Source organism: Asterias amurensis, chromosome 22 (genome assembly GCF_032118995.1).
Source record: "Asterias amurensis chromosome 22, ASM3211899v1".
NCBI lineage: Eukaryota > Metazoa > Echinodermata > Asteroidea > Forcipulatida > Asteriidae > Asterias > Asterias amurensis.
In genome coordinates, this window is record NC_092669.1 from 12,905,100 (window position 1) to 13,014,664 (window position 109,565).

Here is a 109,565-nt window from a genome sequence, read left to right on the forward strand (position 1 = left end):
TGTGGCAACCAATAGGCCCTATACTTATTATAGGCCCTATACATTTTTATTTATAGAAATTCACACAAACAACTACCGTTCCTTAGGGGTGATATTTTTTACTTTGCGCATTGCGGTGAATTTTTTTTAATGGCTTTCTGCCACTAATGGTATTACTCATTATAATTCTTAGCATAAAGACTAACTTGGTAATGAGCAATCAAATTGAGAGCATTTGATAGTTGTGAGAAACGGCTTCCGTTGAAGTAACGTAGTTTTTGAGAAAGAGGTAATTTCTCACCGAAAGTCCTTTTTTTATGCATCACATGTGCAACCATGGTGTTTTTTCTTTCATCATTCTCTTGCAATTTCGATGACAAAGAGCTTTGCAATTTCGATGACCAAGAGCTCAAATTTTCACAGTTTTGTTATTAAATTATTCATAATGTTGGGATACACCAAGTGAAAATACTAGTCTTTGACAAAACTATTACCAAACATGTCCAGTGCCTTCGGTTTTTGGAACAATCCTATGTAGAGATACATTAAAACCAACCCATGAAAAACCCTGGAAAGCGCCCCATTCATTTTGCGCACATTGACGCGCTGCTTGGTCAATGCAGCTTTCATTATTATTCTTGCATTATTGAGTTGAGAATAAGGGAATCAATGTGTGGTGAAGAGGTTTTCAACTAGTGGTTTAAACCCGCGCCGAGGCCTCTGGACTTGATAATTTTTCCAAGACGAAGTCGAGGTAAATTATCAAGAACCAGGCCTCGGTTGGTTTAAACCACTTGTTGCAAACCGATTCAACACACTTTGATTCCCATTCATAAGTACCTTTACGGTCAAAAAAACATCAACACCTTTGGTCACAAGGTAAAATAAATGCAAAAATCATAATTATTCAGTGATTTCTTTCAACACAACACCCCTCCAGCTATGAAATGGTTAGGCCCTCGGGTAAACAACTCCTTATAAGGAAATGCTATGCGCGTCGCGCGCATCGCGTGATGTTGCACAACTGTTTCAACCGTTGTTATGGAAGTTAAAAGTTCGGTATCACTTTTTGTGATGATTTGTAATAATTTTCGTCTTAGTTTTAGCATGTACTCAAGTAAACGAATTCATCGTTGTACAGCTCAGCAAAAAAAAAAGATTTATTAACTGCAACCAAATGCTAGGCAATTAACTTCCGTGGAGGAAATTGCCATTTTGATGTTACCACATAATCAATCACAAGTCATTTTCTCCGAAGAGTATAATGACTGTGGGTGCGGTAAAAATTCATTTATATCCTTTAATGAACCATTCACGGGATCAGGTACCATGACCATTTACAGGATTATTGTTGTCAAATTAATTGAAAGCCGGGCTGTTTCTATGCTCCAAAACCGTATAGCTAATAGGGTAATACATCAAATACTGCTAATAAAGTGACTCATAATAAAATAACTGACTAAGAAGTCACATAGATGTATAATTATTATTGGGAAATGTACATCATTTTTTTTTTTTTTTTTTATAGCAGTGGTTGGCCCTTTTGCTCATCGGTTTAAAAGTCGGGGTGTGGCCACCCGCCACCCTAAAACACAAACTGAGCTATTGAGCTGCAGATCAGATTTTGTTTACAAACAGCTTGGAAAAGCAACTGGCCGTTATTATAATTAGTTAAAAATAATACTTTTGTCTTTGCCTAGGAAAAAATACTAATGATGACATTTTTTTGTCACCAATTTGTATGGAGCTATATATAGCTTCATGAGGAGGGCCGGTGTCAGATGCAATTGTGTCCGCCATGCAATACTGTCCGCTCCGGACTGTTTTGCATATTTAATCGTGTCCGGGACTATCCAAAAACCGTCCGGTGGACATGTACATGACTGTACATGTACATGTATGTGCGCGCGTATGCGAGCGTGCATGCTCTGAACCTACGTATACGCAGCATGAATATTCACGTATTTTATAATTGCAGCGAATACCCAACGGCCAAACATTTCCCATGTTATTCATGACATGCACTTAGCTTGTAAAAAAATGGCGAACGTGTTCCGTCGACCATGGGCGTTTAATTTACTGCAAGGATGGTTTTTGCACAGGGGCGGACACAACTGCATATGCAAATGTGTCAGGGCGGACACAATTGCGTTATGCAGCAGCGTGCGGGCGGACACGATTGCATATGCAAAACCGTCCGGCAAACATTATTGCATATGCAATAATGTCCTCCGGATAGTATTGCATAGAGGACATAATTGCATGCGACACCGGCAATCAATGCATGCATCACTCGCAACATGGGTTTATAAGAATTTCGTCTTTTGATTTTCTTTCTTAATAGCCATAGACCCTCTTGCACACGTCACAAGCCCCAAAACTGTCTCCCACACTGAGGTCCATTAACAGCTATCATTGGCTGACAGTTGCGCGAAGCGTGAACACGCGAATGCATGTTTCAATGTTTGAAATCAAAGATGGCGGTCAATGCACGTGGTCTCAAATATTGGCCTTCGTTGAGATATAAAACAGAACAGACGTATGAAGCTAAACCACGAACTACAACCAGGCACGTTCTATGGTAACTGCCGCTGGTTCCCTGTTTCTCATTTGGTTTATGAACAATGTATGTGCTGTTGGAACCAGTGCTTGCTTAGTCTCTTGTCCGTGTCGTTTCCTCTTCATCAGTCAAGATGAGAATCATGAATATTTGTTACCTATACTAATTTATTCCGACGACCCGTGGCGTTTTCTCTTCAAGGCGGCTGCGGACGTAAAGAGCAGAGGGGGGGGGGGGGGGGGAGACAGAGAGACGATTGCTAAAAACATCACCAAGATAATGGATTGGCATCAGTTTAGTTTCACTCAGTCAGCAAATTATCGAGGTATGTTATTATTATAAAATTATGGTAACTTTCCAACTCAAATTAACTACACAACCGTACGCAACTCAATGGGAAACTACACAACCATACACAAGTTAATGGGAAACTACACAACCATACACAAGTCAATGGGAAACTACACAACCATACACAAGTCAGGACACTTTACAACTATACACAAGTCAATGGGAAACTACACAACCATACACAACTCAATGGGAAACTACACAACCGTACACAACTCAATGGGAAACTACACAACCATACACAAGTCAAAGGGAAACTACACAACCATACACAAGTCAATGGGAAACTACACAACCATACACAAGTCAATGGGAAATTACACAACCGTACACAACTCAATGGGAACTACACAACCATACACAAGTCAATGGGAAACTACACAACCATACACAAGTCAATGGGAAACTACACAACCATACACAAGTCAATGGGAAACTACACAACCATACACAAGTCAATGGGAAACTACACAACCATACACAAGTCAATGGGAAACTACACAACCATACACAAGTCATTGGGAAACTACACAACCATACACAAGTCAATTGGACACTTCACAACCATACACATGTCAAAGGGAAACTACACAACCATACACAAGTCAATGGGACACTTCAAAACCATACACATGTCATGGGGGAAACTACACAACCATAAAAAAGTCAATGGGAAACTACACAACCATACACATGTCAATGGGAAACTACACAACCATACACAAGTCAAGGGGAACTCACACAACCATACACATGTCAATGGGAAACTACACAACCATACACAAGTCATGGGGGAAACTACACAACCATACACAAGTCAATGGGAAACTATACAACCATACACAAGTCAATGGGAAACTACACAACCATACACAAGTCAAGGGGAACTCACACAACCATACACATGTCAATGGGAAACTACACAACCATACACAACTCAATGGGAAACTACACAACCATGCACAAGTCATTGGGAAACTACACAACCATACACAAGTCATTGGGAAACTACACAACCATACACAAGTCAACGGGAAACTACACAACCATACACAAGTCAATGGGACCTCACACAACCATACACATGTCGATGGGAAACTACACAACCATACACAAGTCATTGGGAAACTACACAACCATACACAAGTCATTGGGAAACTATACAACCATACACAAGTCAATGGCAAACTACGCAACCAATACACACGTCAATGGGAAACCACACAACCATACACAAGTCAATGGGAACTCACGCAACCATACACAAGTCAATGGGAAACTACACAACCATACACAAGTCAATGGGAAACTACACAACCATACACATGTCAATGGGAAACTACACAACCATACACAAGTCATTGGGAAACTACACAACCATACACAAGTCATTGGGAAACTACACAACCATACACAAGTCAATGGGACCTCACACAACCATACACAAGTCAATGGGAAACTACACAATTAAAACTAACATGAGGTACACAGAATATGTTGATGGTTAACGTGGAGGTACGATTGTGTCAGATTATTTCCTTCCAAACTAAAAACAAAATGACTAAAAATGATGTCCAAAATCCTCCTCTCACTTCCTCTGCCTGTTGTGTCTTCGCTAGTGGAGCGCTTTTTTTTTTTTAACGAGTTTGCTAAAACGAATCTTGAAAAACTTGTGCGCAATAAGCGTTTTGCGCTCTGCCGAATTTTAGTTGAACCTGCTGGAAAAGAGCAAAAGCGTGCGAAATCTGCCAATTACTTGTGCTCTGTTTGTACAACGTTTGTAAAAAAAAAAGATGATTCTGATAAACTGCGTGCAATTTGAAGATTGTGCAAACATTGTAGATTGCGTTTTTTGTACACACGAGCGCGATTTGGCAATGCATGACAATAATCTTTATTTTTTTCCCGGTCTGGCCCCAATGCGTGAGAAAATGGTTGCTGTGCGTGTGAGCGTGAGACAGAGCCCAAATGCGTGAGTCTCACGCCTAATGCGTGAGACTTGGTAGGTCTCCATGATACTATAATGTAAAAACAAATTAGGATAACCGGAAAATTGCTCCCATTCCCAGCAAAACGTGCGCAATGATTACCAAGTGCCAGACAAAGGCTGAATTTACGGCTCGGTGATTTGACGTCCTTTGTATGAGAATTTTATGTTTTATATGGGTGCACATGTCTTTATAAGAAACTACGTCCAATATAGAGGGCGCTGTTAAATATATTTGTGTTTGTCATTTATATTTGAGGTTATTGGTCCTTTATATATATTTGCCGTTGATCCTTTATATATTTTCGGTGGTCTTCTATATATTTGTTTTGATCATTATATATTTATTATTTTGCTCTTAGGTATATTGGTTTGCTCTTATATATGGTTTTGCTCATATAAATATGGGTTTGCTCCTATACATAAGGTTTTGCTCTTATGGGTTTGCTTATTAATTAGTCATAAACAGCCCCTCATACTCCTGCATACGTCACAAGCCCCGAAACTGTCTCCCACACTGAGGTCCATAAACAGCTACCATTGGCTGAAAGTTGCACGAAGCGTGAACACGCGAATGCATGTTTCAATGTTTGAAATCAAAGATGGCGGTCAATGCACGTGGTCTCTAATATGGCCTTCGTTAGTTAAGTTCAGTTTGGGTTCGGTTTGGTTAGATAATCCGTTACAACTATTGTTCGTGGTCTGCATGGGGGCTAGACAATTAGATTTAGTCATTAATCTTGGTCACAAGACGCTCCAGGTATGTCGTCTATAAGCCATCACCCACGAACCACTCACCCGCCCCTAGAGGGCATCATCACCCCAGTAACCGCTGTACAAATTTTACATTTTCCTCATAGAAGAAGTGCCCGTTAACCAGAGGAAACTTTCTGTGCCCCTTTTAGAAGTTCAAGGCCTTATTTAAAACACACAAACCCGCAACCCACTCAAAGCGGTAGGCTCTGTCACTCAAAGTCAGAGTTGTGCAGTAAGTAGTTGCACCTTGAAGAAAACTAATTAAAACGAGCTCTCCATTTATTACCAATAGAGGTCGCACTTTGAGGGCGATGATAAAAAAAAGAGCTCCCCATTTATTATCGATAGAGGTCGCACTTTAAAGGCGATGATACAAAGAATTTGGATGCAGCATCGATTTGCACACACAACTCACGTGTAAAAAACGCAATAGACTATTATTCTCTATCCACAGCGGTAGAGAAATAAGAGGCCAAGGTAAGACCAAACAATGCTCTCTGTTTCTTCAGTGGAACAAGGGACATTTTAATTTGAAAACTGGAAGATTTTTCTAGTGAAATACTCATGTTTGGTGGTGTAGGTTTTAATGTTCAAGTTTCGGGGCTAAATAAACTTACTATAAATAATAATTTATAAAGCGGCCGGCCTCCGGGAATTTTCCAGAAAGAAATATTTTTGTTTCTTCTTTAAAGTTTAAAGGCAGTGGACACTATTGATTAGGTAATTACCCAAAGTATTTATTATCGTAAAACCTTACTTGATTCCGAGTAATGGGGAGAGATTGATAGCTAACTAAATTCTTATTGTTACAAAGTATGGTACCTTTACGGATACTTTAGTTAGTCATGGAGGTAGAATTAAGTTGTGTAATTTGTTGAATTTCAGTTTCATTTCAGAGTTTTAAAACATGGCTGTTGAGAAAGAAATGGACCAAGCACCACAGAAACACCCCCTCGCTGAGACAGGAGAAGATATCACCCCTAAGAAAGATGGAGGAGTCCTGAAGGCTATTATCAAAGCAGGAGTTGGTGAAGATGGACCCATGAAGGGAGATAATGTCAGTGTACATTATGTCGGGACGTTGCTAAACGGAGAGGAGTTTGACTCAAGCAGACGCAGAAATGAAAAGTTTTCTTTCAAGTTGGGAGAAGGTAAGATCGTAGCCTACAAGTAAAATGACAGAATAGTGAGACAAACATCATAGGGCTAGATAGCTCAGGTGGTGAAGCTCTAGCACCTTAATCCGAAGGTCGATGGTTCGAATCCCGCTCTAGTGAATATTTCTTTGTCCAACCCCAAATCATTTTATATTTCTTGTAATGAAACCAAGTATGCCTCATAAGTCAACTTAAAACTGTAGCTCGCAAGCCTGAAGAAACCTGTAAACAAGGGTGCCTGCTAAGGTCAGGAACCAGAAACACCGGGGTACCCTACCACAATAAGTCTTCTTTTATTTGTATGAAAACTTGTTTGTGTCTTTGGTTTCGAGTTAGAAAACAGAAGTGCATCTTAGGTTGTAAAGGATTACAGGTTTGAGGAAGATGTTATTGTTGTGCTAACTTAACTTTCTAGCGCCTTAAATTTGACTGTTCTTGTTTTTTAGGTCGGGTGATTAAGGCGTGGGATTTGGGCGTGGCTACCATGAAACGGGGCGAGGTTGCTGTACTGACATGTGGGTCTGAGTACGCTTACGGCAAGAATGGTAAGTGTTTAAAGTTAGAAAAGCAGAATAGGTAATAGGTCCATGATGTGCAAGGATTATTCCTTTTGTTTCCATTTGGTCATGGTAAAGTCCTTCTCTAATTTTGAAAATCAAACCCTGTTTTTGTTTTCGACAGGTCAAGGTAAAATTCCAGCCGATGCGACGCTGGTTTTTGAGGTGGAGCTTTTTGATTGGTCAGGAGAAGATTTGAGTGAAGCTAAAGACGGCGGCATCATGCATCGAACCCTTGAGGCTGGATCTGAGTATGATAAACCAACAGATAATTCAGCTCTGGAAGGTAACAAAGAAATTATAGCTTGGTTAGATGATATTCCTGTCAAGAGAACTCGGCAAACTCCCACAAGGGGATTATAAACACCAAGCTGGCAACAGCCACTCTCTCTCATACAAACATTGGTTCAACGCCTATGATTATGAATTACACAAATCAAGAAATTGGGATTCAGTTACTAGATAATAAAACTTATTCCAGTCATTGTGAAATCAGCGGTTAGCTTGGGGGATTTGAACTCTTAACCTTTTGATTGCAAGTCCTGCAGTCTAACCACTGGTAGTTTGATGTGATTTATGCATAAATTCACCAATTAGAATGTTGTCTTTCAGGGTCCCCCACACTGGACACCTTTTGATAACTGTCAATGACCCGTCTTCTCACTTGGTGTATCCCAACATATGCATAAAATAACAAACCTGTGGAAATTTGTGCTCAATAGATCGATCCATTAGGCTCCACCCACGACGCACGTGTGAGCAAGAACACGTGAGCCTCTCCAATGCCTTTCTGCACAATCTGCCACACGCGCCAAGCATACGCGCACGCATGTCGGACCTTATTTGTCGACCTTCGTTGCGTTGTGATGGGTCAATACGCAATGGGGCACAGCTTATTGGATCGGTCTATTGGTCGTTGAAATGAAGTTGCAAGAGAATAATGAAAGAAAAAACACCCTTGTTGCACAAATTTGTGTGCTTTTTGATGCATAATAAAATACTTCAACTGAAGTTTTATTATTGAGTGAGGAATTACCTTCCTAGAAAAAATGTTTTTTCAGAGGGAGCTGTTTCTCACAATGTTCTATACTATCAACAGCTCTCCATTGTTTGTTACCAAGTTAGTTTTTATGCTAATAATTATTTTGAGTAATTACCAATAGTGTCCACTGCCCATAAGTCTGAATCACATAATTAATAATGATTACAATATTGCTTTGTTTCAGTTCATCTTATCGGCAAACACGGCGACCGAGTCTTCGATGATCGCGATGTCAGCTTCATCCTGGGTGAAGGTACAAACTGAGACTTTTATTGCAAAAAGTTCCTCCCTTTTTTCAAGATGTATCCTTCTTGGACTTGTAAAAAAACATCCTTAGATCTCAAAGGTTTTTCTCAGTATCATCCCTGTTTTGAAAAGAGCCAACTTCTGTAACAAATATTCTCTCACATTTGTCCCTCTAGATGTTTCCCTAGTGCTTTCACAATGGTGCGAAGTGCCCCAACCACCACAGGGACTACTTTCATTTTTACTTACCAAAACGAAGTTCCCTAGCCAGGTGTTGAATTACTTCATCTTATCACAGCACAAAAGGAAGATAATATTTTCCTTTGTGCCGGTAACTCCTCGGCTCTGGCTCTGCCCATATCCTTGGCTCTCGAGGGTTATATTGTTATTATTATTATTTAAGTTACTTATGATTGATTTTTTGTTCAGGATGTGATCATAATATACCCGAAGGACTTGAAAGGGGTCTTCAAGAAATGAAGAGTGGTGAACTCGCAGAGTTTAAACTCCAACCGAAATATGGGTTTGGTGAAGCCGGGAATGCCGACTTCAATATTCCAGCTGATGCTAGCCTTACATATCAAGTCAAACTCACATCATTTGAAAAGGTAAAGAATAAGAAATGTATGGATTAATATTTTTTGCATTTATACCCTCGGTCCATTTGGTTGGTAAGTTGTTTGCAACAGCTAATTCTATTTTCTCAATAATAATAATAACAAGCATTTGTATAGCGCCATCTATCTAGAAAACTAATCCAAGGCACTGGAGAGGAAACGAAACTGAAACAAAAAAGTTGATACAAAGAAAAGGATCAAAAGATAAGTTTGGGTGGAAGGGTGTCATATTTTGAGGCTTGCATTGCTTTTAAAATTTATCATCTTTTGTTTGATCTATTTTTTTCTTCTGCAGGCAAAGGAGTCATGGGAAATGAATCCAACTGAGAAATTGAGCTCAGCAGAGGTTGCAAAGACAAAAGGAACGGAGAAGTTTAAGGTAAGAAATTTTTTTATAAGATGATCAGTAAAGCCGGGTTCATACTTCCTGTGAAATCGAAGTGAATTCATATGGCATCACAGGGCTATTTGTCGTTGCGATTGTTTTGCAGGAGATGAGCGCAGCTCAACTGTTGCGAATTATTCATTGCTAAAACAATTTGTATCGCATTCGCTGGATAAGGCTTTACTCATATTGATTTGAAGGCAGTGGACAGTTTTTGAATTTTTATATTGACTGTTTTATATTGAATATTGAATATTTTATATTGAATGTTTTATATTGAATATTGAATATTTTATTTTGACTGTTTTATATTGCATGTTTTATATTGAATGCTTTATATTGCATGTTTTATATTGACTGTTTTATATTGACTGTTTTATATTGACTGTTTTATATTGAATATTTTAAATTGAATGTGGTATATTGCATGTTTTATATCGAAATCTTTATATTGGATGTTTTATATTGACTGATTTATATTTAATATTTTATATTGATTGTTTTATATTGACTGTTTTATATTGAATATTGAATATTTTAGTTTGACTGTTTTATATTGAATATTTTATATTGCATTTTTTATATTGAATGCTTTATATTGACTGTTTATATTGACTGTGTTATGTTGAATATTTTAGTTTGAATGCTTTGTTTTGAATGCTTTATTTTGAATGTTTTATATTGAATGTTTTATACTGACTAATTTATACTGAATGTGTTAAATTGAATGGTTATTTTGATAGATTTTGGAACGATCTTGTTAGAATGATATTAAGCATGTTTTGACTTAATTTTAGGTCTCTGCTTACTCTGCTTTATACCCAAAGCATTTTGTTCATTTTTTGTTTGGTAGCCATTTTCCCTTTATTAGATTTGTAAAGTGAAAATGCTTAGGTGAAGTTCACAAAAAACATTTATTAACTTGTACCTTAATTTCTTTTCTCGAAGGGTTGTGAATACAAGAAAGCAGTGAAGCAATACAAGAGAATCACGGACTACTTGGATCACGATTCCGAATTCTCAGAGGAAGAGAAGAAGACGTCAAACGAGCTTCTTTTGGCCGCACATCTTAATCTTGCAATGTCTTATATCAAGATGGAAGAGTTCACTCAAGCTGTTGAAGCATGTGATAAGGTTAGTACCGAGTATCATTCGCCCTCTCGGGGTGACCTCATGCACCTTAGGCCAGCCCCAAGTGACCCGCTCCACAAGCAGGGCACAAGCTGACACGGGTGAGCCCCTGGAATGACGTCAAAGCTGTTTGAACATACGGGGGGCAGACCAGGGTCGACCCTGGGAAGCTAATCGAACGGACCCATAGTTATAGCAAGAAAAGTTCTCTTAAGAACATAATCTACCCAACAAATGGCTGACACATGGTGTTACCTCACCTTGTTATGCCTAAAATCCTATATGAAATTATATGAAATGAAATCACAATTGACTTATTTCTCAATACTTCTTTGTCATAGGCGCTTGAGATCGATGGAAAAAACATCAAAGGTCTGTTCCGACGAGGGCAGGCTAACCTTTCCATGGCTGACCCTGTCTTAGCAAAGAAAGACTTCAGTCAAGTTGTAGCTCTGGATCCAAACAACAAAGCCGCTAAGAATCAACTCGTTATCTGTCAACATAAGATTAAACAAGCCAATGAAAAGGAGAAGAAACTCTATGGAAAGATGTTTGAGAAGTTTGCCGAGCGAGACAGAAAGGTTAGGACCAGAAATCTATCATGATTTGATGATGATTTTGGGGGTTGAACAAAGAATTGACTAGAGTGGGATTCGAACCAACGACCTCCGGATTAATGTGCCGGCGCTCTACCAACTGAGCTATCTAGCCCTCTATATCTTTTCGGGGCTGCCAGTTTTGATAATGTGACAAAAGCTCTGTTTCTCGCTGTGTTTCTTAGCCCCATAGCATACAGCCCTGTGGAAGCCCCAGCGTTTCTTTACCACCCAGTTTCCTTGGCACACTTTCACACTGTCCCCACTTAGGTCCCCAGTCTAAAGAATTCTGGTTGCACCTTTCCAGAATAACCCAGGTTTTTATCCATTACCCCTACTCCAGAGCAGGGGTTGCTATTCCCCGGGTAATTGCTAGGGAAGATCAGGGGTAAGTGTTCAGTGTGAAAGGGGCTGGTTGTTATTCCCTGGGGTTACCCTGTGTTTCAATGTTTCAAAATTTCAAATTGTTCATCTTAAAGACGGTGGAGACTATTGGTAATTGTCAAAGACCAGTCTTTCCACATAAAGTATCTCAACATATGCCTAAAATAACAAACCTGTAAAAAGTTTGAGCTCAATTGGTCGTCGAAGTTGCGAGTCGAAGTTGCGAGATAACAATGAAAGAAAAAACACCCTTGTCACACAAAGTAGTGTGCTTTCAGACGCTTGATTTCGATACCTCAAATTCAAAACGTGAGGTCTCAAAGTCTAATTCATGGAAAATTTCTTCTTTCTCGAAAACTATGTCCAGAGGGAGCCGTTCCTCACAATGTTTTACACTATCAACCTCTCCCCATTACTCGTCACCAAGAAAGGTTTTATGATAATAATTGTTTTGAGTAACTACCAATAGTGTCCACTGCCTTTAAAGTTTAATGTTTCTCATGTTGCTTTATTACATTTCTTCAACAACACTTCAAGTTCTTTCTGGTATCAGGAAAACTTAAACTTAGTTTGAACTTCATTATTTTCTTGTTTACAGTCTGCGAGAAAAACTGAGTTTGTTTATTTGTTTGTTTTTCATTTTAGATTGAAGAAGCGACTAAACCTAGCACTGAGCTACCCACAGACTATGGTGGCGTATTCAATAAAGAAGATGTGGATGCTCCTTCCAATGGTGGAGATGCACAAAGTAATGAACCATCAAATAGCAGTCAGGAAACAAGTGAGACACCGAATACTGTTGGGGCAATGGAAGCGGAGGTATAGGGATGATAACCCAACTGCTGTTTCATGTCCTCGTTTCAAGCACTGACTTGTAAAATACAGCTTAGAATTCAATTCTCTCATTGAAAATGCCTGAAATTTAATAATTAAATTAGTTTTATTCCCGATTGCGACTATCATTGGTTGAAATGATCAAAAACTCTTTATCTCAGGTGTGGAAATTTGGGTTGAAATGAAACATTTTTAATGGTTGATGATGTATAAAATAAATGCAGTTTATTTCACAAGATAACCACAGTATGTTTGGTTGACTGTAGGATTGGAATTGTTATAGACAGTTTGACCTTTGACATGTCATGATTGCGACACAGGGCCTGTACTTCCTGCAGGCACAAAGTGTACACAGGTCCGTGAAAGAAAACTAAACCCGACTCTTCAGTAGAACCTCTAAATCTATTCAGCTGGTTATTTTGACAGCTTAAAATGTAAAACTTCCTGATGTTAATGGTTACAATGTAGAATTTTGCTTGCCAGGAAATGTTCAACTACAAATGGGCCCAGGTTTAGAAAGAAGCTGCAAACCAAGTGTCGTTATTTAAGGCACTGGACGCTACTGGTAATTGTCAAAGACCAGTCTTCTCCCTTGGTGTATCTCAACATATGCATATAAACCAAAAACTGAACAAAATTTGAACTCAATTGGTTGTTGAATTTGCGAGAGAATAATGTAAGAAAAAACACCCTTGTTGCACAAGTTGTGTGCTTTCAGATGCATGAATTCAAGACCTCAACTGAGGCCTTGAATTCAATTCAATATTTAGTGAGAAAACTGCCTGACTTCAGAGGGAACCTTTTCTCACAATGTTATGAACAGCTCGCCATACTTGTTACCAAGTAAGTTTTTTTATGCTTACAATTATTTTGATAAATAACCAGTGGTGTCCAGTGCCTTGAAATCTATTAAAATAGATAATTAAAATGTAAAATAATGTTCGAAGTAAAATGAACTATTTGGAATGTCTTGTATGGATCGTCGAAAGTAGTAGATAGCTCTTAAATTTTCCCTGTGAAACTGAAAGTTAATCGGATGTTATATCTGGAAATACTGAACTTTAGACGTGGAATATTATAAAAGGAATCAACGTTCATTGAAATAAATGTTTGAATATTTGAAAGCTTTAATAGTGCATAGTTTCTGCTTAAAACTGGTAGAATTTCCAAGTATTTGTTATTTTATTTTAAGAGCAAACCATCGACGATGCATCTGATGTCATTGATGATGTCATTTATAAATGACACTTTTCTGCATGTTATGCCGAGTTAAAGATGGATCGAGAAATAAAACTTACTATTTTCTGTTTTTACATATTTTTTATAAGTTTGCTAAAAATAATCACACTTCTTTATTTTAATGCAATTAACAAAATGACCATCGGACAAAATGACTTCTCAAAACAAGTCATTGTTGAGGACTGTGAGTCTGCAACTTTTTTCCTCAGTTCATGATTTGACATTATTTATCTTTCTTAATCTTCCAGTTTCTTAAAATAGATAGGGAGACATCACAGTGAAGAAAGACTTTTCCCTTTGTTTTGATCAAACTTCAACGTTTCTTTTTGAGATGCTTTGTCAAGCTCCAGGTGTAATCTTCAATCTTGAATTGTTTTACTCTCCTAAAAGCATGGCTGCTGTCCTGGAGAGGGTGGGTTGCAAAATCCATTTGTGCTCTGTGCTTGTGCTGTCCATGAATTGAATTGCCCGTTTTGATGACCAAGATTTATATTTGTTGTAATCTAGGAAGCCTGTAAACATCTAGATGTAAATGAATTAAAAGTTGAAGCCCTGTTTATGACCAAGCTTCAAGATGTTTATTAGTGGCATGTAGAGAGTTGTTTAATGTCTAGAACACAAGATATTGTAAATCTGGGGAGCTTTAACTCCAAATGAAGAAGAAAAAGCTTGGATTTTTCAGGATTTTTCATTTTTGTATAAACAGCAGGGCCCAATTTCATTGCTCCGCTTTTTACCTCTGAACTCCAAATGAAGAAGAAAAAGCTTGGATTTTTTAGGATTTTTCATTTTTGTATAAACAGCAGGGCCCAATTTCATTGCTCTGCTTTTTACCTCTGAATTCCGTACTCCCTATTACCTGTCTCCACTTACTGTGCAACCACCACATTTCTGCGCTAGCTGTGTATAAATTAAAAGAATGCATAGTACGAGGAGAACGCACGCGCATAAGCAAAAATGTCCTTCTAACCCGTGAAATACATGTGATGTAAGTACATAATTCCCTGCTTCCTAAGGCTTAAGCGCTGATTCTTTGCTTATGGAAAGCCATAAAAATGGGCTCTGATCAAAAGTCAAAATTGTGGAAAGTTTAACATGAAGCATTTATAATATAAATTGTTTTAGCTTAATGTTTTGCTTTCTCGCAATGCTCTATTTGTTTTTGGTATATCTCATGTGAATATAGTGTTGCATGCTTGCAGGTTTATCAGTATGAATGATAAGGATATTAAAAATATGAATTCATTATACATTGAGGAATGTGTGTAGTTGAAACTTTCATGAAATGTCTGTGGCTATGAAGTTATTATTGATACAGCACCTATACAGTAGTTTACCATACTCCCGATGGGTGCGTTCGTTTAGCTTCCCTGGGTCGACCCGGGTGTGCCCCCGCTGCGTTTGAATAGCTTTGACGTCATTCCAGGGGCTCACTCAGGTCATCTCCCAGTGCCTGCTTGTGGAGTGGGTCACTTGGGGGTGACCCGAGGGGCATGGCGTTACCACGAGAGGGCGAGTGTGATCGTTCAATTAGCTCTTGTCAGGGGCTCACCTGAGTGAGCACTGCGAGGTGGACCCAGGGAAGCTAATCCAACGCAACCGATGAACTACCTCGTAATGTAAATCAACAAACTTGTACAACAGTTTTATAACTCTTGCAGTAGGCACTACTAAAACATTGAGTTCAATCTACCTCTAGCCACCGGGCAATCTTGGTAGTCTAGTTGGTTAGACACTGCTCTAGAATTCCAAAGGTTGAGGGTTCAAACCCCATCCAAGTAATATGCATGTGATTTTTTTCACAGAACTCGGGAAAGAACTTATAGTGTAAAGTGCCAACACATAACTATCCCGATGCAAATTTAACAACTCCTGAGTTTATGACACAAAAGCTAAAACTTCTCACATGAAGAGTGTAGTATCTTGCCTGCCAGGAAATGCCCAAGAATGTACGAATCATTTTTTTTGTAAGCAAACGTTACATGGTCCCGTCTGTTTAGAATGACTGTCTTAGGACAACAAAATGGAGACATCCAAAATTTTACATCAACTTTTGAAAATTTATTAGTATTATACCGATACATAATCGGTACAGTTTAAATATGTTGTACATTAATTATAAGAAAAGTTTAATGTACACAACACAATGTTTTTAAAATAATGACTACACAAATACACTAATAATTTATAACAAAATACATTAATATTGATGGCCATCACCATTTATGATCTACACATAAATAGTTGAATTAAGTTTCACATAGAAAGAATGCATTTTCTACATATTTTAATATACTATCCCCTTTCCATACCATCCTGAGCTTTTGATCTTTTTGACTGGATCTTAGTACATGTACTCAAAATGTAATCCATTTTACCTGGAATCCACATATAGGTCAATTACTCGGTGTCATTAAAAATAACTATATGACTTTAACCGGTACATATATATACTTTAAAGGGTGGTATTATGTTGATATTAATATTATTAAGATATTGATATTAGTAACACTGCTACTATTACAGTTAAATATAAAGTGTTTGGTTTAAACGGATGTGTACTAAGTTAATTGTCACATAAGCGTGAATGCAATACTGAAAAATATAGCGCTTCTGCTTCCCATTTACATCCAGGTTCTTAAACTAGAGGCCTACAAACTAAAAAAGTTAAATTTTTAATTCAGTTAAATAACCATACCGCCAGTGCAAAACGTATCTCCTAAAATAGCATTCAAATTACAGGCAGTTTTGAAAATGTCAAAACATTATCTAGTTTGAAATTACCGGAATGTACACACTAAACGAACATACGCTGAGATACAACATTTCTGCATAGAGTATTTGCAGTGACGCGGCAAAATGTTAACCAAATGAAAATATTACGCACCTATCTTTTACTTCTCCTTCCCCCTAAAAAACCCCCACCAAAAACAAAAATGCACCTAAATATATCAATATTAATACTATTCATCACAAATAAATAAACAACAGGAGTAAACGACAGATAAACACAAATGATCCAAGTTAAGTTCAATGACTTTGTTCTACTTTGGGCCAAGGTTGGGGGCTAACATAAAGTAATAATTGACGTAGTGATACACCATAGATTAAGATTAATAAGTCCTCATTTACAACATTCTAATCCAAATTTTACAAATAGAATTCACCTTTTTTTTTATTGCAGACTTTTCGTAATACTTCAGCTACTACTTCAGTAACTGTTTCAGTTGAACTTGCTTGGTGGATCGCTGGCCATTGAACGAAAACGCATCCGTAATAAAATAACCTTGTTGAACAACACTCGTTTCAGACAGGCGTGTCGGAGTCACGCCGAACCAAATAGATTAGAAGCGACTCTAGGTCAACCAAAATAAATTTTGGTTTAAGACAGGCGAACTAAACATAACATTTACTTTGGCTTGGCTCATATGACAAGATCGACGTCTGAAACCAAGTTGCTCCAGAGTCATTCCGAATGACTGCAACTGTCGATCATTCGCCTTCTAGCGCGTCCAGTCATTCTTAACTATTTCAGAAACCAAACTTTTCATGTACTTAATTCAGAATTTGGTTTTGGCGTGACTGTAGAGCGCCTGTCTGAAACGGGTGTTATATAACATAATCAGAGGTTAATTATTACTCAAATTTCTTGCCCAATCTATTTTTCAATATAACGGGTAATATAGACACAATAGCTAGTACGGCTAAAACAATAACTGAAGTCCATGATACAGTGTCTCCATAGTGACTCAAGTCATATAAAGTAGTTCCGGCTTGAATTGCTACAAATGACGGGGGAGCTACTCCTAGAAAAAACACAAGAGAAGATCATTATTTAGCCATGATGTACTAACAATGTATGTTTTATAAGTGACCATAACCTCTGAGAGCTTCATCCTCATTTAAGATGAGCACCCCTACTCTTGGTTCGGGATGCAAGTCAGAAGCCATACAACCGGGGTGTCGTGGCCGAGTGGATAAGAGCACCGAACTCAAGCTCTGATGCTTCTGTTCAGCAGAGTGTGGGTTCGAATCCAGGTCGTGACACTTGTGTCCCCGAGCAAGACACTTAACTATAATTGCTTCTCTCCACCCAGGGGTAAATGGGTACCTGTGAGGGCAGAGATGGTTCTTGTGATTGGTTTAGCCATGTAGCGCATATAATTGTCGCACAGGCTGTATACTCCCCAGGGAGCTAGTGGTTTAAGGAATGATTTAAGGCCCAGTGACCAGGGGTAATAATGTCGGAAGCGCTTTGAGACACCCCGTGAAAAAGCGCTATATAAAAACCGTGTATTATTATTATTATTAATAACTGCTAGGTAGCCGGGGATCAGACCCAAGTTACGATATAACCTTGGAAGCGGTAGCCAGGGACTTTTTATTTCAGATATCATTTTTTATAAAAGATACATTAATGTATGAACTAACAAAAACGCTTGACATACCTAAGAAAGTCCCAATGAAGAATGGTGTAATGGGAACCTTGAGGACCGGTGAGGTAATATTGATAAACCAATTAGGTAGAAACGGCGTGATTCGTAGAAAAATAATATAGTTCAGCAGATGCTCTCGCTGTTTGGCAACCTGGAAAACAAAAAGGAAATAATAATGTATATTAGAACTTTGTTATAACTTGATCCATCTACACTGCACTCAACAAAGTAAACTTTAGAGGAAAGATTTACAGAATCCCTAATATCAATTAAGTATTGAAACAACTTTTTTCAGAGCATCAAAGATCTGTTTATGTTGCTGCCACAGATCTTTGTCTTATGGTATTATGTATGCTTCAAAAATCAACACAATTGAATTTTACACAATTAGTATGTTTTTCGTCAAGGAGGTTCATTTATTCAATGGAAATATTCAAGTCAGCCGGACTATTCCGGTAAATACTAGTTAACTGGCCCGAAGCTTAAAACTTAAACCCTGCCCTTGTTCTCTAACAAATAATGTCAAAATGAGAAACAAAAATTCAAAATGAAGATCTTTATCTTTCCTGTACAGCCATCTGCTTTTTTTTGCTGCAAAAATTATTGCAAAGTTTTAATTTCATTTCATTTCTAACAATTCACAAAGTACAAACGGAAACGATTACTCAAAAGATTTCTATCTGACGTTGTTTTTGGATAAAAAAAAAACACAATAGTGAACAAACGAGTGTTTTGGTAGCTACTGTTGGTTATTGAAAACATTAATCGCTATGAAATAAGTCGCGTAACTCACCGTTTTAGACCAACTTTCTACTTTCTCTGGTATATACTTCATAACAAGGCGTACACCGACGAGGTAGGATATTAAATAACAATTAGACGCTCCGATGGCTGAACACTGCAGATTAAAAAGAACAAAAACAAACCATTTTGTTATTTCCATTTTAGTGACTTAGGAAATTTTCTTTTAGAAAAACTTCCTTGCATAGAAGTACAGCAGCTTTCGATAGTATAAAACATTTCGTGAATCATTTCACTTTGTATCATGTGGTTATGGACAAAAAATAGTTGCTACCCATAACAATTTTAATAAAAAGCTTTTAATGATGCCATTTATTTAGTGGTACTTACCAAACAAACCAGGAGTAATGCAAGAGGGAATGGGAATAAGAACCCAGACAGAATGCTGAGAAAGATGGAGCCTGGAATTGCAAATGTCTGTAAACTAAAAACAGCTAAGGAATACAAGATACAATCATTTTTTTTTTTTTCTTAATTGCTATCTCTTCATTAATTCAGCCATGATATTTGGTCCCTGGGAAAAAAGGACAATATTATTGAGTAAATCTGTATGGTGGAGGCTTTACATAATAGACTTTTTCAAGCTATTTCATCATAGTTATTGGAAAGGTTTGCGGTAACACCATGTAATGACTATCTCTAATGAGTTGGGGAGGTTCTGAAAAGAACCGCTGGTTTTCGCTCGTCTTCTGGAGAAAGCTGGTTGTTCTGAATTATCCAAGGTCAAAAATATTGGAAATAAGACCCAAGTAGGAGGAATATTTTCCCTCTGAATATTACTGTTTTTGACTTTTGCATTACCTTACAATCTCTTATGGACTTTGTTGTCACATCAAAAGCATTTTTAAACAAAGTAGGCTACCCCCTTCAAAAAACAAATCAACAAACAAACAAACTAATTGATTCAAAATGCTTTGAACTCAAGATACAAAAGGATACAATATATAAGTTACGAAGAATGCCACTAAGACGGTGACGTAGTACGTTTTACTATAGCGAGATAAGACTCTTCCTAGTGCTTTGGCATCTTCAATATCTCTTGGCAGTTTGATGTACTGGACCTCGTCTCTGCAGAGAAAAAAACAAACATTTAGATGGTTAGCATTCTTCAATGAACAAGCTAGCGAATATGTGCAAGGTGTGATCATTGAATGAAAGGTCTTGAACTTCACTCTTGAAAGAACACAGCAATTTTCCACTGGTAACAGGGAACTTCTAGGAGAAAAATGTTAGTTGGCCTGGTACTTCAGAAGACAACGAAGGCAATGCCTCCATGCCCCCTCGTATTGCCTTGGTGCCCTTGAAATGCTCCAGTAGTAATTTTCAATTTCCTCAAAGGGTGCCCTTCACCAAGAGGAACATGCCTGGTGGGTGCCCTTGCCCTTGCAAAGGGCACAATAGCAAAAACCACAGGGCACCATCAGCACTACTGCAATTGCTGCATGTGCTGTGGGTTATTTCAAGGCATGCATTGTTTCAACTTGGTTTCATTTGGCCAAACTACAAATGTTTGCCCCAAATTCCTCCCAGTTTAAAAAAATCATGGCGAGGACCCTGATAGCATAGAGTTATAATTGGAATTGGAACTTGGATTATTACAAGTCTACTACATGTACGACATTTGCAACATTACCACAGTTCAGTCGATTCAATGTTACATAGTCCAATTCCAATTATAATTTTATACTGTTGATTTTTAAAAAATTAACTTAATACTTACGGATCCAATTGTGGGAAACTGTAGTAAACAAATGTCATAAAACCTAATGCTGAGATGAATATCAGAGCAAGAATAATGAAAGATCTGGTCGTTTTACCCGGCTGGTCATCAGGTGGTGATTCGTCTGCAGGTTTTAAAAATAGATTTGAACAAACGTTAAATTTGAAAGAAAGATGTACAATTCACCACCCCCCCCCCCCCCCCAGCACCTTACAACTTATCATAACTGCATGACTGCTATTGTGTTTTATTTAATAATTGTTTAACACTAAGTCTAATTAATATGATTTCCTAATCATAAATAACTTAAACTAAAAAGAGAGTACAGTGGCCAATGGTTGGTGGAGTAGGCCTATAGAAAACTGAGATTCTTGAACAATTTGGCCTTGCCTTGGGCTTACTTTTATTAATAAATTGCAATTTCTCCCCCTATTAATTATTTTAATTAAAATTACTGCATATATAATTATAAAAGTAGCCTATTTATTACAGTAGTATTATAAAAATTACCATTGCAAAGCATTGGTAGACAGGAAGAAGAAGAGCTAGTTATGTTCACATGTAGTTATCTTTGTTTATGAGTCGGTGTTTACTGTATCCGGTCTTTGTTGTCATCATGCAGTGAACATGTGACCATCTAAAAATGTCAGGTGGTCAATTTCATCATTCCATCCATAACCAGTTGAATGATGTACAGTTCAGAAGTCTGATTATTTACACCCCTAAATCACCATTGTTTTAAACAAAAGTTACACAAATGATACCTTCATAGTTAGTTTTATTACTCACCAATTTTAGAGGAATTATCTTCATTTTCTCCTCTTATAGGAGGCCGTTTATAAACCGTTTCAGCAGCCATAATTCTTGGATTGCACTCCGCTTTTCGGCAAAATTTAGCTGAGTAACACTTTAAAACATCGACTTGGAGGAGGTTCACTTGTTCCCAGGGCTAAACTCACAGATTGCTCGACCCCGCAACATTATCTTTGCCTAATGTTTGTGAAGCTTCTTCACCAACAAGTGAATTACCTCTCCTGTACTGTATGGGTTGTAGATATTAGTCATTTATTTATACAAGTCAGTGTAATTCATTAAATAAATGCTTTCATTAAATTAGTAATATTAAAAATAATTGTTAATTTCCTTTAAAAAAATAAAACTAGTTAGTTAGGAAATCATTTCAAATTGTATTATGGAAATAATATAAAACATATAACATTTCGATTTTGAGCTATATATAAATGAATGAGTATTTTCTTTTTGGAATGTGGTGGTAATTTCGATTTTGTCACTTAGGAAACCGAGATAGTGAGGCGTCAGTTTTTTTCTTTTTTTCATCCAAGATTTATGAATGAAATGTGACAAAGATTGGTTGCAGAATGGCAGGGAAGGTGGTAAAGTTTGCATCTGATCAAGATAAATCTGTCTTGTCGAGTAATTTTGAGAAACGAGGCTGGATACAGGTTTCGCCCGAAGAAGATTGGAATTTTTACTGGTGAGGAGATGGAGTGAGGTTTTTTATTTTATTGCATGGGTCTGGGAGATTGTTTGGGTTGTTGTAGGACCAATTGTTATCTAATGTTTTTTCTTCAAGTTTACGTGATATTCTTCATGGCATTTCCATTTTATTACTGATTGGTCCATTTTATTAATTATTTTTTCCCTTTTTTGTTGATCTGGATCTGAAACTCTGATAACACTTTCCAGAAAATAAATCACAACGTCAACAGAACAGATCCATAAATCCCCGTGACGATTCCTGTTATAATTAAGTACCATGTAACGTTTATGAATGTTTCCGTATGGCGCCACCACTTTTTCATTCGAAATGAAATAATATAGTATCTAATTCACCTCAATGAGATATCCCTTTTTGTAAAAATGAGTGAAAAAGTGGTGGCGCCATACAGAAAGTTAACCAATGATTTTCTGGACAATTTTCCGCATGTCGCCACCAATTTATCCACTCAAATCTCCTTCATATTTAATACTAGTGAACAAGGTTGTAGCTAGGGCAAATTGGATGCCGGCTAATTTTGTCGAGAGCATGGTCGAGAGGGTGGGTGTACATGTAGGGGCAGCGTAGCGCCTCACAACCCGGTGGGATCAACAGGGGCAGCGTCTTTGGAAGCTGAAGATTTTTAGGTTTTGTTTAAGCTTTGATGGGTTCCCCAGGCTCTCTCTTGCCTATTTGTGCCTTGACATAGCCATTGTCAAAGGAAAAAACATGTCCAGGGAGCCATAGAAAATAAATACTTACTAAGTTTTAAAGTAAAATGTTAGGGTAAAATAAATAAAATTAATATTCTGTTTATGATTTCAATCCCATCTCAAAATAGGGTAGGTAGACTACTAGGCAGAATTTTTGAGTGTTGAATTTATCAATTGAAAAGCTTGCAGTTGCATATATTCATCAGAAGGCAATGCAGAGTGGAGAGACAAGTTCAGAAACACAGGATGACGGGACACATGTCCGATCACTGTCGCAAAATCTAGATTATTCCATTTCAAAAAGGAGCACATTAGTAAAATAGAAAAGCCATGTTTCACCGAGTTGTATTCATTGACAATTTTTCAACGAAGTGCATTCAATAAACTCAAAAATTGATTCTTGTCATTTCATTTTTTTTTTCAACAAGTATTAATAGACAGGAAAATCATCTAAATAAAATTCTAAATAAAAATTTAATGCAACTTCGACGACTCCACCAACATTGTCCGCCCATGGTCCGCCCATCAGAATAACTTTGTTTTCAACCGCCCGCCGGGCGAGTCAACCAAAATTCTTGATCGCCCGCAGGTTTGTTCACTAGCCTGCTGCATGTATGGTAAAAAAAAAAAAAAAAAAAAACACGGAAGTGAAGTCCCTATAGTTGGACGACTTTATCTCTTAATTTATGCCCTAAATTATCAACAACCATTTGAATGAACTTGTTGTTTGAGAATTGTTTGTTTTGAACATGTTCTGATCTCCGTTTGCAACAAAATCTTCGTGAATCAACGATCGGTCAACAACACACATTGAGAAATAATTCAATGAACTTTGGCCCGCAACGCCCTCTGTTGGCAGAAGTTGTCCATGTTACTGGAATTCCTCCAAGGCTGTGCATTGTGCATACAGTCTGCAGGCGTGATGCACAACGTTCGCCAATTCTTTACTCCGTTCGTGAGCGTGTGTTGTGAAGAAGGCTAGCCAAGAAGATCATGAATATGGATTTATTAACAGCCATCAATGGCCAATCACAGCGTGCGGAATCTTGGTTAAGATGGACTTCGGACTGTGTGTGTTATGTGCTGTGCATGCTGCATGAACCAGTGGGTGACCGTGTGAGTATACCATGTGGTTTTGTGCATCATGGATACTACACGCACGCCGGAGATTGTGCGTGGTTTTTTTAGTACTTGTACTCCATGAACTCGCAGCATTCAAGCGGCTTATTTTTAAGCAACAATCACGGAGAAGATCGCTGTTTTGGAGAGAAAATTGTTTTGAATGTTTTTACAGAAATAAAATACACATCTAATTAGGAGTTTTACATGATTGTTTTCTTTATTTTTCACTTATTTCAATGGCATTTAAAACAGTTTTACATAAATTTATGCCGGTCGGAGTTTGATATTTTTTGTTGGATCCCGGTCGGCAAAAGCTGGGGCCGGTGATAGCCGACCGGCTCCGACCGTGGTAGCTACAACCTTGCTAGTGAACTGTTGTCTAATGATCTTAAAAAAAAAAAACACACACATAATTATTCATTTATTAAAACAAGTTTCATTTGCTGATTAGTTGTCTGAAACAAAAACATTAACTAAATTGACTAATTTAATTAATGTCGTTGTTTTGATGATAATTGCTTTTTCTTTCACTTCACAGGAGTACTTTTCAAGGAAGAGGCCTTATTAAATTAATAATGCCAAAGAGTTTTCATTCATTGAAAATTATCTGAAATGAAAACAAGTTTTTAAATGTTTTTTTTCCGTTTTTTTTTTTTTCAGGAGTAATGTTCAAACCACACGCAATATTTTCAATGTTGACACAGGCTACCGATTACAAGATGATCAGTAAGTATTATTATGTAGTATTAGACTAGGCTTTAATTTCTTACCCGTTCCGCAGTGGTCTTCCTGAGTATAGCCTATAGTCTAATTTCCAATTATTCCGCAATTGGAAAAAATAAACAGGCTTGGAATGGAAGCATTTTAGTGTTAATTTGATTTTAGTTTTATGGGAAAGTTTCCATATGGTGCCACCACTTTTTCATTCGATATGAAATCTAGTATCTTATCTAATTTACCTCAATGAGATATCCCTTTTTGTAAAAATGGGTGAAAAAGTGGTGGCGCCACTCAAAATAAAAAAGCAAACTAGTCTTTTTTTGTAATCAGTGCATGGTTTTTGTTTTGTTTCTAATCCAGGATCATCAATCACTTCCCAAACCATTATGAGTTAACGAGGAAAGATTTAATGGTTAAGAATATCAAGAGATATCGGAAGGACCTGGAGAAAGAAGGAAGTCCTCTCGCTGAGAAAGATGAAAATGGAAAACATGTTCATCTCGGTAAGAAAGCACAAATAGAATCAATAAGAAAGTTTGGTTTATGACTCGTACTTCACAAATGTAAATGTTGCTTTGCAATATCTCGCTGGAAAATACTGAATGTTGAAGCGCCTTGAGCATCACTGAGTGACAGACCTACATTTGTGTGACAAGTCTGAAATGATTTCTGTACAATTGTTTGATTTCTGTTTTGTTATTATGTTTTACTGTTTTTTTTTCCCCATCATTTATTTTAAATGCATTGTGATTGATTTCAGTTGAATGAGATCTCACTATTTGCATGTATAATAAAGTAATGAACCATAAGGGACACTGACTGGGTGAATGTTTTTGAGGTTAAAAAAAAATGACTACATGTAGAGCAGGATTTGAACCTGCAACCTCGGAATAAGCGTGCCGACACTCTTCCAACTGAGCTACTTTTGTTCATTATTATTATTGTGTTTATTTGTGTCTGTATACAGATTTTATTCCCATCACATTCCTACTACCGGCGGACTACAATCTGTTTGTGGAAGAATTCCGTAAGAACCCATCCAGTACATGGATTATGAAACCAACAGGCAAAGGTAAATCACATAGAGCTTAAGGAGAATTAGCATGAATCGTGATTCTGGTGTGTCGTAGCTGAGTGGTCTAGTTCACCGGACCCAAGCTCTGGTGTTGTCAGCAGCAGAGTGTTGGTTCGGATCCCTGTCCAGCCCCAGGATTAGGTGGCAAGGCGCCCCTGGTGACAGTTGAATTGGGTCGATAGCCCAAATCAGTTAGGCCTAAAGTGTAGCCTGGTAGCCCTCACCTTGAAGCGGCCATCCGTGACATTGTGATGTAAGGCGATATCTCATCAAAACCTTCTTTCACTTCATACTTTCACCACTAGTCTTGTGTTTAGTCTTGTCTTGTTCGCACGTTTCGCCGTTTCATGACATGTGTTTAAAATAAATCTGTTATTCTCGATATCGAGAATTGATAATTGTTTTAATTTTTTCTCAAAAAGTAAAGCATTTCATGGAATAATTTTTCAAGGGAAGTCTTTCACCATTACCTTCTGTAAACCCTGTAAGTTATTTGTAAATCTGTTCTGTTCAGAGAGTGTCCGATGGCAATGGCTTTAATGTTTTGGTGCAAGATTCAAATCCATCAATGTAAATTTATAACATTTGTTTTATAATTACAGCTCGAGGTATTGGAATCTTTCTAATCAATAAATTATCTCAACTCAAGAAATGGTCCAGAGACAGCAGAACTTCCTCGTAAGTAGCTTAGATTTATTCCAAATATTTTGCTTCTCTGGGTTTTTTATACTTAAGTGTTGGCCTAAAACTTATTTTAAAGACCTTTGAACGACACGCTAGAAAGTTTCAAGGTTGCCCATCTTTTTTTTCTTCTTGTTTTGTACTGTTCATTTAATTTCAATGTAAAAGTTGTTACTTTTATTTACGAGAAAACTTCAATGGTTGTATGGACCTGTTGAAGAACATGGAATTACCAGCAAACTTAGGAGAAATGTATTTATTGTTTTAAGTTTAACCTTCTTTGTTTGTTTAATTTGGTTACTTTTTTAAATAGATTTCAAGCACCATCAGCTAAAGATGCATACGTCATCGCGAAGTACATTGATAATCCTCTTCTAATTGGAGGAAAGAAGTTTGATCTAAGAATCTATGTCTTAGTGACGTCCTACCGACCACTCAAGTGTTATATGTAAGTGAAGAATTTTAACTTGACATCTTTGTCTCAAAAGAATGATGTTCAAATGTTGAGTTTGAGTCTAACAAATATCTTTCAATCCTGCTTAGTATCGCCCATAAAACAGAAGAGATGATCTTCTCGAGTGTTCTTTTCTAAGAAAACAGTTTAGATGATAAAACCTTGTTCTCATTTTGATTCTAGTCACTTCTCATTTTGATTCTAGTCTCTTCTCATTTTGTTTCTAGTCTCTTCTCATTTTGATTCTAGTCTCTTCTCATTTTGATTCTAGTCTCTTCTCATTTTGATTCTAGTCTCTTCTCATTTTGATTCTAGTCTCTTCTCATTTTGATTCTAGTCTCTTCTCATTTTGATTCTAGTCTCTTCTCATTTTGTTTCTAGTCTCTTCTCATTTTGTTTCTAGTCTCTTCTCATATTGATTCTAGTCTCTTCTCATTTTGATTCTAGTCTCTTCTCATTTTGATTCTAGTCTCTTCTCATTTTGTTTCTAGTCTCTTCTCATTTTGTTACAAGTTACAAGTTCTGCGGTCTTGTGGACTTTTCCACCGAATTCAACCCCCTGACTCGTTACTTTCTTGATTCTTGTAAAATTTACACTCATTTTTTTTGTATGTTTTAGCTACAAGCTTGGATTCTGTCGTTTCTGCACGGTGAAGTACAGCGCTAACATCAATGAGTTGGACAACATGTTTATTCATCTCACTAACGTCTCGATCCAAAAACATGGGGTAAGTTTAGCTTTTAGTTTGGTTTGCTACAATGTAAGTGTTTTGAATAGTCCATAGAGTTATATATAAGAACTAGAGGGCGCACTGGTCATGTTGCTGCACAAACGCAACGGAACCGCAAGATGACGCGCGCCATTGACCACTGGACCATGGTACAGAGAAGACTACCACTTGGTAGCAATACTCAACTTTCGATTAGAAACTGAGTCACTTCGTGTTGCATTTTGCTTTGCTATACAAGGGAAAATCATTCACTGTGGTACAATGAAGGTATGTTTCAAAATGAATGTTTGGTTGATTTTACAGGAGGAATATAACTCTCAACATGGCGGCAAATGGACGGTTCATAACCTGAGGGTCTACCTGGAAGGAACAAGAGGGAAAGAGGTGTGTTATAAAAAGAAACCTAAGGCTTGAGATCTTTTCTTCCATGGTAAAAAACGCCTCCCCCCACCCCCCAGATAAGCCCACCTGGTATTCACTGCCTGGTTTTTATATCCATTCCACCCAGTACTTTCAGACCATTTTCCTGTCTGGTATGGAGCTGATAGTATAAATCTATTGAAGCGGTTATGATGAATAGCTCTGCCATCTCCCTGGGGAGTATAATGGGCGATTGTTAAAGGATTATTGACTCTGAGGGATTAATAATGAACAAAGAATTGACTAGAGTGGGATTCAAACCAGTGCTCTACCAACTGAGCTATTAAACCCTATATTGGCGATGTCCCTATTTTGTCAATATCTTTGTTCAGGGGTGGCATTATACGTTATCACACAAGCATGAGTGGAATACGGAAAAATATAGCACTTCTGCGTCCCATATACAACGAGGCCGAAGGCCGAGTTGGATATGGGACGTGGAAGCGCTATATTTTCCGTATTTCCACGAGCGCGCGTGTGATAACGTATTTATCTTCAAGCAAACTTGGCGCGTGACATAGAACACACAATACGCATGGTAGTGATATTAGCCGTGCAATATAGGTTTTTATCACCACTCCATTCTGCCAATCTGATTGGAGGATTAGCGCGCACTTGAAGATAAAATTAATTGTTTTAAACATTTAAATTATGGACTGTTTCATTAATAAAAGTCGTTGTTCTATTTTCAGGTGACAGACAAATTGTTTGATGAGATGAACTGGGTTATAGTGCACTCACTCAAGTCCATGGCAGTAAGTTGAAGTTTACTTTACATAAAAAGGCAAATGGGCTATTCTTGCAAGTAGTTCTAAACAATAGTTTATACAACAGTAGTTTTCTTTGTTCATGTTTATTAGTTTGAACCATTATTGTTTCGTCCTTTGGATAGGACGTAAAATCATAGGTGCGTAATAAATGTACGTAAAAGAACCAAGTTACACTTATCGGTAAGAGAAAGGGTTTGCCTCCAGTGGTCCTTGAAGTAGCTGCTGAGTGCGCTGTAGCACCTTGTAAATTCTTACAAGGGTTAGGGTTTGTAAATCTATAAAAGATGCTTCATCAATCGGTCTCATCATTCATAAAGGTTCAAAACCTGCCTTAGAAATTGTCTCTCTTTCTTCCAGCGCATTGAGCACCTTTTTGGTGGATACATGTGCTAGATAAAACTAAAATTCTATTCTTATTATTATTTTAATTATGTCAAGAATGAATTGTCTGAATCTGTGAATATTTATCTCTACTGTAACCAATGGTAACGCTTGTTGTTAACAATATTTATATTTCTTTGCCCGGAATGTTTTTGATGTTATGATTTTGTTCCTTCCCAACTGTTGATTATTCATGTTTTGTTTCCAAGATGAAATAATAACCAATCATGAGCTCTTTTTTCATGTATTGAATTAATTTTGTCTTAGATACTGCATTTATTTTCATAAATATTGTATGACTATGCATTTTTGAACCGTGAACCATCAAGTTGTTTGTTATTAACGTTGACATTATATTTATTCATTTCTTCTTGATGTTTTATTTCACAGAATGTTATGGCTAACGACAGACATTGTTTTGAATGTTATGGCTATGACATCATCATTGACGATAACTTGAAGCCGTGGTTAATTGAGGTAAGAGCCTCACTACCCTAAGCCATGTCTGAAGTAGTGGCTACAGCTTTGGCTAGGGCTTGATTTCATCACGCATTTAAGTATAACAACCACTTAGCAAAAGTTGTAGCCGACGCTGCCAATACTAGTTGACTATTTTATACCAACTTACACCCGTTTCAGACGGGCCCTCCAGAACAAAATTCTGAATGAAGTAGGCTACATGGAAATGTTGACGTCTTGAAGACACTGGACACTATTGGTAATTGTCAAAGACCAGTCTTCTCACTTGGTGTATCTCAACATATGCATAAAATAACAAACCTGTGAAAATTTGAGCTCAATTGGTCGTCGAGGTTGCGAGATAATAATGAAAGAAAAAAACACCCTTGTCACATGAAGTTGTGTGCTTTCAGATGCTTGATTTCAAGACCTCAAATTCTAATTCTGAGGTCTCGAAATCAAATTCATAGAAATTAACCTCTTTCTAGAAAACTACGTCACTTCAGAGGGAGCCATTTCTCACAGTGTTTTATACTATCAACAGCTCCCCATTACTCGTTACCAAATAAGGTTTTATGCTAGTAATTATTTTGAGTAATTACCAATAGTATCCACTACCTTTAAAGAAACTGGACACCTTTGGTAATTGTCAAAGACCAGTCTTCTCACTTGGTGTATCCCAACATATGCACAAAATAACAAACCTGTGCAAATTTAACTCAATTGGTCGTTGAAGTTGCAAGATATTAATGGAAGAAAAAACACCCTTGTCACACGGAGTAGGTGCTTTCACACCCTAAGAGATTTACACATGGTTGTAGCCGCAAGTTTACTATTTATTTATGGTTTCTTATTTCTCGACACCATGCAAAGCTTCAAACAATACTTTCTTTCCATCTGTTACTCTTGCAGGTGAATGCCTCTCCATCATTGACGTCAACAACATCAAATGATCGTATCATGAAGTACAACCTCATAAATGACTCCCTCAATATCGTCATGCCCAATGGAGAAGTACCTGAGTAAGTAGTATTCTTATTATGCCCATTTGATGATTGTTCCCAATTAAAGATACTCTCTCTTCAGTGCAGTGGCGCAAATTGTGCTGCGGTGGTCATAACAAGTTTACACCAACCATTTCGATCTGCTGCTGATCTCGCTGCAGCTGCCATACCCTGTCCAGTCCAATTCTTAATGTCAGTATCTAAGATGTTCCTGGACGACCTCTCCTTCTCTTTCCCTCCACTGACTCCTGGATTATTTCTATTGATCCGACAGGCCTACTTGTAGTCATAAGAAAAGATTACAGTGATAGAAAAGACTGTAGTCACTCTAATTCTGACAGTTTCTCAATTTGAGACTTTATTTTGGGGCAGTCACTCAAGCTGGGACAGCTACTTAAGTTGGGGCAATTACTCAGTTGGGACAGTGACTTCAGTTGGGACAGTGACTTAAGATGGGACAGTCACTGTTGCTCAAGTTGGGACAGTTATTTAAGTTGGGACAATGACTTAAGATGGGACAGTCACTGTTGCTCAAGTTGGGACAGTTACTTAAGTTGGGACAGAGACTTAAGTTGGGACAGTCACTGTTGCTCAAGTTGGGACAGTTACTTAAGTTGGAACAGAGACTTAAGTTGGGACAGAGACTTAAGTTGGGACAGTAACTGTTGCTCAAGTTGGGACAGTTACTTAAGTTGGGACAGAGACTTATGTTGGGACAGAGACTTAAGTTGGGACAGTAACTGTTGCGTAAGTTGGGACAGTTACTTAAAGTTGCAACAATTACTTATTAAGTAATTGACCCATTGACCCAACTTAAAGTTGGGACAGTTACTTAAGTTGGGTCAGTTAGTTTGTAATGTAAGTGTTTATTACAAGTAGAGACTTTGCAACAAACATTCCATGTAAATCTATTCCAGGCGCCTCGTTGTGCAATGAGTACAGAAAACACAGTTTAAGAGTCAGTTCAGGTAAATAGTTGACATACTTGCTCACGGTCAAAAAATGAATTTTTTTTATACTTTGTGGGTGGAAGGGCCTTGGGGTGCAAGTAAACAAAATTGCATTTTCAATTCTATTTATAGCCCGTTGCCATGGTTACAGCTCATTTTGTTTTTTGGCCATTTTAGGCCGATTTTGGGGTCTGAAAAACTGTTTTTTAGCTCATATTTACAACTCCACTCAACCAAAATGCAACATTATTTCAAAAAACCTTTTATATCACTACAAAGTATCATCCTTGGCCTTCCTTGAGATAAAAAATTATTGCTTTAAATAACACCCTTGTGCTATTTTTGCATTATGCATTACAGTATGTTTTTAGAACTTGCAAAATCAACATTTTTACCCTATTTTTGGACCCCAAAATGTCAACTTGCCAGGGGTCTCAGAAAATTTCCCTTTCGGCTGTGATTAGGGCCAACAGTGGTCTTTCCATATCTGGTGTCAAAAACTTGGGCAATTGTATCCTGTTGTGACAGTACTGCCTCAAAACTGGACTTTTTTTTTAGACATGAAAAATGCCTTTTTAAGGGTCTTTTCACATAATATCGAAATGCGTGTCAACGGTAAAAAGAAAAGAATATTTTTCATTTTTTTGTGGATGGTAGGATGGTAGGGACTTGGGGTCCAAATAAACAACATTTACATTTCAAATCATAATATAACACGTTGCCATGGTAACAGTTCATGTGTGTTTAGGCCACTTTAGGCTGATCTTGGGGAATGAAAAACTGTTTTTTTGGTTAATATTTACAACTCCACCCCACCAAAAAACAAAATTATTTCATGAAACCTTTTACATCACTACAAATTATCATCCTTGGCTTTACTTGAGACAAAAAAATATTGCGATAAATTTCCCCCTTGTGCTATTTTTAGAACGTGCATTAGAGTATGTTTTTAGAACTTGCAAAATCAACATTTTTACCATATTTTTTACCCTCAAAATTTCATTTTTTTCAGGGGTCTCAGAATATTTTCCTTTCGGTTTTGATCAGGGCCAAAATTTGTCTTTTTTATTTCTGTTAAGAAAAACTTGGCAAGTGTATCCTGATGTTAACAGTACTGTCTCAAAAATAGACTTTTTTCCTCAAACAGAAAAATGCATTTTGAATTGTTTCTTCTTCATATTGAATTTCTAACATTAAAAAGTAATAATTCTATCAATCTTGCAGCTTTTCCCTTAGCACTAGTGGATTACCCAACATTGATCAGGAACTGTTGATGACCTTAATTTTACAATTTGCCCGGCCCAGCCCCAATCATATTTCTTGACATTGCATAAAACAATGTTTTGTGAATAGCGCCTCTTTTTGTGAAAGTGTTTGGTTGTTATTGGTGTTTTCATGTCTTCTGGGTAGAAACACTGTGTTTATTGTATCCTGTTGTGACTGATCATGCCTTAAGTATAGTAATTTTTCCAAAAACAATGCATGCTCGTTAAAAATCTGGCACTGTTTCCATGCCCTTTGAGTAATGAATACAAAGTTTTTATTTAAACATAATGGTATCCAACCAAACCATAACCAATGCTTTGCCACTGAGAGTTCTTGATTTGGCTACTTTACCTATTGTACAGGTATGATTCCCATTGCAAGTAGAGTGCGATGAGCATTCTTTACAAGTTGTCTTTAATACAGGGCCTACTCTCCTTGGTCCCTGCCTGCTACCAAATGTAAAACTTTTCTTAGAGATAGAGATCATAAACAATGTAGTTTCTGTGCTTGCGGCAGATGGTTTGGAGCATCCAATCATATCCAACACAAACGTGGGAAATTAAAAAGCCCGCTTAAAAGTGTTGGAAAAGTTTGCCAAGATCTTATTAAAAACAATGATACTAACGATTTGCAAGATGAGCGTAAGAGATTATTTAAAAGGAACACGTTGCCTGGGATCGGTTAAGTTGGTCTTTGAAATGCGTTTGTAACGGTTTGTTTTAAAATGCATGGTTAGAAAGATGTTTTTGAGTGATACTTGTATGGATCATTATATTCTACTTTTAAAATATCTTTCTAATCATATGCATTTTTTAATAAACGTTTACAAACGCTTTTCAAATACCAACTCGACCGATCCAAGGCAACGTGTTCCTTTAATGAAACAACATTGAAAGAAGTTGTAAAAACTTGCACCTGCTGAACATAAATAAGTAAGATGCATTTGCAGTGACAAAGGCTATTCAGGCTAGTTTGATTATTTTTTCCATTCACTATCTTACTAATTCATAATTATTATATATGTCTCTGAGAACGATCAACAAAAAACATTGAATTGTTCATCACGTTAAATAAACCAACTCTTTTATTGTTTGCAACAGTACAATTGAAAGGAACCCCACCATAGATGGGGGAACTGCTTACAGAAGGCCAAAGCAGGTGAATGGCCATTTAGCCCTTTAGTCCCTGCACCGCCCGAGTTTGCTGAAATCCAATTTCTCAAGAGTCTTGCAGTAAATTACTGGAATCATATATCAAATTTTAAAAGATAGCCATGGCTTAATGTGTATGCACAATTTTTTTACCCTTTCGGTAATATTTGTATAAAAGTTCTCATGGGAACAATAAATGCCTCTCGTTAAACGGCTACGGTAATTTTTATGGCGAATATTTTTGTGCACGGATAAAATGAACACAATAGCTTTTCAAGGCTTTTTTCTGGCTCAATGCTCATACTGATTAAATGCGAAGGCGTTAATTTTTGACAATATCATAAATAATGAACAGTTTCCTGTTTACAAATGAGCGTTTTATTTTTCGTAAGAGCTAAATTATTTCAGATTCATCATTAGCTTCGACAAGTCAACTGTGAAGGGAGAATTAATAACGATCTATAACAACTAGATATATTAACAAATGCGTAGACCTACTAATGACTATCGAGTTTTCTTTTGATGTTCCTTTTTTTCTACAAACACAAGCTAGCGAGGTTTCCTCGTACCGCATACAGTGTATCGCTATAATGCGGCTGGGCGGTACGGCGGCTAAATGGTTAGATACTTTGGATACAGTACTTGCTCACTTTTAGAGCCTCTTTGTTCTGATTAGGATGATAATGTTTAGTTTGGTAGCGGGCGGGGGACCAAGAAGACTGTTATAAGGCCATGTAAAGACAAGAACAGTAAAGATTGCTCATCGCACTACTTCTCTTCTTGCAATGTGAATCATACCTGTACAACTAGGTAAAGTAGTTATGACAAAACAAGAACTCAGTGGCTTAAAGAGCATGGAAACAGTGCCATATTCTTTTAACAAGCATGCTCGTTTTTGTTTTTTATCAATTCAAACTAAGGGATAACTTCAAAATGCATTTTTACTGTTTTTGGAAAAATTACCATTTTTGAGGCAGAAGTGTCACAACAGGATACAATAAACCAAAGTGTTTCTCCCCAGTAGACGTGCAAACCATAATGATAGCCCATCAAAACAAAAAGGGAAATATTCCGAGAACCAGTAAAACATTAAAGACAGTACAAACTTTCTTGATGTGCAAGGGGAATTAAAAAATGTGACTTTCAAAAAAGAGGCGCTGTTCACAAAACTGTTATTTTATTTTATGCAATGTCAAGAAATATGATTGGGCCAGGGCCGGGGTGGGGCAAATTATAAGATCCTGATCAATGTTTGGTAATGCACTAAACCTACAAAGTGCTTATAAAAAGCTGCCAGATTGATGGAATTATAGCTAACTTCTTCATGTTATAAATTCAAAATGAAGCAAATATTTCAAAATGCATTTCTCTATGTTTTCGGGGAAAAGGGTCTATTTTTGAGACAGTTCTGTTACATCAAGATACAATTGCCCGAGTTTTTCTTACCAGAAATAAAAAGACAAATTTTGGCCCTGATCAAAACCGAAAGGAAAATATTCTGAGACCCCTGAAAAAATGGAATTTTGAGGGCAAAAAATATGGTAAAAATGTTGATTTTGCAAGTTCTAAAAACATACTGTAATGCACGTTCTTAAAATAGCACAAGGGTGAAATTTATAGCAATATTTTTTTGTCTCAAGTAAAGCCAAGGATGATACTTTGTAGTGATGTAAAAGGTTTTATGAAATAATTTTGTTTTTTGGTGGGGAGGAGTTGTAAATATTAACTTAAAAAAACAGTTTTTCATTCCCCCAATATCGGCCCAAAGTGGCCTAAACACAAATGAACTGTTACCATGGCAACGTGTTATATTATGATTTGAAATGTTAATGTTGTTTATTTGCACCCCAAGTCCCTACCATCCACAAAGTATAGGAAATATATTCCTTTTCTTTTATCATGGACACGTATGTCGATACTATGTGAAAAGACCCTTAAAAAGGCATTTTTCATGTTGTTGGGAAAAAAGTCTAGTTTTGAGGCAGTACTGTCACAACAGGATACAATTGCCCAAGTTTTTGACACCAGATATGGAAAGACCACTGTTGGCCCTAATCACAGCCGAAAGGGAAATTTTCTGAGACACCTGGCAAGTTGACATTTTGGGGTCCAAAAATAGGGTAAAAATGTTGATTTTGCAAGTTCTAAAAACATACTGTAATGCATAATGCAAAAATAGCACAAGGGTGTTATTTAAAGCAATAATTTTTTATCTCAAGGAAGGCCAAGGATGATACTTTGTAGTGATATAAAAGGTTTTTTGAAATAATGTTGCATTTTGGTTGGGTGGAGTTGTAAATATGAGCTAAAAACCAGTTTTTCAGACCCCAAAATCGGCCTAAAATGGCCAAAAAACAAAATGAGCTGTAACCATGGCAACGGGCTATATATAGAATTGAAAATGCAATTTTGTTTACTTGCACCCCAAGGCCCTTCCACCCACAAAGTATAAAAAAAATTCATTTTTTGACCGTGAGCAACTCTTAAGGAATGTTGAGCTCAGGGTACGTTTAGACTTCATTGTTGATTGTGGTCCTACAACAATAACCGTCATATTTGCCAACATTCCTGCTCATCAACCGTCATATTTGCCAACATTCCTGCTCATCAAGCGGAAACTGCTGAATGCGCTTATTTTTATGTTTTGGGATTCCCATAATGTATACCTGGCTCAGTTACCAATAGTGTCCACTGTCTTTAAAAGGCATAAACCTACAATACTAAAATTCCCATCAAGCTCCAGCTGGTCACTATCAAAGGTTTAATCACCCCCACATGACGCGCTCTTCACCAATAGGAATAGCGAAACTGTCTTAGGTATTTATGAATTGTTATTAAAAGTAGTTTTAGGTCAAAGTACGAGTGGTAGGATTGTTAAATTCTGAATAGTTCCAAAGTTCCAATACCCTGGATTTCATTCTTTGTTCTCATTGTTACATCTATGAATATGAGGATCCGGAATGTACCCCCAGCTTCTGGCCCAGTGTTCAGCATTGATGAATCAAAGATTGCAAAAGATTGGAATCATTCCAGTGTGTTGTGAAATACGCCCGTTCAATGAGGGGATTTTTTCTTTCATTGTGCCCTACACCAATAATCCTCGGTACCTGGGTAGATACACAGCTCTATGGTCTTACACTGGTACCCATTGGGTATCCAGGGTTCCTTATTTAGACAATGTAACTTGATAGTCAGGCTGGACTTTGTATTGAATCATTGATTGTTGGTGTGGATGCAATGTATTGACTTGGGCCTTCGGGATTATAAGGCCACAAGATAACATTCCCTACCTTCACAGACAATCCGTGGGAGAATGATTATTGGCATACATCATGTAGCAAAAAGAGATAACCATTTATCATGAAACAGTCAGCTCTCGTTATAAAGATCACTGTTAAAGGCAGTGGACACTATTGGTAATTACTCAAAGTAATTATGAGCATACAACCTTACTTGGTAAAGAGTAATTGGGAGAGGTTGATAGTATAAAACATTGTGAGAAATGGCTCCCTCTGAAGTAATGTAGTTTTCAAGAAAAAAGTAGTCTTCACGAATTTGATTTGGAGACCTCAGAATGAGATTTTGAGGTCTCGTAATCAAGCATCTGAAAGAACACAACTTCGTGTGACAAGGGTGTTTTTTTTTTCATAGTTGTCTCGCAGTATAGATGACCAATTGAGCTTTAATTTTCTCTGGTTTGTATTTGTATGCATATGTAGAGATACACCAAGTGAGAAGACTGGTCTTTGACACATACCAATAGTAGAATAGGTTCTACTTATATAAAGAGTACTTTTGTGAAGTCCTGAATCTCATTTCAGACAGACAGTGACTACTACAAGTCTATTAGTGTTACCAACTTTGAGTTTATATTTTTATATAACTTTTGTTTGTTAATCATACACTATGTACACAACCCTCTTTGAATAACTATACACAAGTTTTAGAAATTCTTATCATCCTTTTTCTTCCACACATTCCAGAAAGTTTTGATTTGGTTTTGTAAGCTCTGTATTTATCAAAGTTTGTTGAACCCAGTATGATGCTATATTAAGTTGAAACGTTATACTGTATCAAAGAAATTAGTTAGTGTTGTTTTGGAAGGGCGTATTCTGTTTAGACAGAAATATAAATCTGTTATGAACTGATTGTTGGGTCTTAACTGTCTGGTTAGGTGCAAGTAGTTTCATGACATACAAATTCTACTGTGTTGTATTTCAGGACACGTTATTGTAACTCTACTATTGACCAAATTCACCTGACGTCATCATTAGAATAATCTTGGGTGCGCCACTTCGGTGGGCAATGTCACTGTGCCTTAATCAGTGAAGTTGGCATTTAGGCGAGGCGACGTTTACACGTAAACCTATTGACCACCAAAATGGTGAGCGTGGCACAGTCGCGGCGTGTGACATGCGTGCAAGGGGTCAATAGTCTGACCAGTCTGACTAATTACAAAGACTACAATATAAAATATAAATTTGAAAAGTTATTATCTGTTTTGTGTGAAATTGTGTTATGCAAAAATAAGGAAAAAAACAACAAATTAGTTATTAACTTTGTGTGCAAAAGATCAGTATCCCAGTTTCAGCATTGACTCTCTTCCCAGAGTGTTTCTGTTGAATTATTATTCAACAAAAAGTGTATGATTCACAAATTTAATCAATGTTTACAAAACAGGCTTGATACCGCGATTACACTACTCTTCATTACCATTGACCAAAGTCCAAATCAGTTGGCCTCGTGACCCGCCAATGATCAAACAGCCTACTGTCCAGTGTTTTCTAAACAGTCACCCGTTTCTAGGATTATCTTTATGATGTAATTTATATTTAACTTTTCATTGTCAAAGCTCTTACCATAAAACTTCAGCAAAAAAGAAAACATGTTTTGGTCTGAATTTGTTTTTGAAATTTGAGCGTTTATACATTTGTGTTAAATATCTCCTGAAGTAAGCAGAGTATACTGTTCAAAACGTTGAGACCACACCGGCTCTTCTCAGCCAACACTCAAACAATGGTTGTAACAGCCAGTTTACTATTTATCGTTAATTCTGTCACAATTTTACATCAAAAAACAATGTTTGTCATACAAACATTGGTTGAATATCTTTGATAATGATTTGCACACATTCGGAGACTCAAGGACAATAGTATTACTCATTGTAAAATCAGCGGAGAGCTTGGTGGGATCCAAACCCACAACCTTGTGATTGCAAGTCATTAACCACGGTGACCAACTTTGTACTTTCCTATACTTTCTTACTATACTTTGTACAAAGATATTGACAAAATAGGGACACCGCCAACATGGGGCTAGATAGCTCAGTTGGTAGAGCACGTTAATCCGAAGGTCGTTGGTTCGAATCCCACTCTAGTCAATTCTTTGTTCAACCCCAAAAATCATTTACAAATTTACCCAGTCAGTTTCCCTTGTGGTTTATATTGATATCTGAAACAAAAAGTCGCATCCCCTTAAGGTGATCCCCTAGCAGCCGCTTCCCAGGTTGTATCGTAATTTGGGTGTGATCCCTGGCTACACGGCAGTTAACGGTTGTATGGCTTCTGACTGGCACCCCTCGAACAAAGCAATGACAAAATAGGGACACCGCCAATATAGGGCTAGATAGCTCAGTTGGTAGAGCGCCAGCATGTTAATCCGGAGGTCGTTGGTTCAAATCCCACTCTAGTCAATTCTTTGTTCAACCCCAAATATGTTTTGTACAGTCAGTTGATAGCAACAAAGTCTAAATAATGACTTAATGCTTTATCCGTCAGTGGATTGACAATGGCTGAAAAAAATCAAAACAAAAATCAAATCCCAGACAACTTCGGTGTCCAGACCTGTCTGTACTTTTATTTATTGATCTCGTTGTGGTCAATGTTTCAGAAATACTGATGACAATGGATGACAAAAGGAAACAGTTTGGTTAGGAAGTTCTCTGTCCTTGGGAATTGAATTGTGCATTAATAGGTCTACAGCTAGCGCTTGAGTTTCTGGGAAGGAAAGCCTATTTAAAGTAGCTCATTGTATGCTTTGGCCATATAAAAAAAAACACGTTTAGTGTCCCCAACCGCTTCCTTTTTAGAAGCTACCTCCTTTTTTTTCTCTCTTTTTTGGGGGGCGAAAAAAAATAATTACATTTCAAACGGTTTGGTTACTTTTTGTAACACAAAACACAATGTCCACAGATTTACATTAAACTTAACGATTTAAAGTTAATGATGGTAGAAAGCTTCCCTTAACATGTTATTAGATGGGGTGCTGTAGTTTTTGAGAAATGAAGTCCAAAAAAAAGTCCAAAAGACGATCAGAGCATACTGATCGAAACGTCAAGTTAAAACCAACAGTTCTTTTGAGAACCAGCCCAACGCATTAAGAAATAGGCATTACATGGTGTTACTGCAAACCTTTCCAAATAAAACAGTTCAGCCGGTCTTCAAAAATGTGTCGGCCGACCATTTAAAAAATAAAAAAAAAATCCTGTTTTTTTTTCAAAAACACAGGATGCTAAACATGTTTTTTTTGTTTTTGGCCTTGAGGCTGTCTGCTCTTACCTGTTCGTTCTCCATGGGTTCACACAGTAGATTGAAACTTAACAGTTAAATAATCCGTTTTACTTCCTGTTGGGCTTTTACTGTCACTTTCCTACATGGCTTGTACACTGTTCAGTTTACAATTTCCTTGAAATAACACTTCAGGAATGGCTCCTGTAACCGTCCCAATTTTAACTTTATTTTATTTAGTTTGTCTAAACCATGTAAGCAGACTTTTTATTTTTTATTTCTTTGAAAACAATCGACTTTATTTTGTCCTAAACTATTTTCTTTCTAAAACATGAAGACAGTTTGTTGTCTGAATAGCAGAAGTCTACATTCATGGGTATTAGTTTAAAGACGGATGTTTTAAATAAAGGGTTTCTGTGGATTCTTTAAAAGTATTAACAAATCTTAAATTGAACTATCCAAATTTAACGCCTACAGAAGCATTAACAAGTATTAAATTCAAATATTAGAGGTCTTGATGAATGGATGAAGCGTATAATGAAGGGAATTACTCTTTTTGTAAAAAGGTTGCATAAAGTGTGCGTGGGTAAAGCTGTTTCTCCCCTGCTTTCTTCACTTATTTTTTCGGTCTGAATTTTTTGTTCAAAGTTTTAAGGTCTTAAAAAGTCTTAAACTTGCCTCTTTTTGAAGTGGACAAATTCTTAGAACAATGTTTGGAATAATTTCAGTTTCAGATGGAACAAGATCCCTCCAAAAGAATGCTACGGCAACTATGAACTCTTGTAAGTAGAAATTATAAATAACCAAATAAAAAACTCTTAGAACAGAAATCTTGTCAGATCAAAGTACAGATTTGCTGTAAATGTTTTCAAAGACTCCCATTATTAATTTTTAGTCCAGTTTAATCATAATCACAGTTTTGTTTAATTTAATCTAATACATATAGCACCAGTAGCAAATTCCTTTATATTTTTCAGATTTATATTTTCATGACCTGTGAGGTTTTATTAAGAGCCAATAGGAAGAACTCAACACAAATACGTGCAATTTTATGTTGAAAGAACTTTTTTTTCCATTTTATTTTTAAAATTTAGTACACGATAATGTTGTTATTAATTTGTTTATTCATCATACTTATTTGTTTTTTTATTTTTTTATTTTTTTATTTAATTGTTTTTATTTATCCTGTGCAATATTATGTCAAGAAAAGCACTTTCCTTTCAAAGAAATCTGTTAAACAAAATATTTGTCACAGTTTTTCCTTTTTTTCCTTTCTCCTTCCATGACTATTGTGATTTATTTATTCGTTTTACTTAATTATTTATTTATTTATTTATTTATTTATTTATTTGTTTACTTGTTTATTTTGTTATGTTAGATATGATGAGGAATTAGCGCAATCTGATGGGATGGAGCGAGACAGTAAGAGTAGACTTGCCGGATCGCTTGGATTCGGCGTCAGACGAGATACAAAGACAAAAGGCATGGCCACATGGAAATAGTCTCTCAGCTATAGTCAAAATACTAGACTTGTGGACAAGTCGTTAAATGTTTGTTGCTGTGATAGCATTCGGACTCTATTCCGAATCTCCCCGTGGTATTCGCGCGAAACTGCTAGCCCTGCGAGACAAATGCGCTCATTTAATGGGGAGTAGAAGTCGGCAACCAGCAGTTCGCGCGAGAGCAGTGATCTCGCGAGAGTCGTATGCGATTGCGGAAACCTGAATCATTTCGCCACCAGTCCACCACAACTTGACTATCTCAGCGCGACAGACTATTAACGACTTGTCCACAAGTCTATCACAACACAAACTTGAATGACAATTTGAGAAAATCAACAGAGATAAGATGTTGTTTTCACATCTATACAAACTGTAGTATGCCTTTGAAACTTTGAAATGGAAAACAATCCTTAATTTACCGAAAAATGCTCTAATATAATAAGAAACCAAGTATTATTATAATTTTGCCTACACATCAGTTTTACCTTTGACAAAAACCAATCTATGAGTCTACCTTTAACCAAAACGAACCCATAATGATTAAATGAATGAAATACAAATTAAATAAAGAGTTACTAGGTCCTTTGGAGGTATTTCATCGATATATAATTGACGCTACTCGGGCCTAACTAGGCTTGAGACGTTGTGAACGCGGGTATGTCAAATGTTAGAAATTTGTCTGTGCCATCTAGGCCGATCCTAGGCAACTTGAACAGCTTGATCATGTTGTTGGCCGATGGTGTCGAAATTGTCTATTTTATTGCTAGCATTAGGCAGGAAGTCACATATGAAACTAAAACTACTCGGAAGCAAAAGCCTTTCATGGATTCCTTTGTGAGAAGAACTTGACTTTGTTTATTTACAGGTGTATGTTTAGATTGGTTTAGATCCCCAGGTAAAGGTTTTAATGGCAAGGCCTTGAAAGAGATAATAATATTGTTGTAGTTATAAAGTGTGCATGGATGTAATGAATATAGAAACAATCAATGTTTAGAAATAAAGCCATTGGACACTTTCGGTAAACAGTTTTGTCCAAGGCCCACACTTCGTGTATCGCAACTTCTATATCATTGTAGTAATAATAGTGGCCATTTTTTTTCTTTGAAAGGGCAAGGGCACCAAGGCATGTTCTCCTTGGTAAAGGGCACCCTTTGAGGAAATTGTAAATTTCTACTTGAGCATTTCAAGGGCACCAAGGCAATGACCAGGGGGCAGCATGCAGCATGTGTTTCTAAAAGACAGTCCTGGCACAGGAGAGATGGGCCTAATTGAGTTACATAGATGAAATTTGAAGCACAAAAATAGGTTTTCATATGAGTTTTGAAGATATGCATAAGTTGTTAGAACCGTTTCTTGCATTGTTGGTGTGTGAGATATATGATCAGCAGAAATATCCCTTACAAAAAAAGTCCTATCTATAGGTGAAATATCTATAGAATCCTATAGGATTTAAATAGGATTCTTATAGAACTCCTATAGATTTTTCGTCACTTCTTTGAATCCTTTAAGATTCCTATAAGATTCTTCTGTTTTTGTTTTTTTGGTAAGGGATTGATCTATGAACTTTGTTGTATTTTATACGAGAACTTTCCATGTACCTGTTGTGAAATAGTTTGACCCACCCAGACTAAAAATTGACAATCGTACACTGTTAAGGTTAATAAAATAGAGTGTACTATGGATGCATAGGACAACCTCCATGTTACTGCAGAACTGCCCTTAAATAATTATTTTATTTTGTGTAAATATTGTTGAATCTATAGAGTTGTACATGAAATGATTTGTGCAATGGTGTGAAACTTCACTGTATGGTTTTTGAAATAAAATATTGAAAGTGAAACTAAACTACAGCTGGAATGTTTATGTTAATGAGATGTTTTCATACAGCATTTGGGTTTGGAGAATGCTTTGTTGCTTTGTGATGGTAGAGTCAATGATGTGTATCGCTTAACATTTCAAAAACGTTTATTCTTCACGTTGGTCCACGATGGCTGACTGTTCAATAGTGAGTCAAGAGAATCTATAGAAAATTTGACCTTTCATTCAATTTGCCCCGATGCCACCTTTAAAAACAAACTTCATGTTTTGGGATGATTTTGTTGTACCTTAACACAACTCTGAACAAGCTTGGATGGGTAGCCGGGCAGGGGTGGGGGGGTGGGGGTTAGGACAGTCCTCAAACTAACCTGCGTCACCCTGTTGTGCCCTTGGCAAAGTTTCTGTACAAAATAAAATTGTCCTCATAAAAGTGCCCCGTATCAGAGGAAAACTGCCCAAGTTCAAGCCTTTTAGTCATACCACCGTTAGTCTTGCTTTAGTTTTCCCCTGCTGTTGGATTTTGTTGAGTTGGGAAGTATTTAACTTCCACATTGTTTCAAAGTGAATCGGTTCTCAAGCGAAAGCATTCTACTACCATTATCTTCAAACTGTGCGAGTTTAATGTAAATCTGTGGACACTTTGGTTTTTATTACAAACAGTACCGAAATCCTTTAAAGAACCCCGGCTTGTGAATCTGGACGTCACAGTTTCCAGTTACTCCGTCAAGTTTGTCTTTGTTCAACCCAAATGTGTTTAGAAATTAAAGAAATTAACGCATTATGGACACACTTTTTAATATTTTAAATCCAAATTAATCTTTATTCCTGTCGTTTTATACTGAAGGCACAAAAAACAACCGAAAAACAGAGTTTAAAAGGTTGTGTTTAAAAGATCTTGGGTAATTGAACAAAGTTCCTCGCTAAAATAGCATGTAAAATGTTCCGTGTCTTATACTCTACAAATATACAGAGAAAAATATATTTACATTTTTTTTATCAATTTGATCAATGTCTGAAATAAGTACAAATGCCATTTTATTGTTGAATTTACACATATTTACACAAAAACCAGTTGATAGTTTTAAAAACCTGTACATGATTTCATAAAGCTGTCAAGCAGAAAAAAAACTGCTGAGCAGTTTTATTTGCTAAGCATAAAAAGAGTGGGGCAACAATTCAAACTTTATGAAATTTTGGCTGGAAACCAGTTTCTGTTAAGCAGGATTTTACTGTGCTTAGCAAGTTGTATGCTTACAGAATTTATGAAAATGGGCCCATGTACATGTATTCCTCACATTTATGTAAAATAAAAAGGCAAAAACCTTAGTGCCATTTTGATTCTTAATGTTTCTTTTATACAGATTTTTAATCTACATTATTTTCAATCTGGACTAAATAACCTTTATTCACATCTTCAGTCCACCAGTTAAAAAAAAAAAAACTTCTCACATGAACAAAATCTTCCATTTACAGAAGCCTTTTTGACAGTACATTGAAAGAAAAACAAAATTCATGATTATGACAAATTTCATAACTATGACTGGTTTATACACTTTTGAATTAGAGGTATAAAAAAATAAAGACACTAAAAAATTATGCAAAATTGTATGAACTGGTATAAAATATAAGTCGTAATTACGGCTTCCATAATGCATGACCACTTTATCACGATTTGGAATACAGCCAAATGAACCTAATCTCCTCTCCCAAGTAGAAAACAAAACACCAGTCACGACATGCAATAGGTTATGCCTTGTAGCACCGCCAACACAAACATGCCTCATACACCATAGACTCGTAAAAGTCAATTGAACAGGCAAACCATGATGGATATAAACCCATTATGAACTTTGAATTGATTCAGAAATTTCCATTGTCACACTGCACCCAACTCAGAGGCAACGCCCTGCACACTATTCAGTAATATAATACAGCATTTTAAAGCAGCATATTTTCACCCTAAAATAATTTACATGAAGTAAAATTAATGCTCTTTATTGGAGGACGCCTGTACTGTAACAAGGCTGCTTGTGTGTACATCAGTGCGTGTGACAATGTTTGTGTGACAAGGGTATTTTTTCTTTCGTTATTATCTTGCAACTTCGACGACCAATTGAGCTCAAATTTTCACATGTTAGTTATTTTATGCATATGTTGAGATACACCAAGTGAGAAGACTGGTTGTTGACAATTACCGATAGAGTCCAGTGTCTTTAATTCTATCAGGCCTTGAAATAACCAACGGCACCCACAGCAACTGCTGTCCAGCCCTGTGTTTTTGCTGTGGTGCCCTTTGTATATTTACAATACAAATTTACATTTCCCTCATAAAGGTGCCCCTTATCAGAGGCAAATGTCTGTTGCCATTCAAGAGAAATGTTTAAGGCTTGTATAAAGCGCCATATTTGTGATTGAGTTTCCAATATTGTTGAACTTTGTATGAGTGAGGAATGTATTATACAGATTGGTGTATGGGTAAAAAACCAAAATTAATACCAGAGCTTGAGTTTGGTGCTCTTATCCGCTGGGACTCGACACCCACACCTTCCTCTGTATTGAGACTTGTCCCTGTGTTTCTCGTTCCGGGGTTTCTCGTCTGGGGTTTTCTCGTCTGGGGGTTTCTTGTCTGGGGGTTTCCTGCGGGCTTTCGAGAAGCCTACAGATATACCGAGTCTGGGCCCTCGGGTAATCCCTCAGAAACAGTGGCACGGAGTCACGATCAATCTTGGCCCAGTCATGGATCGGAACAAAACGAAGATTTCTGTTCCCACGTCGCTTGAATTCTTCAGCCATCAGATGATAAATGGCACTGTTGGATAAAGGATTGAGAAAACCTCTAGGTAACAAATAATACCCATTACAGAACAGGGCCAAATTTCATAGAGATGTTAAGCAGAAAATACTGCTTGACAAATGTCTTTGCTAAGCAAACATTTATTGGGGCACCAGTCACAGCAATGTAATGTAATGTATTCTTGGCTTGTAACCTATTTCTAGTAAGCAATATGTTTATGTGCTTAGAAAACTTTTATGCTTACAGACTTTATGAAAATGGACTCGTGTATTCCTAACTTTTATGTAAAATAAAAAAAAGGGAAATGTCCTTATGCTCCAGATGGCCGATTGTTCTCAAACTTCTTTAAGTTTGTCAGTTCATGTATATGGTGGAAAACATGAAGTGCTTACACTGCCAGACACTGTTTTGTTAGCGAAAACCAATTATGTCATTTAAGTCCCCTTATATAACAATTCTTGAAATAAAGATCAGCTCTGATTTTGTGCCTGTAGTTTAAAAAAAATTGTCGTTTTAGTTTTAAAATAACTTTGTCCCAACTAAAAATGTTTTATGAAATGACAATTTTGTTTATTTACTCACCGAGTGTTTAGAGGGGTTTCAACATTTCCAGACACTTCTTTGATATAATCTTGAGTGTAGATGATAATTACGTAGTTCACCTGTACAAAATAATAATTATTATTATTATTTATTCTTATTGTTATTATAATTCATGATTAATTGAAAAACACTGCAATACAGCGGCTTAAAGCCGAAACTGTTATACAGTTTACAAAAATATTACATAATAAAAAAATTAAAAAATATCAAATAATGTACAGTGTGGCAACAAATTTGTGACAGAAAAACATTAAAAAAACAAACAATATTTTGATTTGTTTAAAATTCAACCATGATCCAAAGTGGAAAGTGGGAACAAATAGCAAAAGGGTCAAAGTACATCTTCAAAACGGCAACAATCACAAATTATAAGGCAATAAAGTGTAAAAAATACAAAAATTTTATCTTACCGACTTAAACAATGCCTCCCGTATAGGTCCTTCGTTAGTATCCACTTCGACTTTACCATGCCCCTTTTTCTTTAGTATTCCAGCGAGTTTATGCGCAGGCTTGAAGTTCTTGTATGCATAAGTGATTAGCATAGAAGCGTCTGTTCCCATCAAATCTAATAACAAAGATTAGGGTTTATGTAATTGTTTTGTAGTCAAGAAAGATTGCGCTATTATTAAAAGCACTGTACAGTGTACACTATTGGTAATTACTCAAAATAATAATTGGCATAAAACCTTACTTGGTAACGAGTAATGGGGAGCTGTTGATAGTATAAAACATTGTGAGAAATGGCTCCCTCTGAAGTAACTTAGTTTTCGAGAAAGAAGTAATTTTCCACGGCTTTGATTTCGAGACCTCAGAATTAGACTTTGACTGGTCTCATTGACAATTACCAATAGTGTCCAGTGTCTTTAAATAAAACTTACATGGTCTAATGGTGATGATAGAAGAAAACAGCCCTTTAAATATTTCTGCCTAAAATGTCATGTTATTTGATGAGAAATAAATCAAACTAATTTCCCAAATTGAAGTTTATCGCTCACTGATCATAAATTCATTTTGTTTATGAATCAATGTCAGGCAAAATCTGTAATCGTTTTTCACTATTTTCTTGCAACTCCAATGACCAATTGAGTCTAAATTCAATGCATTGTAGAAAAACACTAAATGACAATACTGGTGTTCGACAGTTTACCAAATGTGTGCAGTGCCTTAGCGTTCCTTTTAGGTATTTTATAAAATAAAACTGAGGGAATGAACTTACTTTCCAATTGGTTGGGCGAGGCTCTTGTAGGGTTCTCCATCATCATGTGATCCACTGTACTTTCTGGACAGGGCCCTCGCACTGCACGTTCCTCACGATCATAACGACGACCATCCGCTAATGTTGTTGAAACCAATGAACGAAAGGGTCTGCTATTCAGTCTCTCACCATCTTGCTGATAGTTTATGTCTTGATGAGTACAAGCTTGTTGCTCTACGGGTTGAAACTGGCACTGATGCAGCTCCCCTCGAATAGAAACGTGACTAGGGGATAAATGTCGATCCTGTGCACTCATACCGTCTCCCTTCTTAAAAGGCCATGTCATCATGTTATTCCGATGGGAAGGCATTTGTGAGTTTTCTGATTTGTCACTGATGGCGGAGGAAAGTGAAACCACGCTCTGGCCATTTTTTGGCCGATGAAGCTGGTCGTAGTTCTGTGATGTTAGCTGATGCTCACATGTTGGAGTGGTCATTCTCTGCTCACAATAACAGCATCTTTCAGGTCCATGGTATGAGTTCTCTTGAGCGGATCTTTTGCTTCGTACCGAAGAGTCGTTTATTTGTGATGTTTGTTGCCCTGATTGACAATGATAACTAAGAAAATAAGATGTGCAGTAAGTCTTGCTTGTGTCTGGGTCCAGGAACCTCTCATCTGAATTCAAAATGAAAAATTGATGCAAAAAAAAATGTCAGCAATATTTTTATTTTTTTATTTTTATAGCTTTATAAATCAATAAATGTCTTTGGTATTTTTATTTCATTTTTTTGTGATTTTGCTGTTTGTCTGTAAAGGACCCCAACAATCATTGAGTGTGAAAGATAAGTATTATTTTTTATTTTAAACTATGTTTTTCAAAAAGAAAAAAGTGTCTGTGAATCTTTCATTAAACTTGTGATTTAAAACTGAAGAACTGGCGGCCAGTTTGAACTAAAATGCTTGGCGACCACCTTTAAAATAGATAAAAAATACATAAAATAATTTGTCCCTCATCCTCCTCTTTGGAAACACACGGACGATCAACTTGTTTTTTTTTTACTTTGCCTTATGGGATTTAAGGCATTGCATGGTTAGGTATCAATAAGTACTTTTTTGCGGTAACACCATGTGTGTAAACTACGTTGTACTTTGCTGGGTAGATTTTGCTCTATGAGAACTTGTCTTGCTTTTTATTCTACTACCGCGGAGTAGATTTTGGGGATTCGAGGGGATTTCTCTATTACCACACAGTAATTTTCAGGATTTTTTTCAGACTTTTCTACTCCTGCAAAGTAGATTTTCAGAATTGTTAAGTCTTTTTTTCCCGCTGAAGAGTAGGTTTTCAAAATTCGGGAGACTTTAAATATTCCAGTGTTTAACCAAATACTTACCCATCACCATTTGTTTAATACGAGAGGCTGCATCTATTCGCCCCATGCTCTCCAAACAATCGATAAGATGTTGAACAGGGAGAGGTTTAGAAACTGGTAAGCGTTCCTGCCATGCCCGCAGAACATTAGCAGTGGGTGATTTACCAGTTGGAAGACATTCACATTCAACATTCTGAGAAAGATTGCAGAAAAGAAAAACATTTTTCAACCAATTGATTTTTATGTTTAAAGGCGCTGGACACCTTTAGTAACTGTCAAAACCATGCTAACAATTATTTTGAGTAATTACCAATAGTGTCCAGTGCCTTTTTAAAGTTAGTTATCTAACAATATGCATAGATAAAAATAAAAAAGTAGAAGCACAGAAAATCGAAAAGCCAATAAAATTTGACTTCATACCTGAATCCAGGAATCTTGAAACCTTAAGAGTGAGGCTAGCACACGCCAATCTTGCCTCGTAGGCGACACTGGGTCCAAAAATTTTCCGATATTGACAATTGCTTCATGGGTAATGCGAGGCATAAGCAGTTGGTCATTAGATGCCATCGTGGTGACATTGGATCTCAATCATAAAAGAATCATACCATAGTCTTTAGAAATCTGTGTGGGAAGAAAAAAAACCTTAGAAAGTGTTTTCAACAAAAATGTGGGAAAATAAACGCACACACGTATCCGGCAACCACTTTTTCATTTCTTTTGTTTTAAATTAGTATCTAACTGGCTTGTTTGCTTCGTTTTTGAAATGGCAAGAGCACCAAGACATTTTCTTCATGGTAATGGCATGGAGTTAGAAAGGGCACCCCATGAGAAAATTGTAAAGTTTTAATGGAGCATTTCAAGGGCACCAAGGCAATGACCATGGGGCATGGAGGCAATTGCCTTCCGTGAAGTATCAGGCCAGGTCTAAAATTACTAGAATAAGATAGTTATTCCTTTTGGTAAAAATGAGTGAAAAGGTGGTGGAAGGATACAGAGAACCTTTCCAAAATGAAGAAAAAGTCAGTTTTCAATGATGTTGTACCTGTCTGCATGTAGTTGTACCTGTCTGCCTGTAGTTGTACCTGTCTGCCTGTAGTTGTACCTGTCTGCCTGTAGAAGTAGAACCAAACAAATAAATATAAATACAAAGAACTTGAAACTTCGCATGGTGGATGTTTATGGATGTTTATGGCAACCACATGTGAATGTCTGTTTTTTTAACAATAATTACCTCAGTATGTAAAGCTTAACTCTGTTTGATTCAGGCTTAGAGTCTAGATACAACCATATCTAGTACTCTTATAAAAATCCAAGAATCACATGGCAAAGGTTTCACTCCAGTGTGGAGCTCCGATATGATGGAACCGACTAGAGAAAGTTAGTCGAAACATTGAGACCAATTCAAGAACTCACTCCTTGGTAGTGCAGTTAATAACAATCCTCAAGCTAAAGTAGTAGTCCCAGCCTATTTCCATACCTTCAGCCCAGGTAGTAGTTAAAAGGCAGGACAGGTCTTTTTAGAACTGAGAAGTCTCCCCAAAAATCTGAAAAATCTACTCTGCGGTAGTAGAATAGCAAGACAGTTCTCTAACCAACAACTACCTGGCAAGTAGATACACACATGGTGTTACGGCACACCAAATATTTGATACTAGATGTCATGTAGACCTACTATTTGGCAAGTCTTTAGTTCAGCCACACCTAATCCAGCCACATGCTCATTGTGGGTCTCTGTTAGTACTGCAACCTGCACTTGTGTGTCGTACTACATGGCGCAATAACATGACTAAACAGGTTCCTTTGCTAGAATTAAATAGTGAATAGCAACTAAACGCTTCATTGCATATCACGCTCTTCTAGAGTCCCTATGTGCAGATCAAGCCAGCTAGATACAAACATTATGATCACCCTCAAATAAAAAAAATTGTTTCTCTTACCCTAATGAGTACTTTTATAATATTCTGTAAATATTTTTCACTTGTCTTGTATCATGGTTTTCAGTTTGAGTAAATAATTTCCTTCGTAGAAAACAAAATAATGTATCTTTGTTTCTTTGTTTGTTCGTTTATTTATTTGTTTGTTTGTTTGTTTGTTTGTTTGTTTGTTTGTTTGTTTGTGTGTGTGTTTGTTTGTTTGTTTGTTTGTTTGTTATTATATTAATACAAACTGTGGTAACTAATTAATTAAAGTTAATTTGTCTTTTTAATGTACCATTTTCTACATTTATTCTACATCTATTCAGCTACTTGTCAAAGCCAATACAGCATCTGGACATGGGGGGGGGGGGTGCGGCTGCCGACAGTGGACGGTTTGTGATAAAGATGTGTGCAAGTAAAAACAGGACTTGAAGCCTACTCGCATCTGATGGCCTCCTTGAACTGCTCCAAGGTGGGCAGCTCGATGATGTGTTGAGGAAGCTGTATTTGTACGAGTCTGATGATGTTCTTAGTCTTGTAAATTTCAGGCGGTGTTGACTTCTGGTTGCTCTGGCTTTATGTTTGATGCTCTTTAATGCTCTGGCCTTATTAAAACAGGCAGTGCCATGCAAATACTGTAATGGTTTATAAAATAATGTAAAGCAAAACATGGAGGTAGAAATAATGGTTTAAATCCTTTTTTTTTGTAATGTTCTTAATGTTATTTACTGAAAAAAGGTTTATTATTGTAAATTACATCCAATTTCAATTTGGCCTGTGGCAGTTGGCAGTGTGGGCCGGCCACGATCAAATGAAAACAAATGAATGAAGAAATAAAGGTACAAATACAAACATACACTCAGTATTAACTGTGGGACTCTGTACTCATTTTTAAAATATTGACATTTTGCATTTTTCTAGGAAGAAATGTCATAATAATGAGTACATACAGAGCCCCAGTGAGTAACATAAACCGAATTCACATAAACATGAAGCTATAAAAATGAATCTAAGAATGTCAACGCGACATTTTGTTTTAAATTACAACCTTTTTGGGATCGGGAAAATGGCAGATTACTTCTTTTTCTGTTACATAAAATACGAATAAGTTGTTTATTAGTAAACAGTTTACTCACCTAAAGCCTGTATAACCGCACCAACAGCAAAGTCAAGACGTCAAAAAGAGCAGTTTACAGAAGCACAAAATGCATAACTCCTTCCCTTTATTGACCTACGCCATGGAATGTTCAATGACAATACAGGTGCAGTCAACAGGTATAAACGATTGACTAAACTTGCTACCAGTACTTTCTGACTTTTGTGCGTTGAAGTGCGTTCAGAGTCTGCTACTTCTGAAACAATTTTACGCAATTTTAAAACATCTTTATTAAATTGTTGATGTCGTCAACTTTGATTAAATTCTTCGAGCTTTTAATGTTAGTATTTTTGTCATTAATGATGTTTTGGATGGAAGGGGGCAGGGCAGCAACTTCTTCTGCGGAGACTTAGGTAAGTTTATTAAGGATTTTATAATGAGGGCGTTATTTAGAACCTTTTCGAAACCACGGCTTCGGCTCCAGATGTTGCTCGGGCTTAACTTGGCCCCGCGGTTGTTTTGACAACTGCAAGCTTTTCATGCGAGCTTGGGGCTTTAGACGAAATAACGAAGCCTGAAGTAGAATTCAAAGCCGAAGCCGGGAATTCGAAAAGGGCCTATGGTGTTTGGTTTTCTTAATGAGGGCGCTATTAGTGCGGCAACGGGTATAAATTCGCCCTTTCTCAATGGTGCATTCTTCCTTTCTGTTTGATTCGCCTTTTGTGGTCCTAGGTCGGGTTTTTAGTGTTTGTATTCTGTATGCTTAATTGTTATTGTCGACAAAAAAAATGTATTCAATTATCTGGAAACATCGCTACAAGTTTCACCGATTGTCTCCACACATCACAAAACTTGATTTGTTACAATTGGTGCTCCATATCTTTTTGTTTTTCTGTGGTCTGGAGCCTTGACCGCAATGTTCACAATCTTAACGACTGACTAAAACGTTGTGCATCATGGGTAATCTAAGATGGCGATTTTTGTGTAGTGTCAGAAAATTTTAACTTGCGAAAAGTGAGATATTATTGTGTCAATTTGGGCCAGTACATGGGTTTTTCTTCTAATAAAGATCAGTTATAAAATGAAGAAGATTATCTGTTTCATCTAGTTTGATAGAGGTAAGTAAAATGGTTTAGTGGACGAAGAAATCAACCCGTCTAGTCGACTCGGAGTTTGCGTAAAGCGCCGGCTTGGTAATTATTGGCGGCTGCCTTCTTCCTTGACCGTCACGGCGGCCGGCCGGTCAACAGTGACGGGCGGGCTCTGTGGTTATTGACCGTATACAAATATATGCTGCAGCAATTAGCGTTTTATTTGGAGGTTTATTTAAAACAACAGACGTTCAGTTATCAGTTCGATGATTGTGCAGTGGTCAAATAAAAGATTATAAACTTTTGGCTCGAGCAAATTTCCAAAGTTTTGTCAAGCAAGTCGTCTCAATTTTATTTATTTAGCAAACAAAATGTCAAAAGCAAAGTGTGCCAAATCGGTCATGTCGATCACTGACTCACTCACCTGTCCCCAGATCGCTGAAGACCTGGGAAAATTTTCTGTATGGCCCCACCACTTATTCATTTGATATGAAATAATAAAGTATGGCCGTTGGGAGGAGGGTTACGTTATCGCAACTACTAATTCTAATTAACCTCAACATGCTCAACAATGAGATATCCCCTTTTTTCGGTCCTACTACTTGCCGTCAACTCGCCGTCAACTCATTTTCGTGCCGTCAACTCATTAAATTTACATAAAAAATCTATAAAAGGGGCACGGAAGTGTTAAGTCTGGGTTAAACTACATACTTCTCATGGTTTTCGGTAAAAATTCATTCACAAAAACTTCTTTGTGTTGATAAAAAAATAGTACCAACCATTGACATCTTGGGCCAAGACTAATCATTGTGAAAAAGCAGGACGGCGGCCGACGGTTTTGCTGCTTCGAGTTAATTTTTTTCCCGAAATATTACCTAAAACTTACGTGAATTCTCTTTGAGCTGATACTTTACGGTTCTATGCTTCTTTTGTGGATTTTAAATGTATATTGGAGGAGTTGACGGCGCAAGTGAGTTGACGGCGAGTTGACGGCAAGTAGTAGGACCCCTTTTTTTTGTAAAAAATGAGTGAAAAAGTGGTGGCGCCATATGGAAAGTTATCCAAGACCTGACTAGCCTTCTTTTGGGAAAACCTTTCTTGTTCATATATAATTTTTTTCAATTTCAGATCTGTTTTTGGAGACAAAAATATAACTCCAAATTATAGCTTTCTTGAATTTGGAAATACTGATGTTATGTGAGTTGTCTGTTTTAATTGTGTGGTGTACAGTGACGCAACTTGTTTAAATTAATTTATAAGTCATCTAATTTATATATTTTACAACAAATTATAGGAATGTTGGTGTAATTTATGAACTGAAGCTTTTACTTGACAAGAATGGAGCAAGAGGATAATTTTGAAGGAACGGATCAACAGGGAGAAGAAGAGGAGGAGGGTGAAATCGAAGGATATGATGGAGAAGGTAAATCAGCAAAAAGGAACTGCCATTCAAGCCTCGATATTTTATCTTTGAACATAATGAAAAGGAAAAGGCAATATTTACTTTGCAAAGGGCACTTCTATTGAAAGAACTCAAATCAATGGGAAATTTTGAGGGCAAACAGAAAAAGCTAATCTAAATGGACTATCGTATACATGTTCTTAATACAGAAACAATGGAAGATTCTGAGATTCAAGATGGCAATGATGAAGAAGAAGATGACGAGGATGAAGACGAAGAAGAAGAAGAAGTTGATGGAGATGAAGGTACGGATATGTAGCAATGGAAAGTAATAAGATTAAAGACTGCAAAAAATAGATAACGGCCTGACGTTTCAACCCTAGCAGAGTCTTTCTCGAAGGCTAAATGACAACAAAACAAACATGAACTGGTCTATAAGTGCATGGCTTGAATTCCACATTCTTAAAGGGGTACAGAAATTGTCCTCTAGTAAGCGGCACTTCTATGAGGAAAATTATTGTCTAGTCGTCTTGAGAAGAAGTATTGATCCGAGAAGAACGGAGAAGAGTGTTCGCTCGACTTTACAAAAAGAAAGCTCTGCTCGTCTTCAGCTAAAAAGATAAAAATATTAAGTTTAAATTTGTTGTTTTTGCAGAAGATGAAGAAGATGGTGATCTAGAAGAAGGTGAAGAGCTCGACGATGATGAAGATGATCTTGAAGATGAAGAAGAAGATGAAGAGGAAGCAGATGAAGGGGAATGGGAAGCCTTCGATGACGATTCTGATGAGAAGTGCCCGGTTTGTCTTGACAGCTTCTTTGAGAAAGACGTTGGAACTCCAGAGAGCTGTGATCATGTCTTCTGCCTGGAATGCATCTTGGAATGGAGTCGGGTATGTATAGAAAGAGTTGAAGAGGTTTTAGGGTGGCTCAGTGGTTTCTCTCCCTGCCTTTCACCTCTGTGGACCTGGGTTTGAGTCGCATTGGATTTGGTTTTAATGACACGACGATAGCACAGCACTCTGCGGGATTACGGAAGGCCCCTTAGTGGGGTCTTTTGCATAATGGAACAAGGGATCCCACAAGGGAATTCTTTAGTAAAGGGAATAATAGAATAACATTGGGAGGACCAGATTGGCAAGGTTGTGTGTGTCTACATGTGTTTACTGTGTTAATGCAATCACTATGATATACTGACAGTTGTAAAGTTTAACTACATATAGTCATGCAAAACCACAGTGGATGATATTGAATGATCAAACGAAGGTATATTGGGCCTAAACTAACTTTTTTACAATCTGGTTGTTTTCTTACAGAATATCAACACTTGCCCAGTTGATCGTAGTTTATATCGTTCTATTTTGGTGAGAAACTCGTACGATGGTGAAGTTGTCCGAAGGATTGAGGTGGACCAGAGAAAACCAAAGGAAGATCAAGACGAGGAACCTGCCACTTATTGTGAAGTAAGCGTCTTAGAAAATAATAACAACTCTTTTAAGACGTTCTTAAAGGCGCTGGACACCTTTGGTTATTGTCAAAACCAAGTCTTATCACATGGTGTATCTCTTCTTATGCACAAAATGACAAACCTGTGGAAATTTGAGCTCAATTGGTCGACAAAGTTGCGAGATAATAATTGAAGAAAAACACACAAAGTTTTGTGCTTTCAGATGCTTGATTTTGAGATCTCAAAATCAAATTCTGACGACTCAAAATCAAATTCAAATATTTGAGTGGAAAATTACTTCTTTCTCAAAAATTATGTTACTTCAGAGGGAGCAGTTTCTCACAATGTTTTATACAATTAACAGCTCTCCATTGCCCTTTGCCAAGTAAGATTTATGCTAACAGTGATTACCAATAGTGTCCAGAGCCTTTAGGCAATAAATGCTCTACAAGAACACATCCTGTGTCTGCAAGAATTGATTTACTTCTAATTCCAAACCTCTAATAATTTGGCCAGTCCAAGCGCCTTTTTTTTAACGGGAATTTACTGTGACTGTCTTTCTAGGTGTGTGGACGTTGCGATAGGGAGGATCGCTTGCTTCTATGCGATGGATGTGATGCAGGTTATCATTGCGAATGCCTTGACCCTCCACTAGAACACATCCCTATTGAAGAATGGTATTGCCCAGAGTGTATTGCGCAAAATAGACACCAAGGTAAGAAAGTAGTGCTTTTGAAAGCAACAATGGGGGTGTTTTCCTGGTCGTAACCATTAACTGTTTCGGTTTAAAACTTACCATTGGTTGATCACTGCGTCTGACTGAAACAGTTTGGTTACGACAACCCACACTTGGCCCCTGGCCTTATTCAATAGATGTCTGTTTTGCATCAGAGATAAAGAATATAATTTGTTTCCACCCTTTACAATGATGTATATAAAGCGCTGTATACTCTGTACTTTCCTGAGTTCTGTGAAAAATCCACAGTGAATCACTCAGGTGGGATTCGAACCCTCAACCTTTGCGTTTCCGGTGGCTAGGGGCAGTTTGAATCCTATGTTTTAGCAGCAGGCACCGCGACAATTTACTAGATGTCAGTTTGCATCGGGTTAAAGACCTTTTGCCTTTGTGTATTTGAGATATTTAATTGTGTATTTTCTTATTGTTGTGTATCTACTTGCATTTTTTTTTTCTACCATGTTATCCAATCATTTCTACTTGGACATTTTTGTTTGTTGGTGTTTCTTTTCTTACAAGAATAGTGTATAACTAAGTGTTATTCAAATCATGAAATATTCTTCTGCTCTTTTTACCAATGATGTTTTCTTTTTACCACTTTTTTATGCCAAATTTTTTCCTATGTTTACCTTGATTATGTTGTAGTCATTTTTATGGCTAGACTTCACCTTCTCATTTTAATGATGTTTTTTTGTGTTTTACATTATGTGTATTTTTAAATGTACTATTTCAATGTTTTTATTTTTGTAACTTTCTACTAATTTGGCTTTATGACCAAGAAGAGTGGAGTGTGAATAATATTCTTGAAAACCATTTATATACCTCTTTGCCATTCACCTCTTCATCCTTTGTGCTTTTTGTATTTATATTGATAATATTTTCATCTTCACTCATGTCGTGTAAAAATTTCTTGTTTTTGTAATTTTCAATCTGTGATGAATGTTGTTGTACCTTGAACACAATTCAGCCCCCTGGACTGCAGTGGTTTATTTTCAATAAACCAATAATATCAACTGTATATTTTTTTTTTAATCTGTGTTGTGTTTATGCTGGTTTGATATTTTAAGTTTGTAAAATGCATTAATGATTTTATTGGTGTGGGGCAATTTGTGAATATTACTTGTTATTGTTACTTTATCATAACCGTATTTCTAATTGTTACGTTATATATTTTACGTTTTCTCTCACTCAGTTTCTTAAACTATTTTAAGCTTGTTCAGTTTTTAGCTTATTGTCCAGAAATAACTTTTTTTTATTTTTTTATTTAACTTTTAATATTCTGATTGAAACTTATTTTAGCTTAATTATTATTATGGGTTTATAAAAATCATTCAAACTTCTCAGGCCTAATTATGTTTAAAATATAGAGTTTTGTAAAAATAGATTTGTTAAAATCTACAGAAAAACGATTATTTAAATTCCTCCTTCAGGAAAAAAAAATAAGAATAAATAAATGAAATTTATTATTATTTTTATTATTATTATTAATATGATCTCTATTTTGTATCTAAACTTTAAACAGAAGAAGTGAGTAGTGAAGCCGATTCTGAGGTGATTGAGCGTCGAGCCAGACCTCACGTTACTCGTGAGCGACCAGCAGCAAGAGCTATAGGAAGAACTCATGTTAGTGAGCGAGTACGAGCTCGGATAACTCTCGCTAGAGCTGAACGCCAACAAGATCAGGTGAGTATTAACCAGCAGAGAGACCATGTAGCAGTTGAAAGTGTCGTGGCCGAGCAGTTAAGAGCACCAAATTTACACTCTGGTGTTTCTGATCAGCAGATTGTTGGTTCGAATCTCCAGTTGGACACCTGTGTCCTTAAGCAAAACACTTCACCATTGCTTCGTCATTTGGATGGGACGTAAACTTGTTGGTCCCATGTGTTGTGTAACACATGTAAAAGAACCAAGTGCACTTATTGCAAAGAGAAGGGGCTCGCCCTGGTGTTCCTGGCTGTGGCTGCTGTATGTGCCGTAGCACCTTGTAAACCCTTATAAGGTGCTACATAATTGGGTCTCACTTCAATACCCTGTCTGTCAGAAAGTTTGTATACTTTTCCCAGGTTTGTTATTTTATGCATATGTTGAGATACATCACGTGAGAAGACTGGTCTGTGACAGTTACCAATAGTGTTCAGTGTAAGGGCATTTATGGATGAGATAAGGTCTAAAAGTAAATTTTTTTTCATTTTTTCAGCCGAGTACTTCTGGGTCTATGGGTACACGACCTTCGACCTCTACAATAAGAAAGAAACCGGCACCCAGAAAGACAACAAAGAAGAGAAAAATCAAAAGGAGAAAAGTGACAAAGAAAAGGAAAAAGGTGACATCAAAAACATCAACAACAACTGGGAAGAAGGTTGTCAAAAAGCGCAAAGTTAAGCGTAGAAAAAAGAGAAAATCCAAGGTGAGAAAACAAGTTTGTGAACATTGATGAATAATTAATTTTATATTTTATTTAAATTGATTTGGTAAACAATAGTCCGAGAAAGATTTGTTTCTCTTTAAGTCTGTTAAAAACAATGAGGGACTTTTGAGGCGATAGGTGGCAGCAGACTTATCAAGTAAATCCATTGTTCTTGTTTATGGAAATTTACTTGGTAAGTCTGCTGCCACCTGGTGTTCAAAAGTCTCCATTGCATTTAAAATATTATATAATTTGGTCATTGCATATCAAATCTCCCTTTGCATTGATGCTTTGGTTAAAGGATTGGGGTACTGATTGTAACACAAGGCACACTTGTCCACAGATTTACATTAAACTTACACAAGTTGAAGATAATGATGGTAGAAAGCATCCCTTAAAATATAAATTGCTGAGGCGCTGTAGTTTTCGAGAAAAGGAATGAGTAAAACTGTGTCAACAAAACACGCTTTACATGCTAAAGTAATTTTCATGTCGCATCTCACTGAGACGAAAATTATTTTGTGACTTGTTTTACTCATTTCTCTAAAACTAAGTAATATTTTAAGGGAAGCTTTCTATCATCATTATCTTCAAATCGTGTAGTATACTGTAAGTCTGTGGACATTGTGTTTTTTGTCGTACAAAAAGTACCCAAACCAGCAAAGAAGAGCTGTTGATAGTATAAAATCATTTATACGTAATAATATCTTTTACAGATTGCCGGAAGAGTGACAAAGTCCGCTGGCCCTAAGACAATCAGAGGTCGTATTGCTGGTAAACTGATGCTTGTCAAACCACGTACAGGAAGTATGATGCCTGATATAAAGGTCAAAGGTCAACAGAGTCTAAACTTTCGTAGACATGAGATTGGGGCAGCTACGTTGACGATCACTGGTAGCGATGACTTACTGGATCAAGCGTAAGTTTAGATTTCTCAGTTTTATTTTAATAGCGATTGCTCTTTGATGCAAGTTACTTATGACTGATTATTGTTATCGTATAATTGTCCATGTGACCTGTGACATCACAAAGTTTTGACTTCCTGCAGGCACAAGTTGAACACAGTGCAATGGAAGATAACAAAGTCTTACATTTTATGCAATTTGTAAAGAAGGTTGAAATTTAGAGATCGAAAATTGTTTAGTATTGCTCTGTAACATAGTTGTGCCTTTGCTGTTTCTTCTCAAACAGTTCTATAATTTTGTGATTTGTTTTTTCTTGAATAGATCGGATGCATCTACAAGCAAGGCTAATACCTCTTCAGCTGGTACCCGGACTCCCAAATTGTAAGTATTAGATGTTCTAGATTGTATGAATAAAAACCTGTTTTCACTTTCGTTTGTATTTTGACTTTCTTCCAAAGTATCTTGGCACCCACAGCAAAAGACCCATCCATTAAGCTCTCCCCTTTGCGTTTTGCCCAATCACAACTCATTGCGCAACCAAAGTCTGACAAGATGCGGTCCGACATGCGTGCGCGTATGCTTGCCGCGTGTGGCAGAGTTGTGCTGAATGGCATTGGAGAGGCTCATGTGTTCTTGCTCACACGTGCGCCGTGGGCCGAGCTTAATGGATCGGTCTATTGCCAATACAAATTTACTTTTTCCCCTTACCGGAAGCAAACTGCCGCGCCCCTTCAAGAGCAACGTTTAAGACCCAAATCTTATTTTGTATTTTGGTGTTTTCTTTCTTCCAAAGTGTTTCATCATCTTCAACGAATGATCTACTTGGAAACATTTTCCAAGGTCAAGATATGCTTCAGATGGAGAGTAAAGAAATCACTATCCATCGGGATGGATCTTTGTCTAAGATTGCACAAGGTAAGGCGTGACATCTTTTCTTCCAAGATAAAAAACCGCCCCTTGTATCCCACCATGTGTCTTTAAACTAGGTGAGCAATAGGGTGTACTGGCCCAGCTTCAAGCTGTTCCCTTTTGGGCCATTCTTCAAGCTGTTCCCTTTTGGGCCATTCTTCAAGCTGTTCCCTTTTGGGCCATTGTTGTCCAGTCCACAACCATGGCTCCCCTCCTGGAACCAAACAATAGACACAATCTTAAGCTGGGATTAATCCCCCAGAGTCACTAATCCTTTAACAATCGCCCATTATACTCCCCTGGAAGTATGGTCAGGGAGATGGCCCAGTGAGCTTTTATTCCTAACCACTTCAGTGTTGTCAACAGACTTTTTTTTTTAAACAGGCCACATAACGAAATCAAAATGGCGCCCGTCAATATGACGCAATAAAAATGGCGCCCATTTTTATATGAAGACATCGGACGTGAAAGCAAAAAATGTTTTAAAAAAATTTTAGAAAGCGGGTGATCGTCGGATGGCCTTCATCACATGCAGTTTTCAAAACGGGAAAAAACCAACATTTTTGGACAATTTTATCCCCAAATTTTGGCCTTAAACAATACTTTTCCCATCAAAAACCATTATCATGAATAAGTGATTAAGAGGTTCTGTCGTTAAAAACGCTGATTTTTGTCCCATTTACTTCAGATTCCCAAGACAAGAATACATCAAACCCAAGAAAACTATCATCGGATCAAACAAAAGAAATGGATTCTGATGAACATAATGTTTCAAATAAACGTCTTGACGGAGAAACATCAGTGGGGAAGGATCGTGAAACGAGACGAGTATCAAATGAGCATCTTGAAGATGAAGACGCTGAGAATGTATCGAAGGAAATCTCAGGACATGAGAGTGAAGATTATGAAGGAGACGATAGTGATGAAGAGGTCGGTGAAGAGGTTGGTGAAGACGTTGGTGAAGAAAATGATGATACTGGGATGGAAGAAGATGAAGAGGACAAAGGAGACGAGATGGAAGAAATCTCAGGTGAGTTCAGTCATTTAAGACGTCACAATCAGTGCTTAAAGGCACAAAGGGTTAAGATTTATTTAAACTGTGTTTCAATCTTTAATTGCTAAGCAAAGTTTGATGTCACAATACAAATCACTTTATGGAAAGGTTTGCGGTATCACCATGTAATGACTATCTCTAATTGAGTTGGGGTGGTTCTGAAAAGAACTGTTGGTTGTCACTTTGGCAAACAGCTCGTCCTTAAGTTGAATCTTGGTGCTTTGTGAAATCGACCCCTGGACACCTTTAGTAATTGTCAAAGACCAGTATTCTCTCTTAGTGTAACCCAACATGTGCATAAACAAAAAACATTGAAAATTGTGGGCTCAATTGGTCATTGAAGTTGCAAGAGAATAATGTTTATCTATTAGCACAGGTTAACGATGTACATATTTTCTTCTTGAGTTGGACCTTTTAGTTCTATCTTGAGACGTTGTTTTTAAATGACTTCTATTTTCCTCCATGCAGATGATGACAAGGTTGTTGGTAAGCACGATGGATCCATCACATGCCAAGCCTCAAGCAGTAGCTTCGAAGAATCAGACGAAGAAAATGTCTTTGAAGACAAGAAGTTGGCGTCAAGAAGAAAGGATAAATCCTATCATAACGAGGAAGAAGATCTTATTGATGACAATCAAGGTAGACATCAGAATCGTGGTAGGAGCTCCAAAAGCCATCGGTCAAGACGATCACAACGGAAGTCGTCCTTAGAGGAGGGTTTGATTGATGAGGAAGGAGATAATAAGATGGAGAGGAGATCAATTTCGGAGGAGGAAGGATTGATTGAAGATGAGCAAGAGTATAAGATTCACTCAAGGAGTAAGAGACGGGCCTCGCATTCAGATGAAGAAGGTCTGATTGCTGATGATGAGGATGTAACAAAAGGAAAACAAGATTCAGAGAAGAAAACGGAGACATCTACAGAGGATAGGCGTCATCATGGTCATTCATCCGCGGAAGAAGGAGAAGTTAAAACTGATGATGAGGAAGGATCGAGTAGCTCTAAGAAGAAAAAGAAGCATGAGCACAGGCGTCAACGGAGTAGAAAAGATACTCGCATGGTTGTTATCGATTCGGATATATCGGTGACGATTCCTAAAAGACCGCTTGCGGAGATTAATCAAGGGAGAAAGAAGACTTCCGAGGGGAGAGGGTCGGATTCACCAACATCAAGGGAGCGGGAGTTTGAAAGGGGGGAGAGCCAGCGAGCCGATCAAAGTGTCTTTGGAGATCTGAGACATGTGATTCAAGTTAAACGAGACGTTCCTTTTAAGAGACCAAGTCGTTATGATGCGTATTGGAATGAACTAGAAAGACAACGGAAATTGGAGGACCAGATAGCGGAGAAAGCCGTCGGATGGGACGGCCATGGGATCTACGAGAGACCGTTCCCGTACGAGGAAGATTGGGGAAGGATGGTTCTGGAGCCACCGCCACCGGAGCGACATTGGGAGAACTTTACAATCCATCGAGAACGATCACCGGTAGAGGGCTGGAGGAAAAGTAGTAGCATGGAGCGAAGGGTTGAAGCAGAGCGGAGGATCGACGTCGAGCGCCAAATGGAACATGAAAGATTTGAAGCAGAGCGGAAAGCAGAGGTACAAAGAAAACTAGAATCGGAACGACGGATCACTGATCGGAAGCTCGATGGAAGGAAAGAGTTGAAGAATGATCATCGAGTTGAAGTGACACGAAATGGCTCCAAGAAAATTGAGGCTATAAAGGGGAGAAGTGACCACAAGAGAGATGTAGATTCTGTGAAACAGAGACATAAAAGTGACTTTGAAAATAAAAGAGATTCAACTATTGGAGATCTCGATCGGAAGAAGTCAAGCAAGGGAAGTGAAAATGTGAAACGCAAACAAGAAGACGGTAAGAGAGAGTCGAGACGCAAGGTTGATTCAAACCGGCCTGAGAAAGAACGTCACAGACACCAGAGGAATAAAGAGCGAGAAAAAACAGAGAGGGTAAAAGAGCCCAACATATCAGACCCAAGTAAACAAAGGGAGGCTATGCGGTCGGATCCACAACCAAGAAGTATTTCATCTTCTAAATCTTCAAGCAATAGAGAGAAAGATAAACGCAGAGACAAGCAAAACTCACAAACTAAACAGAAAACAGATCAGGACTTGCCTAGGAATAAACAAGGACGAGAAGCAACAAGGGTCAAAGGTCATATTGCTGTGCATGGAAAGGAGCGTTCGACGTCACATGACACTGAGCATTCTCATGGCGTGGAGCGAACATCGTCTCAAAGACATGATCGGTCGGTATCAAGCACTCGACGGGATCAACAAAGGCAAGAACGGTCAACTTCAAGGCAACATGAGCGGTTGCAAAAACATGGTCAAGATCATTCTTCACATTCACATGTGGATAATCGTGTTGATAAACATAAACAACAAAGTGACAAATCAAAAACTAAAGTGCAAACGTCTTCGAAAGCTAGGGGGAAAGATGGTACAGATAGAAGCAAGAATGTTAAAGAGAATCAGAGAAAGAAGCAAGATGATCTCCCGCAAGCGAGCAGTACAAGCGATGAAGTACTTCCTGTCCCAGTGAAATCAAAGAAGAAGATTCGAGCGAGAAGTCCGAGTACGTCTCAAACCGGAGATGAATTGGTGACAAATGAACCAACAATGCAACGTCCAATCACAGTCCCAGCAACTGAAATGGTGGTTGACAAGCCTCTGGTTGAAAAACCCAAAAAGAAGAAAAAGGATAAAGCTAAGAAAGTGAAGAATAAGACGACTGAAGATGGGAAAGTTAAGAAGACCAAAAAGACAAAGGCTGGAAAAACCAAAAAGCAAAAAGTTGTTGTTGAAGAAGTGCAGGAGATTGAGGAAACTGTTCCTGAAGAAGAACACGTCGAAGAGGAACCGCTAGAGGAAATTCAAGAACAACCGGAAGAAGCCGAACCTGAAATTGCCGAGAATAAACGTCCCGCATCTCCTCTTGCTGAGGAACCCGCCAAAAAAGCACGAATAGAAGAAGAAACCGTAGATCAAGACAACCAAGAAAAGACGGAAACTCAAGAAATCAAAGAACCGGATAAAAAGGCCCCACTTCATGAGTCATCGTCAGATGTTGAGGTTGTTGATGGACCAACAAGTTTTGATGAAATTATTGACTTGAGTCAAATTTCTTCAGATGATGAAAGCTTACCGTCCCCCTCTGAAAAGTCCAAAGCAAAAGAAAGCACACTTTATGATCCTTTTGACCCGACAGCTTCGCCAGAAACCATCAGCTCTCCAGATATTGATGACAGACATCCTTCCGATAAAAATCACAGATTTAGAGACAGAAGTCGCTCTCCACAACGGAGAAGTGCCAGAAGTCCTGTAGGAAGAGCATCATCCCCAAGACGAAGAGTAAGTCCTCGAAGACAGAGAAGTTTCTCTCCAAGAAGGAAAAGTCCTTCCAGACAAACAGGTTCATCTAAGGATCGCGGATATTCATCAAGGAAAAGAAGTCCTTCTCCACCTAAACGAAGTCTTCAAAAGCGACGAAGTCTGGAAAGAGTTGTTGCTACTAGAAGGTCGACCTATTCTCCTCCGAGATCCCAGAGGAGGCAGTCGCCTAAAAGGCATCCATCTCCAAAACGAACTGCATCCCCGAGGAAACGTAGCATTTCCCCACGAAGACAACCTGGATCGAAACGAGGACGTGCTGAATCTCCAAGACGCCGTAGTGTTTCACCTCGTAGAAACTCGTCTCCTAAAAGACGAAGAGCATCTCCAAGGAAAAGCATCTCACCGAGGAGAAGGAATGTGTCGCCTCGACGGCGGAGTCGGTCGCCAAAGAAGAGGAGTGTGTCTCCAAGGCGACAAAGAGTCTCTCCAAGGAGGCAGCAGATGGCTTCCAAGAGACATAGCATCTCCCCAAGGAGACAAAGTGCTTCAAGGAATCAAAGTTCCTCCCCAAGACAACGAGATGTGTCTCAAAGACGGAAGAGTATCTCACCAAGAAAGCAAATCAGATCTTCAAGGAGAAGTCTTTCTCCAAAACGTGTATCTCCACAAAGACGAGTTGTCTCCCCAAGAAGGTCCGTCTCTCAAAGACGTAGTGTTTCTTCAAGAAGTTACTCGTCAAGTTCCCGGAGTTCGAGAAGTCCTAGTTCGTCCAGCAGCTGGAGTACCTCATCTGATAGTTGGAGTTCTAAGTCTTACAGCCGAAGTCCTTCGCTTAGCAGTCGCAGTCCCTCGCCAAGAGGTAGACGTTACTCCTCACGTGATCGAAGCTCTTCATCTGATCATTCTAGAAGTAGCTTCTCATCCGCAAGGAGTTCTTCTCCTTACCGAGGATCATCTCCAAGAAGACGATCACCATCTCCTAAGAGGTCTCATCAAGTTCTCCGTCGAAGCCCAACTCAGGCGAGTCCTTCTTACAGACGTCGTGTCGACTCCGATCGTAGCCCAATCCCCGCTCCTCAACCTCTCCCAGATAGCACTCAAGGCTCCTACAAGGTCGTCTCCGCAAGTCCGAGATCTCCGAATCAAACGATGGCTCCAGCAACAAGTACGACAGATAATCATTTATCATCGAGCGCCTCCAGTCAGATCAGCCACATTCTTGGTCAGCTTGCCAGCAATCCTGCGATCCAATCAGCTCTTAACTCCGCCAATCGCTCCAACCAGAAAGGTCACGATGATTCTGCGTCTTCTTCAAGCTCCATCTCTGGCTTCTTGAAATCCAGCGAGGCGTCGTTCTCATCGCCTCATGGCCGAGAGGCAAAGACAAAAGGAGACATGGATGAAAAAGACATCATGAATCTTGATGATGTGAATGAGGATAATATTGAGTCGTCAGCAGTTGACTTGTACAACAAGAACTCTAGGGATAGGGTGAGTGCTTTTTGTTCCGTTTGTTCATGATTTGTGATGCGATAAAGCAAAATGAGTTGTGCGTCGACCCAGGTCATTTGTAATTTGTTGAATACATTTGGAAAGAGAATAATCTATGCTTTAATATTAATACCCATGTTGATATTACCTTTAGGCAAAAAATGTAAAAGTAAAAACACCAAAAAATGCGAGAGAATGAAATTGAGAAAAAGGGGGTTAAAGGTCGAGTTGTTTATTGAAATTTCACTGGCACATTTTCTTTCAATGATAATTTTAACCCATTTTTGATGTTATTTATTTTTGATGGTATTAATTTTGAAATACTTCACCCCTGTTGGCTTGTTAAGGCTTGTTGCTCCATACAAATTTTATTAGACAAACACCTTGTTTAACTTGATCACATCTCATTTGTTAATTTTAAAAATTAAACTTTTGTGATTTGTGATAAGATGAGGCTCTGCATTTTTGGAGTTTCACCATGTGTTATTATCTACTTTCACTGAGTAAAATTTACTATCGATAATTTCTTGTTCTGTTCAGTGATAAATGTACTTTCCTTTGAATTGATAATGATTTGATGTGATAATGATTTGATGTGGTTTTATGTCTTGATTTAGTACTTGAAGAAGCTCCAGCACCAGGAACGAGTCGTGGAGGAAGTCAAGCTGGCTTTGAAGCCATATTATCAGAAGAGAGAAGTCAGTAAAGACGATTATAAAGAAATACTCCGCAAATCTGTTAATCAGGTAAGTAATGAAAACCCTTAAAAAATTTCTGTCTGATTATAATAATTGTGGTTTCTTGTATAACGCACATGTCCATCACTCAGTGACGCTCCTGGCGCTGTAACATACAGTATTTCCTGCCAGATGTGGGACTACGTTTGAATTATGAGACCTAATCCTGTAGCACCATGTAAAGTTTTACAAGGTGCTGTGGCGCAATTTGCTGCCGATCGGACCAGGAACACCGGGGCGATAAAGTGCTCTGGGTTCTTTTACATGCAATACATAACACATGGGACCAACTGCTTTACATCCCATCTGAAGGACGAAGCAATGGTGAAGTGTCTTGCTTAAGGACACCAAGTGTCTCGGCTGGGGATTCAAACCCACACTCTGCTGATATCAGAAACACCAGAGTTAAATTCAGTGCTCTTAACCGCTCGGCCTCGACACTTCCATTATACTTTTGATTATGATGAATACCTTTAAATGCACTGGAAACGTTTTGTAACTACTCAAAATATCTATTGGCATAAAACCTTACTTGGAGCTGTTGTTGTATCAAACATTGTGAGAAACGGCTCCCTCTGAAGTTACAAAGTATTTGAGAAAGAGGTAATTTCTCACTAAAATATTTGAATGTGAGAAAGATTTCAGTCCTGAAGCCTTTTAGGCATCTGAAAGCACATAAATTTGTGCAACTGGGTGTTTTTCTTTCATTATTCACTTGCAACTTTGATGACCAATTGAGTTCAAATTTTCACAGGTTTGTTATTTTATGCTTATGTTGAGATACACCAAGTGAGAAGACTGGTCTTTGACAATATTACCAAAGGTTTCCAGTGCCTTTGAATATTGTATGTTTAAAGCAAATTGAGCTTAACTGAGTGACGGATATGCACGCAATATAAGAAACCAATACTATTATTATTATTATTAATGAAACAAAATATTGATTAATTTTTGACTGATTGACTGAGATTGATTTTGATGATTAATTTGATTCTTTCTGATTTTGATTAAAGGTTTGCCACAGCAAGAGTGGAGAAATCAACCCAGTCAAGATCAAGAAACTCATCGAAGGTTACATCAAGAAGTTCAAATGCAAGAAAAAAGACGACAAGAAAGATACTAGGCCTGACCTCACTACTAGACTCTTAGCTAAAAGCTAAAGGTCAAAAGCTAAAGGTCAATGGGTAAAGGTCATGGGTTCTTAAAGTGTCATCGTCAGGCCTGTATGCTACGTTTTTGAAAGGGCAAGGGCACCAAGGCATTTTGTCCTTGGTAAAGGGCACCCTATGAGGAAATTGTAAATTTCTACTGGAGCATTTCAAGGGCGTCAAGGCAATGACCAGGGGGCACGGAGGCAATCGCCTTCGTTGCCTCTCTGAAGTATTGGGCCTGCATTGTGAATTTTCAGAAAAACATTTCATATTCATCGAATGTGTTTTTAGTTGTGTTTTTTACTGTTTATTATTGTCAATGAGTACAAGAGTTATTCGACAGTTAAGCAAATCATGAAATCTTGTGTAATTTTTAAATTTTTACTGAAAATTTTCCCTCAAAAGTTGTTTGGGTATAATCATTATGTAGTTCATTATTAGAGTCTCTGCTAGAAGGTGATTTATATCGTTCATAACAAAAGATCTTTTTGGGGGGTTTTGGGGGTTTAGTCTCTGGTGTGTGGGGGCGTTATTATTTTGTGATTTCTAGTTCATTGAACTGTTGCCCTTTACGATGACTAAGGCCGTGTCTGAATTGGTGGCTACAGCTGCGGCTACGACCGTTGCCAGGGGTGTTGCTAAGGGCATCCTATACTTCAATGCATGATGATGCGGTGATCCGGCCGTAGCTGTAGCCGTAGCCGCCAATTTGGATCCGGCCTTACTCATAATGCTATGGAAGAATCACAGCTCACCATTTGGCAGCCCTGTATGCTGCCTTTTTGAAAGGGCAATTGCAAGGGCACCGAGGCAATACAAATCATTATGGTAAAACTGACAATTTGTCTTGCGATGGATTTTATTGGTTTGTAAAATAGGCCCAAGGCATGGTATAGACGATGTGACTTGTGACGTTACATGTTTGCTAAAGAGCCACAAAGCCTGAACTTCCTGCATGCACGATTTGTACACAGCCTAATGAAAGAATACATCAAATCTCATATTATATGGAGATATCTGTCTAGCTTTTATTAACTTTTGATATGATGAAAGGGGGCACATCTCAAAACTTGTTCAGCTTTTACTTTTATCACTCTTGGATTTATGTGGAAATTATGAGACGAAATGTCAACTTTCCCATGTAACCAGTGAGTGCAGTATCTTGCCTGGTAGAAGGTCAAACTTACTGTAAACAAATGTCACATGGTCTATACAGCATTCTATTAATAGCCCCGGTTGGACTCCTCAGTTGCAAATGTCAAAAGTAGTGAGTCAGAGGCTAGCGTCTTACCAGGGGTGGATTTCACTAAGAGTTAAAGGGAAACCTTGCCTTGGATCGGGTGAGTTGGTTTGTGAAAAGTGTTTGAAACCTTTGGTCTATGAAAAGTGATGAAAAGTGTTTTGGTTTCAAACAGTTTTTATAGACAAACCCGCCCGATCCAGGGCAGCGCGTGCCTTTGAGTCTCATCTCGGGTTAAGACCAGTTATGTACTCGTTCTAACTTAGAGCTAGCCTTCAGTTTTTAATAACTCCTAGGACTAGTCTTCACTTAGGACTATTTTTATGAAATCAACACGAGGGCTACATCTGGGCGAGATTTCATAGAGCTGGTTACGCCCCAAAATCAGCTAAGCACAACAAAATGATGCTTACCAAAATAAGATTGCCAGCCGAACTACCATGTCGCATGTACAATTTGTGACTGGTACCCTGCTCATTACTGGTTAGTAAGAATGTGACAAGATATAATATTGGGTCCTTAACTCTATGTAACTAGGTTGTATATAAAGAGCTTATTGCTAACCTACAGGAATCGTACAGGGTGGATTTCACAAAGGTAGTCCTAACTTAGGACTAGTCCTAGGCAATGCTAAGATATAGGACCAGTACTAAGTTAGGACCAGTAACCCATCCTAACTTAGGACTGGTCCTATCTCTTAGCATTGCCTAGGACTAGTCCTAAGTTAGGACTACCTTTGTGAAATCCACCCCAGGTCTTATCAGGATGTAAAGATACTAAATTGTTCTTCACTACTGCCGCTGTTTTATACAATAACGCCAGTTATAGTTCAAAGTAGATGAGTTGATAGTAGATGTAAATCTGCGGACATTGCGTTCTAGCAGCCGATTTCATGAAACGCTAGGATTAATCGTATCTCAAGTTACCCGTTCTAACTTGGACGGGTTCAATGCCTCCCAACGTCTAAGGTTTACGGAACTTAACTCGTCTTAAGTCTTAAGATTAATCCAAAGTTAGGAAGAGTTTGGTTGACTGACCCTTTAAAGGCTCCTTCCTCGGATTCTATGAATCATTGTTTTCATTTCTTACTTCCTGTCTTGTTCTGGCGTTCCTCACTTCATGGACAAAATCATCTACTTCCCCACAACAACCCACCGAAGTATACATATCATTATCCTGTGCGCCCCCCCCCCCCTTTTCTTCACTGCTTCAGAAAATAGAAGTAGCAGATTGCAAACTGCTTATCAACCACTTGCCTGGATTTAAACGCAGGCAAAAATGGCCGTGGCCCCATGGGTGGATTTTACAAAGAGTTAAGACTAGTCTTATCTCAAGTAAGAATAAGTTACTTGTGACCTTCGGCTTGGTCTTGGCCTTGGCCCTTCAGACGTTTCCCAGTGACTTTAAGATTTTACAAAGAGTTAAGACTAGTCTTATCTCAAGTAAGATTGAGTTACTTGTGACCTTAGGCTTGGTTTTGGCCTTGGCCCTTCAGACGTTTCCCAGTGACTTTAAGATTTTACAATGGAAGTTCCCTTTGGCCATTAACTATTTTTTGCATTTTTCTTTTCTTCATTCACAATTCTTAAGATTGTGGTCAGCTCGTAAACTGAAGACTTTTTGTAGAGTAATAGTAAAGCATCGATGCAATTTAATAATCAAACCAAACATCTCTTTTCTTAATTAGTTATCTTCCAAATATTGGGACTTAATACTTGTTATCCTTGTGACGTCTTTGACTTATTTAGTCCTTGTAGAAGAGCATGTTTTACTGGCTTTTATTTTGCGTTTATAAACAGTAAATCTTTGCTGAATTCATTGCTAATAATTTATTTAGTTGCTCTGTTCAAGTAAACGACCTTATCAAATTAAACTTGCCTAAATGACCATAACATGTTGAAAGTTCCTCCGACACTTGGTACTTCAACTTTGGACTGTGTCATGATGTTATAGACGATGTGACCTGTGACATTACATGTTTACAAAAGAGCCACAGAGCCTGGACTTCCTGCAGGCTCGATTTGTACACAGCTCAATGGAAGAAGACATAAAATCTTTCATTTTATGGAGATTGCACTGTCTAATTCTTATCAACTTTTGATATGATGAAAGGGGGCACATCTCAAAACTTGTCCAGCTTTTACTTTCATAACTCTTGGTTTTGCGTGGAAATTATGACACAAAATGTCAACTTTCCCATTGGACCAGTGTATTACAGTGCCTGCTAGAATACTTAAAGAATGTACAAAGTCACACTTATTGTAAACAAGGTTCACATGGTCTATACTACATGTTATCCAATGTTTCAAGTAGATGTCATACATCTTAAGAGTTTTTTGTCAGCAGTGACTTTTTCCCCGTTATGATTTCTTGAAAGCCATTTCCATCTAGTATGCCCAAGAGGATTAGCTTTTTTATTTTATAGACACAATGTACATAATATTAACAGTAGGATTATGGTTCAAAATTAACAGTAAATTATTGTGTAAATTGTCCGTTAGGTTTACTCTAGGTAAGCTGTTGTGTGTGGCTGCATGTAGTAGAACTTAGATTATGTGAACATGGATTGAGTGAAAACCAACAATGTTAAAACTCATTTAATGAGACACAGTACAGAATTTCCTCTCTTTGAGTTTTTAATCTTAGTCTTTAAAAATTCCACCTTCATGACCAGACCATGCAATGCGGGTCCATTCCCCTCCCTTTGTTGGACACGCCCTCCCATCTCGGACCACACCCTTTTTGAGACCCATCTTTGCATCTCCATTCTTGAATTGGTTTCCTATTTGTTGGACACGCCCTCCCATCTCGGACCACACCCTTTTTGAGACCCATCTTTGCATCTCCATTCTTGAATTGGTTTCCTATCTGTTGGACACGCCCTCCCATCTCAGACCACACCCTTTTTGAGACCCATCTTTGCATCTCTTTTCTTGAATTGTTTTCCTATCTGTTGGACACGCCCTCCCATCTCAGACCACACACTTTTTGAGACCCATCTTTGCATCTCTATTCTTGAATTGTTTTCCTATCTGTTGGACACGCCCTCCCATCTCGGACCACACCCTTTTTGAGACCCATCTTTGCATCTCCATTCTTGACTTGAGTTAACCTATCTTTGAGTTCTAAGTCTTGGTCTTTAAATGTTTTAAAGCCCCACATTCAACACCAGACCACCCCATGTGAGGCCCAACCCTGCCCTTTGTTGGACACGCCCTCCCACCCCAGACCACACCCTTTGGGGACCAATCCTTGCACCCCATGCTTGCTCTAGGTCTACTCCTAAGCATATGATTGATTCTTCCCCTCAACTGTTCCCAAATCTTTACAGAGCCCTCTCAGCTTTTGTTTGTTTTCCCAGGTAAGGGGGGGGGTAACCAAATTACTTGTTGATAAATTAACATTGAATCGCTTTAGGGGTAATTCAAAATAAGAAAAACACGGATAGATGACCATATTAATTTCTCATTCATATAATTTTTTTTGATCAGTGTTGCAGTCTTTTGGGTATACTCCTTATTAATGTAATCAAAATGGTGAAGTTAGTCATTGAACACTACATTTTTATCTCATAAATCACCACTAAAAAACTTGTACAGCGTGAACATTTTTATCAAAAATACAAAATAATACAATTCTAAACAATTTCATACTAAACAAGCCAGGTAGAAAATGGTTTTAGTTTTGTTTTCGCTTAAGAAAAAAATGCGTTCATTCGCTCTTTACTTTAACTTTTTATAAATAGAAAGTAAAAAATATAACAATTTGGATTCAATTTGAACTTTGGATTTTAGAGCAAACAAAACCTGCTGAACTTGACTAAGAATGTTCAGACTTCCTTAAAAGCATACATTTGGTTGATATTAGACTTAACTTAGTCTCCACATCCACAGCCTTGTATTTTTAATTTACCAAGTAAACTTTGTGAAATGAACCATTGCAGCACGTTAAAACACTCAAGAACTTTGGGAAAATACAGAGGGGCCCATAACACTACAAATTTGATTTTAAAAAATGGTACAATTTTTATTTATACATTTACTGCAGCCTCTAATGAAGTATCAAAACCCCTTTTTCGAGAAGTTGAAACATTAGTTAATGGTTAAAGTTACTTATATACATAAGTTGTCTTTACGACTGACAGTAAAAAAACAGTGTAATAAAAATATATTGCACAATATAATTTGAATGTTATGATCGATTCAATATTTAGCCAAAACTATGAAGTGTCATAAACAACCACTTATAGATGGTTGTATTTCAGTCTAAAAATAGAAGACTAATAATACATCACTTCATGAATAATGCATACAAAATAGCCATCGTATAAAGACACATCATAGGTGTATTGATGTTTCCATAGTTACATAATTGATCGTTGCAACAAGTTTGTGTCATGGTCTGAGGTGGGTCGGAGTTTGGAATTGGTTGATCAACGTAGTCCTCGCACAGACCTTGACCAACATCTGCATAGCACCCTCGTTTGATTTGAAACACTCCGCCTTGAGTGATGCGTTTCTGTAAAGGAAAGTGGGGGAAATTGTTGTTTAAGACCAGTATTCTCTCCCAACATAATAATGCACAATAAAAAAACAAAAAATTTGGGCTGAACAGGTCATCGATTTTGCAAGAGAATAATGAAAGAAAAAACACCCTTGTTGCATTACTTTGTGAGCTCTTAGATGCTTGGCTTCAGCTGAAGTCTTTTATTATTTGAGTGAGAAATTACCTCTTTCTCCAAAACTACATTACTTCAGAGGGAGCCTCCACTTCTCACAGTGTTTGATACTATCAAAAGCTCTTCATTGCTCGTTATCAAGTAAGTTGGATGCTAACAATTATTTTGAGTAATTACCAATAGTGCCCAGTGCCTTAATGATATCATATCTTTGTTTGGCACCAATTGGTACATGTCTGACAACATCTTTGACTAGAACAGCTTTCCTTGCACTAGGGGATAGACAACTTTGAAAAAGGTTACCTCATTAACTCTTTCAAAGTCTGCTTTTGGGTGAACCTAAATTGTCTGCAGCTTTTATTTTATTTTTTTAATTCTGTCTCAGAAAAAAGTCTTTAAGTCTTTCTTATTTATCTAGCTGATTCATGCTGCCTCGGTACATGCTTGAGTGATTAAGCCCTCTCGTAATAACGTGTTTATTACGAGTTGTCCTTTTTATGACACTTTTAGTATCCTACATGTAATGATCGTAGCAAGATAATGGCATACATCAAATAGATTGACCAAAGATAATGCCACTTTCTCTGAATAAAATAGATCATACATAGGGTTTGCTTCTAGGAGCCTTCTGCACTTTTATTGTCCTTAACATTTTTACTCAAGTGTGTCTTTGCTGAATACAACAAAATTGCAAACTGTTAAGAGGGATGTAAGATGTACACAAAAAAAAGAAGTCTGAGAGCATGAAAACATGAGAGCTCGAAAACTGATGCCCAATATTAACTTTAGGCTCGAATCTATGGTTTTTAAACCCTTACTCTGCAATCTGGAGCGTTTTTATATGGTTTTATTTTTATTCTTTAATTAATTTAATCCATAAAAAATGAGGATTCACATCCCTGTCTTATGAGTTTAAGCTTACCACGCATGAACTGTCGCATGTGATATTAGCGACGATGTTTGACGTTCCCTGGAAGGCGTCATTACAACTATCCCCAGTTGATGCGCTTCCGATTTTGCGGTATGTACAAGCATAACATGATATAGTTGCCATGGCGTCGGGTCCCTGTGCATCTGTGATTGGTCAATATGAGATAAAGGGATTAAACATTGTCGTCAGGCCTGGAATTTCATCTTTAAGCATGTTGAAAGGGCAAGGCCATTTTCATTTTGCAAAGGGCACTTCCATTGGAAAATCTTAGAGTCAATTGCATTTAAGCCTACAGTTGTCACACTTTATAGCATTCTTCCCTACCACCCAGGCTTCTGATGGATGATACCCATGACGCCTACATCCCTGTAAGTTACAGGGGTAGCCCTCCTTCAGCCCCAGGAGTAGGTGACAATGTACCTTGGTGGCAGTTGATTTGGGTTGAGTGTAGCCCTCACCTTGAAGTGGCTGTAGTTCACACAAGGGAAAAAAGCAGGGGGTCCTCGGTCCAGTCTGAGACTGAGGAGGACCCTCGTTTGCATTTGTTGTTTGAACAAGATTTTTATAAATAATATAGAACTCCCAAAGCAGTGTAGAGGCTACTGTTAACAGTACTTACTTGATGAACAAATCCATGTGACCAGCAAAAGTGACGTCAATACTGTTGGAATCATTATCTGGTAATAAATCACAAAGGTTAGGAAGCTAGATAATTATGCCAATTTTCTACACCTTCCTTTATGGAAGTTAGATATTATCCTACGCTATAAAGATATTAGATGACGAAACAAAACAATGCCAAGAAAAGGTTGCAACATCACCTTAAGACTGAAACAATGAATCAGTTACAAACAATTTACACAAGAGTATAAACAGTTTCTTTTTTTAATAATAATCCAGAAGAACAAGATATTAAGAAAGATTTGTTGACTGATTAAAGTCAGCACCCCTTATTTTGGTCAACAAAAGCTGTGGTTACTTCCAGGGTCTTTCTGGCAGGGAAGATACTGCACTGATCGTATGGGAAAATTTTGCATTATTGTGTCATTAAATTCCCACATAAATTCAAGTGGTATATCGCAGTAATAACACCAACGAATAATAATATGTCCAATTCTTTTGTCTTCCATTGTTTAAACTATCTGTGTACAACCAGAAGATGGTCTACTCTATGCCATGTTGGTCAATAGTTTGTAAACATGTGTAGCCCCACTTGTGTGGCCAAGGATAGCTGGATTCAGCTATCCTTGGCCCCACAAGTGCGGCTAAAACATGTGATGTCACACACTGGTCATTTTGCTGGTGGAGCCTGACCCTTCAAAAGTTTATGGCCACTGTCTCCCATTCCCGATCCAGAATTCTTCTAACTACGACTACGTACTACAACTACAAGTACTACGGACACGACACTACAAGTACTACAATATTGACATATCATCATGTTGCCAATATTGGATGAAAACCCAAGGAAGCCTATGGAGTAAAGGCCTCACTGAGTCACACATTCATTCCACAAAGCCAACTTCCGAGCTAGACCCAGTGACTGGGGCGCTGTACTCCTTTTAAACAATTTTTGACTTCATCTGTCTGTCGTGCTAGCACGACAGATGAAGTCAAAAATTGTTTAAAAGGAGTACAGCGCCCCAGTCACTGGGTCTACTTCCGAGCCAACTTCCAAGATCTTGCCAGGGTCTTCGAACTTTTGGCGTAGGGCCCAAAATCTTCACTAGCTCAATTTAATTTACTCGTCGACTTCCAAGTCAAGTGATGTTGTTCTTAACACCGAGTTAATCAAATCATGCAAGCTTTACTTTTAAGAGTTGTAGTCTTACTCTAGGGACTCACTAAGGTTAAATGTAAACGCCTATTTGTGTAAGCTGTCATCTTTCTCACCTGTTTTGAAGTATCCTTAAACTCGAGCAATCAGTGAGCCTTCTGTGTATTGTTTGTCTACTGGCTGTCAGATTTAGTCTTGAGGTTTATCCTTCTTGGGGTGTTGTTTGGGTGCGTCTTTTTAAATGTATGTGGGGTTTTTGTTTTTGTTTTTGCGCGTGCCCCCTCTATCGGCCCAACACGGTCAATCATTCGGTCCCAAAATCATGGAGCGCCGTACTGGCAAAAATAATATATATTATAACAGATCTTTGCCATGGTAATACTATAGGGGCCCTAGGGGAATTTCTCGCTTAACTGCCCTTCCAGTCCTGTAACTATATTATTGTATAGGATTTATTGAAGCGTTTTCATGGTTTTATTGACTAGATTTAAGGTTGTTAGGTTCCTCATCGATGGACGTCAAATTGAGTAATTGCATTTAAAGGGAATATACAGCCATTCAAATTGATTGGAAATCAGGTTTTACCGCCCGTAATTTTTAGAAAAAAAATCATTCAATGGCATTGGAATACATTCAAATTGACGTAATTCCCATAACCACTAAATTAAATGAAGTTTCCGTCGGCAACTAATGCAATGCATACAATTTCGTTTCATCATCGCACACGTGATATCGTTTCATTCAGATTCGTTTGACTATACACTGGGACCGTTCTTATTGCATTTCTACGTTAATACAATAATCGTTGATATGCAATCAAAAGGAATCATCAAAATGAAAAAGTGCAATATTAATTGTGTTTTCGTTTATTGCCATTCAATTTGTGTTCGTCTGAAGTAAACATAAGTTTGGCTCAATCCCCTATAAGAAGCTGCCAAGAGTTATAATTATTACTTGGCACTTGTCGGTTGCTTTTTGCATTGATGATTAAGAGGCGTTTCCGGGTTGTTTAATTTCACTTACTTCCTGCAATGTGTTGTTGCTATCATGCTGTTCCTCTTGCGCTGTTACCCGAAAGTTAAACCATGTACTCAAAAATTTGAACCCGTCTTTAGAGTACTTTTTTTCTTATTCTTTTTACAAACTTATTCAACGTCCTGTGGAACTCCCTGCTTTGGGCATGTTTCCCCCTGATCCTAAATTCTAGACTGTGTTTGAGGCAGTGGACACTATTGGTAGTTTCTCAAAATAATTATTAGCATAAAACCTTATGAGTAATGGCGAGAGGTAATAGTACCATTGTGAGAAACGGCTCCCTCTGAAGTAACGTAGTTTTCGAGAAAGAAGTAATATTTGTCCACGAATTTGATTTGAATTTAAATCTCACAAATTTGTGTGCTTTCAAATAGGAATAAAAGACTTTGAGAAGTTATCTCTTCTCAAAATCTATGCTACTTTAGAGGAAGCCGTTTCTCACAATATTTTATACTATCAACAGCTCTCCAATGCTCGTTACCAAGTCAGTTTTTAAGTTAATATTTGTTTTGAGTAATTACCAAACGTGTACCTTCCCTTTAAACAGGAGCAATTGTAAGCAACGTCAGATAGACTCTGATTAGCAGAACAACACATGTCTAGATTTTCCACTACTAGTGTCCAGTAACAGCCAACCTTAATTTATGCAATGGAGAGCCAACTGTGAGATGCATCACCAATGTTACCACCTATGGACGCAAATCAGCCATCAATATACATACCGACGTCAAGCCGAGGGCACATAATTGAGATTGTGCAATCTTAGAGCAGCCTTTATCTTGTAAGATAAGACACGCTTGCAACGCAAGGTGCATGTATTAATTAAGCCCCTTTCACAAACAAGTAATTTAGCAAGGGTCCGCCTGAGATAACAGTTATTGAAGTGCTATTCCATCCCTGATTGTCTATCATGGATGAAGGAATTCACTCCCATTGTCTTGTCAACAAACAATAGCTTGTATATTTTTTGCTGTCCTTGCTTTTAAACTGTTCGTGCTATATTTTTCTGATTTGATTGGGGACAATACCGTTTTTGTGATAAGTTTGTCTTTTTGTGTATAATTCTGGGTCATGCCCTTTTTGTGGTTTTGAATGTGCATTTGTTTTTTTAACTTGCGTTGCATGTTATAATAATAATAATAATAATAATAACAATAATAATAATAATAATAATAATAAAATAATGCGATATTTACTGATTTAAAATGAATGTTTTCAGAGACCTTTTGAACAAGGTAACAGAGCTAGAAATTTTGGTTGAGTTTGGAAGGGAATTCCACATCCTAGGGCCTGCAACTGAAAATGCTCTGTCTCCTGATTTTCTGGTGGTTCGAGGAATATACAAGTTGCCCTGTGAACGTAAGTTGCTCTTTGTAGCCCTGGTTTCTAATGAGTTGGAAATGTATGTGGGAAAAGTACCAGACATACACTTAAACATGTTTAAGGCCAATTTGAACATTATTCGTTTTTCTACTGGGAGCCAGTGCAGCTGTTTGATCATTGATGTTAATGTATTAACTACCTGTTGTACATCAAAGATGATACTTGAATACATAGAGTGTCGTTTTAATCAATATTAATGCAATAAAATAAACCATGAATAAAATTTTAAAAAGCTCGAACTTGTAATTTTCTTCCCCCATGGTGTAACAAGAAACATTAGTGTATGCTTGTATACCATTCCAACGAGCAATCATATATTTACAATGAAGCATTGCGGGGGGGATAGAAAAAAAGACAAATCAAAACAATAATGACAATCAACTTAGCAAATCAATGAGTTTCCGAATTGCTTTGTTGGATTGTTTTTCTGTGTATTCCCAACGCGTGAGCATTGCTTCTCAAATTTCACCGATCCAAGCAGGCATTGACTGGGACTATTTTTATAAGAGCAAGGTCAGTGAAAAGGGTCGCCGAATAACGAACACTCCGCGAGTAATGCCACTCCCTTTGATTAAGCGCCGGGCGATCTACACTTAAACTGCTGGCCAAAGCATAAAGCCACCCTACTCAGTTATCATCACATCGTCAACGCCAGTGTTCACTACTTCAACTGAAAAGTAAGTTAATCTTAGCTTTTTGTACTTTACCTTAAATTACTTGAGTTTTCAAATTAACTTTGATAAAAGACTTTTATTTGAGTTTAAAGAAAGGTTTTTTGTCTTTGGCCTCTGAAGAAATATAATTGCGGTCTGCACAAATACTCCTAGTGCCCTTTCCTACCTCTGAGCTCCATTGAAGGAGTGTAGTGTTGCCCCTATGCATAATAAGTGTTTCGCTTGTACCCGGGGTTAAGACACGAGGACAGACTCTGCCAAGTCGTTGACCAGTCTTCTCACTTGGTGTATCTCGCATAATTAACAAATCTGTGGAAATTTTGACCCATGATGAAATGATGAAAGAAGAAAAATACTAGTATCGTTGTATTGCTTACCATGTTTACACACACTTTTGAGTGTTTAGATGAAAAAAAAAAAAAAAAAAAAGGCGTAACGGTTTTTAATCTTTTGAGTTACAAATTACCTCTTTCTCAAAAATACGTTACTTCAGAGAGTGAGCTGTTTCTCACAATGTGTTATACTACCAACAGCGCTCCGTTGCTGATGATTTTGAGAAATATTACCAACATTGTCCAACGCTTTCATTAAGACATTCGACAAATCGCGGAGCGCGAACTTCACTTCTAGGTGTTCAGAAGTGGATGACCGAAAACATAAATTTTATTTTAAATATTTTTGTATTATCCAAGTAGGATTTTGATCACTAGAAATTATGCAAGTCCTTACGAATTGCACAAGTGACATTTATTATTATGGCAGTCGGATTCGGCCCCTCATCCCAAAAAGCAGTAATGCTTTGTGAATTATTGTCAGCACTGAAGTTTAAATTCAGTTCCTACATCAACGTAAATGTGTTATTAGTGCCCTTTCGTTTACATGGAGAGCACAACTCTCTTTCGTTTAAATGGAGGGCACAACTTTCTTTAGCCATTGAGCAATGACTTGCTATATGCTTTATGCATGTACATGTAGGTAGAATTGCTTCTATAGCCATGCTTAGCCCATAGCCTATAGCCACAGAGCTTGTGGGTTAGCTCCGTGCATAGAGCAATTAACATTGGACTAGGAGCTTTGCATGTTGAGTCTTGAACTGGGTGCGGTCTTGCGCCGAGTCATAGGCCTACCGCAAGTCCACATTTTACTTGTCTCAAAGACATTAGAAATACAGCGGCAAACAATATTGTGAAGGAAGACTTCCTTTGCCAAACTGAGGTTCATTATACCATTAAACCATTGCGCCTTATGAAGAGTGTTGTTTACGAAAGCTCATGCAGTTTCTGATGTAGTCTTTATCAATACAAACCACATAGGGCAACCAACTGTGTAAATTCCAGATCAATTTTGGGGTTGAACAAATTTTTTAAGTGCTCCTTCCCCATGCAACCATGCTCGCACAAATTTGGGCGTGGTTGGATTGTAAACATCGCTGGCCAAAGTTTCACCTTTGTTCCATCGTTTTAACAAGTATTCTTATTCTTATTCTTTATTTGGCCATTAAACAATTACAAATACAAGCAGACAGTATGTCAAATAGATTATATAAGTACATGTACAAAAGTAGATACAAAGCAAGAAAAACAGTAAGGGCACAGGAAATTATAAAACAACCCTAATGTGATGGCCAGGATCAACAAAAGTATAATGAACATTGGAATTGTAGGTTTTTGAGTATTATTGAAAAAGGAGATTACGATTTTCAGATGAAAGTGTAGTCTTTGTTCGGGTCAAAGTCCCTTTCACATGAGAGCCGGTCCCTTGCTAAAGTTTGTTGTACAAGTTTATAAAATATACCTCGTGTGAAAGGAAAAGAATTTTGTGCATTGTCAAACGTCTCTTGTTTAAGTTGTAAAATCGTGTCAAACAAAATTGCTACATTATTTTCAAAACTTTGCTAAAATTAATCAAGGGACCACTGTTAAAGGAACACGTTGCCTTGGATCGGACGAGTCGGTCAAAACAAAAGCGTTTGTAACCGTTTTTTATAAAATGTATATGGTTGGAAAGATGTTGTAAAAGTAGAATACAATGATCCACACAAGTTTGCCTCGAAATTGCGTGGTTTTCCTTCTACTGTGCGAACTAACATGGTCGGCCATTTATGGGAGTCAAAATTTTGACCCCCATAAATGGCCGACGTGTTAGTCGACAAGGTAAAAGGAAAACCACGCAATTTCGAGGCATGTTTGTGTGGATCATTGTATTCTACTTTTACAACATCTATCTACCCATATGCATTTTATAAAAAACGGTTACAAACGCTTTTCAAAGACCAACTCGACCGATCCAAGGCAACGTGTTCCTTTAATTGATGTCGTGTGAATAGCGCTATTCACACTCTGATCATGAGCAAGGAACATTTCCTTCTGGTGCAATCATGTGCAACGAAGCTTGTGAAGTTGCTTATACTTACAAGTGCACCTGTTTTTAGACCATACAAACTAGTGAATGGTGTATGTTTAGTTCATCTTGCTAATTGGGAGTTCCTACGGTGTGCTTGGTACTCCATGGTACCACTTTTACTTTCAGTTCATTCACACTTCCAAGGTCACACGATGTGTTTCTTGTTCAGGCTTAAAGGTACTGGACACTATTGGTAATTACAATTGTTAGCATACACATTTTCATGGTAACAAGCAACGGAGAGCTGTTGATAGTAGTATAACACATTGTGAGAAACGGCTCCCTCTGAAATAACGTGGTTTTTGAGAAAGAAGTAATTTCTCACTAAAATAGTTGAATTGAATTCGAGAAATTTTTCACAGGTTTGTTATTTTATGCATATGTTGAGATACACCAAGTAAGAAGACTGGTCTTTGATAAATACCAAATGTATCCAGTGTCTTTAATGACCATAACACATGTACTTTATTTGTTCCGGGTATCATTTCAAGCCCAAACCTTTGCCTTGAACAATCACCCAGATGGGTTTTTTCTGTATGTATTTCAATATTGTATGTAATATTATTGGACGTTCAATCGGAAATGGAATGTTGCAACACAATGCAACGAGATTTCAATGCAGTTGCACATCATTGCGAAATTAAAAAGAATGTTCGATTACTGCACACACATGTACTTTTTTTTTCATTTCAAGGGCACAGCGGCTACTTTTTTTTTCATTTCAAGGGCACAGCGGCTTTTTCTTATTTGTTATTATAAAAAAATAGGCCGATACAATCATCAAGACTATTTTGTTGTTATGACTGTCCTTGTTTTTCCATACTTTATTATGGATATCGGAAATAATATGTTGCAACACGCTGCTGCAACGAGATTTCAATACAATTGCACATCATTGCAAAACTTTTTAAGAATTCCCCCCCCCCTGATTATTGCAAAATGTTGTGCAATGAATAACCAGCTATACTTACCAATTGCAAATTATGATTCATTCATTCTACACGGATGGTTGCATCTAATAGTTATTAATTTATTGTCAATGTTTGAGAGTTTGTGTTGTGCGGGCTCGAATATTTTTATTGCATTGCCGACAAAAGCGCACCTAAAAGCCCCCGCCCGAGAAAACTAATTACAGGTACTATGTGTAATATAGACCCAAAAGGCACGATAGAAACAAAACCTAAAGTGATATTACGATCGTAAACAATGGGCAAATCTTGATAGTTTTGCCAGATTTAATGTGTTCCTTTTCACAATAACAAGTAAGGTCACAATAGTAAAATCAAAGGGGTATTACTTTCATGTTCGTAAATTAATGTGCAAGTCTTGATTTTTGCTAGATTTAATGTGGTAGCGATTGTGGGTAAACTCACTGTACATTATTTGTACAAACAAGCATGCGTAATACCAATTCAGTTCGGTCGCCTAACAGTAGTCCATCACACAAAACACATGCTGTTGTGGAATTTAATACATCTACGTCCAAGGTAAAACCCAGCAGCGAATAGCACGCTGTGATTGGCTCTTGATAATTACCATAAGGCAAGCATGGCTAGACTATATCCGGGCGTGGCGCACGTTTAATCCTTGTAAACACAGAAGCTGCACTGTGTAGTTCAGACCCCTGGATTATGTACTAAATACAGCCTTGAACCAAGCCTATTAGTACATCGATATTTTTGTGATAACTGCTGGGGGGTGTGAACTCTGACTGCTATTGCGGTGACTATGAATTATCAAATTATGCAATAAAATAGTTGTTAGTTCATCAATGAAAAAGCCGCTTATTGAGGGCAGAAATTAAGCGATAACATAAGACGCAATTTTGCGAAATTCGCAACCGCTGTTGTTTTGTTTTTGTTTGTTTCTTCGTTTCTCTGTTTCTTCATTTCTACGTTTCTTTGTTTCTTTGTTTCTTTGTTTCTCTGTTCCTTGTTCCTTCGTTCCTTTGTTTCTTCGTGTCTTCGTTTCTTAGTTTCTTCGTGTCTTCGTTTCTTAGTTTCTTCGTGTCTTCGTTTCTTAGTTTCTTCGTGCCTTTACTCATTTTTGATCAAAGCTATGCGGTAAACAACTGCAAGAATACACATTTTCAAAGTACGCTAGGCCTACATTAGATTAGAGTTTCAACTGATAAGCCTATGGTGCAAGTTTTATGTTTCCATATTCATAATTATTATCTGGCACGCCCTGGCTTTGTTGGAATAAATCGTTTGTTCTGTAATGTATTGGTTTAATCGAGTTGTCTCGCTCTCTAAGTGTATTCTAATTCATCATAATATTCAAGCATATATACAACAATACATAGGGACCATAGATACAAAATACATTTTAGTATAAAACTACATTTTAGTATAAAAATACTAGTATAAAAATGTTAATATGAAAACAAGAAAATGGACAACAAGCCATGGAATAACAGACAAAACAAAACTAGTGAAAATCAATGAGCTGCCTAGCACCATTACATAACCTAGTAGGAAAAATGCGAAATAAAATACTTTGCACAGGGGTTTTGTATTGTCTCATTTACAAGTTTTTATTTTCAAATAATGCTTTTGCTCTGCACTTTTTTTAATAAAGTGTTTCACTGTAAGACTCCTCGGTATAAAAAAATTAATAATAATATTGATAACTTTCACTAACAGCACATGGTTTTTTTAATATTGATTTTTCATAATCCCACGATTCATGCATCAGTTGTGACATGGCGTCATGGCGTCCACATTAGTGAATTGAACCAGGGAGGAAGAAATTTGTTCCTCCATGGATGAACACAGAGTTTTCTATTGCCAAGGTCGCGTTATAACTCAGTGTATTACCCCCACGCTATGGCCATATACAAATAAAAACATGGTCAACGTCTTCACTCGTTTCCTTTTTAGAGGCCGTTTTTTTTTTTTTTTTTTTACCGGAAAATGTATATTATTATTTTAACGATCTCAGCAACACAACAACAATATAGCACAGCCATTTGTCTTAAAAATGTGTCGGGTAGCCATTTTGAAAAAAAAGAAAAGAAAAAAAGGGCCCTCCTCATTCCATTTCCAAAAAGGGAGGACGCTAAACATGTTTGTTGTTTTACTTGGCGTTTAATTTTAGCCTTGAGATTGGAAAGGTTCGACTTTGTACAACAACCTCTCAGCGTCACACAGTCTGCTAGACGCCGACCACGATTTCATTTTGGCTCAGGCTAGCTTGGCCCCGCGGTTATTTTGACAATATTGCGCGTGCTTTGCCTGCGTGTTCAGGGCTTCAGACGAAAGAACGGAGCCTGAAGCCGAATCCAAAATGGAAGCCGTGGTTTCGAAAAGGGCCTTTGACGCGCAAGTAATGCACATGCGCAAATGAAATGACATTCTCTTTGTGTTGATTTAATTGATTTATTTTTTAGTGCGATTCAGCACAGCTGTGTTGTGGCACAATTATCCACGACCTTTGGTTAAAACTGCCATGTCGAACGTTAAACCTCAATTTCCTCTACCTTTATATGGTCGTCTAGGAGCTTTACTTTACAATGGTCTAAACTTTCTTCCTTAGCATGAACCATCAGCTTTGGAACTCGTTCAATTTTTTAAACATAAAAGGCATAACTCCGCGGCGGTAGTAGAATGAAGAAAGACACATGGCAAGTAGATTCACACATGCCGCACGCAAACCAACCTCACCATGCAATACCTCAAATTCTATCTTTTATATTTGGATGTTAAAGGGTTCGGCCGTCTTTGTTCTGTCTTTGTTCCTTCTTGTCCATTGTTAGTTTGGCTAGGTAACTACTTTCATTGCTAGCAGCTTGTGCATTGAGCCTTTTTAATACACCTGTCCTTTCGGGAACATGTTTCCTGCCTGGAGTAAAAAATTCCACAATACATCAAAATAATTATCGGCTCAATGCACAATTTTGCTCAGGAAACCATAACCTTACAAGCTTAGTTTTGTATGGGTCCCTCCACAGTCTCATTATTTTATGTCCTTGTTATTATTCTTTAAGTTAATCTTATCAAACAACTATTTATATTTAAACTTCCATTTTACATGGCCTTTGATTTTATTTTTAGTTTGATTTTTATAGGTAGTAGTTTTTAACGGCACCGACCACTATTGGTAATTACTCAACATATTTATTAGCATAAAACCTTACTTGGATAACGAGTAATGGAGAGAGGTTGATATACAACATTGTGAGAAACGGCTGCCTCTGAAGTAACGTAGTTTTTAAAAGGATGTAATTTCCCACTAAAATAATTATTTGAGTTAAATTCGAAACTTCAGCTGAGGTCTCGAGTTCAATCAAGCATCTGAAAGCACACAACTTGTTCGACAAGTGGTTTTTTGGCCTCCATTCTCTCGACCAATTTACCTTTTTATAATGTATGCAACTACCAAGGGTGTCCAGTGCCTTAAAGGCAGTGAACACTATTGGTAATTACTCAAAATAGTTATGAGCATAAAACCTTTCTTGGTGGCGAGTAATTGGGAGAGGTTGATGGTATTAAACATTGTGAGAAACGGCTCCCTCTGAAGTGCCATAGTTTTTGAGAAAGAAGTAATTTTCCGCGAATTTGATTTCGAGACCTCAAGTTTAGAATTTGAGGTCTCGAAATCAACCATCTAAACGCACACAACTTCGTGTGACAAGGGTGTTTTTTCTTTCATTATTATCTCGCAACTTCGATCTTCGATTGAGCTCAAATTTTCACAGGTTTGTTATTTTATGCATATGTTGGGATACACCAACTGTGAAGGCTAGTCTTTGACAATTACCAATAGTTTCCACTGCCTTTAAACCTAAATACACTTAGCTGCTTTCCCTATCTAGCTCTAGAGACAATACGCCTTCATCAGTATTCATAATGGGTCCAATGACCTTGCATCAGGTATCATCTTTTATTACTCACAATATTTATGCAGGCATTATAAACTAGAGTAAGATATAACAGTTATTATGGTTTATTTATTAACTGCACTGGCGGCCAAGCAGGCCGAAAAAGTACATTTACAAGTAAAAATAGTTCGTTTAAAAAAATATATTTATATATACATTCATGGTAATGAAGAGCAATGGAGAGCTGTTGATTAAAACATTGTGAGAAACGGCTACCTCTGAAGTAACCAATGAAGCTTAAATTTCCATAGGTTCGTTATTTTGTACAGTTAATTTTGTGCATATGTTAAGATGCACCAAATGAGAAGACTTGTCTTTTACAATTAGGAAACGTACCTTTAATGTTCGAATGTGCATCAGTGGAAGAGGGTTAGAGTAACTTTTGATTTTGGCGCTCTATACATGACTTTTGATTATTGATTGACATGTACACGTACAAGGGAAAATTCGTTTATGATTTTATTTTCAAATGGGCGGGAAACTTATATTAATTCACTTTTATTTTTATCTTTGCAGCAATTCATCCCGTTGGGTAAGAACACCAATCAACCATTATGCAAGCAATCCTCGTAGGAATCTTTTTGGTAGCGGCATGTAAGTAGATTCGGATTACAATCAAATATTTTATCAAAGAATCTTTAAAAAAATTAATAATCCACAAAATTGTTACATTATTTTAAATAGCATGCTGACCTATATTTTGTATTTTTAGAGAAAAACAAAACATTTTTGTGAGAGTACGAGCATTTTACATAACGTGTTTAGTGGTGCATTTAAAGCCACCGGACACTATTTGTATAACTTTTCAAAATAATTGTTAGTATAAAAACTTACCTGACAACGAGCAATGGTAGTATCAAACCCTGTGAGAAAAGGCTGCCAACGAAATTATGAGAAAGAAGTAATTTCCCAGTAAAATAATATTCAAATTGATTTCGAAACCCCACGCGTGAGGTCTCGAAATCAAGCATACGAAAGCTTACAACTTCGTGCGCCAACGGTGTTTTTCATTTATAATTCTCTTGCAAATTCGATGACCAATTAGTTTTTTGTTAGCCCAAATTTGCACAGGTTTGTTTTGTATGCATATGGTGAATATACTGCTTTGACAATATTACCAAAGGTCAACCCCCTCAACACTCATCAAAACTCCCAATAGTTCTGCCACAGGCCAACTACATACGCCCTATCTTACAAGACTCACAAATCATTGAGGCTGGACACTATCACCCTCTCCCCAGGAAACTCAGATGTCGATTGAAAAATATTATACTCCAATAGGGCCTACACAAACCCAAACCAGAGCAAGAATCTTAGGAATTTAATTGTACCCCCCTTAAACTTGTTATACCTGCTCGCTCAAGCCTAGTCATGAATATTCATTGTTCAAAATAACCAATCAAAAACCCATATTGAAGTCACATTACTTCTATGCATATATAAGATGGCTCACCAAGTTTAAGGAATTTTAAGGCGCGGTTTGGCCACTCAACATAAACACTTGTTATCCTACAAGACACAACTTAAAATTATACTTCATGCATTACGGCCATTCACATAATATATTACGTTACTCTTTTAACCATTATTTCTGAAGTAATTTGCCACTTTTATTTCACTCAGTGACAAAATGGTAAGAGTGGTTGTAGATCTGAGTCCATTACAGTGTGACGTCATGTTTATATTACAGTCTGCGGTGCCGATGCTACAATGCAATGCTACAATTGCACACTGGTCTCTATGACGTTCAGCGGTCAAGAAACGCAAGTTGGTGAGAAAGGATGTCAGGATCCTTTCAACGATTCAAACATCCAACTTGTACCATGTGAGACATCGTGCGTGGTAAGAAAGACAACTCGACCTCTTTTAATAGATGTATTATGGCGCTCTCGTTTAGAGTAGCTCCTGTTCGTATTCCGGAGGCCATTTTGTTTTCCTTAGTATAGAACTTCCATCCTTAAAGAAATAACTGATTGTAGGGCATTAAAGATGCACATTTTCTATTTCGAATCTGCCACCTCTCAAACAGGAATTTTCTTTTGCAAGATCATGATTTTTGTATCCTGTATAAATATATTTAAACAAATAAATAACTAAATAATTGAGTTATTTTATTTTTACTTTGTGTATTAGAAATCCATTTCCGAAGGAAGCATGCCCTCTATCAGGCGATGGTGCTACGACGAACCTTCACTCCCAACATGCACGCAAATGGAAAATTTTGAAATTTTGGGTATGACTGTGAGTCAATATTGCTGCACTGGAGACAAATGTAACAGTGCTGGAGCGATTGGGTTGAGTCTAATCCTTGGGATGACTGCCGCAATTACTGCTCTTCTTTTTTAGTGACGTATACTAAAGCGGTCTTTCACAACGTAACTTCCATCTGAAATCAATATGCACAAGTATACATTTCATTCGATAACTAATTAAGTAGAAATGGGGGCTTTTTGAACGCTTGGTGGCGGCAGACTTAATACGTAAATTCCATTGCTCTCGTGCGTATGCGCAGAACTACGTTAACAATTTAAATTTACATAGTATGTCTGCTGCCACCTAGCGTTCAAGCTGAGTCTTTTGTGATAATAATTGAATTACAACACTTTGAACACAACTCTTTAAAATAAAGCTTTGATGTGAACAGACAGCTATTTATAGTATACTTCAATCATATCTGTGTAGTGTAATAGTTATCAGCAAGTGCGGAGATTTCATTGTTTAAATCGTCTAATTTTATTGACATTATTTGGGAAATGTCAAGTCCATTTGCTTTTCGTTTCAAGAGACTAAGTTAAACTCCTTATCTAGCTCAAAGTTCACAAAGTCCTTATCTCTAGTAGTTTAAGGACTGGAAAGTGTCTTAACAGGCTAGAAATTGGGTGACTTTTAGGACGCTTGGTGGCAGCAGACTTACCACGTCAATCCATTGGTTCTCGGTTATGTGCGCATGCTCAGAACTACGTAAAAAATAAAAATTTATCTGGTATATCTGCTGCCACCTAGCGTTGAAAAGTCTCTTAATTGAGGTTTATGGTGTCTCTTCTATCTATTGGAGGAAACATTCAACTAAAACCAAACACTCAAACTGAAGCTTAGCATTTGCCATCCACATTGAGTTGTACACCATGACATTGACATGTACATAGTCAATTGAAGACAATATTTCTAACAAAAGAGATAAAATTAAGTAAAAGTGTGGTATTTAAACCATCTTAAAACATCCGCTATATGCCATAATGGATATTACTCGGCTTTGACTTAAAATAAACTTAACAAAATGTGCAACTCAATATGAAATTGAAGTGTCAGTAATTTTAAGACATGATAAAAATGAAAAATGATGCATTGTATACAAATTGTTGTTTTAAGCAAGGCATAATATGCCATTTTTTATAGTTCCTGTTTTGTCTTTATGTGTAACACACAGCACTGGTAACACTATGTTTATACTGACTTTTTATTGTAGACTAGCTTGTTTTTTTACCCTGTGTAATTGTTGTTGAAGCGATTAACTACAGTCTCAATAAAACAACATTTATTATCAATGTTGATCTCATTCTTCTTGATTTGTTCAAATTATTGATTTGTAAAAACCTGGATTGATGACGTGAGCCCTGGAAATACACGCAGGCCTCCGATGTAATGGCTTCTGTTGCCCCTGGTCTCGGCCTTGGTGCACCTTCAATTATTTCCCATTGATTTCCCCATAAGAAGTGAGTGCCCCATGAAAATGGCCTTGCCCTTTCAACATGTTCTAAGATGAAATTCCACGCCATTGATGTCCAACATATTTGTGAATAAATTTGATATAAAATGAACAACTTTAATTTGATATCATTGTATAATAATATTGACAATAATATTTCCCAAAACAACACAGGAAAGACAGAAATTGCCATAATTGTCAAATTTGAGTAAAATGTCAATATAGAATTTGAAACTATACAGCGTTAACAGAAAACGCAATTGATTATGCAGCAGCGTCCGGGCGGACACGATTGCATATGCAGAACCGTCCGGCGGACATTATTGCATATGCAATACTGTCCTCCGGATAGTATTGCATAGAGGACATAATTGCATGCGACACCGGTGCTAGAACAATGCCAGCCCTGGCGGTCTTACATTTTCGTATTATACTACAGTATTATACTACGTTATAGTACTGTAGCTGTATACAGAGAGGAAGAGTCTTATTATAGCAAAGATAATAGAGCGCCGAGATGCGGAACTCTGGCTGAAACGTGAAATCGCACTGGACGCCATTTCGGCAAGTAACTATTTTGATACAACAATAGATCAGTGCAGTTCAGTGCAGACAATGACCATTCCTATCAATGGGAAACAAAATATCCACTTGCTGAAATGGCGCCCATGCATATTTCACGTTAAACAATAGATAAAGCTTCAGTTCCCCATCTTGCGCCTTGCGGCGCTCTCTATAATCTTTGCTATACAGGGCTAGGACAAGGCTAGGTTGTTGCACCCGCATTCACACCATGCAAAGTTTCAAGCACTCAACACCCATGCACCCACAGTGGTCTAGTCATCTTTGCTGTACCCGTGGTGGTAGTCGATATCTAACTATTTAGGTTTCTAATCCATAAAGAATGCTATGAATGTCTTTGGTTTCTTAGTTGCTATGGCAAAAAAAACTATTATCTTTCACAAGTAAACAGTCATTGCGCCCACGTTCGGAAAATGCTTCCTATTTCATTTGCAGCAGTCGCAGTTTTGCGTAAAATGAGCTAGGAGGGCACATTTTCCAAAAATCATATAGAGTAAATCCAGTCATGTTACAACATAAAAACATTATGAACGAAGGATGCTTTATTGTAATAACAAAAACCATGTAAGAATTTACGGTGTATCAATGGTACTTCGACAATGCACTCCGGATGTCAAAAATAAGGAAGGCGAACCATTCTAAAAACAGTATAAAAAAAAATCGATTTTAATGAGCAAGACAGACAGACAATCCCCAGCAAGTTTGAACTTTAAGATTTGTTTTCTTATATAAATCCTTCTCCAGCAGTTTGAACTAACAACCTGCCAAGAATGTTGCAATGAAAGTTCATGCCAAGCAAGGAAAATTGAAAACAGCAGCTGTGAACAGTTTTATATAGAGTCTATTCTCTATTATGGTTCTATAACTTCTACCAAACGAGACCCAACAACTCATGAGGGATAAAGCAACCTGGCACCATCATCAAAGCTGCTTCTTTTATTCCGTCCAAGGAAGGACGATGATGATTTAACTTCTTCCATCTTATGGTAGACTCACCCCAAGTGTTCATGAGACACTTTATCATTAGTTTTTCCTCTAACTTAATTAGTATTTCAACCTCATAATTTATAGAGCAAGTTTGATCTTTCGATTTTAGAAATTTTTTCTCATAATCCACCTATGCATGGTTTGAACTTTCGTTACTAAGAACCTTTTCTAATACCTCTTCTATAACTTTCGCTTTTCTTAATCCTAGGTTTTAAAGAGTTTTTATCACAATTGATCTTTACAATTAACTAATTTTTTCGTTTTTAAGAAGTTGTTCGTATAACTGTAATATAGTAATGCTGAATAATGACCGTCCTTCGTTGTTCATCCAACTTGCCTCATAATCTCCCTCAAACGAAGTTTGAACTTTGGATTTTTAAGAATTTGTTCCCATAATCCCCCTTTAGCAAGTTTGAACTTTGCTTTTAAAGAAATACAACAAACTTCTCAAGAGTGTTTATTCTGAAAGTTCATGCCAAGCAAGTTCAATTGCTCACAGCTGTGCATTTTATACAATAAGGCATCGTCAAATAACGCTGTTACTGTGCAATACTCACCATTTCTATATATTATTTTGTCAATAAATTAACAAATCTATCACATCCGTGATCCAATGCTGGAGTATTGAGCATCCGTGAGATACTGCTGGAGTATTGAGCTTGAGTGTTTTTAGTTGCTTTCTGGTTTTTGAGATTTAACACAGGGTGCGTTCGTTTATCTTCCCTGGGTCGACCCGGTGTGTGGCGGGTTTTTTTTCCACGACGAACGTGGGTAATTATCTGCACACGTTTGTCCTGGGAAAAAAACACGCCACACACCGGGGTCGACCCAGGGAAGCTAAACGAACGCACCCATTGTTAAGTTTGAGTAAATTCGGTACGTAGCGGTGAATGAGGTGCATGCTGGTCTAGCTAGCGAATAAGTTTGATCGCTAGCTAGACCAGCATGCACCTCATTTAACAGTTAGCGCTTGCGCAATGGGTATTTGCCATACGGTCTATGTGACATGTCATGTACGCAGGTCAAGTCGTTTATAGTGTAGATTTACGCTACTTTGTGAATTCAAAGCCGCGGGGTGCTTGCGTAAAGAGCCTTGAGACAAGGCTATATGGGGGTCAGTGGTCCGCTGTTGTTCTGCTCCATCATCGCATTCCATGCTTGATATGAAACCCGCGGCATTCTGGTGGTCAGACCAACTCAAGGTTGCAGCCCCCGACTTCACCACCCCCCCCCCCCCCCGGCAGCTGCGTGCATACTCTAAATGTTTTAAACTGACTAAAAGGAAAACCATCCAACTTCGAGGCATGTTTTGCGGATCATTATATTCTACTTCATGAACCAACTCAACCGATCCAAGGCAACGCGTCCCTTTAAGTTCCAGTAGTCTACTAGGAACTGACCAGGGGGCTCTGAATGCTTTAAGATGCCTGCTTCGTAGACTTGTTGTCTCAAGGCTCTTTACGTCTCAATGGTACTTCACTTAGCTATGTAATAATATTATACACACTGGGCCTACCGAAGGGGGTAACACAAGTTCCGCAGCCGTAATCATATTCGGACACATTCCGACCCCTACAACTATGTAACCCTAAACCCTAAGCCCTACTGTATCAATCATGAGGGCCAGGGTCGGAACACTGTTCACCTTTTACTCCGACACCTGTATATGTACATGTATAACCCTATAATGAGTGCGTTCGTTTAGCTTCCCCTTGGTCGACCCCGTGCTCACTCAGGGTGAGCCCCTGACAAGAGCTAATCGAACGATCACACTCACCCCTTCGTGGTGAATTAATCTTGCACATCGGGTCACCCCAAGTGACCCACTCCACCAGCAGGGCACCGGGGGCTGACCCGGGTAAGCCCCGTCAAAGCTATTCGAACGTACCGGGGCAGACCGGGGTCGACCCAGGGAAGCTAAACGAACGCACCCATTGTAAGGTCAGGAGATATTCGGAACTGCTTTCTATGGTGGCCCTGAAGGGACATCGCATAACGCAAACGTGTGCGCACACGTATGCAATGTCGTGAAACAAATCGCAAATATATGCGCACACGTATACAATATCGTGAAACAGTTCGCAAATATGTGCGCACACGTTTGCAATGTCGTGAAACAATTCGCGAATATGTGCGCACACGTATGCAATGTCGTGAAACAATTCGCGAATATGTGCGCACACGTATGCAATGTCGTGAAACAAATCGCGAATATGTGCGCTCACGTATGCAATCTCGTGAACCAAATCGTGAATATGTGCGCACACGAATGCGATTTGTTTTGCAATGTCGTGAATTTTATTGCATACCATGTTGCATACCATTAGGATGATGTCATAGTTGTGGATAATTTGTTACCGATCCAGCAGGCTCCCTCTGTAAAGCATGTGTATACCCAGGAACTTGGCACCAGGCCAAGGAAGACCACCCGCCTCGCTTGCCTCACAACAAAGACTACTGCTGCAATGACTACCGCTTATCTCACTGTTGGAAAGAAACCTCCCAGATCACTAGACATTTTATTCAAAGGTATGCAACATGGTATGCAATAAAATTCACGACATCGCAAATAATATTCGCAGACGTGTGCGCACATATTCGCGAATTGTTTCACGACATTGCATACGTGTGCGCACATATTTGCGAATTGTTTCACGACATTGCATACGTGTGCGCACATATTCGCGAATTGTTTCACGACATTGCATACGTGTGCGCACATATTCGCGAATTGTTTCACGACATTGCATACGTGTGCGCACATATTCGCGAATAGTATCACGACACTGCATTCGTGTGCGCACACGTTTGCGATATGCGATGTCCCTTCAGGGCCACCATAGCTTTCGGAACACAGGGGTCAGGGAATATGGAACAGCCACCCACGAGATCATTTAATGCATAACATCGGTACATTGCGATCATTCTCGCGCTCAGGGCTCGTGCTTATCTGCTCAAATGCCCCCCCCCCCCTCCATCTTAAACCATCTTAAAGGCACTGGACTCATCTTAAAGACACTGGACCCTATTGGTAATACTGTTAAAGATCAGTCTTCTCACTTGGTGTATCCCAACATATTTTACATAAAATAACAAACCTGTTAAAATTTGGTCTCAATTGGTCGTCGAGAAAAAACCCATGTCGCACAAGTTGTGTGCTTTCAGATGCCTTGAGTTCGAGACCCCGATCAGCTGAAGTCTTTCAATTCAAATATTATAGTGGGAAATACCTCTTTCTCAAAAACTACGTTACTTCAGGGAGAGCCGTTTCTCACCATGCTTCATACTATCAACAGCTTTTCACTGCTCGAATTACCAAGCTAGCTGTATGCTAACAATTATTTGTTTCTTTATTTTTAAAACTTGAGTGGCTTCATTTAATTCATACTGCGAACAAATAAAAGTAATGCCTCAAATGAAGCAGATGGTTTTTGATCAAAGGTCTATCAGGTGTTTATGATTACTTTTTAATTAGATGCTGGTAAATTGTCATCGTATTATGCGGGGAAAAACATAGGTCAATAATCATATACGATTATACCAAGCGTTGCTTTGGGCTAGAGTGCCATATAAAAGGCAGTGGACACTATTGGTAATTTGCCAAAGACTAGCCTTCACAGTTAGTGTATCTCAACATATGCATAAAATAACAAACCTTTGAAAATTTGAGCTCAATCGGTCATCGAACTTGCGAGATAATAATGCAAGAAAGAAAAACACCCTTGTCACACGAAGTTGTGTGCGTTTAGATGGTTGATTTTGAGACCTCAAGTTCTAAATCTGAGGTCTCGAAATCAAATTTTTGGAAAATTACTTCTTTCTCGAAAACTATGGCACTCTTCAGAGGGAGCCGTTTATCACGATGTTTTATACCATCAACCTCTCCCCATTACTCGTCACCAAGAAAGGTTTTATGCTCATAATTATTTTGAGTATTTGCCAATAGTGTCCACTGCCTTTGACCGCGAATAATAAGCATGCATGCAATAATTATTATAATGAGACGCGTGCGTGTAAAAAGGCAGCACTCGGGCCATTGACCTCGCATTCTATTTATAGAAAGGACGATAAAGTGTAGCTTCATTGTTGAATTATGTATAATTATATAGGCGCATTGAGGAATAAGTGATTCATAATGTACCTTATAAATGCTGTTTATTATTATTATTTATTATTATTCGTGGAGAGAATAAACGAGAAAGTGTAGATTCGTGGATAGAATGTACGAGAAGGTGTAGATTCGTAGATAGAATGTATGAGAAAGTGTAGATTCGTGAGATAAAATGTACGAGAAAGTGTTACGCGGATAGGAAAATGTGTAGATTCTTGGATATAGTGGACAAGAAAGGGCAGATTCGTAGATATAATGTATGAGAAGGTGTAGATTCGTGGATAGAATAAGCGAGAAAGGGTAGATTTGTGGATAGAGTGTACGAGAAGGTGTAGATTCGTGGATAGAATATAAGCGAGAAAGGGTAGATTTGTGGATAGAGTGTACGAGAAGGTGTAGATTCGTGGATAGAATATAAGCGAGAAAGGGTAGATTCGTGGATAGAGTGTACGAGAAAGGGTAGATTCGTGGATATAATGTATGAGAAGGTGTAGATTCGTGGATAGAATAAGCGAGAAAGGGTAGATTTGTGGATAGAGTGTACGAGAAAGGGTAGATTCGTGGATATAATGTACGAGAAAATCTGTTTCTACCTCCATGGTATAATAGGTTCGTGCGGGATAGAATGTAGATTCGTGGATAGAATGTATAAGAAAGTGTAGATTCGTGGATAGAATGACAGTACGAGAAAGTGTAGATTATCAGCCGGCTCAAGTAGTACTACAAAGCTCAACAGAACACTTTGGCAATAATTGTGCCGAAGACTAGAATGCAATACATTGTCAGTTTCTGATATAAATTTGCAGTGAATACAATTGATGTAAAAGCATAATCCATAGTATAAAGGACAGCATTGCTCAGGTCAAATTATTGACCTCGGACATTCTTTAAAATAAGGGACCGCTTAAATTCACAAGCGTTAATCAGTGGCGCTGGGACATGCTAGGACCATGCTAGGACTGAGGAGGAAGGAGTTAATTGCCGCGCTGTACACTTTCGTTTTCTGCAAAGAAACTTGAACATGCTTGAACCGTAATCTTATGGCTTCATGCTGGCCCCATGCAGGTTTGTTTATGGGGTTCTTTCTCCATGGTTTGTTTACCTTTTGAATTGAAAGTCAGATAGGCCTTTATAATCTCATGACAGAGAAGCTACACAAGACTATTCCACACGGGTGGCATTAAGGTTCCCTTGCTAAGCCGAACATGGACAAAATGCACCTCGAGTGAAAGGCGTCTCTTGCAAAATCTTGTCAAACATTGCTCGATTTACCCATATTTTACAACCATGCTAAAATTTTGCCAGGGACAATTACTGTCTTGTGAAACACGCAGCTCCCTCTGAAGTCACGTAATTTTTTGTTGAGAAAGAGGTAATTTCTCACTCAAATAATAAAAAACTTCAGACCTGAAGCCTTTTTGGAACATTAGTTATCTGAAATCACACTAGTTTGTGCAACAATGGGTGTTTTTTTCTTTCAAATTCGATGACCAATGATTGGGCTCCAACGTTCACAGGTTTGTTTGTATGCATATGTTGGGCTATCTCCATGGCTACACCAACCGGTGCCTTAAATGACCAAGCTCCACGACACCCAAGGGCTTTGACGCACCAAGGCCATCATCCATCTCGACACGAGTGGCTTAACCCATTGTTATAATTCTACCCCATCAACGGTAATAATATACTAAATAATTCAGCATTATAAGTCTATTAATCACAATTATGAAGGCTAACATAATTTATCTGACCACTATTTGTTTTTTGTTTTTTTGTGGTATGTTAGAATTCAGGAAATTTCGAGGACTCCCACCCAAAATGAAACACCCCTCAAAGGAGAATAAACTCAACCAATCTTATGGGAACCAGAGTTGACCTATGAACTTAAGCCGAACGCTTTTTGACTGTTGGGGTCATTTCTCAGCACAGTAAAACTGCATCAATACCCACCAGCAAGAAAGACAATTTCTACCTCCGCGCTCTCGAGAAAAACCTCATGTTACCGCATAGTGAAAAAGACCTTCATTGTCAAGGGAGCTATAATGTGCTGAATCGATGTAATTCTTTTACCAAATTAAGTGTCTTACAAGTAGTAATTTAATGGCGCAAACAAAAGATTCGATCAGAGGAGAGTTTAATGATACCATGCCGAGTTGGGGGATTAAGCAGAAGTTCTTGACGAGTATTGTCGCTTGTTACTGACTTCCATGGTGGTAATGGCATGGGATTCTGCGCCCCCGCCTCCTCCGGCGAAGATTTTAAGGTGTGTGTCGCCTCCCCTGACCCCGCCCAACCTCGCCCAGTTACGGCGAACTTGGTATACTTGCTCTATCTACACTGGGACCATGTCTTTATCCGAGAGCCTCGTAGTGTGACGTCGATGATCAGGCTCGACATAGACCTTTTCGCAAATACCGGGGCGCGCGCGTAAAGCTTGGAATTAGGTGCATTGTGGTCTAGCTGGTAGCAAAACTTGATGCGTATCTATCCCACAATGCACCTCATTCAACAGTCTGCGCTTGCGCATTGGTATTTGCGATAAGGTCTATGCACTAACTTCGTCTTCTGATAGCGCCCTCTCTTGAATCAACCTCCTTTGGCCCACGTTGTTCCCATTTTAATGGCACTGAGTCTCGATTTTTGTGTACATGATTGAGAGGGCTTTCCATACCTAGGATTAATGCGTCACGCGAAACGCCTTCAGAGCGCGTTGGGCGTCACCGCGTAATTTTTGCAAGAAGAATTAGAAACCTTATGTGTGCGTTGAGTTGCGCGTTCAGTTATGACGCGCGGCTCGTTTATTTGTGTATATAATTTACATTCAAATTAACGAACTACCACAAAAGAAATCCACAATTATGTAGTGTGAGCATTGAACCAAAGTGGTGTTGTAGTCCAGCGTGAATTATCATCATTTTTGCAAGTTGCGGTATGTATCATAGCCTATTGTTATTCATTCATTTAACTTTGGGTAGAATTTGAGACTTACAATTTTTATGACATTCAAGACTTTTAATGACTTTAACAGAAGCGATTGGGACATTTTAACGATGACTGACTTTGATCATAAACGTGCTGACAATGATATATCCGACTCAAAGAAACCATAGAAGAGGAAGACGGGGTGCTCAAAACAAGCATTTGACTGTGTTTTCTTCTGTATTATTATTTTAACAGATTATCGGTGCCCTTGTAATTGTATCCAGTTCAGAATGCTGGGTGTTTATTTGAGCTTGGCGATTATCTGTAAGTAAATTTGTTACGGTGAGTCGGTTTCCTGGGTTAGAAAAAAAAGTCTGGTCCCGTAGGGTTTAGCGCTATATATTATGATAGCTTTTTAGAACCAACAGACTACTGGATATTGCTGTGTGTTGACATATTTTGTTCCGTGCGCTTATCTAAAGCAAACAAAAAATACAATAATTTTCTTTAACCAATTACTCTGATAATTCATGCCTTTTGTATGGTAACCCTGGACTGTATATTGCGACATCGCAAATATTATTTGCAATATTTGCAACATTTCCTGTCACACTAGCTCTTTTCATATAGCCACGCACCAGTTCAAAAGAGATTTAATAAAAAAGGTTGCAGCCGCAAGTTTACTATAAAATTACAGTTGCTTCTTAAAACCCAAACACTCTTGTCGCACAAAATGTGTCCCTTCAGACGCCTTGAAATGGAGACCTCACCTCAGCTCTCAAACTCAGTTAAAATATTTTAGTGAGAAATTACTCCTTTCTCAAAAACTACGTTACTTCAGAGGGAGCTGTTTCTCACAATGATTTATACTATCAACAGCTCTCCATTGCTCGTTACCAAGTAAGTTTTTATGCTAACAATTATTTTGAGTTATTATCTATAGTGAAAATTGCTTGCAATTGCATGTAACCCGATGGGCGAATATTGAGCAGACGATGCCCTTGAATATTTGATTAATTTACCAATGAAGACCATTCTGCATCTAATGACGCCGCCGGGGTCGACAGAGGAAGTGGTATTAGATTGCAGTCAGGGTCGTTTGATCATAGAGTAGGGACGAAGATCTGTCCTATGGTTTGACATGGATTGACTGACCGCTGCCCATGCATGACGTCACCTAGTATCGCTGTAATTTATTTAATCACCTTCCAGCCTGAATTTATGAATACTAATGTATGAATCATAATGCTTTGCTGCTTAAAAACACATCGGTGTATATTAGTAAATCAAAATGAATTTAACGAAGCATTTAACCCGCTGCTAAAACATGATTCAAACTGCCTCTCTACCAGGGCAATCTCGGTGGTCTAAAGTTGGTAAGACCATGGAGGTAGAAATAGAACGCTGATCTAGAATCGCAATGGTCGTGGGTTCGAATCCCACTTCAGTAATATTCCTGTAATTTGTTTCACATTCCTCGGGAAAGTACTGATTACACAATGCTAACACACATCGGTGTGTTATTATGTGGAAAACCAAAATGAATATTCTTTATCCCCAATGCAAATTTAATATCTATTAAATCGTTGCAGACCCGCTGCTTCGAACTGCCTTTAGCTAACGGGTAACGGTCAATCTCGGTGGTCCAGTTGGTATACATGATTGTATGACACCTGCTCTAGAATTGCACAGGTCGTGGGATCGAATCCCACCCGAGTCATATGTCTGTGATTTTTCTTTCTTCACATCGCGGGAAACTACTGAGTATACAGTGCTATTAAACACACATGGGAAAAACAAAAGTGAATATTCTTTATCCCCCGATGCAAATTTAATATCTATTTGAATACAGTATATGTCCACCATATATTTTAGTTTGATTTGAATGCCTTTAAACTCATAATGCAATTCGGTTGTTAATAGACAGCAAAGTTTTAAATGTTTTTAAATAAACCATACATTATTTGCTTCTTGTTTGATAGTGGTTGCTGTTGATGTGGAAGGATTAAGATGTTACAACTGCACGTATGCTGAGAAACCTGGAAAAAAACTCACAGGTGGAGATCCAAACTGCGCAGAACCTTTTAATAAGGCAGGAATATATTTAATCAACTGTAACGATAAGTGTGTGGTAAGTATTTAGCTTAGCTGAGTCATTCCAGCCAACATTCCACAACATTGTTTCAACTGGGGCTCCACACATTTGTTTATTTACCATGTGTTTTCTGCTAAACATCTAGCTTCATGAAACATGAGCCCTGGCTATAGTTTACACTGTGCACGCTCGATGGTTTCCTTAAAGGCAGTGGACACTATCGGTAATTACTCAAAATAATTATTAGCATAAAACCTTTCTTGGTGACGAGTAATGGGGAGAGGTTGATGGTATAAAACATTGTGAGAAACGGCTCCCTCTGAAGTGCCATAGTTTTCGAGAAAGCAGTAATTTTCCACGAATTTGATTTCGAGACTTCAGATTTAGAACTTGAGGTCTCGAAATCAACTATCTAAACGCACACAACTACGTGTGACAAGGGTGTTTTTTTCTTTCATTGCTATCTCGCAACTTTGATGACCGATTGAGCTCAAATTTTCACAGGTTTGTTATTTTATGCATATGTTGAGATACACAAACTGTGAAGGCTAGTCATTGACAATTACCAATAGTGTCCACTGCCTTTAAGCTGCTTGGGCCCAATTCCATTAAGCCTGTAAGCACAACAACCATGCTCGTTTACCATTGCCGTTAATGTTACCCCAATCATTTCTTGCTTAGAGCAAAGGAAAGTTCTGTTAAACAACTTTATGAAATTGCCGGTGTCTCAGGGAACTCTGTCCGCGTAAGATTTTGTTTCCCCGTGGGGGAAATTAACACTGGCTGGAGGAGGAGGCTTCAAAAGAGGGCGCTATCAGAGGAAGTTTTAGTTCGCCATGGTATGAATAGAATCTCCCGCCACGCCTACTCCAGAACGTGGGTTCGAATCCCTACCAAGTAGTTTCTATTTTGAATTGATTCTTGGTTTTTTCCTATACAGAAACGTGTATTACGCAGTGAGAATTCAGTTACGCATCGAACCTGCCATAAAAAGGGAACAGATAAATGTACAAATATCGATAACGTCCATCTGGAACGAGGGCTGTACAGAAACTCTATGAATCATGACGTCATTTTGTCGCAGCATTGTTGTGACGAGTCAAAATGTAACAGTGCATGCTTAGTAGAGTTCACGGTGTTTCTGGTTGTTTTCTTGGCTTCGATGAGCACTATTCTCATCAGTTAGTCTGTGGTTTACCGCTTCAATTGGTTTGGTTGGTAATGAGAGATCTGGGCCTAATTTCATAAAACATGTAAGCAGCCGATGCTCACGGAGCATCCCTTAGCAGAATTTCTATAAGCTTTTACTGTAAGCAAGGGTTAATCTGCGGGAAACGCACAAGTGCATGCAATTCCATGGTAAAGGTGCATGCGCGTTGAGAATTGTTCTGCTAACTTGATAAACCATGGTGAAATACGCTTATAAATGCCTACGCAAATTGTTCTTCTACAGTAAGCACAACAAATTTGTTTACTAGTAAACAGCTTAATGAAATTGAACTGGCACCTTGGGTTGCTGCTCTATGTTCCAATGCATTGAGTATTGTGTGAAAAGGAAACTGATGGAACGAACGAGGTAAAACGTTTTCCATATACCTTTGTGATCATATTAAATTGATGTTGATTGACATGAGCTATGTTTAGATTATGATGAACATTGTGACTGCATGCTGTTTATTTTGGTAAATCTGTCTTTATACACACGTGCCAAACCGTGCCCTTTTGTGGTGTTCGGCCATACCTTAAACAGGCGAACATGTCAACTCTTTTTGTTTTCGTTTTTAAGCTGATACCACTACTTTTCTGCATTCGAAGTATTGGGATATAGTCCGCCCGGACACATTTGCATATTATGCAGTTGTGTCCGCCAGCGTGCAAAACCGTCCATGTAGTAAATTAAACGCCCTTGGTCGACGGAATATGTTCGCATTTTTTTACGAGCTAGTGCATTGAAATGTTGGGCCGTTGGGTATTCGCTGCAAGCATAATACGTGAACATTCATGCCGCTACGTAGGTTCAGTTATACCCACCGGACGGTTTTTGATAGCCCGGACACGATTGCATATTATGCAAAAGTGTCCGGAGCGGACAGTATTGCATTGCGGACACAATTGCATCTCACACCGGCCGCTTTCTACCCAGCCCCAGCTAATAAAAGCAGGCTGGTTCTTTTCAAAATGAGTGCCCCCAACATCGAAACACAGTCTAAGATAATATTGAAAAAAAAGTCTACCTGGCAAGTAGACACACGTACCAAACATGCCAGCCAACTAATGATACATCACCATACAATGCTTAAAATCATTTAAATGTAATTGTTTTATTTACTAGTAATTTTTTTTTAGAATTTGCTTATGATGTCTCTCAAACCTTTACAATTTTTTTGTTGATGTGTTATTTTTTTTTTTAATAGTTAGTTATGTGTTAACAGTAAAGCTTCGCAAAGGAGTAGACAGAAAACTTTTACTAAGTTCTATCTTTCTTTCAAATTGGATAATCTGAGTGACATGCCTTTCGCCAAGAACAAGTCACGCAGACTAATACTATCTGACTGGTGCCATAATCATTAATTTGTATTTTTGCTTAGCAAATAATTAATTTGGTTCAGTAGTATTTTCTGCTAAACAGCTTTATGAAATTGGGCCCAGGCAAGAAGTGGAGAATAAAAATTATTTGATTGATAAGGTTTAGGCATATTGAATTTATATAATTTGTATTTATTAAATATTCCATTGAGAAACGATGCATTGTTGAAGAAATGAATCTTTGTCTTGATCATTTTAGTTGCAATTCCAATAAGGACGGTTTATATCAAATAAATATTAAACTGGCTGGAAAAGTACATTAATTTGGGTTGAGGTTTATATGTTATTATGAGGCACAAGATCAGAGGTGACAACATTGAAAAATATTAAGTTCATTCTGATTCAGGCATAATGTGAGTATAATTACTATCCATGAAAGAAAAGGAAAATAGAAAACCGGGCAAGAAAAAAACGAAGAAACTATACTTTTATACACATAAAGTGAAATAAGGGGGGGGGGGGGGGTGGGGGGGGGGGGTGGGGGGGGGGGGGGGGGAGAGGAACGATTACAGATGGTAAACAGCTGACCTTCAGCGTAGAGGGCGGGCTGACAAAAAGATGGTCAACAAATCTTTATTGGTAGATAACAAACAGATTATTGTTGTTTATTAAAAATGCCAGAAAACCCACTTTTCAGAAGCAAACTCCTGAGTGATCGCAAACCAATTCAAAACCAAGTTTGGAACTATTATAATGGCAAGGCGGTATTAGCCAGAAAATTAGTCCACTGGATTGAAAAAATAAAAAATATGGGGTGTCCAAATTTGTAGTGGTGATTATCAGGGGCCCAGGGGTTAGTGGGCCCACTCTCCCCCCCCCCCCCCCCCCCATGAAAATATTGTTCACATTTTACGCACTCTCAAAAACGGCGAAAAGACGATGAGGACTTTCGAAAAAAAAAAAAAAAAAAATGCAGAGGACCCGATAAAATGTAAACAGCGCCCTCTTTTGAGAACTTACAGAATTAGTCTGGTCCCTTAACTATTTTATTATGCAGGTATTAGTGTGGAGAGAAGCAAGCATAAATGCAAGCGAATGGGGACTATACTGGTTGAAAAATGGCTTCTGCATAACAACGAAAAATGTTTATTTTGAAAAAAAATTTAAAACCAATATTCTGTTTGCTGTCTGTCGTCTGCAATAATGCGAATCTCACCATGGGAATTTACATCAAGTTACAGGGAACAGCCAGCCGGAGAATGAGTGCTAATTTCAGGCAGACCACCCGGCATTTTGAGTTAGTTTTGTTTGATTAGCTTACGATTGAATTTGAACGAACGCAAGAGAGACTGTTAAGTGTCATGTATGTCTCTTGTCTGTCTGTCGATTGCATAACAAATCACGATGACTGAATGAATAAGAATGATTAATACTGACGTTCTTCTAAGTTCTTGTGCCTAAATGTCCGCATACAATACCACAGTACCACTATTCTAACGAGCCATGACTGTCGATTGTTGCCACTGTCATTGTGTGGTGCTAATTAAATGTGTGTGTGTCATGCATGTGTGTGACAGCTGCAGGACTGATTATGTGTGCCCCCCCCCCCCCCCGGCCCACACACGGTGAATATTGTGTCAACATTTCGCCTGACATTATTGAATTATTACTTTGTATGTGCTCCTACATATTTTGTATCTCTTTAAAATTTCCCCTGTAAAATTCCTTCCAAACCTGTTAAAATTTGAATTTTTTTACTCTTAATTGTATTGTACATGTAGACCAATACAATAATGAATAATAATAATTTGTTTCTTCCCATATTTCTTACTTACATCTTTCATTGTTGAATAATTTATTTATTTTTAATATTTTATTTTTTTTTACATGGGTACCCGCAATTTTGTTGTATAAAATAACAAGTTTCTTCCCTTATTATTAATTCTTGCTTAAATCTTGTATTTAAAAAATAATTTCATTTTGTTGATATTTTTGTTGTATAATAATAACAACAGTTTTTTTCCCTTATTACTTGCTTAAATCTTGTATTTTAAAATAATTTTATTTTGTAAATATTTGTTGTTGTATAATAATAACAACAGTTTCTTCCCTTATTTTTTGCTTAAATCTTGTATTTTAAAATAATTTCATTTTGTTGATATTTTTGTTGTATAATAATAACAACAGTTTCTTCCCTAATTTCTTGCTTAAATCTAGTATTTTAAAATAATCCCGTTTTGTGAATATTTTTGTTGTATAATAATAACAACAGTTTCTTCCCTAATTTCTTGCTTAAATCTTGTGTTTTAAAATAATTTTATTTTGTAAATATTTTTTGTTGTATAATAATAACAACAGTTTCTTCCCTTATGTTTTGCATAAATCTTATGTTTTTTAAATAATTTAATTTTGTGAATATTTTTGTTGTATAATAATAACAACAGTTTCTTCCCTTATTTCTTGCTTAAATCTTGTGTTTTAAAATAATTTCATTTTGTGAATATTTTTGTTGTATAATAATAACAACAGTTTCTTCCCTTATGTTTTGCATAAATCTTGTGTTTTTAAATAATTTAATTTTGTGAATATTTTTGTTGTATAATAATAACAACAGTTTCTTCCCTTATTTCTTGCTTAAATCTTGTGTTTTAAAATAATTTCATTTTGTGAATATTTTTGTTGTATTATAATAACAAGTTTCTTCCCTTATTTCTTGCCTAAATCTTGTGTTTTAAAAGAATTTTATTATGTGAGTATTTTTGTTGTATAATAATAACAGTTCTTCTTCCCTTTTTTTTTTTGCTTTGCAATTCAACTTTCATCCAAATACCTTAACTATAATTTTGTTTTACCATTTGTTTACGTAATCCAAAATATGCCTCTTTGATCGAGCTTCATTTGTATTTATAATCAAAGTTCATAGCCCTGTTTGCATTTCAATAAGCCATAAACTTTTCTCTTTTAATATCCCTTGCTTAAAAAATTCTTTATTTTCATATTTTCAAAACATTTTTGTTGTCCTTGATGTTGGCCAGTTTGCAGACTTTATTTCCCTATAAAAACTCTGTGAGTCATAAACCCTGATTATTATTTGAGGCACATTCTATATTGATTATTTGACCAAATGTATTTATTATTTGTATTTAAAGGAGTTGCTACTTAAGGCCTTCAACAAGATCAAGGAGCTACGCACAGATCCATCCAGAGCTTATCTGACTTGTTATGCTTCGGAGAGACTAAGACTGACAGAGTACAATGGACTCACCAAACCTAAACTTGTGAAAGATGGACCTGGTAAGCTTGAGGTAATTTTTATAGGCATGGAAGTGGAATAACACATAGGCCCTCATGCAATATATGCAAGAGGTGGCGTGCTCACCCCCACAATGTTTAGTCCACATACAAGAGTCTGATCATCAGGTACTCTTGGGAACAAGGTAGTCACCCTCATGTGCATTATGGATGCTCATTGGACAACTAGAATGGGCAGGATTTAATTAATTATGCACACATATTGAAAAGTCTGTCATGTGCAGTAGACACTTCAAATGTGTGTTTAGTAATAGGCTCAGATCTTTACCCCACCATAGGTACAATGTATACAGTAAAGGGTTGGGTAGAGGTTACTGTAGTGTTTGACTCTAATGTCTTAAAGAACTGTTACATCTTGCACTGTGAGATGATGAAATTTGATGACTTTAAAAACTAATCTTTGCACTGTTTTCAAAGGTCATGGGTTTGGATCCTACTGGAGTGATAGCCCTGTGACTTTTACACCGAATTTGGGAAAGTACCCAGTACACCATGACTACACACATCAGTGTATAATGGGTAAAACAATCCAAGAACAGACTGCTCAAGCCCTTGTATGAGCTATACATGCAACTTGCTCTTTGATCATACAAAGTACATGGTGACGATTCCATTTAAAGAAATGATCATTATTTTTGTTTTATATTTATAAAGGACAAATAAAAAA

General features: G+C 37.7%; 7 protein-coding genes, 1 long non-coding RNA gene and 1 other non-coding gene across 22 annotated transcripts; 5 read left to right on the top strand and 4 right to left on the bottom strand.

Moving 5' to 3' along the window:
• The first annotated feature begins 2,774 nt into the window (after window positions 1-2,774).
• Window positions 2,775-14,394, top strand: LOC139953675 (peptidyl-prolyl cis-trans isomerase FKBP5-like). Of its 4 annotated transcripts, none has more exons than XM_071953182.1 (10): window positions 2,775-2,864; window positions 6,519-6,784; window positions 7,237-7,335; window positions 7,472-7,633; window positions 8,574-8,642; window positions 9,065-9,243; window positions 9,548-9,631; window positions 10,586-10,771; window positions 11,110-11,349; window positions 12,394-14,394. In XM_071953182.1, exons 2-10 carry the CDS (start codon window positions 6,541-6,543, stop codon window positions 12,571-12,573), a joined length of 1,443 nt encoding a protein of 480 aa, XP_071809283.1. In that variant the 5' UTR covers window positions 2,775-2,864; window positions 6,519-6,540; the 3' UTR covers window positions 12,574-14,394. The 4 variants fall into 4 exon arrangements, with proteins under 4 accessions (XP_071809283.1, XP_071809284.1, XP_071809281.1 ...); XM_071953183.1 differs by having other exon boundaries at window positions 2,794-2,864; window positions 6,530-6,784; XM_071953180.1 differs by lacking the exon at window positions 2,775-2,864 and adding an exon at window positions 6,003-6,110 and having other exon boundaries at window positions 6,530-6,784.
• On the bottom strand, window positions 11,407-11,479 carry Trnan-auu (transfer RNA asparagine (anticodon AUU)). The gene has a single exon. It is a non-coding gene; the product is annotated as a tRNA-Asn (tRNA).
• A 1,494-nt stretch (window positions 14,395-15,888) lies between the features above and the next one.
• Window positions 15,889-21,665, bottom strand: LOC139953676 (transmembrane protein 41B-like). Its single transcript, XM_071953184.1, has 7 exons — window positions 21,568-21,665; window positions 20,779-20,902; window positions 19,998-20,126; window positions 19,389-19,482; window positions 19,051-19,155; window positions 18,270-18,408; window positions 15,889-17,627 (listed from the first exon to the last, which is right to left on the bottom strand). The coding sequence occupies exons 1-7, from the start codon at window positions 21,635-21,637 to the stop codon at window positions 17,458-17,460; spliced, it is 831 nt and encodes a 276-aa protein (XP_071809285.1). The 5' UTR covers window positions 21,638-21,665; the 3' UTR covers window positions 15,889-17,457.
• Window positions 21,666-22,037: 372 nt separating this feature from the next.
• On the top strand, window positions 22,038-44,258 carry LOC139953627 (polyglutamylase complex subunit TTLL1-like). The gene is made up of 13 exons (XM_071953117.1): window positions 22,038-22,273; window positions 24,772-24,837; window positions 25,192-25,334; window positions 25,799-25,903; window positions 26,509-26,584; window positions 26,901-27,035; window positions 27,661-27,769; window positions 28,076-28,156; window positions 28,885-28,947; window positions 29,734-29,820; window positions 30,715-30,824; window positions 41,408-41,461; window positions 42,058-44,258. Exons 1-13 carry the CDS (start codon window positions 22,158-22,160, stop codon window positions 42,179-42,181), a joined length of 1,269 nt encoding a protein of 422 aa, XP_071809218.1. The 5' UTR covers window positions 22,038-22,157; the 3' UTR covers window positions 42,182-44,258.
• A 529-nt stretch (window positions 44,259-44,787) lies between these two features.
• Window positions 44,788-53,141, bottom strand: LOC139953626 (uncharacterized). Of its 11 annotated transcripts, none has more exons than XM_071953112.1 (8): window positions 53,014-53,141; window positions 51,024-51,071; window positions 50,382-50,582; window positions 49,983-50,154; window positions 48,613-49,266; window positions 47,807-47,961; window positions 47,376-47,455; window positions 44,788-46,808 (listed from the first exon to the last, which is right to left on the bottom strand). In XM_071953112.1, the coding sequence occupies exons 3-8, from the start codon at window positions 50,526-50,528 to the stop codon at window positions 46,517-46,519; spliced, it is 1,500 nt and encodes a 499-aa protein (XP_071809213.1). In that variant the 5' UTR covers window positions 50,529-50,582; window positions 51,024-51,071; window positions 53,014-53,141; the 3' UTR covers window positions 44,788-46,516. The 11 variants fall into 11 exon arrangements, with proteins under 11 accessions (XP_071809213.1, XP_071809206.1, XP_071809212.1 ...); XM_071953105.1 differs by having other exon boundaries at window positions 51,004-51,071; XM_071953111.1 differs by having other exon boundaries at window positions 51,004-51,067; window positions 53,014-53,131.
• Window positions 53,142-53,953: 812 nt separating this feature from the next.
• LOC139953573 (uncharacterized) lies at window positions 53,954-74,217 on the top strand. The gene is made up of 15 exons (XM_071953028.1): window positions 53,954-54,091; window positions 55,359-55,487; window positions 55,676-55,771; window positions 56,122-56,357; window positions 56,781-56,927; window positions 57,476-57,626; window positions 59,170-59,330; window positions 59,845-60,054; window positions 60,771-60,973; window positions 61,281-61,340; window positions 61,753-61,874; window positions 62,557-62,898; window positions 63,391-67,766; window positions 68,384-68,512; window positions 69,517-74,217. The coding sequence occupies exons 2-15, from the start codon at window positions 55,403-55,405 to the stop codon at window positions 69,661-69,663; spliced, it is 6,465 nt and encodes a 2,154-aa protein (XP_071809129.1). The 5' UTR covers window positions 53,954-54,091; window positions 55,359-55,402; the 3' UTR covers window positions 69,664-74,217.
• A 134-nt stretch (window positions 74,218-74,351) lies between these two features.
• On the bottom strand, window positions 74,352-78,539 carry LOC139953574 (uncharacterized). The gene is made up of 4 exons (XM_071953029.1): window positions 78,397-78,539; window positions 77,123-77,180; window positions 76,495-76,646; window positions 74,352-75,412 (listed from the first exon to the last, which is right to left on the bottom strand). The coding sequence occupies exons 2-4, from the start codon at window positions 77,175-77,177 to the stop codon at window positions 75,185-75,187; spliced, it is 435 nt and encodes a 144-aa protein (XP_071809130.1). The 5' UTR covers window positions 77,178-77,180; window positions 78,397-78,539; the 3' UTR covers window positions 74,352-75,184.
• A 2,686-nt stretch (window positions 78,540-81,225) lies between these two features.
• Window positions 81,226-92,202, top strand: LOC139953721 (uncharacterized). Its single transcript, XM_071953247.1, has 4 exons — window positions 81,226-81,375; window positions 89,174-89,251; window positions 90,348-90,499; window positions 90,791-92,202. Exons 2-4 carry the CDS (start codon window positions 89,212-89,214, stop codon window positions 91,001-91,003), a joined length of 405 nt encoding a protein of 134 aa, XP_071809348.1. The 5' UTR covers window positions 81,226-81,375; window positions 89,174-89,211; the 3' UTR covers window positions 91,004-92,202.
• Window positions 92,203-100,842: 8,640 nt separating this feature from the next.
• LOC139953999 (uncharacterized) lies at window positions 100,843-105,829 on the top strand. The gene is made up of 4 exons (XR_011788036.1): window positions 100,843-100,972; window positions 101,221-101,289; window positions 102,948-103,096; window positions 104,001-105,829. It is a non-coding gene; the product is annotated as an uncharacterized lncRNA (long non-coding RNA).
• The last annotated feature ends 3,736 nt before the right edge of the window (window positions 105,830-109,565 follow it).

Bases quoted from the DNA above. Each gene is read 5' to 3' on its own strand.
- LOC139953721 (XM_071953247.1), top strand. From the start codon at position 89,212: ATGCAAGCAATCCTCGTAGGAATCTTTTTGGTAGCGGCAT. The intron at 89,252-90,347 runs GTAAGTAGATTC...TTTATATTACAG, and splicing joins AATCTTTTTGGTAGCGGCAT to TCTGCGGTGCCGATGCTACA. The intron at 90,500-90,790 runs GTAAGAAAGACA...TTTGTGTATTAG, and splicing joins CATGTGAGACATCGTGCGTG to AAATCCATTTCCGAAGGAAG.
- LOC139953626 (XM_071953112.1), bottom strand. From the start codon at position 50,528: ATGGCATCTAATGACCAACTGCTTATGCCTCGCATTACCCATGAAGCA. The intron at 50,155-50,381 runs GTATGAAGTCAA...AATCTTTCTCAG, and splicing joins TTCAAGATTCCTGGATTCAG to AATGTTGAATGTGAATGTCT. The intron at 47,962-48,612 runs GTAAGTTCATTC...CTTTGTTATTAG, and splicing joins CTCGCCCAACCAATTGGAAA to ATTTGATGGGAACAGACGCT.
- LOC139953676 (XM_071953184.1), bottom strand. From the start codon at position 21,637: ATGGCTGCTGAAACGGTTTATAAACGGCCTCCTATAAGAGGAGAAAAT. The intron at 19,483-19,997 runs GTATCCTTTTGT...AGCTGTTTTTAG, and splicing joins TTCTTCGTAACTTATATATT to TTTACAGACATTTGCAATTC. The intron at 17,628-18,269 runs GTATGTCAAGCG...TGTTTTTTCTAG, and splicing joins CTTCATTGGGACTTTCTTAG to GAGTAGCTCCCCCGTCATTT.
- LOC139953675 (XM_071953182.1), top strand. From the start codon at position 6,541: ATGGCTGTTGAGAAAGAAATGGACCAAGCACCACAGAAACACCCCCTC. The intron at 7,336-7,471 runs GTAAGTGTTTAA...TGTTTTCGACAG, and splicing joins GTACGCTTACGGCAAGAATG to GTCAAGGTAAAATTCCAGCC. The intron at 9,244-9,547 runs GTAAAGAATAAG...TTTCTTCTGCAG, and splicing joins AACTCACATCATTTGAAAAG to GCAAAGGAGTCATGGGAAAT.
- LOC139953574 (XM_071953029.1), bottom strand. From the start codon at position 77,177: ATGATTCCAACAGTATTGACGTCACTTTTGCTGGTCACATGGATTTGT. The intron at 76,647-77,122 runs GTAAGTACTGTT...GACCAATCACAG, and splicing joins CACATGGATTTGTTCATCAA to ATGCACAGGGACCCGACGCC. The intron at 75,413-76,494 runs GTAAGCTTAAAC...TTTCCTTTACAG, and splicing joins CATGCGACAGTTCATGCGTG to AAACGCATCACTCAAGGCGG.
- LOC139953573 (XM_071953028.1), top strand. From the start codon at position 55,403: ATGGAGCAAGAGGATAATTTTGAAGGAACGGATCAACAGGGAGAAGAA. The intron at 57,627-59,169 runs GTAAGAAAGTAG...AACTTTAAACAG, and splicing joins TGCGCAAAATAGACACCAAG to AAGAAGTGAGTAGTGAAGCC. The intron at 60,974-61,280 runs GTAAGTTTAGAT...TTTCTTGAATAG, and splicing joins GATGACTTACTGGATCAAGC to ATCGGATGCATCTACAAGCA.
- LOC139953627 (XM_071953117.1), top strand. From the start codon at position 22,158: ATGGCAGGGAAGGTGGTAAAGTTTGCATCTGATCAAGATAAATCTGTC. The intron at 28,157-28,884 runs GTGTGTTATAAA...TTCTATTTTCAG, and splicing joins AAGGAACAAGAGGGAAAGAG to GTGACAGACAAATTGTTTGA. The intron at 29,821-30,714 runs GTAAGAGCCTCA...TTACTCTTGCAG, and splicing joins TGAAGCCGTGGTTAATTGAG to GTGAATGCCTCTCCATCATT.